At 34.0% G+C, this 141350-nt stretch overlaps 16 protein-coding genes and 2 long non-coding RNA genes across 46 annotated transcripts; 8 read left to right on the top strand and 10 right to left on the bottom strand.

The window, feature by feature from the left end:
• Nucleotides 1-12356: 12356 nt before the first annotated feature.
• GDU3 (glutamine dumper 3) lies at nt 12357-13698 on the top strand. The gene has a single exon (XM_022037523.2). The coding sequence runs from the start codon at nt 12458-12460 to the stop codon at nt 12992-12994; it is 537 nt and encodes a 178-aa protein (XP_021893215.1). The 5' UTR covers nt 12357-12457; the 3' UTR covers nt 12995-13698.
• Nucleotides 13699-16269: 2571 nt separating this feature from the next.
• Nucleotides 16270-18542, top strand: LOC110811114 (PTI1-like tyrosine-protein kinase At3g15890). Its single transcript, XM_022037497.2, has 4 exons — nt 16270-16535; nt 16681-16828; nt 17320-17582; nt 17656-18542. The coding sequence occupies exons 1-4, from the start codon at nt 16489-16491 to the stop codon at nt 18347-18349; spliced, it is 1152 nt and encodes a 383-aa protein (XP_021893189.1). The 5' UTR covers nt 16270-16488; the 3' UTR covers nt 18350-18542.
• An 843-nt stretch (nt 18543-19385) lies between these two features.
• LOC110811074 (Protein kinase superfamily protein) lies at nt 19386-22505 on the top strand. 2 transcript variants are annotated; one of them, XM_088207442.1, is made up of 10 exons: nt 19386-19606; nt 19713-19834; nt 19917-20041; nt 20150-20274; nt 20364-20759; nt 20845-21099; nt 21175-21332; nt 21421-21636; nt 21715-21864; nt 22195-22505. In XM_088207442.1, exons 1-10 carry the CDS (start codon nt 19474-19476, stop codon nt 22339-22341), a joined length of 1827 nt encoding a protein of 608 aa, XP_088063568.1. In that variant the 5' UTR covers nt 19386-19473; the 3' UTR covers nt 22342-22505. The 2 variants fall into 2 exon arrangements, with proteins under 2 accessions (XP_088063568.1, XP_021893137.1); XM_022037445.2 differs by having other exon boundaries at nt 20147-20274.
• A 3150-nt stretch (nt 22506-25655) lies between these two features.
• Nucleotides 25656-27736, bottom strand: COL5 (CONSTANS-like 5). Its single transcript, XM_022037502.2, has 2 exons — nt 26861-27736; nt 25656-26507 (listed from the first exon to the last, which is right to left on the bottom strand). The coding sequence occupies exons 1-2, from the start codon at nt 27599-27601 to the stop codon at nt 26121-26123; spliced, it is 1128 nt and encodes a 375-aa protein (XP_021893194.2). The 5' UTR covers nt 27602-27736; the 3' UTR covers nt 25656-26120.
• Nucleotides 27737-40757: 13021 nt separating this feature from the next.
• ARF3 (ADP-ribosylation factor 3) lies at nt 40758-52068 on the bottom strand. Of its 4 annotated transcripts, none has more exons than XM_088206880.1 (9): nt 51992-52068; nt 51474-51704; nt 51348-51386; nt 50984-51046; nt 49832-49850; nt 48061-48172; nt 47528-47575; nt 42402-42532; nt 40758-41168 (listed from the first exon to the last, which is right to left on the bottom strand). In XM_088206880.1, the coding sequence occupies exons 2-9, from the start codon at nt 51574-51576 to the stop codon at nt 41135-41137; spliced, it is 549 nt and encodes a 182-aa protein (XP_088063006.1). In that variant the 5' UTR covers nt 51577-51704; nt 51992-52068; the 3' UTR covers nt 40758-41134. The 4 variants fall into 4 exon arrangements, with proteins under 4 accessions (XP_088063006.1, XP_088063004.1, XP_088063003.1 ...); XM_088206878.1 differs by lacking the exon at nt 51992-52068 and adding an exon at nt 51791-51985; XM_088206877.1 differs by lacking the exon at nt 51992-52068 and adding an exon at nt 51813-51985.
• A 1616-nt stretch (nt 52069-53684) lies between these two features.
• On the bottom strand, nt 53685-59140 carry LOC110812717 (xylose isomerase family protein). Of its 3 annotated transcripts, none has more exons than XM_022039551.2 (21): nt 59008-59140; nt 58514-58598; nt 58323-58427; nt 57922-57996; nt 57710-57839; nt 57520-57611; nt 57247-57297; nt 56535-56611; nt 56398-56452; nt 56186-56287; nt 56049-56100; nt 55884-55929; nt 55747-55802; nt 55212-55263; nt 54993-55072; nt 54796-54866; nt 54665-54705; nt 54459-54558; nt 54280-54351; nt 54112-54189; nt 53685-53960 (listed from the first exon to the last, which is right to left on the bottom strand). In XM_022039551.2, the coding sequence occupies exons 2-21, from the start codon at nt 58580-58582 to the stop codon at nt 53925-53927; spliced, it is 1440 nt and encodes a 479-aa protein (XP_021895243.1). In that variant the 5' UTR covers nt 58583-58598; nt 59008-59140; the 3' UTR covers nt 53685-53924. The 3 variants fall into 3 exon arrangements, with proteins under 3 accessions (XP_021895243.1, XP_021895242.1, XP_021895241.1); XM_022039550.2 differs by lacking the exon at nt 59008-59140 and adding an exon at nt 58797-58935; XM_022039549.2 differs by lacking the exon at nt 59008-59140 and having other exon boundaries at nt 58514-58781.
• Nucleotides 59141-70260: 11120 nt separating this feature from the next.
• On the bottom strand, nt 70261-76323 carry LOC110811088 (xylose isomerase). 9 transcript variants are annotated; one of them, XM_022037464.2, is made up of 21 exons: nt 76183-76323; nt 75279-75363; nt 75055-75159; nt 74663-74737; nt 74454-74583; nt 74265-74356; nt 73958-74008; nt 73216-73292; nt 73084-73138; nt 72877-72978; nt 72741-72792; nt 72576-72621; nt 72440-72495; nt 71885-71936; nt 71682-71761; nt 71485-71555; nt 71350-71390; nt 71145-71244; nt 70966-71037; nt 70798-70875; nt 70261-70553 (listed from the first exon to the last, which is right to left on the bottom strand). In XM_022037464.2, the coding sequence occupies exons 2-21, from the start codon at nt 75354-75356 to the stop codon at nt 70518-70520; spliced, it is 1449 nt and encodes a 482-aa protein (XP_021893156.1). In that variant the 5' UTR covers nt 75357-75363; nt 76183-76323; the 3' UTR covers nt 70261-70517. The 9 variants fall into 9 exon arrangements, with proteins under 9 accessions (XP_021893156.1, XP_021893159.1, XP_021893158.1 ...); XM_022037467.2 differs by having other exon boundaries at nt 75055-75177; nt 76183-76201; XM_022037466.2 differs by lacking the exon at nt 76183-76323 and adding an exon at nt 75626-75783 and having other exon boundaries at nt 75055-75177.
• A 453-nt stretch (nt 76324-76776) lies between these two features.
• Nucleotides 76777-78189, top strand: LOC110811090 (uncharacterized). The gene is made up of 2 exons (XR_002539077.2): nt 76777-76917; nt 77656-78189. It is a non-coding gene; the product is annotated as an uncharacterized LOC110811090 (long non-coding RNA).
• Nucleotides 78190-79312: 1123 nt separating this feature from the next.
• On the bottom strand, nt 79313-84916 carry LOC148253109 (uncharacterized). The gene is made up of 3 exons (XR_015813292.1): nt 84767-84916; nt 80276-80397; nt 79313-79955 (listed from the first exon to the last, which is right to left on the bottom strand). It is a non-coding gene; the product is annotated as an uncharacterized LOC148253109 (long non-coding RNA).
• Nucleotides 80611-85056, top strand: CIPK21 (CBL-interacting protein kinase 21). Of its 5 annotated transcripts, none has more exons than XR_002539073.2 (15): nt 80613-81029; nt 81115-81177; nt 81263-81334; nt 81425-81532; nt 81642-81713; nt 81800-81853; nt 82030-82155; nt 82242-82331; nt 82412-82537; nt 82608-82715; nt 82806-82922; nt 83004-83069; nt 83141-83215; nt 83292-83504; nt 84881-85056. XR_002539073.2 is itself a non-coding variant. In XM_022037425.2 (14 exons), the coding sequence occupies exons 1-14, from the start codon at nt 80868-80870 to the stop codon at nt 83328-83330; spliced, it is 1206 nt and encodes a 401-aa protein (XP_021893117.1). In that variant the 5' UTR covers nt 80612-80867; the 3' UTR covers nt 83331-83845. The 5 variants fall into 5 exon arrangements, 2 of the variants coding, with proteins under 2 accessions (XP_021893117.1, XP_021893115.1); XR_015813291.1 differs by lacking the exon at nt 84881-85056 and adding an exon at nt 84256-84570; XM_022037425.2 differs by lacking the exon at nt 84881-85056 and having other exon boundaries at nt 80612-81029; nt 82030-82083; nt 83292-83845.
• Nucleotides 84956-93310, bottom strand: LOC110811051 (alpha/beta-Hydrolases superfamily protein). Of its 6 annotated transcripts, XM_088207435.1 has the most exons (11): nt 92704-93308; nt 91298-91365; nt 90263-90333; nt 89834-90109; nt 89122-89285; nt 88967-89022; nt 88810-88862; nt 88582-88702; nt 87015-87112; nt 86409-86523; nt 84956-85382 (listed from the first exon to the last, which is right to left on the bottom strand). In XM_088207435.1, exons 1-10 carry the CDS (start codon nt 93240-93242, stop codon nt 86452-86454), a joined length of 1518 nt encoding a protein of 505 aa, XP_088063561.1. In that variant the 5' UTR covers nt 93243-93308; the 3' UTR covers nt 84956-85382; nt 86409-86451. The 6 variants fall into 6 exon arrangements, 4 of the variants coding, with proteins under 4 accessions (XP_088063561.1, XP_088063562.1, XP_088063560.1 ...); XM_088207436.1 differs by lacking the exon at nt 86409-86523 and having other exon boundaries at nt 92704-93309; XM_088207434.1 differs by lacking the exon at nt 84956-85382 and having other exon boundaries at nt 86174-86523.
• Nucleotides 93311-95281: 1971 nt separating this feature from the next.
• LOC110811100 (CAP (Cysteine-rich secretory proteins, Antigen 5, and Pathogenesis-related 1 protein) superfamily protein) lies at nt 95282-96188 on the top strand. The gene has a single exon (XM_022037482.2). It carries the CDS (start codon nt 95397-95399, stop codon nt 95985-95987), a length of 591 nt encoding a protein of 196 aa, XP_021893174.1. The 5' UTR covers nt 95282-95396; the 3' UTR covers nt 95988-96188.
• Nucleotides 96189-96981: 793 nt separating this feature from the next.
• LOC110811108 (pathogenesis-related protein PR-1-like) lies at nt 96982-97805 on the bottom strand. The gene has a single exon (XM_022037489.2). It carries the CDS (start codon nt 97691-97693, stop codon nt 97163-97165), a length of 531 nt encoding a protein of 176 aa, XP_021893181.1. The 5' UTR covers nt 97694-97805; the 3' UTR covers nt 96982-97162.
• A 5692-nt stretch (nt 97806-103497) lies between these two features.
• On the top strand, nt 103498-106434 carry LOC110811099 (flavonoid 3-O-glucosyltransferase-like). Its single transcript, XM_022037481.2, has 2 exons — nt 103498-104070; nt 105421-106434. The coding sequence occupies exons 1-2, from the start codon at nt 103605-103607 to the stop codon at nt 106284-106286; spliced, it is 1332 nt and encodes a 443-aa protein (XP_021893173.2). The 5' UTR covers nt 103498-103604; the 3' UTR covers nt 106287-106434.
• Nucleotides 106435-109063: 2629 nt separating this feature from the next.
• MYB36 (myb domain protein 36) lies at nt 109064-110933 on the bottom strand. The gene is made up of 3 exons (XM_022037443.2): nt 110543-110933; nt 110288-110417; nt 109064-110034 (listed from the first exon to the last, which is right to left on the bottom strand). Exons 1-3 carry the CDS (start codon nt 110676-110678, stop codon nt 109176-109178), a joined length of 1125 nt encoding a protein of 374 aa, XP_021893135.2. The 5' UTR covers nt 110679-110933; the 3' UTR covers nt 109064-109175.
• Nucleotides 110934-116561: 5628 nt separating this feature from the next.
• On the bottom strand, nt 116562-124349 carry LOC110811072 (kinase superfamily with octicosapeptide/Phox/Bem1p domain-containing protein). Of its 4 annotated transcripts, none has more exons than XM_088207328.1 (11): nt 123866-124349; nt 123620-123668; nt 121073-123538; nt 120883-120987; nt 120592-120744; nt 119842-120005; nt 119507-119654; nt 119088-119210; nt 118537-118624; nt 116990-117450; nt 116562-116899 (listed from the first exon to the last, which is right to left on the bottom strand). In XM_088207328.1, the coding sequence occupies exons 2-10, from the start codon at nt 123647-123649 to the stop codon at nt 117284-117286; spliced, it is 3444 nt and encodes a 1147-aa protein (XP_088063454.1). In that variant the 5' UTR covers nt 123650-123668; nt 123866-124349; the 3' UTR covers nt 116562-116899; nt 116990-117283. The 4 variants fall into 4 exon arrangements, with proteins under 4 accessions (XP_088063454.1, XP_088063456.1, XP_088063455.1 ...); XM_088207330.1 differs by having other exon boundaries at nt 121073-123527; XM_088207329.1 differs by having other exon boundaries at nt 121073-123668.
• A 2072-nt stretch (nt 124350-126421) lies between these two features.
• On the bottom strand, nt 126422-128667 carry LOC110811115 (nuclear protein). Of its 3 annotated transcripts, XR_002539081.2 has the most exons (6): nt 128185-128667; nt 127683-127900; nt 127430-127558; nt 127149-127280; nt 126891-127054; nt 126422-126559 (listed from the first exon to the last, which is right to left on the bottom strand). XR_002539081.2 is itself a non-coding variant. In XM_022037498.2 (5 exons), the coding sequence occupies exons 1-5, from the start codon at nt 128540-128542 to the stop codon at nt 126941-126943; spliced, it is 951 nt and encodes a 316-aa protein (XP_021893190.1). In that variant the 5' UTR covers nt 128543-128667; the 3' UTR covers nt 126754-126940. The 3 variants fall into 3 exon arrangements, 2 of the variants coding, with proteins under 2 accessions (XP_021893190.1, XP_088063077.1); XM_022037498.2 differs by lacking the exon at nt 126422-126559 and having other exon boundaries at nt 126754-127054; XM_088206951.1 differs by lacking the exon at nt 126422-126559 and having other exon boundaries at nt 126754-127054; nt 128026-128318.
• Nucleotides 128668-133048: 4381 nt separating this feature from the next.
• On the top strand, nt 133049-140678 carry LOC110811054 (26S proteasome regulatory subunit 4 homolog B). Its single transcript, XM_022037426.2, has 6 exons — nt 133049-133650; nt 134349-134594; nt 134862-135031; nt 135120-135336; nt 135501-135641; nt 140389-140678. The coding sequence occupies exons 1-6, from the start codon at nt 133165-133167 to the stop codon at nt 140470-140472; spliced, it is 1344 nt and encodes a 447-aa protein (XP_021893118.1). The 5' UTR covers nt 133049-133164; the 3' UTR covers nt 140473-140678.
• Nucleotides 140679-141350: the final 672 nt, after the last annotated feature.

Genomic DNA, 141350 nt, shown 5'->3' with positions numbered 1-141350 from the left:
CGTGAATACTCATACTACAGTGGCTCGTAAAAAGAAGCAAATAAATAATTTAAAACAAATATATAAATGTCCTAGTGGTCCTCCACTAGCTCTTAAAGGGATCCTGAAGGTAAACTACTCATAACTTTTTTGCTGATGGGGATCTGAATCTTGCTCTGGTTCTCTTGATGTGAAATGGTTAATAGAATGGTGAGATACACTAACCCAATAATAATATCACGTTAATCACTGATATGGAAAACAAATGCTGGTAAAAATCACAAACTAATTAATAGAGCCTTTAATTTAAGTAAATTCATTTATCATGAAGAAAACTGTTTATTCCATATTTACCGTTATGAATTCTCCAAAAATAAACCTATAAAGACCAATATCCATACAAATTTTCAATTTCACGCACAAGTGAACAAGAAACGATAATTTTTCTTTCTTACCTGGTTATTGGTACTCCTGGGGGGTCCATAGAGATGTCTCCCTACGCATGAATTAAATATTCAAATTTATCAATTAACCGACCGTACCTATACTCCGTCTGGTAATGGGTGCCAAACATTCCATCACCTCGATACTCCGTCTGGTATGAGGGTAAATTATATCTCTCAAACTCTTCTGGTATGGGACTTCTCAGTCCCGTTCGATTGAGATAACGTTTATGGTATGGTTCCTTATGTACCAGGTTCGTCTGCCATTTCTTAGGATACCCAATAAGCCTTTCACATAAAGATCTCCATCAATAAAATAAATACCAAGTGCATAATAACCTCTCATATCATATTCACAAATTAATTAAATGATATTTATGCAGACAATACATTTTTATACCTTAACAATTAAAAAACATACTCAATGCCTTTATTTTTAACTCAGTCAACTAGATAAGAATTATAATCACACAATTAATAACAAAAAAGTAATTAAATGTGATAATTTAAATCATACAGTGGAACAATACGCAATTTAGGAGTATAGAAAAATAAATAACCACATAGACGAACTTAGAACAATTGTACATTGTCCAACTTTTCGACTCCACTAGTGACCTGTAATTATTATTAGAATTTTTTTAATTTTTACAAAACACAATGATTATTAAACCTCTATTTATTGTAACAGAGAATATGGTGAGAAATCCTTACCCAGATTGGTATTTTTAGACGTTACGTTGTTTATTACGCCTCCTAACGGGTCTTCAATTTTCTGAATTTTTCTACAAAAATCAAAATACTCATTACGCAACTAAAAATACCCAAAAAACTCTAAATTGGTGTTAAAAGCCCTTTTTGACCAATTTTAGGGTTCTGGCACGGCACCACCGATGGCGGTGATTCGCCTCATCCTGGCCAATTTTGGCCAATTTTACATGTACCCTTACAGAAAAACATATTATGAGGCCTTGTTGGCCAAAAATAACAAAACAATCGATCCTACTGGCTAGGGGTCTCTGGCTGCAGCAGCTCCACCAGTTCTTCTTCGCAGCTAAGGTTTCTTCTTCGGCTAACCTGCACAGAAAAAGACGGTGAATACAATAATAAAAAAATTACGTGAAATGGGAAACATGAAGAGTTTCATCGGAGGGGTTTTATGGTTTTAACCGGGCCAAATCCGCCAAATTTTACCTATGATTTTCGACTCACCAACCGCCCCTTTTGCCCTAATATGGTCATGGAGAGACTCGGAATTGAATTTTGAGCGAGTATGAGAGAATTTTACCTTTTTTAGCGATTGGCGATGGCTCCGGTGCGGTGGCAACCAAGAGTCGGTCTCTTTCTCCAATGATTGGTCATTCTTTTCTGACGAGGACAGGGCGGCTAGGGTTGGGGTTTCCCTGCGACGCGATGTTTATATACTAACCCCGCGTTCATTTGGGCCGTTCATCCACGTCGACGTGAATGAGGAAAGTCATCCGATTATTACTAGTTTAGGCCTATTGCATGGATAAATCTGGACCGTTCATTGCGATTGATCTCGTTTATCTGATTGCACCTAAGGAAAGAACAAATCTGAGTCGTTCAAGCGCGCGGGATCGAACCTGGACCGTCAAATAGCTGGGCACTTAGATCGCTTGCATGACACTGATGTCAGTGTGTTTTTCCACGCAACATACTCTGGTTTGTTGGGGCTGCTGGCTGGGTCGTCCCATGTGGCTGAATTTTTTTTTTGGTATTTTAACCCCCTGTTTCTAATTTTTCTTTTAAAAACTCCACCAAACTTAAATTTGCACCAATTTTCTTCAAAATTATTTTCAATTACGTCCTTAACCTATTTTTTCTCAAATAATTTAATAAAATTAAATTAAAATAATTTAAAGATAATTTTTAATTATTTTTATAAATACCAAAATTGATCCTGGGCCAAATTTCAGATCCGGGTATTACATTTTTTTTTCTCACTCATAGCCCTTTTTTTCTTTTTTTTTTTTTCAAAAATCACCATTCTATATTGTGTTTTTGCTCGATTTCCTCTCTTTTTTTCTTTTCGTATACAACCTCTATTTTTTTTTTAACTCCAAAACTTATCCCATTTCATCACCTTAACCCTCTTATTTGTAACCAAAAGTTTTAGTTTCTTCATCATTTTTCACTACTACCAGCTTACTTTCATCTAACAAAATTATCATCTTCTTTATGTGCTTCTAACACTAGTGTCAGTAATCCTTTTCTCAGGGCTGATATTCCTTCTTTGAGTGGCTTTGCATTCACACAACTTTTTTTTCTTTCTTTTCGTTCGCACTTCTCTCTATTTCCCTCTTGTTTGAGGCACCAAATGACTCCTCCAATCATCTTCTCATTCTCCAAGTCACCTTTCTCTCTTTCTAAAAAAATTAGCTCCCCTCTTTCTTTCTCATTTTATCCATTAGGATAGATAAAATTAGAGATAAAATTAGAGTATTGTACATAACACTAACCCTTATGAAAGAGTATTCACGATATAAAAAGTAAAGAAGATGTTAATTATCTATCATAATAAAAAGAGGCAACATTTGCAACAATACAACAAGTTTTTCCTACCACCTAAATGAAACCCCTATAAATAGATGGCCCTCAATACTAACCAAAAGCTATAAAACTAAGATCAAATAGAGACTAGATATAATAATGGATTTATTCCAACATATTGGCAAGCTTGCTAACTTCCTAGGAATATGCTTATAATGTATAAGTTAATGTCATATGTTATTGATATCAAAATTAATAGAACAGAAGATCCATTAGATAACTACTAGATAACATAAACATGAATATAAAAAAGTATACACCCAAGCTATAAAGGCACACAAGGCAACAACAAAATCAAAGCAGCTGCCAAGACAATATAAAAAAAAATAACCAAAAGCTAAACCGAAAGGAGAAAAAATATACAACTTAAAATGCAAACTCATAATCCACCAATTATTTAAAATAAGAGAAATCACCAACAATATGGTGAGCAAAACAAACTTGCAGTTAAGAGTTATTAATATATATATATATACTTTAACTATAACAATTCCAACTACCACACATCTATAAGAGCTACAGTGGAAATAAAACATACCTAACTTTTTCATGAAGGTGTTTAGGGATTATAAACGACCCAAAAATGCACAAAAACCTATAAAACGCTCCTTTAAGCCATCACATTGCACCATTTATCTAGGATAAACCACACCAATCAAGAACATGGCTATGACCCACACCACCAAGAAAAAGGTACTAAAAACACAAAATTAACTCATTTACTTCACTTAATTAAAAAAATGTGTTTTGATTTTATGTGTGAGGAAGAGAAGGAATAAATATTGTTTAATGTCATTAAAACTTACTAATGCCTTAACAAAAGAGTCCATAAAGAAGTAGACGTGAATGGTGATAATGAGGAACCCTTGGAATATCGAATAGGTGACTCATTTAACACATTGATGAGAATTTTAAGACTTCTTTTATGATGATTTTATGGTAGATTTGATGGACAATGAACTAACAAAATTTTTAATCATAAGTAGTCGCACGTGGTTGCATTGTTAAAAATTCTTCAAAAATTATTAAAGGATCATTAGTGTGTTAATGGTATAACAAAAAAGTTTGAGCAGAATGTTAATGTTAATTTACTAGGTCAACCACGTTGGAGCCTTCAAGTGATTGAAGGCTAGGGTAGTTGATGTGAACATGGACATGATCAAGTTAGCGGAGAGGATATCTCAATGTCAAGTGGGCCCATTACGAGGGAGAGAGCTAAAAGATTACAAGTCTTCCAATTTTTTATCCAAGCATAGATCAATGAGGAAGATGAGTTTGGATTGATTAAAGAAGTCTATGAAAAGAAGACAACATGATCATTAACCCAATGGTATAATAGTATATACCATTCACCCCAAGAGCAATAAGAAAATAAATAAGAAAAGGGAAAAATTCTGCAAGACATGAAAAAAAAAATTCTCCTTGAATTTTATTTTCTAATCATGTAGGAAATCTTCACAATTAAATATCAGCTAAGAGGGAAAATTGCTCATAAATTACAAGCTATCTTAAGAAAGAAAAAAACTCCTTAAATGTCAAATTTCGCAAAAAAAAAAAAAAAAAAAACTTGAGAAATCAACTACAATTAATTAAGATATTCTCTATTTAAAATCATATCTTTCTTATTTTAGTTTTAATTTTCTTAAATTTTACTAATTTTCCATTTTACTATAGATTTAACTTCTTATATAGTTTCTACCATTAATTAGGAGATTATTTTTTCCATATTAGTCGCATAACCTATACTATAAATAAGCCTTCAACTTAGAGTTGTAAGACAATTCAGAATTTTCAGCTTATTAATAAAATTAAGGTATTCTTATTTTAAGCTTTCAAATTTGCACGAGTGAGTGAGCGGGTCTTCGACTGACTTGTTGTGTTAGGAATTGGCATTACTTATCAAGGTAAGTCTCATGGCGTCTTTTAAATTCTGGTTCTTTATTTCTTTCCTAGTTACCTTAGTTTTCACTTCCCTATTGAGTGCGTGTCAAGTAGGAAGGGTTTGCTTAGAATTTTGAGTTTACAATTGCTGATGTATATGCGAAATTTTGGATCTCATTGTTGTTTCTGGGTTCCGCATCAATTGGTATCAGAGTATATGCTTCTGTAAATCTACTATCTTTTTTATTTACTATTTATATTTATTTTCTTATATAAAATTAGCACTCGTTACATAAAGTGCTAATTCATTTAGTTTTATTTTTTAAAAAAATTTACGGTGTTATTATAATTAAAAAAAAACAAAATCTATGAAAAGAAAAGAAACAGAGAGAAAAAAAAAATAGAGAGCAGTGAAAAAAAAAGAGAATGGTCTGTGACTCCTTGGTTCTTTTTACAACATTACATCTAATATTCTGCATTAACATCTGTATCATAGAAACTCAAGTGAGTCATAGAGCGCACCCGTCATTGAGGTAGAATGATTAAGTATAACATTTCGATTATATCCATAGGGATTAATTGGATCTTTGACGCTTTAAGTCTATAATTGTTTTTTTCTACTCCTAGTTTCATTCTTTCTTAAATGCTTTATTTCTATTATGTATCTAAGTAGTTAATTGTATCATAACTACTTAGCTATAAGCATAAGAGAATCACATATTCTTTTTATGTGTGCTTACTTTTGAACTTTTAGAGAGCAAGATCCCTTTTTTAGGATTCTTTGTAGAGTCTTAAAAGACAACCTTACTTGTCTTGATTCAAGAGATCGCATTCCAATACTCAACTTGACAGAAGAATACAGGAAAGGTAAACACGAGTGATGAAAAAAAGTGATTTTTTTTTTCATTAGCATCTTTTTGCAGATATGTCACAGCTTAGTGAAACCAACCGACCTATGACCTTGGAAGAACGTATAGAGGCTAGGATGGATGACACGTACAACAAACTGAGTTAGTCATTGAAGGCATAACAACAAGAATAGATAAGAGAGATGGAGGAAGAAACCGTGGTCATCTCATACGCCAATACTGCCAGGATGATGATGAGTCACATGGCAATAATAGTGAAGTCGGTATAAGAGAAATTCGTAGAGAAGATGATGACATTAGATGCATCAAGATACAGATACCCCCGTTCTAAGGAATGAATGATGCAGAGACATATGTTGAGTGGGAACAGAAGGTATAGTTGATTTTTGACTGCCACAACTATAGTGAAGCCAAAAAAGTAAAGCTAGCAGCAGTGGAGTTCACAAATTATGCACTTGTTTGGTGGGATCAAGTGACAGCCCTTAGGAGAAGAGATAGAGATCAACCTGTGTCCACTTGGAGAGAGATGAAGTCTATTATGAGAAAGAGATTTGTCCCATCTTATTATGACAGAAAATTGCACTAGAAGCTCCAAAGATTGACCCAAAGATCACTCTCGATGGAAGATTACTATAAGGAGATGAAGAGGGAAATGATCAGGGGTTAGAGTTTATGAGAGCCTAGAAGCCACCATGGCTAGATTTCTGAATGGTCTGAATAGGGAGATTGTCAATGTTGTGGAACTGCATCACTACATAGACCTGAATGATATGATAAACATGACTATGAAGATTGAAAAACATATAAAGTATAGAGGTTCCTCCAGAAGTAATTCTCAGTCTACCCTCAGTTTAGTTCCTGATGGCCTAAAAAGGAAGAAAGAAAGAAACTTGAAGAAAGGAAGGACAAGCTCAACTCTAGCGAATTTAAAGGTAACCTTAAATCACTTACTGCTATTCAAAGACCAAGTTCCATTAAGTGTTTTAGGTGCCTTGGAGTTGGACATATCGCGTCACAATGCCCCAACAAAAACCTCATGTTACTACGAGACGATGGGAAGATAGAGACTGATAATGAGCACAGTAGTGATGATGATAGTAGAATATCACTAGATGATTATGAAGACAATTTAGCAATCTCAGTACAGGGTGAGATATTGGTTATCCGAAGAGGCCTAAATATACAATCTAAAAAGACAGACAATGATCAACAAGAGAATATATTCTACACCAGATGTCATATAAATGAGAAAGTATGTTGTTTGATAATAGGTGGAGGTAGTTGTGCTAATGTCGCTAGTACTTTACTAGTTAACAAGTTATCCTGATCAAATCAAAATAAAAAAATCCTTTGAGAAGTATTCAAAAAAAGAAAAAGAAAAAAAAGAAAGAAAAGAGGCCGAAAAGAAAATGAATGGCTCATTGAGAGAAAAATAGGCTGAAAAAAATAAAAAAAAAGCCCACTGAGCATAAAAAAGGCATAAAAGAACAATAAAAAAGGCCCAATGAGAGAAAGTGAGAGAGAGAAAAGAAAAGAATGTTTTTATATAAGGGAGAGATAAGTGAGGAAAGCGAACCATGAGAAGCAAAACTTAATTATTCTTCGGTACAAGGAAGCCTATCTAACTTTTTTTTTACCTTGACACTTCTTTGCCTAGCTCTATTTTCTTTCTTTTATAGGAATATGAAGTTGTGTTCCTTGAGGAGATTCTGGTTAGTCTAACACCACTATGAGGGATTGAACATGAGATTGACTTTATCCCTAGAGCTTCAATTCCCAATCGTCAAGCCTATCGAAGTAATCTTAAGGAGACATGGGAACTTTAAAAACAATTAAATGAGTTATTAGGTAAGGGACATGTAAGAGAAAGTTTGAGCCCTTGTGCTATACCAATGTTACTTGTACCTAAAAAAGATGGTTGGTGGAGGATATGGGTGGACTGTCGAGCCATCAACAAAATTATACTAAACTATAGACACCATATCCCTATATTAGATGATATGTTTTATGAATTGAGTGGATCTACTATTTTTACCAAGGTAGATCTTAAGAGTGGATACCACCAGATTAAGATGAAACCTAAAAATGAGTGGAAATTTGTCTTTAAAACAAAGTATGGATTGTATGAGTGGTTAGTAATGCCTTTTGAGTTATCAAATGCCCCTAGCACCTTTATGAGACTTATGAACCATGTTTTACGACCTTTTCTAGGTAAATTTGTGGTAGTTTACTTTAATGATATCCTCATTTACAGCAAGACTTTAGAGAATCACCTTCAACATATTTGATCTGTCCTTGAGGTTCTTAGGAAAAAATAGTTATATACAAATGCCAAGAAGTGTACCTTCTGCAATGAAAAACTAATTTTTTTTTTAAAGATTTATAGTTAGTGCATAGGGTATTAAGGTAGATGAAGATAAGGAAAAAGCAATCAGAGAATGACCTACTCCAACATCAACCAACAAGGTATTGGTATAGGAGCAATTCTGATGCAGAAAGGGTGTCCCATGGTTTATTTCAGTAAGAAATTTAATGGCGCACTGTTGAACTACTCAATTTACGACAATGAGTTGTACGTCTTGGTGAGAGCATTAGAGATATGACAATACTATTTATTGCTAAAGGAGTTCATGATCCACACAGACCATGAATCCTTAAAACATCTGAAAGGTCAAGGTAAACTCAACTGTCGTTATGGTAAATGGGTCGAGTTCCTAGAATCTTTCTCTTATATAATCAAGTATAAACAAGGTAAGAATAATTTGTTGCTGATGCATTATCTCGCAGGTATGCTTTGATTTCTACACTTAGCTCTAAGTTGTTAAGATTTGAACATATTAAGGAGATGTATGCTAATGACAATGATTTTTTCACTGTTTATGATGCATGTGAGCATTCTGCATTCCATAAATTTTATAGGCATGATGGTTTTCTCTTTAGGGATGATAAGTTATGTGTGTCTAACTGTTTACTCAAGGAGTTACTAGTGTGTGAGGCTCATAGTGGGGGATTAATGGGGCACTCTTGGGTAGCTAAAACTCTAAATATATTAAATGAGCATTTTTATTGGCCTAACATGAGGAAAAATGTTGGACGCATTTGTAGTAAGTGCACTGCATTTAAGTAGACCAAATACAGGGTTCTACCTCCTGGATTATACACATCTTTACCTGTGCCTACAGCACATTGGATAGATATATCTATAGATTTGGTATTAGGATTGCCTAGGACCAAGAGAGGTAGTGATAATATATTTATCGTCACGGATAAATTTAGTAAAATAACATACTTCATTGCATGTCATAAGACTGATGATGTAACAAATATTGAAAATTTATTTTTCAAGGATCTTGTGAGAATTCATGGCATTCCTAAGACAATTGTGAGTGATAGAGATGTGAAATTCCTTAGTCATTTTTAGAGAGTGTTGTGGGGTAAATTAGAAACTAAGTTGTTATTTTCTACTGCATGTCACCCCCAGACTGATGGGCAGACTGAGGTCATTAATAGAATATTAGGATCCTTGTTGAAAGCTATAGTTGGCCGAAACTTAAAAACATGGGAGGATTATTTGCCTATGGTAGAATTTACATATAATAGGAGCATTCATACAGCTACAGGGTTTTCATCTTTTTGGATTATTTATGGTTTTAATCTTTTAACTCTGTTGGACCTCACATCTATACCTTTGCAGGAAATTCAGGATATCGATGGTCAGCGAATAACAGAACTTGTTAAAGCCATACATGAAACGACCAGGCAGCATATCCAGAAGAAGAATGAATCCTATGCACGACACGTCAATAAAGGAATGAAACGAATAGTGTTTTAACCCGGTAATTAAGTATGAGTTCATATGCAAAAGGAAATATTTCTCAATTAGCGAAAATCGAAGTTAGACCCTCGAAAAGACGGACATTTTCAAGTTCTAGAGCGTATAAATGACAATGCCTACAAACTTGATCTCCCACGTGAATACGGTGTGTCTACAACTTTTAATGTTTCTAACCTTCCCTTTTTTTTATGTAGATTCAGATTCAAGGACGAATCTTTTTGAAGAGAAAGGAAATGATGAGAACATAGACATGGATCAAGTTGGCGGAGATGACATCTTAAAGGCAAGTGGGTCCATTATAAGGGGAGAGCTAAAAGATTACAACAAGTCTTCTAACTTTTTATCCAAGCGTGGATCAATGAGAAAAATGAGTTTTGACCCATTAAAGAAGATAACATAGTCATTAACTCAATGGTATAATAGTATATACCATTCACCCTAAGTACAAAAGTAAAATAAACAAGAAAAAGAAAAAATTCTAGAAGATGTGAAAAAAAATTTCTCATTGAATTTTATTTCTTAATCATGTAGGAAATTTTCACAATTAAAGATCAGCGAAGAGGGAAAATTGCTCCTAAATTACAAGCTATCTTGAGAAAGAGAAAAACTCCTTAAATATTAAATCTTGCAGAAAAAAATATTTAAGAAAGAGAAAATTATCTTGGCAGAATCTTTTCCCCTAAATCAGCCACAATTAATTAAGATATTCTTTATTTAAAAAGTTTTCCTCATAAGAAAATCATATTTATCTTATTTTAGTTGTAATTTTTTTTTAATTTTTGCTAGTTTTTCATTCTAGTATAGATTTAATTTCCTATGTAGTTTTTACCATTAATTAGGAAATTATTTTTTCGTTATTCATCGCATGACCTACATTATAAATAAGCATTCAATTTAGAGTTGTAAGGCATTTAAAATGTTCAGCTTATTAATAAAATTCAAATATTCTTGTTTTAAACTTTCAAGCTTGTAAGAGTGAGTTAGTGGGTCTTCGACTGACTTGTTGTGCTAAGAATTGAGATTATTTATCAAGGTAAGACTTGTGACGTCTTTTCAATTCTAGTTCTTTGTTTATTTCCCAGTTACTTTGGTTTTCACTCATCCCTTGAGTGGGGGTTAAGTAGGGAGGGTTTGCTTAGAGTTTTAAGTTTCTAATTGCTGATGTATATGCGAGATTTTGGATTTCATTATTGATCTCAGGTTCTACATCAGTGGTATTTCAAAAAATGCCATGTTCAAGCTTTGACAATTTCACTAAACATAAAGAGCTCTTGTATGGCTTAAATATAGATACTACTTGCATCATGTGGATCTACTAATTGAGGTGATAAGCATTTAGTATTTAAATATTGGGCTTCATTGTTGATGGTGAGCAATCACTACTTAAATAACTATTTAAAAGCTTAGGTTCATTGAAGTCTAAATGTCATTTTCTAAAAAAATATATAACTGCTAAAATTTAACTCATCCCTCAAAACCGCAACTCCCGATTGGACCAAATTTACGCATATAAAAGCATCAACGTTAAACTTTAATACCCATGATTAAGTGGAATCTACTTTAAAGATCTAGATCTTAAGAGACACAATCATATCCCTTTTATCTCCTCCATCAAGACTAACGTATGATTTATTAAAATGTTTTCAAAATCTTTATACTAAACTTTGAGTCATCTTACTAGTTTAACTATAATGAAATGACATATCACATTAACACTCAAATCTCTATTTTTGAAAAATTTTCCATTTCCTATCAAGTGCAACAACTGTACAATTACATAAAAGACAGTGTTAATATCTTTCTATATTAATATAATTTATTTTTAAACAAGTTACTTTTGTATTAAAATTAAAATTTATATTCTTAGTTTAATTTAAAATATTTAATTCTTCATTATATTGTTATTACGTGTACTTTTTGAAAAAAACATATGTCTAATAAGAATCCTTCGTATAAGAGGATGCCTTCCAAACATCATTATCCATTTTATAAAAAATTAATGGTTAAGCATGGTAAATGTACACCTTTAGGAGATCAATATCACTTGTTCGATAGGATACGAATCATCATAGTATTTTCTTATGAGTACACTGAAGTCTTTTGTTTTCAAACCAACTTACATCGAAGCATAATAATAAATAAATTAACATCATACGATTAATTTATTTTATTTATTAGATAAAAATAATGTTTCATAAGTACAAATGGCTTATATCTCTCTTTTTTTTTTTTAATATGAGTATACGATTAATTTGTTTTTTAATATGATAAAATTCTAGAATTTTATGCCTTTATTTATTACACTTGTTTTATAGTTAAGTTTTAACTATAAATTTACAATAAATACATAAGTACATATATATTTTCTAGGTCACAATACTTTTAATTATATCTACATAACATAAAATTTTGTTCCATTTATTATATGAAATTATAAAAAAAAAAAAAAAAAAAAGAGTTTGTCTCAATAATTATATTTCTAAAAAAGATGGCAGCAATATATGGTTTAAAAAGTTTAAAAGAGATATATATATATATGTCGGGGAAAACTATAATTTAATTTTAATTTTAATTTAATTAGTGGGTATGGATATGATATCCTACGCGCGATGCAGCGAGAGAACAAGTGCGTTTTCACTGTATTGATTACTGGGAAAGCAAATGCGTCTGCATGAACCCTGTGCTGGTGTTGAGCTCCACCAGGTGGACCCTACTTGATGACGACATCATTCACCACCCCAAATACAAACCCTCAAACCACTTCCCTATAAATCAACCCTTCAATCCCACACCTCCATTGCCAAACTAACTCCATTCTTCTCATCTCCTCCATTTTCATCCTCCCCCTCCACCAACGCAACCAGAAATTCTTTAAAATGGCCGGAAGAGACACGTCGTTCAGCATGACAGAAAAGATGACCAACCATACACCTGCTCCACAGCACTCACCGTGGCACTCTCCTGTGCCTTACCTCTTTGGTGGCCTGGCAGCCATGCTTGGGCTCATAGCTTTTGCACTCCTCATTCTCGCCTGCTCCTACTGGAAACTTTCTGGCTACCTCGAGAATAACGAAGGACAGTCGTCGGGGGAGCCCGATTTGGAAGCCGGAGAAGGTAAAAACGACGACGATTCGAAGAAAGCGCAGCCGGTGTTGCAGGAGAAGTTCCTGGTCATCATGGCTGGAGAAGTGAAGCCGACGTTCTTGGCCACCCCTGTTTCGAGCAGTGCCAGTACCAGCAGGTCATCTTCGTTCGGGGAAAGCAACAAGAGCTGCTGCAGTGAGCAGAGTGAGAAATTAGAGGATGAGAAGGAGAAAGAGAAAGAGAAGGAATCGAGCAGTGCGGTTGAGTTACAGAGACGAAACTCGAACGCCACACACGATTCCTCAGATCAGACTTCCTCGTCACAGTAAAATTTTGTCCTTATTTTTGGAAAATTGGTATTGGGTTTTTTGATGGGTTTGGTTTGTTGAGAACTGTATATGATCCCCCTGAGGTTTGCATTGTTAGAAAAAGTAAGACTGGGCATTGGTTTATGTAGCAGTCAGATAGAGATTTTCTTCCTTGATTTTATTTTCTTGGAAAAGTTCGGGAAATGTATAAATTCAAATGAGATTTGAATGGAAGAAATAGCAAGTAATCTAAATATAAACCAAAAAAATTCGGTGGTAATTTAAACAGTTCTCCATCTCCGAGATCCGGCGGATAAAGTTAGAAACAGCTGAAGTGTTTATAGGAAAAGAAAGAAAGGACAGAGAAGAGCGCAGAGGTAAAGTGAGTTGGCCAGCCAGAGCAATGCAGAGGAAGAAGAAGGCACGTGTGAGATACGTGTAAGGGTAGTGGTGATAGGGGTGGTGGTAGGTGTCCCTGATGCGGCGAAGGGAAGTTGTGAGTACGATCTGAGACTCCCAACAAAAATATTTGAAAATTTTAATAATTGAAATTATTGTTTTCAAGATTGCTTCATCTTCACTGGGTGGAATTCTCTGTAGGATGATCCAACAGTAGAGCTCCAGAGACCAGATAAAATGTACTTACTGTGAACTATTAATTATGTTAAACTACTAATTAAACATGATGATTCAAATACGATAAATGAATTTCATAATTCTTCTAATTTTCAGATTCATTGTAATGTCTAATTTATAAAATTGGAATTTCAGAAAATATATTAATATTTTTAAAAAATCCTTTATAATTATTATTATTTTTTAATTGTTAAAACTGGAGAGTGCAATGAAATGGCGGTCAACATCCAATTAATTAGTTTAATGTATAGATTAATAAGAAGTTAAAATGGATTAATGCGGTCTCAATTAAGGTTAAACAATTAATTAATTTGTCATTTTTTTACATTTTACGTAATCAAATTGGGGAATGGTCAGTTACGCAATAATATTTGTTGTATTATAATTTCAACTTATAGTTAATTATTTAATTAAATGCTAATTAAAGGAAAATTAGTGAGGAGACGCGGCAGTCAGAGAATGAATATTTGATTACCTTTTTTTTTTTTTTGGTTTGTTAAAACAAAATGATGAAAACTCTTACGAGCATTTGGAAAATAAACAGAAGAAGAAAATAGCCCACAGTTTTTTTATTTTATTTTATTCTGTAATTATTGCAAAACTTTGCCAACTGTACGCTGTTAATTGCTTCTTTCCTTTTTTTTTTTTTTGCCTGATGAAAAATAATTATTGTTCAAATTTTATAATTTATTTACATTTAAATTATATTTTATTCAAACTAATTTTATTTTTTATTTAATTTATAAATTTGGTTAATGAAAATTAATCATAATTTATTCATAATTAAATTAAAGCCATTTGGGTATTACAGGGATCTGTTTGAATTACACGGTAATTACTTTTAACTCTGTATTTACCCATTAAATTAAGCCAGAAAATGACCCAACTCAACCAATAATTTCTAATAGTTTGTGCAAGAAATTTGGACCAAGGAGAATTAATGTAATTTTATTTTTTTAACTTTAAAATTGAATTTAAAGTTTATTTACAATTTTTTTTATACTATAAGTTGATAAAACTATATATATATATATATAAGAGTCAGAAATTGAAATATCTAAAAATATGGATAATAACTTAATGATTAATTAAGCTATATATTACTAAATCAACTTTTTGTTGGCATTAATAATTGAGGTCCCATAAATGGTTTGGTTAGATTAAACTCTCATAATTACATTTGGGTCCTCCTCCTTTGATGCATAACCATCTAACCCTAAATATGTCATTATTAATGCCAGTGGGGACATTGAAGAAGAAACCAGAATACGTATGTATATGGAGTACTTCGCTCACCCATTAACTCCTCCATACTGTTACATCATTTTAATTGTTTCAAGCATCAACACTAATGCTTTATATATTGTCAATTACCAACACTATGTATAATTCTGTGGGTATTTTTTATTTTTTCATTTTCGTATATATATATATACACACACACACACACACACACACAGAGAGGTATATACGGTGTGTGTGTGTGTGTGTGTATGGGTCTACAGTGTTGGCCATTAAAGTCTGCATCAAATAATAAGTTGCTTATGTAAACCTCTTAGTTATTGGGATGACCTACCGGTTAAAGCATTGCAGATGGCTAAACCTTTGCTTTCCATCCCAAATGGAGGCACCGGACAAGTCCATGTCTCTGGTTTCTTGTGGTAGAAGATGACTCCACAAAGCCAAAAAGAAAAACTTGTGGAAACCTGAGAGGATGAGGGTAGGAAGGTGCCAATAATTCTGAATCTCAATGGACTATTTACTAATAATTCTTCAAGACATATGATATATATATATATATATAGTGTCAATTCAAAGACATTCAAGCTACGTGTGTGTGTGTATATATACGTATATGGGTATATATGTAATGATAACAGGAATGTTCAATCAAATTGTCAATGGAAGTTGTACCTTCTGTTTCTTGGGTATAAAAAGGTTTGAAAATTACAGCTCGGAAATTTCGAATTTCCGGCTAAAAATAGCCTGTTTTTGGACGATCAGGGTTCAATCATTTATATCATTATTTGATTATTAGTAAGAGTCGTAGGAATTGGAAAATATTGATGGATTATGTACATTGTAAAAAAAAACAATTACATCATATATATATATACACACGTATAGTACAGTTCTGTACGGACATGAATATCAGCAGTCAAGGAACCATCTAAATTTGGGCCCAACAGTTTCCGATACTTGGTAAGCCTTTTAATGGGCCCATGTACATGTACGGACAGGCCCAATACCCTTTTAACTTTACTTTTTCACCCAGAAGTTTCTTTTGTTAATTACTAAAAAACCAACATAATAATGGAAAATTTGCAATTTATTTTTTTTCAAGGCCTGCGACTTTATGGCCTTTTAAGATGGAATCTCCTGATGCCATTTGGGATGAAAAAGAAAGAAGATGAAATTAATTAGAGGACAGACGAAGAAGAATTGGCCCATTAATTAAAAGACTCGTGGCACTAACCTCAATTAGGAAACTTAATTAAGACTCAGAATTTATAATTACTTTAGACTTTCAGGTCAAATTATTATTATTATTCTTATTTCAATACTGTTCGAACATTCGTCATCACCTTTTTTTTTTTTCCCCCTTACAAACTCGAGTTTGTCAATAATTATCTTCATGTGGGTATATAAAAATGAAATCAAGGCAATGACTTTTAAATCTTTTGTTAAAGAAATTAAAGAAAGCTGCAGTACTTAATTTAATTTATTTTATTCGGGATCGCTTAGTTACATTTGTTTGATGGAATCAGAAAGCCGGCCGAGGGCGGCCGAACTCGCCTGCTTTGGTTTTAAAGAGAAAAACATATAATGGATTATTGAGAAAAGTGAAGATAATAATTTTCTTGGAAATCACCACCATTATGGGATCCGCACTTGGTTGCTGTGGCGGCGAGAAGGTTGAGGAAGGGTGCGTTTCTTCATTCTTCATCTCTTGTACTTTTAACTTAAAACAAGTGAAATACTCAACTTCTACATATACATACGCACGCACGCACGCACACACACTTAGTTTTGGCTTGATCTTTATGTATAAGAAGAAAATTGTTTTTCAGATCGATCGTTCGTCCAGGAAATAATTCATGGAGGATATTTACGTATAAAGAGTTGCATACGGCTACTAATGGTTTTAGCGAGGATAATAAGCTTGGAGAAGGTGGATTTGGCAGTGTGTACTGGGGAAAAACCTCTGATGGTCTTCAGGTAATTATGTTAATTACCTTATTATCTAATTATTAATTACATGTTGTTAGGTATAACCAAAAAAAAAAAGGTATTAACATTTTCATCTGATTCCAATTATAAATCTACTGGTTCTCTAATTTATTATTTTACATCATCATGTAAGAATTCCCTACTGACATTTTTTAAATTATCTATGCCCGATGCCTTACTTTAATTTCAATATAAGATATATGGGTAATTTTTGAGTAGTACATAAATATTGTGATTGGTTCATTTTAATTTCTTTGTAAGGAAAATTACAAAGTAAAATTTGAAGTTTACTGATAGCATTTATGTAGTAGTTGATAATTTTTTCAAGATAAGGTGGATATATACTTCTATTTATATTTTCAAGCTAATTTAACTTCCAGGTAAAGAATCACGTTTGCAATTCTACATGCATAATTATTTATATACGTGTTGAGACTAGGGCAAATTTTACTTACTACTGATATGAGGGGGTTATACAGATAGCTGTAAAAAAGTTGAAGGCCATGAACTCAAAAGCAGAAATGGAGTTCGCTGTGGAAGTAGAAGTTCTTGGTAGAGTTAGGCACAAGAACTTGTTGGGTCTAAGAGGATACTGTGTGGGCACCGATCAACGACTTATAGTATATGATTATATGTCGAATCTGAGCTTGTTATCTCATCTCCATGGCCAATTTCGTAGTCAAAGTCAACTAGATTGGAAACGGAGAATGAAGATTGCTATAGGCTCCGCTGAAGGATTATTGTGAGTTCAAAATCATCTTTCTTGTTTTTCTAAATCACTGAATTGAATCTCGTAATTATATATCAACATGCAGGTACTTGCACCACGAAGTAAAACCTCATATAATTCACAGAGACATAAAAGCCAGCAATGTCCTCCTGGACTCAGATTTTGAGCCACTGGTTGCTGATTTCGGTTTCGCCAAGCTTATCCCAGAAGGAGTTAGCCACATGACGACTCGTGTCAAGGGCACTTTGGGTTATCTAGCGCCGGAATACGCCATGTGGGGAAAAGTTTCAGACAGCTGCGATGTTTACAGCTTTGGGATTTTACTACTCGAGATCCTAACCGGAAGAAAACCGATCGAGAAGTTGCCTACCGGCATCAAGAGGACTATAACCGAATGGGCAGAACCACTGATAATCAACGGGAGGTTCAAGGACCTTGTCGATCCAAAACTCCGAGGAAATTTCGATGAAACCCAGTTGAAACAAGCGATCAATGTCGCTGCTTTGTGTGTTCAGAGCGAGGCAGACAAGAGGCCCAGCATGAAGGAGGTGGTGAATATGTTAAAAGGGTATGACGGGAGAGATAAAGTGATGCAGATGAAAATTGAGAGTGTTAAGTACAAGGAGGATTTGGTTGAGATGGACCAGGCTAGTGAAGAAGAAGATGGTAATGGCGGTGCAGATGAAAGTGGGTATGGTGTTTTTGGAGCCATGGAGATGCAGAGAATGGAGGATCCTCATGGGCGATTTTTAGAGCGAAGATTTCTGAAACATGTGTAAGAATTTAAAGTGCGGAACTGTTGATCTGAAGATGTTGCACCTTGTTTCATCACATTAAGATATTGATCGTTTACTTACATGCTCTTTCCTCACTAATTCATGAATTGGACTTTCATGTACATTACTTTGTGTTTTTATTTTCCGTTTGCTTCATCGAGGAAACAACAAAAAAGAAAATAGTGCGTGCAAGAAATTTCTTTGGGACATTAATGATTTTATTCTCAAAATGTAATTTTCTCTTTTTAGATGAGATAAAGAAAAGAAGAAGAACGTAGGCGTAAGGTCCAACCTTTCTTACGAACGATACGACCGCCACCTTTTTATTTAAAGAAAATATTAAAAAACAATATATATTGCAATATCAAATATCTAATGGGCTTTGACTTTCTAAGGGTCCATTTCGATCTAAACTAGCATATGTTCAAAACCCAATTTGACATACGTGTATGTATATGTGCAGGTACTTTCAATAGCATATTCAAATTTTAATTCTTGAAGAAAAATTTATAACTTTAATTACTATATATATATATATATATACACACACACAGACATGTATATATGATATGCAATTTGTTGGTATTTGCACAAAAGGGTTTAATGTAAAGTGTAAGAAAAAGTAGTAATTGATTTCATAGACTTAGTTGTAGAAATGATATATATGACCAACCATTATGATTCAATCGCGTCTCTCTCTTACCTTTAGAGTCCTTTGTTTCTTCTCAACGTTTCACTCATGAAAAGGTTAAAGACGCCTCTTTTTCCAGTGCCAGATCCCTCCTCCTACCAAATCCATCAATATAAACATTAAATATATATATATGTGTGTGTGTGTGCATACATATGTATATATATTACTTTCATGGCAAGATAAATCAAAAACATCACCGCCACCTTTGCTTAAACCCCAAAGCACCCAACCACATGTACAGAACACTCACTAATTGATACTTCCCTATCCATGCATTGCCTACTCATGCTTCCTAAACAAGACTGCTAAACAAAATCTTCTTCCTTTCTCTTTACAACTCCATAAGCTCACCTTTACCTCCATCCTATTTCAATCATAAAAACCAAATAACACCAAGCTCTTTTCTTCCATCCATAATTTTTTACTCAAAAAAATGGTGTCTTCAGCTTCTGCCAAGATACTTATAGGAATTCCTTTAGACTCAGATGATAGCAAACAACTTCTCTCGTGGGCAATCACTGTTCTTGCTCGTCCGAATGATGACATTGTTGCCATTCATGTCCTTGGTAATTACTCGCTCCTAAATCAATAATCTCACTTCTTATGTTTTACTTACAATACTTGTTTTACATTTCTGTTTCATTAACTGCACTATCTTCTTAAAATTAACAGTTGGTGATGATTCAAGAAAAGATTCATCGATGAACAAGAAACAATTTTCGCAGATTCGCCAAGCAAAGGCCCACGTTATATCCGTTCTTGGAGAATTTGTCAGAACCTGCCAATCCAAGCAGGTTAACTAATTGGAATATCTTCTCATGCAGCTTATTAAGTTTAGTAGAATTCAAACATTGATCCGTTAAAAATAATTCTCAGGTAAATTTGGAAGCTAGAGTGGGATTTAGCTCTAGCATTGGAAAAGGTCTCATAGAAGAAGCAAAGTCCATCTCAGCTGACTTCCTTCTTCTTGGCCGCCACTCAACAACACATTCAATTGTCAGGTGAATTCATCATTAATAATATTGACATGTTTATTTGCAAAATATTATATTATCATTCATGTAAAATACTCTTTCCATGATTTTTTTTCTTTATTTTGGCATTAGAAGCAATTCACGTGAAGTACTAAAGTATTGTTCTGAGTATGCCCCAGAAGACTGCACAATTATCCTAATTGGAAAATGTACTGGGCGAAACAAAAATTTCATAGACTCTGATTCTGCTTGTTTTAAAGGTTAATGTGATCAATCTCTACACATAATTATAAAAATTATGATAATTTTAAGCTCAAAATATTTCTAACGGGTCATTGATAAATATCAGGCACACGACAACTAAGTTCGATGAGGTCTAATAAAAGCATGAATCTAAGTGGGAGAACAACCTCTTCACTCCATGACCTGATTTTGTCTGAAATCAATAGACAAAGCTCTTTCCCAAGAACATTACTAGGTGCACTTGATGGGGATTTAAACAGCTCAGATAATAGTAAATTCAGGCTTGAAAATTCATTATTGGCAGTGGCTCCCAGTAAGCCTAAACCTCAACTAATCATGAAGAGCAGAAAACCAACGTCGCCATACAAGTTTATAACTACACTCTTCAATTCACCAATGAGAAAAAGAAAAACCACTTCCTTCAAACACGAAAAGCAGCAACCTTTACTAAGGTGTTTCAGCTATGAAGAGATTTCAAAAGCTACAAATTACTTCCACCCAGGTAACAAAATTTCAAATATAGCTTAAAGGATAATTAAGTAGCAAATTCATGACACCAAATTGAATGGTTGTTGTGAATGTATCAGGCAATGTAGTGGGTCGAGGAGGGTACTCGGAAGTTTACAGAGGTGATCTTTATGATGGAAGGACAATTGCAGTGAAGAGGTTAGCTAAGGACAACAAAGATGAAATCAAGGAGAAAGAATTCCTCACAGAATTGGGCATAATTGGACACGTCTGCCATCCTAACACAGCAAATTTAGTAGGATGCTGCATTGAAAATGGACTATATTTGATATTCAACTTCTCCCATAATGGAAATTTAGCTACTGCATTACACGGTAAAGATCGAGACACGATCTATTCAACTTTGAATTGAGTTAAGGCCTGTTAAATCTAATTGGAGAATTTCACAGGTAACACAAACAAGTCACTTGAGTGGCCAGTTAGATACAAGATTGCTTTAGGAGTAGCTAGAGGACTACATTACTTACATAAATGTTGTAAGCATCGAATAATACACCGCGACATTAAAGCTTCTAATGTGCTTCTGGGGTCTGATTATGAACCTCAGGTGAAGAATCACCATGCCATGATCTTTTCTTTTTTTTTTTCATTTTCATCAATAAATTCTGATATTAACTACCAAATTCTTGGTTTAGATCACTGATTTTGGGCTGGCAAAATGGCTTCCGAACAAATGGACTCATCATGATGTGATTCCAATTGAGGGAACATTTGGGTACTTAGCACCTGAATACTTCATGCATGGAATTGTAGATGAGAAAACAGATGTTTTTGCATTTGGAGTTCTTCTTTTAGAGATTATAACCGGTCGCCGGCCCATTGATTCATCGAAGCAAAATCTTATATTATGGGTGTGGTTGACAAACTTATGACTCCTTTATTTTCAATCTTATTACTGGATTAGAGCTAAACTAAAAATTGATTTGCAGGCAAAGCCATTTATAGAGGCAGGGAAGATGAGGGAACTAGCAGACCCTAAATTGGAAGGTAAATACGACCCAGATCAAATGCATAGGTTAATGCTAACAGCTTGCTACTGTGTTAGACAATCATCAATATGGCGCCCCTCTATGAGTGAGGTAAAACACAAATTTTTTTGTCTTATTTTTAGTGCAGAACTTACCTTTTTGCCTGCACACTATTATTTTGGGTTGAATTATTTACATCAATAAACATATATCATTATATTAAATCTGAGAATTGACATACATCATTATTTTTGTTGACGTGATTGAACAGTTAACCATATTAATTGAATAATTAAACTAAATCATTAAGCGAATGTATTAAATTAAAGACATTGAATCATAATTTTGTAAGATTAAAATGTCAAGACATGAAACTACAACATAACTCATTAATATTTTTTAAGAAAATTGAAATTAACATTTTGTTCTTGGTGGTAATAGGTGCTTGAGCTTTTAACTTGTGGTCATGACTCGGAGATTACAAGAAGCTGGAGGATGCCTAAGTTAATCTCTGGTGAATTGAATGATTACTCCATGATTTTTGGATACGATGTGCCCATAAACATTACAGAAGACGATTATTTGTAATTTTTTATTCTTTAACTTAAATTTTAATTAAATGCTAATAATTTCAATAAATATGTAATTTTTTAAATATAGAAGAAACTAAAAAAAAAAAATCAAGTAATTTACTTTACAAATTGAGGGCATCGAGAAAATTAATTTTGACATTCTGGGTACTGCGTACAAAAGATATTTTCATTTTAATTAATTTATTATTTTTTAACAATTAATTTTATTATTTAATTCTGAAGACCGTGTGACTACTGACACCCTTGCGTCGTTTAGACCGTTGACCAAGTCTATTAAAAAAAAAAAACAAACCGAAGGACCACTACGGACAGTGGCGCGTCATGGGGCGAGCAGAGGAAAGCCATAGGCCATGGCCCCACCGCGCACGTGAAGGAGATGTGGTTGGGCCTACCATATGTTCGAGTGGACCCTACTGTTGATTGTACCTCCACATGGATTCGCCAGTCGCCAAGCCGATTCTCCCCATCCATGTCCCTCCGGCTAACCAATGAGCCGAAAACACAAGAACCCCTTTTCAAATAAATTAATTAAAATTTAAAAATTCCAAAAATTATTTTTTTGGATAGGATAATGGTTTTTTCCTTATTTATTATAATGTTTTTTTTAAAGACTAATATACTGTGAATATTTGGAACATATTAAGGTATAATAATTTATTTAAATATTTAATTATGCAAAGAAAATTAACATTTTTACATTTTTTTAGTTTAATTGTATTTTTAAAAAAAAATTTATATATTGAAATATTTTATTAAATTAAACCAAATAAAATATCTCGTAATACATCGAATTTAAGTATAAAATATAATATGTACAGATATTATATTTATAATTTTTTATTTTATAATAAATAAAATAAAAAATGATAAAAATTAACGATATAAAATATAATTATAATTTTCAAATTATACATAAATTTTATTTATTTATTTATTATTCTATCAATAAAAAAATATATATTAAAAAGTCACGCATAAAAATTTCACGAAACGTCCCAAACCACATGATCAATGGTCTACTAATTTTTTTAATTTACATAGTTGATTTTCAAAAAATTAAATTCAAATTTTTAACATTAATAATATATAATTTTTGTGTAAAGGAGGACAATTATATACTTTTTTAATATAAGATTAGAGTATTATAATTTATATCGTTCAAAGTTTTTTTATAAAAAAAAATCATACGTTTTATTAAATTTATACATTAAAATCACAAAGATTCAAAAAGTCAAGAATTAATTAAAGTGGTCCATCTGTGACACAGTGGGTTAAAAATCATTAACTCATTAAAATTTTAGACAAAAAATATTATATATCGAATTATTAGTAATGTATAAATTTTTCTTTTTTTTTTATGTAAGATTGAAGTAATACGAAAAATTATGATTAAGTGACGTTAAACCGAAAAAATTCATGCAAAAACTCATCACAATTTCATTACAAAAATAACGAAAATCTCGAATATAGTATAAAATTAGTATTCAAGTTTTAAATTTAAATCTATTAAATACTTAAAATTAAAAATAAATAAATAAATAAATAAAATTTTAGATAACTACAAGCACCAAACGATGACTCCGATTTTAAAAGACAAATAAATAAAAAGATAAATGATGTTACTATAAAAGGCAACACTTAGCCCTCAACGATTTATCAGTAACACGAAAAAGAGGGACCCAACTGTTGCTTCCCAACTCACCCATAAATATCTTCATTCATTATACAGCCCAACATAGAATTTGGTAAACTAATTAAGCCCACTAATCACAAACACCTCCTAATTTATATCTATTAATTTAGGCTAATCAAAAAGTTTACCAAAACTTTAAAACTATAATTTTTGGAAAGCCTAGGAGTTGCTTTCAAGAGATCTAAGTGGATGGTCCCGACCCAATTTATTTCATCAAAATCTGAAAAATCTTTGCCTAATTCCATCTTCAAAGGCGTGGAAAAAAAAAATATATATATATATATATAAAAACAATAAATCTAATATACCCAACACAAAACGTAACACCTTTAACATCATGACGGTCTTGAGTATAATTACATGTATAATTTTGGAAATCCCAACTTTCAACACAAAAAATTTTGTCTCACATAATTTCAATCAGAAAAATTCATTTTCCCTAGTTCGATTTTAATAATAATATGTTAATTTCTAACTAAAATAATATAATTGATCAAAAAAGAATTATCTCACGAAATATATAAAATTACATTTTTAATAATTATCTTTTTTTATCATAAAAATAAAATAATTTTATGTACTACTATCAGTCAAGTTAGAGAAGAGATAAATTAGGAAATTGCAAGACTGATGGGCAAAAAGAAATTTCATGTGCCAATATTGGAACTTATAAGAATGATTAAAAATAAAAATAAATTTAGTGGAATTTTGTTTCATAAATTAAAAGAAATGAACGAACATTTAACTGTTACAATTCCAGATGTGGGAAATTACAAATTGATTTCAAGCATTTGGATATATCCTCTGTGTGTGTATACGTATATACATACATGCACCTTGTTTCTGCCATGTCTTTTGTCCCAGACATTTGAAGAACATTCTCAAATTTTTGATCTGATTCTTTAGATCCCATCACGCAGATCACGTCAAAAGTTCTACTTAATTCATTCATTGACTACCAGATACAACTCCCAATTTTTTAACATCAAAATACTTTCTTTCACTCCCACTTTCTAGCTTCATCTACACAGACTTCTTACGTTTAAAAAAATTATATCGATACAAAAATATTATTTTTATTTAAAAATATAATTGGTTCGCTGAGTTAAAATTATCAATTTTATTTAATTAAATATTTTATAATGTTTTGATTATTAACTTATAATATAATTATAAATTAAATATGAATAAAGCCAAGACGTGGGTGACATAATTGATTTATATTTTAAGATTTGGGCGAATCCATAATAAGATAATTGCTTTGCTTAGAAACCATACTCGACATCTCACAGAAACTTCCACACAACACAAAAAATATTTCCTTAATTTAAAGACATATTGTTTTTGTTATACACGAATTATAAATTTTATATTATATACGTAATTATAATTAATTTAATTTAATTTTTTTCAAAAGATAAACAATATGGTGTATTACTTTTTGGCATTACTTATATATATGTATATTTATATTGATAATATTGAAATCAATAATATTGCACGACACCACCTCTGTGCTTGAACAACACTCAAATTATTATAATAATAACCCACTCAATAATATATTAGAATAAGGACAACGACAAATCCAACACCAGAAAATATTTTTTTTAAAAAAAAAAAAGGCCTAAGAGGCTATCAGCCAATAAAAATGGAGAAACAGATCCGTGATCATTTTTTATGATGATAAAAAAAAGATATATATATATATATTATATTATATATTAAGAAAAATACTTTAATTGCAATATTTATAAAAAAACAAACCAAAAAAAAAAAAAAAAAAAAAAAGTTACAGAGCCCTCGGGAGAAAAAGTAAGCGGGCTTTTCAATCTGCAAGGGAAAAATCTCCAGCGACGTACCGACAGCAGTCTCATCATCGTCCATGCATCTCTGAATCGGACGGCTGAAAATTTTCCTCACCAACAAAATATTTTACAGTAGGATAACAAAAGAGATTATTACGACTAAAACGGCACCGTACGACTCTCCCGGTTGCTAAAATTGAATATAGTGGGGAGAGAGGTACAAGATCAGGATGGTAGAAAATTACTGCAACCTTTCTTTTTCTACGGTACAAGTCAAAACGAAGGTACGACGCCGTATGGAGTATCGGCCATGAAAGCTGTGGACGAAGCAGAGTCATAGTTGGATTCAAGATCGGTTTCCGCTTCGGTTCTTTTGGCGAATCGGCCCTTGATTCTGGGTCGGGACTCCGCGTAGGCTTTACGGGAAGCGTAGCGAATCGTCTTCTCGAACTTCCGGTTCTTCCTCTTCTCTCTGTACCTCAACACTCTCGCTTCTCGATCGATTCCGCACAGCTGAGTCGCTTGGCTGGCAGTCGTGGCCGCGTTAATGCACGAGACCGGCACGCTTGGATCGCTCATGTTTCGGCCGAAATTGTATGATATATCGGACACGGAATTCCCGTCGGGAACAACTCCGAAGTCGAGCGACGACGAGGAAACCTGAAAATTTTTCATTTAAAAATCAGTTTACCGCAAACCATTTTCATTGAATTCGTTTTTATGGAAAACATTAATGAACCCAATTGCAATATCCGAAAGATGCTCAGTTTTCTTGAAAAATACTTCCTGCCTCTCCCCAAAAGTTCAAAATACACAAAACACATTTAGAGATTTAACTTTGGTTTCTGAACGACATTTTTTCCTCTCTAAAAAACTTGAAAGTGCTTTTTTTTTTTTTTTTTCTCTTGCGCTTTTCTTTCCTTACCGGACGAAAAAGTGCGTGTTAAAATAACGAGCAGATACATATATACACATGCATTAATAGAAATAAGTGGGTTTTGAGAGGTAATTACGCTTTGGCTAAGAGACTGATTTTGGTTGTTGAACGATGAGAGCTTTGATCTACAGAATTCAATATCGAAAAAATTCTCATTATTAATCACCGGGACTGGCGTAGGTTTTGTCTGAACTGGCGCCACGCCATCAGTTGCGGCGCTACTACGATGCTGTGGAAACGAATTGTGATAATCGAAATCGAGAAAAGGATCCATGTCTGGAAATACCAAATCCCCAGATTTCATATCGACGCAAGAATCGGTTTCCATGTTGAATTTTGAATTCCCCAGGTTATAATTTGGAAGCAGCCAAGAACCCACCTCCACGTCTTCGTGTTGGCATGCTCCAGCATAATCACCGGTAACATTATCAGTGCGCATGAGGAAAGTGGAAGGAGTGGACTTGATGACGGACTCAGCTGCGTCGAAGAAAGGTTCAACTGAGACCCGCTCATGGCGGCGAGCGAGAGGGTTAGCAGAGTGGATATCGGCGTCGCAGATGACGCAGAGAGCAGCGGCATCGGCCTTGCAAGTGACCGCAGCTGGGGCTTGCTCGCACACCTCGCACATCCAGACCCGCTCATGGCGCGATGCCAGCTTGTTGAGGCTATGGATTCGAGAATCACATGCGAGGCAAAGGAAAGCCGAGTCAACCCTGCAGAAAAGCGCCGCGGCGGCCGATTTGCAGGTGTCGCATGGCTTCGCCGTCACGGCCCACCCAACGGCGATTCCCTTGACGCCCTGGAACTCAATTCCCATGACCCAAAACGACAGATATCGAAGCGTTTCTTTCAAACTTTCCCGGCGTTGATGGTTTTGTTTGTGTTATGGCAATTGGCTTTGTCTCCAAACTAAGACGAAGAGTAGCGCAAACAGTCGGGTTTTTTATTTGGTCTGATGATGTGCTATGGCTATCTATCCAGTCAGAGCGAGATGAAATTTGGGTGCTGACGAGTAAGAGGACGACACGTGGGAGTCTCTCGGCCACGAAAATTGTTTTTATTTAAATTAAATTGTTTATAGATTTTAATAATGCTCGGGAAGTAGTAGTTGTCATGTGTCTGTGCGGGAGGTAGGGCCCAGTTGAGGAGTGAGAGAAAGATAAAGCAACGGGCAGTATTATGGAAATTTTGGTGAGACCGAGATAGATCAGGTGGACGTGTTGAGGGTTCTGGGGCAGCTGGTGGTCGGTTACCCAAAATGGTAGGGCGCTGAATAGTTTATTTTATATTATTTTAAATTTTGTTGGTGAATCCACTATTTTCACTTTGTATTTATTGTATATATATATATATATATATTCTTTGAAGAATATTTATAGTCTAAATCAAATAATTTTGAGATGGGTAAAAAAAAATATAAATATATATATATATATATAATAAACTACCATGGTAAGAAAAAAAGGCACGTGCTTTATGTTTACTTAAAAGGTTAAATGAATGAGTGTTGTTTGTTTGGAGAATCTTGAAATTATGGATAGAAGGAAATTAAATGATGCAGTACGAAAGTGAGGAAGAAGAGTAAATATTAATTTCTACGAGGCTCAGCCGTGTTGTTTTTGTACAGTTTTAAATTTAAGAGACTTTTAGGGCTGTCAGACTCCAAATTCTCAGTAGTTAATTCACAGCCCACGGGGGCTCCACCTTTTACTGCATCTGCTGACTCTTGACTTGGAAGAAGATATAACTCGTTTCTATATTTTAATTTTTCATCATTTTTTAATGCTGAATTAATCTGAATGATTGCTTTTTAGACTTTAATTTTATTTATTTATTTATTCTGATTCCCTCATTATTTATTATCATCAGAAAGGTAGATATTGGCGTTTGCTCTAATTTAATATACTTATATTATATTCCAATAATCAAAGAAGCATATAATACAAAAATGGAAAAGAGGTAGAGATGAAATTGGCTTCATGTACTTAAATTATAAAAATTATATATTTATATATATATAGATAGCTCTTCAAATAAAGGAAAGGCCCTTTTGGTTTTTATTTATTTGACTCCTTATTCTAATTTGATTGAATTATAAAAATTTACAATAAATAATTTTAATCTTTTTCCTGTTATAAATTTTTCATTAAATTTAAAACTTTAAGTTTTAATTCATTTTGATTATTCTAACTTAAAAAAAAAATTTAATTGTTTTAAAATAAAATTTAAATTATCTAAAATTAAAATCAATCTATTTGCTGTAATTTTATCAATAAATTAAATTATAAATTTTATTAAATTAAATATTATAATTAGTCTATAATGCATTTAACAAAACGATAAATTTTATATCTTATATAATATTATTAATTTTTTATAATATTTTTAATCATTAAACTACAATTATGTTATTTTTTATTTTGATAATTAATTAACATCTCTTTCTTTGGTCCCACATAAAAATATATATATATAAGGATGAGGACAAATATATTTGTGTATCAAGAATATAATAACAACATGAATTGGAATTTGGAACTAATTAATTAACAGGGCTAGTCACGTGAATGTTCTTTTTAAATTGTGTAGGTGTGTGTATACTGTACACATACGTATATATATATATATATATATATATAGTCGTGGGATGCTTGTAGGTGGTAGTAGTAATGAAATTAAAGGGCAATGGAAGTAGATAATGTTATAACCGTCAACCGTAACGTTAAAGAAGCCACCAGCAGCAGGGCAGTCTGAGGTTAAACACGGCGGTAACAATCGCCATCTGAATTGATTAAGGGAGAGGTCTCTAAGGATGTGGCTGCCATTTTCCCGGTATTAATTGCCTTCACTTCACCTCTTAACTTTTTACAATACTAACTACCTACCATTTTAAAAAATAATAATAATAATAATAATTTTTGTATTATAAATAATTTAGAAATTAATTATATACTCACGGACATAAATATTCAGTACAAAATTAGGTTCAATCTGGTTTCATTTTTTTTTTTTCTCTTTAAAAATAAAATTTAACATGTAATATGTATAAATCAAATCAATTATTACTGATTAATTTTAATGACATGATAAAATAATATATTATTGTAAATTACATAATTATATTGATATCACATATTCATTTATAATTCTCAATAATATTATTAATTTTCATGATTTTTTTTTGTTTTGTTTTTTTGGGTTGATATAAGAAAACATTTTAAAAAATTTAATTTTCCCACCTTTGAAACATTATCGGGGAAACGACAGCGTACAGTACTCAACATTAGTGGGAAGCAGTAGAATTAATGATCTCACAGACATGCAGTTTTAAAAGCCTAAAAGAAAGGCCACTACAACTTTCAATCTCACCTCTCATCTTTTTACCACCTATATAAATACACTCCGATTATATTATTAATTATTTAGAATAAACTTTATCCCAACCTAAGCTGCTACCATTTTTATAATTTTTCAAAAAAATAAATTTGATAATTAAAGATTATATTATTCTTAAATTTAATTAACAAATATTTAAATAAATGTTTTAATTATTAGAGGACAAAAATGTACAATGTCTGTCAGATGGAGAGAGTAAGTACACGGCCTGTGTGATTTTGGGCGAACCGAATCGGACAAAACGGGTGCGTTTCACGTTGAGGTAAGTTGTTTGGATGTCATGCCACGTCATGATGCGCGTGTGTTTCACTCACTACTAAGCCAGGATTAATATGAATGAAACCCAAAACTCAACGAAGTCGCTGTCAGAGTGGGACGATGTGGCAGACAGATGGGTCGGCAAGCCGCGTTGCGTTTATTCACGCGTTCTCTGTTTCCCCCTCTACTCTGGGAAATCTACTCAGTATTTAGGTTTTTTTGTAATTTCCCAGGACAAATATCTGATTTTGATAATAATTTATTTTATAAAATAAACTGTCCTACTATAATTTTGTAATATCATACTATTATTTATGTGGTGTTATTGGATTATTTTACCTGATAATCCAGCGTTGCGGTACTTTGAAGAATTTGAGGTATTTTTTTATTTAATTAATAGATTTCAAAAAATAGTAAGGTTTTACAGTAATATACCAATTCACTGCATGTGGTAAAATGGTATTTAAAAAATATTTTTTTTTGAACAAAATTTCATAATACTCAAATATAACTATATGTATTCTGACATGTTTGACTTGTCTTACATAGAAAATATTTGTAATTATTTGTTGCAATTAGTAACTCTTCCTAAAGGGTTACTTCTTTTTGGGTCATCTTTTAAATCTATTCACCAAGTGGCTTAAGTAGGTATTTGCTGGTCAGTGGAATACATGGTAAAGAGTATAAGTGCACGAACCTCTAAAAAAAATGTAAATATTGCTTCAATTTTATCAATTCGTTAGTGCATGAAATACTTTAAACAAGAAAAAGCAAAAGAAATATTTAATGGGTGCATAAAACTATGGTTAATCTTTCTGTAATATCTTATAATAAGAATATAATCAAAGTGGGTATGACTTTTATATATATATATAATTTCAGTCAACAAGCACTTGAAATTGCACATTTGAAAAAAAAAAAAAAAAAAAAAAGATTTGACAAGAAATTCAAACAAAAAAATGGTCAGTTCCAAGACATTGTTTAATGGAGTGAGGGAGGTGATTTTCTTGGGCGGTCACAGCTCGCCAGAAGAAACAAGAAGTTGAAAAGGACTCTCAATCATGATGGCAGTTGCTTATACAAAGTCAGAGAGATCAATTTAAATAATTTGTACGGTTTTTAATTTACTAGCTCACCTTTAAAAAATTGTAAGTCACCATTATAGGACGTTAGGAGACCGACCAAAGAAATTTGCTTTATACTAATAATTAATATATAATATTACTCTTGGATCTTGTCAATAAATATATATATATATATATAAAAACGTGCTCTTTATATGTACATTCTGTACTGTACATGCTTAGATATTTGTATATATAAAGATCTTTAAGATACAACCATGGTAAGATTGGATGTTAACCATTTTCTCAAGTAAAACCATGCAAAAATATAGATGTATTTTTTTTTTTTATCATTTTGTGTATATGGATTATTTAAAAAATATTATTCTAATTTACATATATATATTTTTTTCTTTTATGAATATTTTGTTAAGTTAAACTGTGTTGCAAAATATTTTTAAACATAAATATAATTCTATTTGTATATGTATTCATATAACAATAAAATATTTTTATACATGTATTATATATAAACACAAAATAAAATAAAATATTTTCTTACATCAACCAGAATCTAACTCTAGTTTATTTAGGATGCGGTAAGAACAATGTCATTCCCATTCTTTCCTAAATGGTTAAAGCTATTGAAATCTTACACTAATCCGTTTCACTGTTTTAAAATGTAATAATAATGTATAAATCTTACACTAATCTTTAATTAATTTTAATATATTTAAAATTAATGTATAAATACAATTTTTAAATTTTTATTTAATATAAAAATGAAGAAAAATAGGTGTAAGATGAAATTAAAATCAATTTTAAAAAAAATGGGTGAAAATTTGAGTTCTAAAAGTGTTTTTGAAAGAAAAATAAAAAATTAAGAGTCAAAACGTAATTTAAAAAAATTGTGGCACGTAAAAGACCCAATCAGCAACCCCGACGAACCGAAGACCGCTGCATGGCAAGGCACGCTGACGCGGTGCCACGCGGGCGATCTGCATGCCCGCAATCAGACCGTCTGGATTTATTCCCGCCCGCACGGACGGTGTGGATTCGCCCTCCCCTTTAAACGCGATCGGACGATACAGATCAAATCACGATGAACGGTCCATATCTACTTCATATTTAAACGCAATCGAACGGTTCAGATCAAATCGCGATGAACGGTCCATATTCACTTCTTATTTAAACGCGATCGGACGATCCATATCAAACGCGATGAACGGTCCAGATTAAAAAAAAATGGATATAAATAATACTCTTCACATCAAACCCCTAACACTAGTTGCCAGACCCCCCATTGGAGAAAAATAACTAGTCGTCGGGAAGGGAGTCGATTGCCGCCTATCACCGCGCCGGAGCCACTTCCGACCGCCAAAAGAGATAAAATTTTTCTCATTCGCTCGAAATTTAATATTGAACACTCTCATGGTCAAATCGGAGCAAAAAGACCAGCATATGAGAAGAAAATAGCAAGCAAAAACTGCCTCCGATGAGACCCTTTCCGATTCCTATTTCGTATAATTTTTCCACCATTGTAATCACCATTCATTTCTCTACAGGTTAATCAAAGAAAAACACCCAACCGCGAAGGTGAATCGACGGAGTCGCCGCACCGGAAAACTCCACCGCTGGTAAGCTTCAATTTTTTGACTTTTTTCGGCCAACCCAAGGTAAACCGCTATTGTGGGCAGTGGTGCCGTCGCTGGAGCATGATGGAGCCGCCGTGCCAGAATTCTAGACTTGGCCAAAAAGGGTTTTTAATATTGATTTTGAGTTTTTTGGAGTATTTTTAGGTACTTGAAGCGTGTTTTAATCCCCGAAGGAAAATTCAGGAAACCCGAGGACCGCCAGTAGGCGTAGCTGAAAGTCTAGCATTTCGGACATCAATTTGAGTAAGAATTCCTCACCCTATTCCTTATTATGGAATTGAAGTTTAATTATGAATAATGTGATCTTTTGTACAAATTAGAAAGCATGCATAATTAATTACAGATTATTAATGGAGTCAGAATCGATTATTTATTTTCTATATTTAATTAATTGATTGATTTTACAATTTGAATACATGATAATATACTGAAATTTGTATGATAACTCAATTGTGTTTCTTTGATGCATATATTGCATGTTTTACGTGATTTACAATTAAAATTGGGAAACTGAAAATTAAAAGTAAACGAGAGATTATTTGATTAAGTGAAGGATGAATGATAACCTTATTGGATATCATGAGAGATGGTGAACGGACCAGGTACATAGGGAACCCTATCGTGAACGTTGTCTCATACTGGACGGGGTATCGATGATTGGTAATTTGACACTCATACCAGATGGGGTATGGGGACGGCCCGTTAGTTGAAAATATTGAAAAAGAGTTCACGCGTAGTGGGGACATCCCTGTGGACCATGTTGAATACCAGTAGGCTGATAAATGAGAAAGTTATTATTCCGACTGATTAAATATGATATTATAATATTGTTATGTTATTGACTCTATAGGTCGGTTTTAAAAATCTCACTACGATAAGCATGCGGTAAATGATTTTATTCATGATAAACGAATTTTACTTAAATTAAGAACTCTATTAGTTATTTTTATGATTTCTACCAACTTTCATTTCTGTGTCGGTGAGTAACGTGATATTCTTATTGGGTTAGTGTAACTCACTCTTTCAATTAATCATTTCAGATTAAGAGGACTAAGATCTAGAGCCCGATCCACAAGATGGTTGTGAGTAAAAAGTTCAGTTTGTTTACTTTTTATTTATTTCTTTAATTATTAGTTATTCTTTTAGAAGAGTCATTTTTGTAGCTTTATTGAGTATCCTAAATTATTGTGTAAGAAATGTAAACCTTAATGTTATTATTTTGCTTCCGTATTGAATTTATAATTTACTTCCTTTCAAGTTCACGGGAGACTCATCACTGCCCAGTAGAACTGGAAGGAAAGAAGAGAGCTACTTGACTCTCCCCCGCTACCACAGGTTGACCCATCCCTGCAGTGAGAGGATCTTGAGCCACTTCGGTACGATCCTACTCCTCTACAGTACCATTTAGCACCACCACAGTATGGTCCGGTGCCCCAACTGCATCACCTGGCACCATCACAATATAGCCCAGTGCCCCAACCACATCACCCAGTACCACTACAGTATAATCCGGTGCCACTACCGTATCATTCAGTAGCACCACAGGGCCATCCGATCCATTTCTAACAACATCTGGCTCCTCTTCCACCGGACTCAGTTTCACCCATGATAGAGCTGATAGAGATTAACACGGGGACCCTCATGTATTTTTAAAAATGAACTAGATAACGATGTATCACACCATCGTGGATTGCTTTCACGAAGAAAAAAATATATATTTAAGCCTCATAACAAAGAGTCATTTACAAGCTAATAAAAGCTTAGAATATTATTCTCCCCTAACAAATTCCTTAGTACATAACACTTTAACTCGATTATTTCTCTACAATATACAAACTTAAGAAAGAAATTTATATTTAAGAGATTCCGGTAGTCCGAGATTTTTCGGATGTGTTCTCGAATGAACTATCTAAATTGCCAGTGGACAGAGAAATTAAATTCACCATAGACTTTCAGCCAAGTACCCAGCCTATTTCAGTTGCCCCTTACCGCATGAGCCGTGTTGAGATTGAGGAGCTAAGAAAACATATCAATGAATTGCAGGATAGTGGATTCATCCGACATAGTGTGTCTCCTTAAAGTGTTGCAGTCACATTTGCAAGAAAGGGAGATTGATCAAGAACAAGTACCTTCTCCCCAGGATCGATGACCTTTTTGTATCAGTTGTAAGGTGCCCAAGTCTTCTCCAAAATAGACTTGCATTCAGGTTACCATTAGTAAAGATCAAGTCAGAAGACATTCCCAAAATAGCTTTTTGAACCAGGTACGGACACTATGAGTTCCTAGTCATGACATTTGGACTGACCAACGCACAAGCCATCTTCATAGATTTGATGAACAGGATTTTCAGATAATTCTTGGATCAATTCGTCATTGTATTCATCAATGATATCTTGATCTATTAAAAAAGTAAAGAGGAACACAGTCACCATCTGACTTAGGTTTTACAGATTTTCAGAGAAAATAAGTTGTATGTAAAGTTGAGTAAGTGTGGATTCTACCTCAAACATACTACCTTCGTAGAGCACATCATATCAAAGGATGGAGTGTCAGTAAACCCCAAAAAAGTTGAGACAATGTTCAGTTGGAAAAAATTGACATCAGTCAAGGAGATCCGTAGCTTTTTGGGAATGACAGGTTATTACCGTATGTTTGTGGAAGAGTTTTCTAGTCTATCTGCTCATCTGACTCAGCTCACAAAGAAGAATGTCAAGTTTGAGTGGAACAAGGTCTGTGAAAGAAGTTTTTCAGAACTAAAAAGATGGTTGATTACTGCACCGGTGTTGGCCTTGCTGAGCGGGTCGGGTAGATATACAGTTTATAGTGATGGTTCCTACCTAAAATTAGGTTGTATTCTTATGCAACATTGGGAATGTCACAGCCTATGGGTCTAAACAGTTGAAAAATTATGAGAAAAACTACCCCACCCATAACTTAGAACTTGTTGCGATTATCCACGCCTTGAAAACTTGGCGTCATTACTTGCATGAGGAGACATTTCAGATTTATACCAACCATAAGAGCTTGAAAAATATATTCACTCAAAAGAATCTCAACATACGTTAGAGAAGATGGATAGAACTTCTCAAGTACTATGATTGCAACATCTTATATCACCCGGGTAAGAGCAACGTGGTAGCCGATGCACTCAGCAGAATAAATACATGTATATTAGCTCACTTGATGGTTTCAAAATGCAAAGTAATAGGGGCCGCACAACAGGTACGACTTCAGAACCCGAAGATAGTCACCTATTTGGCCCACCTGACTGTTCAACCTGAGTTGATCCAGAAAATAAAGGAAGCTCAGTCCGTCGATTCTACCCTAGTAGCCCTCAAGAGAGATGCAGAATAGGAAGTTAATTCAGAATTTCGAATCTCTGCCGATGGGTTACTTAGATTTTTGGACAAAGTGTGTGTTTCAAGTGAGAGTGAATTGAAAAAGGACATCATGGCAGAGACTCATGACTCAAAGTTTGCCATGCATCCCGAAAGCACAAAGATGTATAAAGTATGCAACCCTGATTTTAGTGGAATGAGATGAAAAGAGATTTGACCGACTTTGTTTTTAAGTATTTGGTATGTCAGCAAGTCAAGACAGAGCATCAACACTCAGACATGCTACTTTAGCCATTACCAATTCTAGAGTGAAAGTGGGACCATATCACAATGAATTTCTTGACAGAATTGCCTAGGACACACTCGGGACATGATGCTATTTGTGTAATTATTGATCGACTCACCAAGTCTTCCCACTTCTTAGTCATAAAGATAACTGACCCATTTGACAAATTAGCAAGAATGTACATCCGGGAGATAGTTAGGTTACATTGAGTGCTAGTGACAATAGTGTTCGACAGGGATCCCAAGTTCACTTCTCGGTTATGGTCTAATTTTCTGCAAGACATGCGAGCGAAACTGTTCCTTAGTACTGCATTCCATCCTCAAACCAATGGACAATCTGCACACTGTAAGATATGCTTCGAGCTTGTGTTCTTGACTTCAGAGGCCATTTGGATAATTATTTACCTCTAATAAAGTTCGCCTACAATAACAGTTACCAAGCAAATATTGGCACAGCTCCGTACGATGCGTTGTATGACTGTCCATACAGATCATCGATTTATTGGGAAGAAATAGGTGATAGAAAATTGTTCGGCCTAGATATTGTAAAGGAGACTACAACTAAAATAGTTAAGATTAGGAAGAACATTCAGACGGCTCAGAGCAGGTAGAAGAGTTATACGGATACCTGGAGGAGAGATTTGAAATTTGAGAAAGGTGATCGAGTGTTCCTTAAGGTCACTCCTTTCAAACGAATAAGTAGGTTTGGCAAAAGGAGAAAGTTAAATTACCAGTTTATTGGGACATTTGAAATCTTAAACAGAATTGGCACCGCTGCCTATAGACTGGCACTGCCTCTAGAACTATACAGGGTCCATAATATGTTTCATATATCCATGCTACACAAATACAACCCGCACCCCTCTCACGTCCTAGCCCACAAGCCCCTTTTGCTTCAAGAGGATATGTCATACAAAGAGATACCGGTGGGTATTGTGGACCGAAGAACAGAGTACTGCATAATCAGAAAATTTCATTCGTTAAGATTCTATAGCATAATCACACACAGGGAGAGCCCACATGGGAGCTAGAAGCAGACTTCACATCTTAGTATCTCCAACTGTTTGATTTAATGGGAGGGAGACAAATTTGAAGGAGCAAATTTCTTTTTAGGGGAGGGGGGGAGGAAAGAGTTGTAATACCCTTAATTAATTTTAATATATTTAAAATTAATGTATAAATATAATTTTTAAAATTTTGAATTTTGTATTTAATGTAAAAATGAAGAAAAATAAGTAGATGATGAAATTAAAAATAATTGTAGGAAAAATGGGTAAAAATTTAGGTTCTGAAAATATTTTTGAAAGAAACATCAGAAACTGAGGGTCAAAACATAAAATAAAAAAAATTGTATTACGCAAGACGCCTAGTCAGCAGCCCCGACGAACCGGAGCGTGCTGCCTGGCAAGGCACGCTAACGCGGTGCCACGCGAGCGATCTGCGTACCCGCGATCAGACGACCCATATCAAATCGTGATGAATAGCTCATATCCAATTCTTATTTAAATGCGATCGTACGGTTCAAATCAAATCACGATGAACGGTCCAGATTAACTTCTTATTTAAACGCGATCGGACGATCTAGATCAAACGCGATGGGCGATACAGATTAAAAGGAGACATATATAAATAACTCTCATCACACTAAACATTAACACTAGCCGCCAGACCCCCCACCGGAGAAGAAGAGCTAGTCGTCAGGAAGGGAGTCGACCGCCGTCTACCGCCGCGCCGGACCCACTTCCGACTGCCAAAAAAGGTAAAAAGAATTTCATTTACTCGAAATTCAATTTTGAACACCCCCATGGCCAAATTAGAGCAAAAAGACCGACGAATGAGCCAAAAACTACGGATAAAGCCCGGCGGTACTGCTGCGAGGAAAAGTAAAAACTGCCTCCAATGATGCCCTTCCTGATTCCCGTTTTATGTAATTTTTTTACAATTGTAATCACCATTTCTTTATCTACAGGTTGACCGAAGTAAAACACCCAACCGCGAAGGTGAGCCAGCGGAGCCAATGCATCGAAAAATTTCACCGCCGGTAAGCTTCGAGTTTTTGACTTTTTTCGGCCAACCGATGCCCTTTAACGTGTTTTCTCGCAGGGATGGGTACAAAATTGATCAAAAAGGGCCAAAAAGGCCCAACTCGAGGTAAACCAATGCAGCGGGCAGCGGTGCTGTCGCCAGAACACGATGGAGTCGCCGTGCCGGAATTCTAAATTTGGCCAAAAAGATTTTCTAACACTGATTTTGAATTTTTTATGGTATTTCTAAGTATTTGAAGCGTGTTTTAATCTCTGAAAAAAAATTTAGCGAACCCGGGAACTGCTAGTAGGCACAACTGAAAGTCTAACATTTCGGACATCAATTTGAATAAGAATCCCTACCATATTTCTTATTATAGAATTGAAGTTTAATTATAAATAATATGATTTTTGTACAAATTAGAAAGTACCCATAATTAATTACAGGTTATTAAAGGAGACATAACCGATTATTTATTTGTCATGTTTAATTGATTGATTGATTGATTTTACAGTTTGAATGCATGACAATAAACTTGAATTAGTATGATAACTTAATTGTGTTTCCTTGATACATGTATTGCATATTTTATGTGATTTACAGTTAAAATTGAAAAAATGAAAAATTAAAGATAAACGAGAGATTGTTTGATTAAGTGAAAAGATAAATAGTAGCCTTACTGGATATCTTGAGAGATGGTGGACGGACTGAGTACATAGGAAACCCTACCGTGAACGTTGTCTCATACCGGATAGGGTATCGAGAATTGGTAATTTGGAGCTCATAACGAACGGTGTATGGGGACAGCTCGTTTCACTCTCATACCGGACAGGGTATTGAGAGATGATATTTCTTAGCGCTCATAGGAGACAATGTATGAGGACGACCCGTTAGTTGAAAATATTAAAAAATAGTTCACACGTAGTGTGGGGACATCCATATAGACCCCAATGGATACTAGTAGTGATAAATGAGAAAGTTGTTATTCTAACTGATTGAATATGATGTTATAATATTGTTATGTTATTGAGGTTTATAGGTCGGTTTTAAAAATCTTGTTACGGTAAGCATGCGGTAAATAATTTTATTTATGATTAAACGAATTTTACTTAAGTTAAGAGTTCCATTAGTTATTTTTATGATTTCTACCAACCTTCATTTATATGTCGTTGAGTAGCATGATATTCTTACTTGATTAGTATAGCTCACTCTTTCAATTGACCATTTCAAATTAAGAGTTCGATCCACAAGAAGATTTTGAGTAGAACATTCAATTTGTTTACTTTTCATTTATTTTTTTGATTATTAGTTGTTATTTTAAAAAGATCATTCTCGTAACCCTATTAGATATCATGAATTATTGTATAAGAAATATAAACTCTAAAACTATTATTTTGCTTCTGCACTGAATTTATAATTTACTTCATTTCAAGTTCACGGACTATTATAAGTTAAACCTCTTGAAATCTTACACTAATTCGTTTCACTGTTTTAAAATGTAATAATAACTTAAAAAGTTTAGGCAAAAAATATATTCCTCATAGGTCAATTACTCCCAACATTTAGCGCAATTTTAAACATCAAATTCAAACTTGGAAATGTTAAAAGTCGAATTTTTCAATGAACAATCCCATTCTCATAGAATGTAGAACCATAATTCAGTATCGTGCCAACCGGCTTAGGGATACCATACCATACAGCCACAAATAAGCAAATAAAAAGTCAGACTCAAGATGAGAGTAAGTTGCAACAGAGACAAGAATGAAGAAGGTTATTTTCTGCTCATCAGTTTTGTTTGACTAATCAACTCGTAGAACGAAATCAACATGGTCACAAGATCATGACATGAGTCTGGTTAGTGGTGATTGTCAATTCTGTAACTCATTAAAAAGTAGCTGATCTAATCCTCAAGGTTTCAGCCTAATTTAAAAGAAATTAATGAAGGAAGAACGAAAGAGAAAGAATAAGTTTGCATTCATCCTCGGAATCCAAATTACGGAAAAATAAAGCACCAAGAAAAATGTACAATACCAAGAAGTTCTTTCTTTTTTTTTCCCCCTTCAGATTACAGGCACCAAAACCTATATGGAAGCAATCAACAAAATGGAAAATTGATGTAAGAGCCGAACAGTCTTATACTTCAATGAAACTTCTACATGTATGTAAGTGATCCCTCAAGAAAATGTTTAGAAAAAAATGTCAGAGAAGGTCAAGTGACATAGCACCTATGAATTCCCTTTCTGTAACAACTCATACCAAGTAAACAATTTTTCCCAGCAATTCTCGTTCCGCATTTACCTCAGGAAAATACTTCTAATTCTGCAATAAGTTACCCACCTCCAGATTTTAGCATGTTACTCAACCTGTAATATAACAAAAAGTAATCATCAATTTCATTAGGCTCTTAAAAAAAAGCTTATCAAGCAAAAAGGTGCAGTGTAAAACTATTTGACTCCACATCTACAAGTACTGCTGCTCATGTCACTGGAGTGCTTCAAGTTAGCAGCTACAGTAAAAATAATGCCGAGATAGGAATCATTAGAAAGAAAAGATTGATTCCATACACCTCCTTTTTTCCTAAAGAATATCCATCATATAATAGAAGTGCATATTTTCTTAAGTGGTTCATTGAGACTCGTTTGCTGTTTTTTATGAACGCTGGTCTTTGTAATCTTGATGCAATACTAGGAACTTCCAACTGCCAAGCTCCAAACACGAAGATTAAAAGGACTTCAACAGCGACTTCATACTTTTTTAAGCTATATTACCCATCTGATAAGAGCAACTAAAACCAACAGTGTAAGCATATATTTCATCTAATATCTTCTTTCAGTAGAAAATGGGGCATGTGTAAACTTTTCGGAGAGTAAGTCTTGAATATTACTACAATTGAGATCCCTACTGACAAGGTTTTGATAGAAACTTAATCCCTACTGCTACAGAGCCGCATATTCTAATAGTGAAAATGGATTAAGGTAAAAGAGGGTCTATGTCATTCATCCTCATTTTATTCTAGGGCAACAATCTAAGAGTAATGGGTAAAAACCTAATTGGTAGCATTATTGAACTTGCAAATGCCAACATCAAACACCAAAATACACTAGACGGTAACTTAATTTCAGACCACACATTCGTTTAATATATATTTCTTTCAAACAAACTTCTAAAGAACCATTCAACAAATACCAAGCCATATTTGTTGAAATAAATGATTAGACAAACTTGAGGTAGTAATTACAGATACTTCTACTCTATCCATCAACAATCATCATTATTCTAAATGAACTAGTATCTTTTGAATGTGCACCAACAAATCTTGTCGAGAACACAATATAGAGTTTTCAAATTCAGTGGCATATATCAAGTGCAAAGACAACCACATAACAAGCATATAGTTCAGTACGAAATTTTCTATTAATAATTTATAGAAAATGTTAAAGTTTTAAAAACTTTAAGCATGCTAGTTCTAATTATTCACTCAAATAATCATGTTCCACACTTACAAAAACATAAGCTCTTACCAAAGAAATCACACCAATGGAACATTGTTTAAACCAGTTCCAACATTTATGCTATTCCATTTCTACAAAGCTTACCAGTCCAAGCCCTCAAAGAGCCCTTCTCCTTTTATTGCAGAAGTTTTAAAAATTGCCCACTGTCGGTTTTTAATTTTATGCAGCTCCAATGCTTCAGTTACAGCAGCATCATCAAGTGCACCAGGAAGATCCTGTATTGACCAAACCAGCGTATAAAAGATAACAAATGGTCATCTGTATTTCAATGCAATTCTTTCAAAAAAATCTATATTTCAATACAGAAGTTGCAATAGCTACACCAAAATAGGACACTAGATTATTGAGCCAGATCACAAAATTGAATCTCCTACTTCAGTAAATATTCCTAAAATGTAAAAGTATTATGTTATGAGTCTTAAATGATGAACTAAGAAAGTGATAATTTGGTAACTGTCATGGTGGTCCCATTTACTGGTCAAGTCTATAAAAGCTACATTCATGGGAAGAAGTTGATCAGAACAAAGGGGAAATATATCTAATCTTTTTTTAAAAGTTTTATTTGTTCTCTTAGTAATCCTAGTTTTATGCTACTAGTTTTTTCTCTATTTAACTCTGTAAGTCTGGGGGCAGTCATTTTCAGTTTGTTTCAGTTTATGTTAAAAGTACTTCTGCATTATATGGAGTTCTTTCAGGTTGTAATCGGTGATAAAAAAACTACTGAGATGAAATAAATAAATAAGCAGAATTTTATCCATCGAAAGTGAGTTTCTTTCTTAATTCTGACATCTTAAGGTTGTCTCCAATGAGCCTAAGCCCATGCCAAAATTGGCAGGAAAAGAAGAAAAACTTCCAAACTATCTCGCACCCTAAGCGATTATCCAGTTATTAGACTCATAACTAGCTAAGTGATTTTCACACAACATATCAAGAGGAAAGAGCCGCTTCAGATGTGATGCAGCAGGTAATGGCAGCAATTGGAGGAACTTGCCAAGGATTTTCCTGGCCTGAGAGTTGAAGGCAGTGAACCAGATGATGCAAAAATTCCAATACTATCAATACCAATGACAAATGGTCAATGGGTATGTATCCAAGTTCTCCAAACTTGATTTTCTTCGGTTCAATAGATTTCTTGATACTCCAAGTGGCTTATTTTTGTAATCGTCTTTTTCACAGCCAATGAACTCAGAGAAAAGAAAAGGAATGCATGGCTTCCTTCTATTTGGAGGTGAATCTCCAATTATAGTTATTAAACTCGAAGTAACCTACCTGCAAAGATTTTAAAGCACTACCAACCTTCAATTTGGACAGCCGTTCAGAGTGACCTGTGGGGGAATTATCTAGGTTCCTCCAAACTGGACACAGTTAAAAGAATATGACTACAAGTTTGAGCAACCTTCTGCTTACTCAAATATTTTAGCCCCAGAAAAGGAAGTTCAGATTTTTGTGAGTAGAATGTTGCGGTGGAGATGGAACTACAAAAACCTTTTGATTTGACTAATGTGATGAACTTGGCACGCTTGTATCGAACAGCTTATCATGGATCTGAAAAGATTTTGCGTCGCAGACTGGTTGTAAGTACAACTACTTCTACCAGTCTTGTGTCTAAATTTCCTCTTATCATGCGTTTGTCCAAAGCTAAAATGGACAACTGAAGGCAAAAAAGGCTTGAGCTGCGACAAACGAGGGCCAAAAGTGTAAATAGGAGTTCTGGTTGGAAGGAATCGAGGATCCTGAAATAAAAAAGAAGGATGAAGAACGGCCTAACTATACACAGATTTGTTGATCTCACCATCGTCAATTTATTTCCCCTCTCAATAGACCACCATGAGGATGTATTTCCTTCATTGCTAAAGGAGAACGTGTTAGCAATCTTGGCAATTGTCGCAGAGTTCCTTCCCAATCAGGTAGCCATATCTTTTCTTGGGATTTGTTTTATTGCCTTCAGGAGATAAAGTGTCCGTTTCCGGGTTAATGAGTTAAAGGACCAGTACTTATCAATTGGGACTTTCTCACCCGTCAATTTATCTTTAACTTGTGCAGTTACATGGTGTTAGAGGTAGCTACTTTCACATTCTTTACACTCAATGACTCTTAGAACTCGTCCACTTAGTGCTTCCATGTCTGTTGGCTGCTTAAAATGTTATTTTCTGTCAACCCATGAACTTCTTCCACCACAATTGCATGATCATTGGAAGAGAGTTCTGGACCAGTTGTTATCCGCCCTCATTGTTGCCCACATCTCCAAAAAGAAGAAATCAAGTGCTAGTTTAAGGAGATGTTAGAGAAGGGTAATCCAACCATCACACTCCTCATTCATCTCCAGCCCTCTTGATTAACAAGAGTTGGATCTTGGAGATTTTGGGTGGGTCGCATAGTACTTAAAGAAAAAGAAAAAATGAAGGATAAATTTCTCATTCCCATGATTGATAAATTGTAGGAAGAACTTCATGGAGCTCAATTTTTTATCAAGTCGGACGTACATTCAAGTTACCATCAAATCCGGTTGTACCACGGTGGAGATAGCAAAATGTTCACATTTCAAACATAAGAGCACTATGAATTCCGGTTGTGCCTTTTGGTGTCAAATACTTCCTCTACTTTCCAGGCTTTAAATGAATGTTGTGTTCCAATGGTATCTTTGCAAATTTGTATTTATTTGATTCTATTCTTAGGTATAGCAGGTTCAAGACCGAACACATGCACCAGTCAAATCTTCCTCCTGCAGCAACAGTCCTTTTCTTAAAAAGTCTTAAATGGCAGAGTTGTTATATCAAGATTTAAATTGTGGATCCAGATCCTAATTCTTCTGAATTCGAGAACTTACCAGATCAAATCTAAATCCAATTGGATCATGTTATGAGTTTAGGATAACAACATCCTAAAAGCTAGTTATTAAGATTGAAAAGCCCAACTCACATAAACCCCACATCAAATTCGCATTGATCCGTACTGTGTGTTGAGTTTAGGATAACAACATCCTAAAAGCTAGTTATTACGATTGAAGAGCCCAGACTCACATAAACCCCACATCAAATTCGCATGCCTTTTATGCAGGATCCAAATTGCTTTACCACATAACAATCCACCACGCTTCGCAGTCTCAGTGCCCACACAGACTGGCGTTGCTTTACCTCTCTTTAACTAGCCTTGGGCGAACAATGCAATTCCAATGCTACCACCTGTGCATACGATTGCAACTCAGGGAAGTGGTGATTCTGATACCAACATTATGAGCTTAGGAAAACTAAACCTAAAAAGCTAGTTATTAATGTAAAAGAGTCCAAACTCATTTGAACCCACACCAAAGTCGCACAACATTGATGTGAGATCGAAGTTACTTTACCATATAATAGATTGGATTAAATATGTTTTAGACTCTTTTTTAACTAGAAAAAAGTAAACCGCATTATTCAATTTGTTTATTGGACTTACAATCAATTCTAATGATTTGCATATAACTTTTATCAAATTGCAGTTCACCCAAAGATTTTAACTGTTTCGAAAGTGAATCCAATCGAATCATATGGTTCAGTTCTGAATTTTATGATTCTAACAACAGTGGTAGTAAATGTTTATATGCCCATCCCAGGTCTCCTGGACAAATGATTTCAGCCACAGGGTTCTTAACTGATTATAGCTTTCAGCCATGTTGCAGTGGGCTAGCCTTCTATAGTGCACAGATTTTTGGGGCCGACCAGATATTACCGCAAGTTTGTCCAAGACTATGGTGTTATTGCTGCCCCTCTTACCATCATGTTGCAAAAACTTCCTTGTACCCGGTCAAAATAGTCTTCCAAAGCTTTTGAAGACCTTAAACAAGCTATGACTCACACACTCCTATTTTGGCTCTTCCATATTCTCTTAATTTTTATTATTGAATGTGATGCTTCATACTTGGCAGTGGCGCGGTTTTAAAAATTTCAGTCTCTCTTTTGCAGCTTGCCACCACAGTTTGCCAGCTTATAAAAATTTTAATCAGGTTGGTCAATGCAATTTCCCACTGGAGGCCTTATCCTTGGGTGTAGTTTTGTAGTGAGCACTGATTGCTACAGCTTCAAGTTCCTTCTTGAGCAGCATGTTTTGACTGCCCCTCAACAGCATTGGGTGGGTAAATTGCTTGCTTTAATTTTTCTACAATGTCAAAGCACGGAACTGGAAGGGACGATGTTGTCTGTGATGTTATCACATGATGAACCTCAAACTTGTTGACTGTTATCTCCATGCTACAGCTGATCTTTTTTCTGTTAGCAGAGAAAAAGTTGCCACATCTCCAGAATCACAGCAACTTGCTATGAAAATCCAAACCAACCAGGCTTTGATTTTGGAGTTCCTCTGATGCTCTGTTATTCTTCACTGATCTTTCATCTCTCATGCTTGAAGAAGTTTGTTGGTCCACCTCCTGGCACTCCTTTTTTCCCTTTAGCCAAATAACGCCAAGTTGATCCTACTCCTTTTGGCAACTTTGGACTATTGCATCCATAAAGGTCAGACGGATGTCTTAGTGCATTTGGAGGGTTTTCACCAGCTGATGCTTCTTGAGAGCCTATCTCATTAATGGCAACTTGCTATCCATCTTTGGAACTTAAGGACGAGCACCTTGTTGAAGGGAGGATTGAAGTCTTAAAACAGCAAACTAATCCGGAAAGTGATAAATTGGAATAAACAAGGTGGTCCCATTTACTGGTCAAGTCTAAGAACACTACAGTCATGGGAAGAAGAAGTTTGACAGAATGAAAAGAGATCAGTGTCTAATCTGTTGTATTTCAGTTTTATTTTGTTCTTCTAGTTGTTCTAGTTTTATGCTAGTAATTATTTTTTCTGTCTGTAAGTCTGGTAACAGTTCTTATTCTAGTAATTATTCCTATACTACCAGTTTATGTACATGGTAACTCTTCCCGGTTGTAACTGGTGATATGAACGCTATTGAGAAATGAAATCAAGTAAACAGAATTTTATCCATCAGAATTTCCTAGGGTTCTCTCTGATGAGCTCTTAACCCACTATTAAAGTAGATAAGGGAGGAAGAAAAGCTTCCAAGCTATCTAAACCCCCTACTGGATTATCCAGGAACTAAACCCATAAATAGATCACTGACCACGGACCATAACAGATTGTTATGGCACTCTCACTCTTGTAGATGTTATAATTCAATTAGATATCAGGTGCTTTGCTTGCCTTGCAAATCTTAAGAAATAGAAAGACCTTACCTGCTTGTTTGCAAAAATTAGAGCAACTGCACCTCTTAACTCTTCCTCCTGAATAAAGAGAGCCCAAAACAGAGTAATAAGAGACTGAATTTTACTGTTACTGTTAATAGAAGAGAAACAAAAGAAGCAAGGATATTTGTAATTTGTAATAGCTTAAGAAAGAAGATCAGAAGAAGCTCCATTAGGTTTTCGATCAAGTGTTTTCAAAGGAAAAAGATCTTTGTCATCTCTCAATTTCAGAAAGAAAATGCAGTACTGAAAGACACCGATGTATTACAAAACAACAAGCTACCTCGATAAAGCAAGGTTCTCATTCTACTAAGTACAAACATCACAAAATATTTCTTTCAAAACCTCCAGAATACCATTTACATTAAGATCACTGCTTTAAAAAAATTCATATTAACAGCCACTGAAAATCCATTACGTATGATGGACATATTGCAAAACTGGAAGGCTTTCCATAGGAAAAAACAAATAAATTAACTTCTAAGTGCAGACTTATCACATGTCCATGACCACGACATGCGTACCTCAAGGATTGCATGAAATTCATCTTTAGCAATGGCCAATCTGTCAGTGTCACTAGAATCAACAACATAGATTATAGCTTGGGTATTTGGAAAATAGCATCTCCAGTATGGCCTGAAGCAAAGGACAAAAAGAGACAAATGGTTACTTTTTGCATTTCACGAATTGATTGATAAAACATTAACAAACAGTAAAACTGGTACTCAGGCCAAAAGGGAAAGAGCACATTTTGAAGTATAACAAAAATATAAGAAAGGAGCCTCCTCCGATTTCTGAACAAGCACAAAGGGAAACATGAACATTAAAGAATGCAGAATATGTAGTGGCATATCAGCAAACGATAAATGTGGCATTTTTGCTCCTTTTTTGGGGTTATTAGGAGGGAAAGAAACAAGAGAGATTTCAAGGGTTTAGAATCCCCTTTCCATAGAATAATTAACAATTGGCTAAACTCGCTTACTTATGATTTAGTTGACACCCTTCTATGATTTTTGTGACTTAGGGATCACGTAAATCTTTTTTTTTTTTTAAATAAAAAGTGTAAATTGTATATTCACTAGGTCACAAAACGGAGGTACTGCCCATGTACAAAAAATTTACAGTATTGTTAGTGTAGCAACAACATTCCCAAAATTCACATCACTAATAATGTTATGATCTAACAATATAGAACCAAAATAATGAATTCATCTATCTTTTAGCTTAATAATGGTATTTTCTTCACTATCAAAAACTTTACTATTCCTTTCTTTCCAAATAGCCCAAAAAACTGTCAAAGGGATAACATTTGCTAACTTGTTTTTTACATTTAAACCATCCCAAGCCCAAATCTCTCCTCCCACCGACCCTGCAACAACCCAATCAATACCCAAAAGACTGTACACATAATTCCACAAGCTGTATGCAGTGGGACACCACAATAAAAGGTGATTGCATGTTTCCTCTGCCTTCAAACAGCAATAGCAACCATTCACCAAGACACAACCCTTAATTTTCAACTTATCAATTGTTAAAATCTTCTCCCAGCAAGCCTCCCAAGCAAAAAGGGATCTCATAGATCTTTTGAGTTGTAATCTTATATACATCTACTCATTTGTACAGGAGTAGCAATCCTTTTTGAAAAAAGAAATAAAGAAATGCAGTACTTGGCCCCATATTAAACTCTTATACATCAGATATGTTTGGCATCAAAATGTTACTATCCAAATCTGAAGACTCCCTAATAATTTTGTAACAAATACAGAACGCCAGATGCCAAAAAGAGAAGGCTCTCCCCTTAACAAACATGAGCATGTAGTTTACTCATTGGAAGTCATCAATCTTTTAACCCAAGGATTTTCATATACGGTACATAAGGAATAGTATCACGAATCTTGGCAACATGGACTATAATGCCCCTTTTTCTGTCAGCAAAACTTAGTAATAAATAAAACAGAATGTTTATTCCATTCATCAAACTGCCCATCCACAAATGAACCACCATGGAGAACATCTCACACCTGTTCTAGCAGCAAGCACATAACTGATGAGTCAATTATTTAGCAAACGTTTTTTTTTTTAAATAAATGTGTGAGTATTGTATTGAAAATTATTTAGCAAATTGGTCCACTAAACATTTTATAACCCCAATTCAGATCACAAGGCAATAGAAGAATAGCTCAGTGACCAAATAAAAAGCAGCTACCACAAGCCACAGAATTACTTCTATAAAAACTAAATTGCACATTATGTTAAAAGAAAACTAAACGAAAACAGTCAAGCCCAGAAACTTACCTAATACTTGTCTGTCCACCTGCAATAAGAAATAACCAAATTTCCATGAGGCCAAAAGCAGATACAAATGTGATCTTGTAAATAAGAAAATGGAATAATAATTATGCAGAGGAGGTTCAGTTAGTTTTTTAAAAAGATAGGAAAAGTATTTCTTTCAAATATGTCATCTACTGTAACAACATTCATAAGATTATATTAGAGATTCTAGTCTAATCAAATTAGGATTAAAAGGGCCTAGCATTTCTCTCCAATCACAATATCCATTACCCAGCTGAAGGACCTTCAACCATGATAGGAGGATGAGATGAAACCATCAACCAAGGGGAAAACCATTTCACACCAAAAGTATCACACAGCTTTGTCAAAGCCTATCCAGTCAAAGTGCCATCAAAATTGACCTATGATTTAGGAATTCTAATGAGATGCCTACTTTAACCCACAAAACCCTAAATTCCAAATTCTTAGATATAATACCTTAAGAAACTCTAGGTGTGATGTCTAGGTTTATTTTGTCCATAGGTTGGCAACCTCTTGGCGCTTGTCAATTTATGAATCATACCATACTTTCTATTTCAAAAAAAAAATGATGTCTAGGTTTGACCCTGCTTACTATGTTGACAAACTATCCTTGATCTATCCTATGTCGATTGGTGTAAATGCCAAAGCTGATAAAACGGCAACAAGACCACAAAGACGGCAACAAGACCACAAAGACCATGCATGAATTGCATTTAGTTGAATCCTCATAATCTAAAACAGCTCACAGAAATAAATTACAATTTATCGAGTATCCCTTACCTGAATTGGACACCAAGGAAAATAACTTAATTTAATCTTAACTATTGATGTACTATACTGCTAACCCTCCAAGCAAATTAAAATTATGGTTATAGCAAATTGAGCTGATAATTTTGATTTGAATCTGAGAACGATGAATTTGATTAATAGTCATTAATTTGCCTGCAAATTTGTGTGGGTCAAAACTGATGTTCCATACAAGATCATACATTTTCTTGTTTATTTTTTATCACAGAGAGATCCACTGTCTCATGCCTCTGTACAGTCTTTATAATGCTTAACAGCCAACAGTTAGAAAATTTAAGTTGCTGCTTAGATTGGAGCTGCAGATGGATGGAAAGAGATTTTACATACCAAGATCCCAGACTTGGAATTTGATATTATTATACTGCACCGTCTCAACATTAAACCCGATAGCTACATCATTCAAAAAAATAAAAAAGAAAATGAATCAATAACAAATCTAACATGCAGAATGGTGAAACCTGCACACAGTCTGACAACAAGAGAAATTTAAAAAAAGAAAACACAAATTACAATTTCAGTTCTTGACCAAGCTTTTTCTAGATTCTTAAGCATATACACTAGGCAAAACAGCATTTATAAATGGGTTATATCATTTCATGATCTTGCTGAATTAACTTAGAAACTAAAGGGTAAATTTAAAAGGTAAGAACATAAATCATGAAGATAAAACGTAAGTAGAAAGAAGACCAACTTGGAATTGTGGAGACAACTTCACCCATCTGCAGACGATCTGCGGCAAATCAAACCAAACTCACAAATTGTCAACAAAAACACCGAAAACAACAAGAGGTTACTGCTTAGAATTAGAAGACCGTACACAATATCGTGGTTTTCCCCGCATTGTCAAGCCCGAGAACGAGGATCCGAGCTTCTTTGTTGCCAAAGAGCGATGAGAACATTCGCGTAAACAATATACCCATTCTTATGACTCCCTCGAAACAAAGAAACAGAAAATTTTAATGCATGAACGCAATCAGACCCAGAGAAATCTCGCGGGTCGGAACAGAGAACCTAGATCGGATCCGGCAAAGCAGCACCCTGTTCCTCCCTGTAAAACCCACGGCATCGCGTATTGAGTTTATATATAAGAAATGTTATAAAATGCATATATAGGACGAATATACACGTCTGTACGTTGTGCGCAGGAGTGGCGCACCTAAAGAGACAAGGAGAAGGCCCTGCCTGCAATAGATGTAGCAGTTTGAGGTCCAAATTGATAAATCAAAAAAATTTTGGGCCGGAGGTCACAACAAAGCTTTATAACGGGATATTGAGACGGGAATTTTCTCCGATGAGGACAGAAAATCCAAATCTGAGATACAGAGGTAAAAGTACCTGGTAGACGAAGAAATAATGTTCGCTGGGATGAGATTCTCTACGGTCTTATAATTCTAAACTAGATTTTTATATTCTGATTTTAATAAAAAAATTTAATTCATTAATTTACACAGTTTTAACTTTAAACTAAATTAGTTATCATAAAATTCCTAATCAATTTCAATATATGTTTTAATTAAATATTCTGATTTTAATAAAAATTCAAGCTAGAGAGTTAATATAAACTTTAATCTAAATAAGCAGTTATTTTTATTAATATAATAATTTAAAGTTCATTAATATTATCTAATTATAATTTTAATTTCTATCTTATATCTAGATGATGTAAACCAATAGTATAAGCTTAATTTGAATAGATTGTAAATTGTAGTTAAATTTATCTTATAATTAAATAGAAAACTTAAGTTTATGAAATAAATACACTAAATTGAATTATCTCGATTCAACAATCTGTTATATTCTTGAAAGAAAAAAAAATATTTTATTAATTCAATATTCAGATTAATTGTCTAACTATTGATGTAATTCTCGTCCATTTCGTAAGGTTTTGTTTGGTACAGATTTTATTTAATTAAAATAAGAAAAATAAATCACCTAATTTTGATGAAATTTTTTCAATTTGGGCTATTGTTTGATTCAAATTTTATTTAATTAATAAAAAAAAACTTCAAGCTTTGTAAATCAAGTCAGAATTATTCGACTTATTCTCAAATATTATAATATTTACTGAAATTGTCTATTAAGTGGATGTTATAGTTTTTGTGTTTATTTAAATTCTCTGTTAAGTAGATATTTGACTGCAGTTTTTAAGGTACACTTTATGTATTTAAAAGGTAATTTGCAACCAAAATTTAATTAATTTTTTTGTTAATATTATTATACAAATAAAGTTTCAAATCCAAATTTTCAATTAATTATCTAATAAATATTATATATATTATATACACAAATATATGATGATATATATATATATGTATATGTACATACATATTATATATAATGTTGTATTATAATATACATACCAAAAAAAATTATATATAATATATAATATTATGTATTTATATATAAATTACATTGGCTTTTCTATCTATTTTATGTTATTTTATTTTAATATCTATAATTATTTTACTTTGCCTTATTCTATTTTCATACCTTTTTAATAGTTTTAATGTTAACATATATTTTAATCAAACACTTTATTCCTAATTTAATACGTAGAATAATTAGCTAATGTTGTTATATGCTCGTGACATAATACAAAAATTTAATTGCATATCATGGTAATAAATTTAACAATGTTAACTTTAATAGAATAAAATAAAAAAACAACTAAACTAAAGTTTTAAAATGTTGAATAGTAGGTATTCTTAAAAGGCAAAGATTAAAATATAAACGAAAAATCATATTTAGATAATAATATATTTTAAAGGTATCATAATTTATATTAATTAATGTTTTTATTGATGTGATAATAATTTATTAAGCTGCTAAAAATTAATAATCGAACGGACATTAATAAAACTTTTTTATTGAAGTAAATTACTTGAAAGTTTTTCATTTAGATTTATCTTCCACTTGTTACATTTATTGAACCTTCTAAGTTAAAAATACTACTGTTGTACATCAAAATATTTCAATGTGTTGGAAAGAAGAACTCGAAAATAATGTATGGTCTTCGATCAACGAGGGATACCAAAATCGTTTGCTGTTTTATCATATAACGAAAAGATTCCAACATAATAGTTCAATGTGGAAGAAACCAAACTCAACTAGTCTAGCCAATTGTACTTGAAGGTAAAAAATGCCAACAAATATTAGCCTAATTTGAACCTATAACCACTTGTATCTATTATTATTATTAGTAGAACATCTAAAATATTCAGAATGCTGCGTGCTTCAGAACCTTGAATCTGGAGCTAGATACCGGCATCTATAATGCAGATTGGAAAATCATCTCTGCAAGTTCCTGCAACATCAAGTTTCAATTCATGTCACACTTGCTGACTGTTTTAAGTTGCAAAAATATGGAAAAAGGGGAAAAAAATGTATCCTGGTAAGTTCTCAATGAACTGATAAAGGGAAGTGATGGAGATGCTTGAGGAACTTTGATATATTACCTGTTTGGCAGAAGGAACTTTGGGTTCACCCCATTCCATTACTTTCTTCTCAAGCATGTCATAGTCTGCCTTACCAGCCTGTTGAAATGTCAGACGAGTTAAATTGGCAGAAGAATGTAACTAAAATATTAAGCAAAATAAACTTTATTTGAAATGAAAATATATTACTTCAATTTCTGCCCCAAGTTCTGTATCCCAACTGCTATATCTCTTGCGAACAAGCTCAGCCAAGGATCCATCCTTCAATTTTCCAATCGATTTAATATCAATATCATGAGAAGTGACTATAAAGCTATCATGTAAAATTTAAATGGTTGCTGAAATTTTCAAATATATTAGTACTTAACCTCAATCAGCTTCGCAGCATTTCGTAATCCACGGGCCATTGTATCCATTCCAATAATGTGAGAAATGAATAAATCCTCAACATCTGTGCTCTCTCTCCGCCTGAAATATCATAGATGTTAATAAGGTTAATTAAATGTTTATAAAAAATAAGAAAGTCGAAGAAAAGAAGAAAATATGATATCACTAAGAAAAGAAAAATTCTGACAGTTTAGCATCAAAGTTGAAGCCTCCTGGTGCAAGTCCACCCTGCAAAGGACAAAATTTTGGCCACCTTAAGAAATCCACGTGCAATTGGACATTATTACAATTTTAAAATAAAAATAAAGTTCTACTCACGTTTTTAATCACACTCAGCATAATCATAGTTGCCTCTCCAATATCTGTTAGAAACTGATCTGTATCCCAACCTGCAGTAATGACGAGACATCTATATATTAAAACTTGGAATTTCGATATAGCTTCATACCAAGATTTAAACAGAGCTAGAGCAAGCTAATTTTTTCAAAAGTTCAAGCCTTGTAACTTTTCAATACCAGTCTGAGCATCACCGCTGTTTGCATCAATATTTCCCAGTAAACCATTCAATCTTGCAGTTTCAAGCTCATGATGGCATCTGCAAAGAAGGAACAGAAGTTTGGTTGGAACAAGCAACACATTAGTTTCTTGAAGGATTTCTGCTTCAAGCCTTGAACAAGCAAAAAAAGAAAAGAAAAAAAAAAACAAAGTGCTTAAGATTCAAGGATATGTCATACGTGTGACCAGATAGAGTGGCGTGGTTGCATTCAATGTTAAGTTTGAATTCTCCTGAAGCACAAAATGTGGGAAAGGATTAGAACAAACATATAACAGGGTCCATAAGGAACCATAACACATGTGGAATTTCTTTAAAATTCACTGAATTGCTAATGCTATTAAGGATCCATTGCAGATAACTGCTGAAAAGGTGTATTCACCTTATACTGCAAGGCTGTCAATTCTAATCCAATATTTCAACAGTACTAAGCAGTTGTACAGGCATAGTCGAAATCTTATCCACTTGAACAAAACACCAACAAAGGATTCGTGTGTATGGAACAAATAATGATAAGCTAATTTCGAAGAGTAGATATGCAAGTGAAGTCACAGTTGGAGGTAGCTTAGGTAAATTAAGCACAGATATAAGAAATAATTAATAAATTTTGAACAAGAAAGACAAGTGTTTTTACATCTGATTGTACTCTATAAGTGTAAAGAAAAACGAACAGCCAAGATAAGTCAAACACGATAAGAGAAATTATGATTTCTCACCTATAAGGCCATACTTTCTCAAAAAGTTAGCTGATGTTGCAGCATCCCAATCATACCTGAAAAATTGTTCACAAGTAAGAATTTGAAGGCATTGTAAACCCACAATGATAATTCAAAAACTTGACTGAAATTCATACTGGTGCTTGGTAGGTTCCTGAGGCTTGGGTTCAATCAAAAAGGTCCCTGGAAAAAAAGTAGAAATACTTGCCATTAAGATCTTCTCAATGTTAAAAATTAAATTGGCTAGGAAAAATTAACAAAGACATTCAATGAGAAACGAGTAAACAATGAAAACAAGATACCGTTGAATCCAATCTTCTTCTTGTAAGCAACAGCACCCTCAAGAAACCTTGCCTGCACATAAATAACAAAGGATTATAAACTCAAGAATTTATTAATTGTATAAACCAGATTATACAAGTGATTATGTTGAACATACCAAATGGTCAAGTTCTCTTCCCATATCTGTGTTCAATAGAGACTGATAACCCTCACGACCGCCCCAAAACACATAATTTTCACCTCCTAAATAATGTGTCACCTGTCACAAGAGAATATCAATGAGAACGGTAGATAATATGAATGGAAACAACAACCATAAGCACACACTATTCATTTTCTTCCTAAGATTAATGGCACACAGTAACCCACCTCTATAGCTTTCTTCACTTGAGCTGCAGCATACGCATATACAGCTACTTCAGGGCTGATGTCAAATGCCAAAAGAAATTAACACAGTAAACCACAACAGGATTACTTGCATTTAATCAAAGAAATTAATACAGTACCTAGTTGCACCCCCATGCATGTAACGAGGATGCAAAAATAACTGAGCCGTTCCCCATAAGGGATGGATGTTGGTTCCCTGTATGGACATAAAGGTAATATGTGAGGAAGTATAGTACACCCCGATAGCTCTTACTGGAAGTGAGAACTGAAATGACTGTAAGACTCTTCCAAACATGATACTGAACTTGAATGTAACATCCATGCATATTGTGCTCATAGTGTCAGGGAGTCCCTTTGGACATGAGTAGCTTCATGTCTAACCACCCATGTTTTGTTTGCCAAGACAACAATGCCAAATGCAGATAACAAAATAACATCACTTCAAAAAGATATTATGGACTTCCTTCAAAAATGAGTATGGTCCATCTTTATCCTTGGGATGGGAGTTCCTTGTAAACGAGAAGTTCAAGACATGACAAATTGTTTGCTGTTTTGTCAAACCAATGTGTGGACTATTGAGGTTGGACTATAACCTATACTAAATCACTCATTTAGCCAATAATATTCATTAGGATATTCTTTTTTAAACAATAACCTGCAAGTAAATGTGGAGGCCATGTCATTGCTTTCTCACTTTAGGAAATTATTTAGACTTTGCAATGTGATTTATCTGAGCCTAAGGGGATACCAGCAAGAAAATGAAAACAAAAGGTCATCATGTAGATTTTAAACATATTCTAACTGTTGAGCATTAATACAAAAAAAAGTTACCTGAAGCTCTTTGGCAAGGGCAACCACTTCATCCAGATTCTTGTTTGTTTCCTGCAACAAGTAGGCAACAAGCATGGAACTGATTCAGCAGGCAAAAAGATGGCGGAAGAAAAATTAGGGCCATTGGGCACAAACTAGGGGGCATTTGGTGGCAGCTTCTCAATTAAGAGGTTTGCTTTTAGACAGTCTTAAGTGCCAAAAAGAACCCCATTTTAGTTTGCATGCTAACTAAACCCAACCAAGTGAATTTTGTAACCTTGTAAGACTGCTTACCTCAAGAGTTTTGCCATCTGGAGCTATGTCCCGGTCATGGAAACACCACAAATCAACTCCAAGCTTCTCTAGGAACTCAAAGTTGGCTCTCACTGTTGTTTCCATCAAAACAGAAAGATATTAGAATTTTTCATAAATTAATATTAAGAACAAATGGGAGGACATTGTGTATCTTATTTATCAAGCTTACTTCTTCTTTTGGCCATAGACAATGAATTGGTACCATCTTCCCATGGCCAAAACTTTGTAGGTGAACCAAACGGATCACCTCCATTGCCACGGAATGTGTGCCAAAATGCAATACTGAATCTAAACCAATCCTGTGGCCGTCCAAAGACACATAAGTTAATGTCACCAACTTGCACACGATAAATTCTATACTGAAGAAAGAATTTAACCAACCTTCATTTTCTTCCCAAGAATCTCCTCGTCCGCATTGTACCATTTGAATGCAAGTGGATTCTTGCTAGCAGGACCCTGAATTAAATTAGAAATTAAGGAGACTTTCTTACATACTTAAGAATACATGATCGTACAAAAATGGAAAAAGAAAACAAAAACAATCTCCATTTACAATAAATATGGCCGAAAAGTAATAGGATCTACTGCCTTAAGGCAATACCTCCTTACAGGCACTGTTGTGTAAAACGAATAGAACCGAAGAGAAAAAAACACTTACAGAGTTTTCACAAAAAGATCTTGTTTTGCTCCATTGGTTTATAAAATTTAAATCAAAATTAACAACTTTACCACATTTTGCACCAGGAAGAAAGAAAATTGTCATTCAAAATAGCCTAATTTACCTCATATTTAATCTTGGAAACTCCAGGGAAGAATTCCCCTTCCCATTCATCTGATGCACCACATTGCCCCGCGAAATCGGAAGGACATGTTGGTGGAGCAGCAAGCTGCAACAAAACAATTATTGATTAGCAAAAGAGACGTGGTCAGTGAACAATTATTTATCAGAATAAATAAAGGTGAGCTGCTTTACCACTAAAAGGGAGAAGGCACTTAAACAGAGAACAAACAACAAAACTCCTTCCGTCTTCATGTTTCGCATCTCATTCGTAACACCTCTGCAACATACACGATGAGATGAACAAACGATCATCAACCTTAAGCATCAATCATCAAACACATATATTGCATATTAACGAAGTCCCGGAAATGAATCATTGGCTCATAACACCATTAAGGAAACCCCAAAACTCAGAGAAAGTAAGTAAAAAGAAAGAAGAAGAAGATAAAGTATTGATAAAACCAAAAAAACTCACTCGGCAAACCTAGAAAGCGTGAGAGAGACAATGGAAGTAGACTTCTAAAACAGCCGTGAATTCACAATGCTTATAAGATTATATAGAGCTGATTTACAGGAAAGAAATAAAATAGAAAAATAACTTCTAAAACTGGATTAGCGGAGTAATGGAGTGCTTATCTTCTTAATATAATTTAAAAATCGTGTTTATCCGATTTTCTCAATCTGACCCGTCTAAAAACCATTGGAGATCCTTTATAGGCCCAATGCTTGCAATCCCAGCCGTACTTTCAGTCTTCCTCAATCCCAGATGCTCATCCCGAAGCCATCGCTTGCAAAACCTATCTCATGCCTCTAGCCAAACTCGTCAACAGATGCCATGGACCATTCCTGATGTTTCGCGCGCTCCCAGCTCTCTTCTTCGTCATACTCCGTACGTGGAGCTGTACCGTGTGCATAATGAATCATGATATTTTAGCCATAATTTTTACTTATAATTTTATTTAATTGTACGTCTGTTGCTTCTCGGGGTACTAATTCTATTTAATTAATAATTTAAATATTGTTTGGAATAGTTAATATTTATACAAAATCATCTTTTTAAATATATAAAATTTTCATTAAAAAACTAGATATAAAATTTGTGGTATGATAAATATATGGACTTAAATATGTCTTTTTAATCTATGAGCTTTTTATTTTATATTTTAATTCCATGACCTTTAATTCATGTAATATATTATTTAAGCTTTCATATATATATATTTTTCCTGTGTCACTTCAATTTGTTAAAATTTTAAATTTGTATCCAGTATTATAAAAAATTTAATCATATGAATAGCAAAATTTTATTTATTTTAACTATAATTCATTTTAACAAGGTCAAGGTAAAAAATATTTTTGTAATATATATATGTATATTATGAGACATACTAACTAATAATGATATAAAATATTTTTATAATATATTTAAATGATAATTTATTAATGTATGATATAATAATTTCATAGTTTTATTTTGTTTGTTTACTTTTTCAGATACATAATATAAGTCTTTTATGGTTGTTCCATGGTTGTCAAAACTACTATTTTTTTTATTTTTTCAAATAATTGAATCGGTAGTTTTATATGATTTTGATGATAGTTTTTTATTTATATTTTACTATTTTTTGTTATTTATATTTATACTATCATTTTATTTAATTATATATGCACTTATATATGTGTATTTAATTATACATGTACATATATATAATATATTTAATTATTATATTTTTCATCTTTTTATTTTTTATTTATTATTACATATAGGGATAAAATAAGTAATTTGACTAAATATATAATTATACCATATGTAATGCCCTAATTAATTTTAATTGTAATTAAAATTAATGAATAAATATAATTTTTTAATTTTTTAATTCTTGTTTAATGTAAAAATGAAGAAAATTAAATAGATGATGAAATTGAAAACAATTTTGAGAAAAAATAAGTGAAAATTTAGGTTCTCGGAGTATTCTTGAAAGAAAAATTTAAAACTGAAAATCAAAACGCAATTTAGGAAAATTGTATCACGTAGGACGCCTAGTCAGCAGCTCCGACGAACCGGAGCGTGCTGCGTGGCAAGGGGCGCTGATACGGTGCCACGCGGGAGGCCACGCTGGCGATCTGCATGCCCGCAATCGGACGGTCCAAATTTGTTCCCGTGTGCACGGACGGTCCAGATCCGTTCGCTCATTAGACGCGATCGGACGACCACGATTAAATGCGACGAAAGGTCTACATCCACTTCCCATTTAAATGCGATCAGACGGTCCAAATCAAATCGCGATAGACGGTTTAGATTCACTCTTTATTTAATCACGATCGGATGATTCAGATCAAACGCGATGGACGGTCCATATTAAAAGGGAACGAATATAAATAACTCTCTTCACACCAAACTCTAACCCTAGCCCCCAGACACCCCCGTCGGAGAAGAAGAGCCAGCCACTAGGAAGGAAGCTGCCTGTCGCCTGCCGTCGCGCCGGAGTCACTTACAACTGCCAAAAGAGGTAAAAAAATTTCTCATTTGCTTGAAATTTGATTTTAAACACCTCCATAACCAAATTAGAGTAAAATGATCGGTGGATTGACCCAAAACCGCTGGTAAAGCATGACGGTTGCTGTGGAAAAATACAAAAAAGGCTTCCGATGAGACCTTTCCTGATTCCCATTATGCGTAATTCATCCACCATTGTAATCATTGTTTCTTTCTCTACAGGTTGACTGAAGCAAAACACCCAATCGTGAAGGTGAGCCGACAGAGACGTCGCACTGGAGAACCCCGCCGCAGGTAAGTTTCAGTTTTTTACTTTTTCCGACCAACCGAGACCCCTTAACGTGTTTTCTCGCAGGAATTGGTACAAAACCAGCCAAATTCGGCCGAAAACAACCGACTCGAGCCAAACCACCATCGCCGGAGCACGGCGGAGCCGTCGTGCCAGAGTTTTGAAATTGGCCAAAAAGGATTCCTAACGCTGATTTTAGATTTTTTAGGATATTTTTAGGTACTTGAAGCGCATTTTAATCCCAGAAAAAAAATTTAAGGAACTTGGGGACCGCCAGTAGGCGCAGTCAAAAGTTTAGCATTTCAAATATCAATTTGAGTAAGAATCCTTCACCTTGTTCTCTGTTATGGAATTGAAGTCTAATTAATAATAATAATAATACAGTATTTTGTGTAATTTAAAAAATATTCATAATTAATTACAGATTACTAATGGAGTCAGAACTGAAAGTTATTCACTGTTAGTCCAGTTGATTGATTTTACAGTTTAAATGCATGATAATACCTGATTGATTGATTTTATAGTTTGAATGCATGTATTGCTTAACTTATGGGATTACAGTTGAATTGGAAAATTGAGATGCGATTGTATTCCTTTGATGCATGTTTTGTTTGTTTTATGGGATCACAGTTGAATTGAAAAACTAAAAATTAAAGGTAAACAAAAAATTATTTGATTTAGTGAATTGATGAGATGACAACCTTAATGGATATCCTGAGAGATGGTAGACAGACTGGATACATAGGAAATCCTACCGTGAAAGTTGCCTCATACCAGACGGGGTATCGAGATTTGGTAATTTGGTGTTCATACCAGACAGGGTATGGGGATTAGTCCATTTTACCCTCATACCGGACGGGGTATAGGGACAGTCCGTTTCACTCTCATACTGGATGGGGTATCGAAATTTGGTAATTTGACCCTCATATCGGATGGGGCATGGGGACGTTCCGTTAATTGAAAATGTTAAAGGAAAGGGTTCACGCGTAGTGGGGATATCCCTATGGACTTCCATGGATACTAGTAGGTTGATAAAAAAGAAAACTGTTGTTCCAACCAATTGCATATAAAATTATAATATGTGTAAAGACCCCTACTAAACCGAGCAGCCCGGGAGGATTCGCTTCGAGAGGATGTTGACCAGTTATTTGAGATGCTGGAGAGACTCATCGCTGCCCAGCAGATCCGAGAGGAAATGAGGGAGCTACCTGACCTTCCTTTGCTGCCACAGGTTGAGCCACTCCTACAGCGAGAGGATCTTGAGCCATCCCGGTACGACATTGCTCCTCCACAGTACCACTTGGCACCACCACAGTATGATCTGGTGCCCCAGCCACAGTATCACCTGGCACCACCAAAGTATGACTCGATTCTACAACCGTATCACCCGGCACCACTACAGTACAATTCGATGCCTCTACCGTATCATCTAGTACCAATGTAGAGCCATCCAGTCCATCCTCAGCATAATCCAGTCCCTCTTCCACGAGACCCAGTTCCTTCCATGATGGACCCTAGCTACATTAAGAGGTATAAAAGACTAAACTCATCTACTTTTAGAAGGGGATCCTCATTTGAAGAGGTCGAGTATTGATTAGCTGAGACAGAAAAGGCATTCACGACTCTTAGGGTGATTCCCGAATAGAGAGTCATCCTTACTGCCTACATGCTGGTGGGAGATGCAGACCGCTTGTGGCAACTCAAGCAGGCCACCATGCCTGTTCCAGTCACTTGAGAATAATTCCTTATGGTCTTTCATACAGAGTACCTTCTAGAACATCTTCAACATCTGAAGGAGATGGAGTTTGCACATTTGGTCCAGGGGGACATGATTGTATCAAAATATGCTTAAAAGTTCCTAGAGTTGGATCGGTATTTCCCTGAGAGCAGGATGGATGAAGGTAGGAAGGTAAGAAAGTTCGAGTGGGGTCTCCGTCCTGACATCAAACAGCAGTTGTATGTGTTCGAGCTCAGTACTTACTCGGCTGTTCTGGCCAAGGTACAGTTAGTGAAGAGGAATATTTGCATTTTCCCTCTAGCAGTAAGGAACCTCAAGCCTCGGCTCCATACTCCATACCAGCACCTACTGCACATGCTCAACAGAACAAGAGACCCAGACCGATGACTCAGGCTCCCCTTCAGATTCCAACAACAGGACACGGTAGGACCTGTCAACACTGTGGCAAGGATCATGAGGACTGACCTTGCTATCACCTCAACAAAACTTTCTGCATATATGATAGTGCCCAACATTATGCAAGGAAATACCCGAGAAAACATAATCAGGCTAGATCTCCTATTCAGGGAAGGCTTACAACCTCACTCAGCAAGATACAGAAGCCAACCTGAACGTGGTACAAGATACATACACTACCTGTAGTCATCTTGCACATGTTTTGATTGATATTGGTGCCTCATATTCATTTGTTTCACATATTTTTGCATCAAAATTATATGTATTACCTGAAAGACTTGATTCTGTGTTATTTGTGTCTACTCTTGGGAGTAGGACACTAGTAGGGGAGGTTATATACAGAGCTTGTGTCATAGATATAGTAGATAGAAAATTGAGTGTGGACCTAATAGAAATTGACACGGGAACTTTGATGTAATTTTAAAATAACTGGTTAGTGACGTATCACGCCATCGTATATTATTTTCATAAAAAAGTTGTATTCAACCCTCCTAATGAAGAGTCATTTACAAATTAATAAAATTTTTTAACATTTGTTCCCTCATGACAAATTTTTTTATTATCAAGTGTTTTAACCCGGCTGTTTTCTCTAACTAGGTAAATCCAAGAAAGAAATTTGTATTTGAGAGATTTAAGTAGTTCGAGACTTTCTAGATGTGTTCTTGGATGAACTGTCTGGACTACTAGTGGACAGAGAAGTCGAATTCACCATAGACATTCAGCCAGATACCCAGCCTATTTCGGTTGCTCCTTACCGCATGAGTCGTGTTGAGATAGAGAAACTGATAAAACATATCAATGAATTGCAGAACAGTGGATTCATCCGAAAATAGTGTGTCCCATTGGGGTGTTGGAGTCACATTTGCAAGAAATGGGGATGAGACGTTGAGGTTATGTATTAACTACACAAGCCTGAATAGGGTCACGATCAAGAACAAATACCCCCTTCACAGGATCGATGACCTTTTTTATCAGTTGCGGGATGTTTAGGTCTTCTCTAAAATAGACCCGCGTTTAAGTTACTATCAGGTAAAGATCAATGCAGAAAACATTCCCAAAATAGCCTTTCGAACCAAGTAGGGATAGTATGAGTTCCTGGTCATCTCATTTGGACTAACCAACACTCCATCCATCTTCAAGAACTTGATAAACAGGGTTTTCAGGCAATTCTTGGATCAGTTCGTTATTGTATTCATCGATGATATCTTGGTTTACTCAAAAAACAGAGAGGAACACGCTCACCATCTGACTCAGATTTTGCCGGTTCTTAGAGAGAAGAAGTTGTATGCAAAGTTGAGTAAGTGTAGGTTTTTACTTAAACAGACTACATTTCTAGGGCACATCATATCAAAGGATAGAGTGTCAGTGAACCCCGAAAAAGTTGAAGCAATGTTCGGCTGGGAAAAATTGACCTCAATCAAGAAAATTCATAGCTTTTTGGAGATGACAGATTATTACCGCAGGTTTGTAAAAGGATTTTCTATCCTAACTGCTCATTTGACTCAGCTCACAAAGAAGAACGTCAAGTTTGAGTGGAACGAGAACTGTGAAAGAAATTTTTCAGAACTAAATAAATGGTTGACTATTGCACCTGTGTTGACCTTGTCAAATGGATCGGGTGGATATATAGTTTATAGTGATACCTTCTACCTAGGGTTGGGTTGTGTTCTAATGCAGTATGAAAAAGTCATAATCTATAGGTCTAGACAGTTGAAGAGTCATGAGAAAAACTATCCCACCCATGATTTAGAATTTGCTGCAATTATCCACACCTTGAAAACTTGACGCCATTATTTATATGAGGAGACCTTTCAGATCTATACCGACCATAAGAGCTTAAAACACATATTCACTCAAAAAGATCTCAACATACGTTAAAGAATATGGATAGAACTCCTCAAGGACTATAATTGGAACATCTTATATCACCCGGGTAAGGGCAACGTGGTAGCCAACGTATTCAGCAGGAAAAGTGCAGGTATATTAGCTCACTTGATGGTTTTATAATGCTGGGTAATAGGAGTCGTACAATAGATACGACTTCAGAACCTGAAGAGAGTCACATGGTTGGCCCACCTGACTGTTCAACCTGAGTTGATAAAAAAAATAAAGGAAGCTTAGTCCGCCGATTCCACCTTAGCAGTCCTCAAGAAAAATGTAGAACAGGGAATTAATTTAGAATTTTGAGTCTCTGTCGATGAGTTGCTTAGATTTCAGGACAGAGTGTGCGTTTTAGGTGACAGTGAGTTAAAAAGGAACATCATAACAGAGGCCCATAGCTCAAAGTTTGTCATGCATTCCAGAAGCACTAAGATATATCAAAGTATGTAATATCGATTTTGGTGGAAGAGGATTAAAAGATATGTGACTGACTTTGTTTTTAAGTGTTTGATATGTCAGCAGGTCAATGCAGATCATCAACGCCCAAGCGGGCTACTTCAGCCATTACCAATCCCGGAGTGGAAGTGAGAACATATCACAATGAATTTTGTGAAAAGATTTTCTAGAGCACGCTCAGAACACGATGACATCTGGGTAATTGTTGACCAGTTTACCAAGTCTTTTCACTTCTTAGTCATCAAGATGATTGATCTCTTGGACAAGTTAGTAAGAATGTATATCCGAGAGATAGTCAGATTACATGGAGTGCTAGTGACAGTAGTGTTTGATAGGAATCTCAGGTTCACTTCTCGATTCTGGTCTAGTTTTCAGCAAGCCATGAAAACGAAACTGTCCTTTAGTATTATATTCCACCCTCAAACCGATGTACAGTCAGAAAGGACAATCCGCACACTTGAGGATATGCTCCGAGCTTGTGTTCTTGACTTTGGGGGCCATTGGGATTATCATCTACCCCTAATAAAGTTCGCCTACAACAACAAGTACCAAGCAAGTATTGATATGACTCCGTACGAGACATTGTATGGCTGCCCATATAGATCGTCAATATGTTGGGAAGAAGTGGGTGATAGAAAACTGTTCGGTCCAAATCTCGTAGAGGAGACTACAGCCAAAATATTTAAGATAAGGAAGAACATTCAGACGGCTCAAAGCAGACAAAAGAGTTATGCCGACATCTAGAGGAGGGATTTGAAATTTGAGAAATGTAATCAGGTGTTCCTTAAGGTCACTCATTTCAAGAGAATCAATAGGTAGGTTTGGCAAGAGGGGGAAACTAAACTCCCAGTTTGTTGAGTCATTTGAAATCTTAAACAGAATTGGTACCGCCGCCTACAGACTGACACTGCATCCAGAACTTTCCAGGGTCCATAATGTGTTTTATGTGTCTATGCTACACAAGTACAACCTGAACCCCTCTCATGTCTTAGCTCACGAGTCTCTTTCACTCCAGGATGATCTGTCCTATGAGAAAGTATCAGTCGATATTATGGACCGAAAGAGTAGAGTACTCCGCAATCAGAAAATTCCCTTTGTTAAGGTTCTATGACAAAATCACACACCAAGAGAGGCTACATGGGAGCTAGAATCAGACTTCAAAGTTCAATATCCCCGACTGTTTGATTAAATGAGAGACAGACAAATTTGAAGGACCAAATTTCTTTTAAGATGAGAGAGTTGTAATGTCCTAATTAATTTTAATTGTAATTAAAATTAATAAATAAATATAATTTTTTAATTTTTAATTTTTATTTAATGTAAAAATGAAGGAAATTAAATGGAGGATTAAATTGAAAATAATTTTGGGAAAAAACAGTGAAAATTTAGGTTCTAGGGGTATTTTTTTAAAAAAATTCGGAAACTGAGGTCGAAATACAATTTAAGAAAATTGTGCCACGTAGGATGCCCAATCAGTAGCCCCGACGAACCGGAGCACGCCGCGTGACAAGGGTCGCTGACGCAATGCCATATGGGAGGCCATACTGGCGATCCGTGTGCCCGCGATCGGACGGTCAAGGTTCGTTTCTGCGTGCACGGATGGTCCGAATCCGTTCCCTCCTCAGATGCAATCGGACGATCATGATTAAACGCGATGAACGGTCCAGATTCATTTTCTTTTAAATGCGATCGGACGGTCCAGATCAAATCGCGATGGACGGTCCAGATTTACTCCTTATTTAATCGCAATCGGACGGTTCGGATCAAACATAATGGATAGTTTAGATTAAAATGGGACAGATATAAATAACTTTCTTCACACCAAACCCTAACCCTAGCCGCTAGACACCCCTGCTGGAGAAGAAGAGCCAGCCGCTGGGAAGGAAGTCGCAAAGCCCCCGCCGCATCGGAATCACTTCCGACCGCCAAAAGAGGTAAAAAAAATTTCTTTGCTCGAAATTTGATTTTAAACACCCTATGGCCAAATCGGAGCAAAATAACCGGCAGATTGGCAGAAAATCATGTGCAAAGCCCGGCGGCACCGCCGTAGAAAAATACAAAAAAACACTTCCGATGAGGCCCTTTCCAATTTCTGTTTTGCGTAATTCTTCCACCATTATAATCACTGTTTCCTTCTCTACAGGTTGACCGAAGCAAAACACCGAACCACGAAGGTGAGCTGGCGAAGCTACCGTACTAGAGAACTCCGCCGGCGTTAAGTTTTGATTTTTTAACTTTTTTCGGCCAACTGAGGTCCCTTAACGTATTTTTTCGCATGGATTGATAAAAAATCGGCCAAAAACAACCGACTCGAGACAAACTGCCGCTGCGGGTGGCGATGCCGCCGCCATGTCGGAGATCCAGAATTGGCCAAAAAGGGTTCTTAACGTTGATTTTGAATTTTTTGGGATATTTTTATGTACTTGAAGTGCGTTTTAATCCCTGAAGAAAAATTCAAGAAACTCAGAGACCGCCAATAGGCACAGTCAAAAGTTTAGTATTTCAAACATCAATTTGAGTAAAAATCACTCAACTTATTCTCTATTATGGAATTAAAATTTAATTAATAATAATAATACGGTATTTTGTATAATTTAGAAAGTATCCATAATTAATTACAAGTTACTAATGGAGTCAGAACCAGAAGTTATTCACTGTTGATTGATTTTACAGTTTGAATGCATGATAATACCTGATTGATTGATTTTATAGTTTGAATGCATGTATTGTTTGCCTTATGAGATTACAATTGAATTAGAAAACTGGAATGTGATTGTATTCTTTTGATGCATTTTTTGTTTGTTTTATGGAATCACGGTTGAATTGAAAAACTGAAAATTAAAGGTAAACGAAAAATTGTTTGATTTAGTGGATGGATGAAACAACAGCCTTACTGGATATCTTGAGAGATGGTGGACAGACCGGATACATAGGGAACCCTACCGTGAATGTCACCTCATACCAGACGGGGTATCGAGATTTAGTAATTTGACACTCATACTGCACGGGGTATGGGGACGACCCGTTTCACCCTCATACCAGACGAAGTATTGAGGTTTGCTAATTTGACACTTATATCGGACAGGGTATGAGGACGGTCCGTTAATAGAAAATATTAAAAGAAAGGGTTCACGTGTTGTAGGGACATCTCTATGGACCCCCATGGATACCAATAGACTGATAAAAGAGAAAATTGATGTTCCAACCGATTGTATATGAAATTATGATATGTATTATGTTATTAACTCTATAGGTTGTTTTTAAAAATCTCGCTACGGTAAGTAAATGGTAAATGATTTTATTTATAATAAACGAATTTGCTTAATTAAGATCTCCATTAGTTGTTTTTATGATTTCTACCAACTTTCATTTATGTATCGGTGAGTAGCGTGATATTCTTACTGGGGCAGTGTACCTCACTCTTTCATTAACCATTTCAGATCAAGATGATCAGGATCCAAAACTCGATCCACAAGAGAATTACGAGTAGGATGTTCAGTTTGTTTACTTTTAATTTACTTATTTGGTTATTAATTGTTCTTTTAGAAGGGTTATTCCCTTAAATCTCATTTTGTACTTTCGGTTATTGTGTAAAGAATGTAAATCTTAACTATTTATTTCGCTTCCGCACTAAATTTATAATTTATTTCCTTTGGAATTTTCAAGGTCGTTACAACATATTTTTAATCCAAACAAAAATAATTATTATTACTATACATTAATACATAATTTTTTAAAATATGATATAATTTTATCATTACCATACAATACCATAGATTAATAAACCATCTTAAAAGTCATCCAAATATATGTAAAATTCAAGCGAAATATTTTCATATCAAGATCTTTCAATTTAATTTATAACTTATTATTTTATAGATTTCTTATTTTAGTCATTACGTTCATTTAATGTATTAAAAACAAGTAAAATCTGCCGCAACCTAAAAAACATGCTAATGTGACACGAAATTATTAGTAGGTATTTGTGTAATTATTAAGATAAATTTTAAAATTATTATTAAAATAAAATTTTAATTAAAAATATTTTTAATAAAAAATTATTTAATATTTAACATAAATATTTTAAAAAAATTTTATCACATTAAAGAAAATTGAAAAATTCTGTGTTCAATGAAAATGATTTATGCTGAAATTATTTAAAAAATAAAACAAAAATAAAGTTATATGTTTGATTAAAATAATTTAAAAATTGATATAAAATTTAATTTAAATTTATACATACCTGATTATCTTGTACAAACAATTTTCTTTAAATATTATATATACATATGTGCATACACATTCACGCACGTCTGTTTGCTAATATTTGGATTACCTTATTCTAAATTTAATTAAAAACTAATTTAAATGAAAAAAATAGAGAGATTTATTTGTACATTTTTAGATAGTAAAAGGACCTATTATGTACTTAACCTCTAACATAAACCCTTAAAATCTAACACATATGAGATGAATAAACTTTTCTACAGAAATACTGCTCCAGAAGTTATTGCAAATCTTGAGATAATGATCCAGGGCCAAGTAAAATACTCAAAAGTTTTGCATTCGCATGAAATCTCAAAAAAATTATTTAAAATTTGTTGTGTCTTTGATCACAGAGAGGACATCAAAATTGCTTTTTTATCATAAGAAAAGATAAATATGTTTATATATACCAATACCAACAGAACAAGTTCAAAGTCGGAGGAGCCTAACCCAGCTAGTCAAGTCGTTTGCACTTGCAGGATACATATGGCAACAACTATAATTCTAACTTATGATGCTCGTATATCTTATTCTTAATTCTTATTTGTGGAACTTTGAAAAGATTCCTACATTGCAGATTCAGAAACTTGGATCTGGTGCTAGATACTGTCATCTATAATGCAGATTGGAAAATCATCTCTGCAAGTTCCTGCAACATCTCAAAGAAGAAAAGAATACCCCGGATTCAGTTCATGTTACAGTCGCAAAATGTTTTAAGTTTCTTTTCGTCTTTGGGTTGTTTTAAGCTTTTGTGTAAGGACAAGAATCAAAAAATGGAAAATGAATGGGAAAAAATCATTTCTGACATTCATGGTACCTTCTCAGGGAAGAAGAATTTCAAGGAACTGATAAAGAAAAGTGATGGAAATGCACAAGGAACTTCGATACATTACCTGCTTGCCAGAAGGAACTTTGGGTTCACCCCATTCCATTACTTTCTTCTCAAGCATTTCAAAGTCTGCCTTACCAGCCTATTGAAATGTCACCGAGTTAAAATTGGCCAAAGGATGTAACAAAAATAAGCAGCCAAAGAAAATATATTGGACATGGAGATATATTACCTCTATTTTTGCCCCAATTTCTGAATCCCAACTGCTGTATCTCTTGCGTACAAGGTCAGCCAAGGATCCATCCTTCAATTTTTCAATCCATTTAATATCAATATCATGAGAGGAGATAATAAAAATTATCATGTAAACTTCAAATGTTTGCTGAAAATGTTAAGAATAAAAGTATTAACCTCAATAAGCTTCGCAGCATTTCGTAATCCACGGGCCATTGTATCCATTCCAATAATGTGAGAAATGAATAAATCCTCAACATCTGTGCTCTCTCTTCGCCTGTAATATCATAGATGTTAATAAGGTTGCCCAAATGTCCATAAAAAATAAGAATGTTGAACAAAAGAAGAAAAGATGATATCACTAAGAAAGAAAAATGCTGACAGTTTAGCATCAAAGTTGAAGCCTCCTGGTGCAAGTCCACCCTGCAAAGGACAATAATATTTTGGCCACCTTATGAAATCCACAGGCAATTTGGCATTATGACAATTTCAAAATAAAAATGGAAGTTCTACTCACATTTTTAATCACACTCAGCATAATCATAGTTGCCTCTCCAACATCTGTTAGAAACTGATCTGTATCCCAACCTGTAGTAATGACAAGACATATATATATTAAAAGTTGGAATTTGGATATAGCTTGATACCAAGTTTCAAACAGAACTAGAGGAAGCTAATTTTTCCAAAAGTTCAAGCCTGGTATCTTTTCTATACCAGTCTGAGCGTCACCGCTGTTTGCATCAATATTTCCCAGTAAACCATTCAGTCTAGCAGTTTCCAGCTCATGATGGCATCTGCAAAGAAGGAACGGAAATTTGGTTGGAAAAAGCAATATATTAATTTCTTGAAAGATATTTGCTTCAAGCCTTGAACAAGGAAAAAAAACGAAGTGCTTGAAATTCAAAGATATGGCATACGTGTGACCAGATAGAGTGGCGTGGTTGCATTCAATGTTAAGTTTGAATTCTCCTGAAGCACAAAATGTGGGAAAGGATTAGAACAAACATATAATAGGGTCCATAAGGAACCATGACCCATGCGGAATTTCTTTAAAATTCACTGAATTGCTAATGCTATTAAGGATCCATTGCAGATAACTGCTGAAAAGGTGCATTCACCTTAGACTGCAAGGCTCTCAATTCTAATCCAATATTTCAACAGTACTAAGCAGTTCTACAGGCATAGTCGAAATCTTATCCACTTGAACAAAACACCAACAAAGGATTTGTGTGTATGGAACAAATAATGATAAGCTAATTTCAAAGATAACTAAAATATGACAAGTTAAGATAAGCAAGTGAAGTTACAGTTGGATATAGCTCAGGTAATAAATAAGCACAAATATATAAAATAATTAATAAATTTCAAACAAGAAAGACAAGTGCTTTCACATCTGATTGTAATCTAAAGTGTAAAGCAAAATGGACAGCCAAGACAAGTCAAACATGATAACAGAAATTATGATTCCTCACCTATAAGGCCATACTTTCTCAAGAAGTTAGCTGATGTTGCAGCATCCCAATCATACCTGAAAAGTCGTTCACAAGTAAGAATTTCAAGGCATTGTAAACCACAGCGATAATTCAAAAACTTGACTGAAATTCATACTGGTGCTTGGTAGGTTCCTGAGGCTTGGGTTCAATCAAAAAGGTCCCTGAAAAAAAAGTACAAATACTTGCCATTAAGATCTTCTCAATGTAAAAAATTTAAGTGGCTACGAAAAATTAACAAAGACATTCAATGAGAAACGAGTAAACAATGAAAAAAAGATACCGTTGAATCCAATCTTCTTCTTGTAAGCAACAGCACCCTCAAGAAACCTTGCCTGCACATAAATAACAAAGGATTATAAACTCAAGAATTTATTAATTGTATAAGCCAGATATACAAGTGATTACATTGAACATACCAAATGGTCAAGTTCTCTTCCCATATCCGTGTTCAATAGAGACTGATAGCCCTCGCGACCGCCCCAAAACACATAATTTTCACCTCCTAAATAATGTGTCACCTGTTGTGTGGGAAGATAAATGAAAATCTAATATCAATCCATATGACAATCAGCGGCACACACTATTCTTTTTCTTCTTAACAGTAATGGCACACGGTACCCCACCTCTATGGCTTTCTTCACTTGAGCTGCAGCATATGCATATACTGCTACTTCAGGGCTGAAGTTCAAGCACCAAAAGAGTAGTCAACCCATGAACAAAGATGACTTGGATTCATCTAAGAAATTATACAGTACCTAGTTGCACCACCATGCATGTAACGAGGATGCAAAAATAACTGAGCTGTACCCCACAAGGGATGGATTTTGGTTCCCTGTAGGACATATAAATAAGTGAGAGGAAGTATAGGACACCCCAATAGCTCTCACTCAAAATGACTCTAAGAATTTTCTGAAAACATGATACCAAACTCAAACAAGTTTGACATACAAGCATTTTGTGCTCTCCAAGAAACAATGCCAAATGCAGATGACCAAATAACATAACAATCAAATGATGCCAGGGACTCTTTAAACATGAGTTCCTCCATGTCTAACCATGCAAGTTGTGTTCGACAAGACAACAATGGCAAAAATGTAGATAAATAAATAAGATGACTTCATAAGGATATTAAGGCCTTTAAACATGAGTATGGTCCATGTCTAACCTTCGGAAGGGATTTCCTTGCAAGCAAAAAGTTCAAAACATGGCAAAATGTTTGCTTTTTTGCCAAACCATTGTGGATTGTTGAGGTTGGACTATACATTACACTAAATCCACTTGTATACCTAATAATATTCATTAGGATAACTTTTTTAAACAATAAACTGCAAGTAAATGCGGAAATAATGTCATTGCTTTCTCACTTCTAGGAAATCACTTACACTTTATAATCTATATGAGCCTAAGGGGACACCATGAAAACTGAAAGGTCATCATATGATTCTTTAAACTTTAATCTGACATTTAAGCATTTATGAAATAAAAAAAAAAAGTTACCTGAAGCTCTTTGGCAAGGGCAACAACTTCATCCAGATTTTTGTTAGTTTCCTGCAACAGGTAGACAATAACCATGAGCTGATTCAGAGGGGAAAAATTATGGTAGAAAAAAAAATGAGGGCAATCATGTGGAGGTAGGGGTATTTGGGGGCAGCTTCTCAGTGAAGAGTTTTGCTGTCAAACAATCTAAAGTGCCAAAAGAAACCCCTTTCTCCCGTGTTACTTCTGTTAAATGCTATTTAGAAATTACACTCTAACAATTGTATCTTTTAATAAAATTTTGTGTAACCGTATAAGATTGGCTCACCTCAAGAGTTCTGCCATCTGGGGCGATGTCCCTGTCATGGAAACACCACAAATCAACTCCAAGCTTCTCTAGGAACTCAAAGTTGGCTCTCACTTTTGTTTCCATAAAAACAGAAGGATATTAGATTTTCTCATAAATTAAATTGGTAAGGATTGAGAGGACATCGTGTGTCTTATTTATCAATCTTACTTCTTCTTTTCGCGATAGCCAACGAATTTGTACCATCTTCCCATGGCCAAAACTTTGTAGGCGCACCAAACGGATCACCTCCATTGCCACGGAATGTGTGCCAAAATGCAACACTGAATCTAAACCAATCCTGCAGCCGTCCAAAGACATAAGTTAATATCACCAACTTTGGCATGATAAATTCTATATGGAAAAAAGAACTTAGCAACCTTCATTTTCTTCCCAAGAATCTCCTCGTCTGCATTATACCATTTGAATGCAAGTGGATTCTTGCTAGTAGGACCCTGAAATCAAATTAGAAATTCACGAGATTTTTGCAAACTTAAGCAGATATCATAATACAAAGATGAAAAAAGAAAACAAAAACAATGTCCCCTAACAATATGCCCAAGTAATAGAATCGACTGGCTTAAGACAATACCTTCCAACAAGTACTATCAAGTAAAACCAACAGAGAGGAAGGGGAAAAAACCAATAAAGTTTTCACAAAAAAAATCTTCTTTTGCTCTATTGGTATGCGAGTTTAGATCAAAATTAATCAAATCTACGACACTTTGCACCAGGACGAAAGAAGATCATTATTGAAAATAGCCCTATTTACCTCATACTTAATCTCGGAAATCCCGGGGAAGAATTCCCCTTCCCACTCGTTTGATGCACCACACTGCTCGACGAACTCGGAAGGACATGTTTGTGGAGCAGCAAGCTGCATACAAAAGAATTACTTATTGACAAAAGAGACATTATCAGTGAACAATTACTACTACAATAACAGGTTATTTAACAAATATATCTTTTTTTTCTCGTAAAAGCAAGCTACTTTACCACTAAAAGAGAGACCGCAGTTAAACAGAGAACAAACAGCAAAATTCCCTCCGTCTTCATGTTTCGCATCTCATGCATAACACTTCTGCAACATACAGGGAAAGTGACCGAACGACCATCAAAGAATCATCAACCATTAAGCATCAGTCATCAAACAAATAAATTACATTTTAAGAAGTCCCAAATTGAATAATGGGTTAGTACCAAAATCGGCGATCAAAAGGACCCCAAGAAACAGTAAAAATTGGTATAGAAACTATCAATTGCACTAAAAGTTTTTTGAGGAAAATAAGGAAAAGGAAAGAAAGAGAAGAAAAAAGCGTATAGATAACACCAAGAGGACTCACACAGCAAACCCAGAAAGCGTGAGAAAGACACTGGAACTTGGCTTCTACAACACCGTGCAAGCGCAATGCTTATCAAATATGTTGAGGTAATTTAGCAAATTATTCATATATATATATATATATCGCTGATTAACGGGAAAGAAAATTAATAAAATAATAACTCCTAAAATTGGATTAGAAGAGTAATGATGTGTTTATCCTCTGACTAAATTTTAAAACGTTAACTGCCCAAAATACCCTTGCATATCAGGACTAACCAGGACGAACCCATATCCATTTGTGAGGGTATTTCAGGTAAATGAATCCCTTCGTTTTAGGAGATGATTAGGACTGAAATTTGAATTGGGTGGAACTCTAAAAGTTCGCGCAGTTGAGGTACTAGACTGACAGATAATATTTCGACGGTGTTCCATGAGAGAATCGTGGCCGTTGGGGGCTAAATCTTACAAAAGCTCTGGGAGTTAATTGGTCAGTTATTTATAGATTTGTTTTGCTAGGTGAGGGAAGTTAGTCCTCGTTATCCAATAAATATGTCACGAAAGATGAGGTGGCCATACCAAGTAGTTTTGAAATTACAAGATGACTCACGTCATTATCCTAAAGCTCCATAAAGATTGTTATAGCAATAGTGCAGGAAACTGCTGCTTGCTCTCTCCGCAAAAATTGTTATTAGCACTCTCTTCTGCACTGTGAAATGGAATATTGCAAAAGAGAAAGGAGAGTGGTAATATCAATTCGACTTAGCGTTTGCGGAAGCTTTTGTGTTAAATGTGCATCGAAAGCCCTACTCTTAATGTGTTTGGTTCAGAGCTCTCTTGGATTTGGCTCAGTCTATAGTCACAGCCTTCTTTTCGATCTCCTTCACTCTCAATATCGTCACATCTTTACATGATTTTCTCAATTTGTGCCATCTAGAAACCCTAGGCGATCATTTGTCTTCCTCGATTCCAGATGCTCATCCCGAAACCCTAGTCTGCAAAGCCAAACTCGTGCCTACACGAAGAATATTCAATGAACGCTATGGTCCACTCCTGATGTTTCGCTTTTTCTTCGCAGGCCGGCAGCTCGTTTCTTTGTCTTATTTTTTCGTGCTTGGAGCTCGTTCTCTTCTTCTGCGCTCCCCTTCAGTTCAGAAGACTCTGTCGTCTCCCGTCTGAGGTGAAGAGGAAAAATACAAGCGAAATGGGCTTAGCGCGAGAGGCTACTTCTGGGCTGACTCGGATTAACGGGCTGGGCTTTTAATGAATATCTGCATTTGGAGTTGGGCCGACACAATCCAAACCCAATTTGCGGTAATTTTTCTTTTGTCTTTTTTAATTTTTATTTGGGAGTTACTAAAATAGAAAAATGACTAAATATCAAATATTAATAAATTTTAAAAATTAGAATTTAAAACATGTGCATAAGAAAATAAGAAACTTTAACGTATAAATTACTCGTATTCTCAACACGAGTAAACTTGTTGGTAGCGTTATCCACAATCCAACTTTGAGTTTGTAATCAACCGCGGGAGAAATATTTGACCGCATATTGAAAAGTGATTTGTTTTTCTCAATATATATAAATGTTAATTGTTCTTTTTCAGAGTTTCTCTTTTTTCATATATGATAGAGAATTGATAACATTTTCTTATTGCGTGCTAATTAGTTTGTTTGCTTTCAAGTGGTGATATGATTATTTTTGTTTATTTCCTGTGAATATCAAAAGGAGATCTTTTACTATAAAAAAATAAAAAAATAAAAAATGTATCTTTTCGTTAGGGTAATAATAAAGGCTAAGATATCTTATTTTACATTTAATTTCTGTAAATTATTCAAATTGTGTGCTAAATTTTTTGCATTTAAATTAACCCCCAATTAATTAAAAATATGCAAATCACCCTTCACCATTAGAAAAAAATTAGAACTATCAAATATTAGCATGCGGGGGGAGGGCAATAACGTCGTTTGCTCTATTCTATCTACATAGATGTCATATAACGAATTAATTTTTCAACTTATTTGATAAACTCTTTCTTTTTTTGTGGATAGATACCAACATGAATTCCCACAAACTTGAGTTCCTTTTGTCTGAAGGAGCGAACCACAATGCAATCTCTACAGTTTGATCTCATAAGAACTCTTATATGATCATCATTTGCTATCAAATAAAGTGCAACATTAGAAGAATTTCTTAGTGGAGATGTCATCAATTGAGAAATCTATTCAGAATATAAGTAATGCTATGTAAAATAGTTTTCCTTGCCCAAAGAGATTGCCAGAAAAGCCTAGTTGCCAACGGTGATGAAGTCCAAAATATTGGGGCTCATGGCTGTAGTCAAGCTCAAGAGGAGAAGCCGAACAAGCAAATATTAAGGGGGCATTTAATTTTCTTCTCTTTCCTCTCTTAGTGTAAGAAAAAAAGAACTGAACGTCTCTTATATTTGCTTCTCTTACCTCTCCCTCCTTTATATATGATTCTTTTTGAGCATTGAACTCGAATATGCTTCTTCACATGCTTCTAACTCCTGATCTTCCTTAATGAGTTCTCATTTTTAGTTTTTCAATAAAATCATTAATTTTTTCCGCTTGCCCTCAAATCTTTCTTAAAGTGGAAGTAATTTTTTCGAGTTTGGCTCTGAATCTCAAATAATTTGCGAATAGTTTAGGTTATAGCTTTTATTTTTGACATTTTTAGGGAGAAAAGCTCACTATCGACGATCATGGCAAAAAGGGTTTTCAAGCCTAGCTATGTCCGTGGCAATTGCTATTTTACCCATATATGACTAACCTATTATGCCTTGTGATTTTTCTTCCTTAATCACCTAGAGGATAAGCCTCCTATGTGGTGTCGTGATGGAAAACTCCTCTGTTTTACTATATGGTGTTGTTATAGAAGGCGACTATTGACTTGAGAAGCAAAGACCAACAAGGGTAGAAGCTAAGGCGTGAAAAAAATTTTTGTTTATAACATTGCGTGAAAGGCGATATAAGTAATTGGGTGTTCATTGGGGTTTAACGTTAGTTCATTAATTAGGGCACGAGACATACTGGTGTATTTTGAATTACTCTTTGTGGATGTTATGTGTTGGTGATGTGTCATTCACGTGGTATATTTAGACATGTCAGCGAATACATGTGATCACTACTAACAACGTTAATGAATAATAATAATTGATGATAAAATTTGAATATTTCTATGGTCGAAAGTTGATTTAAACATAAAAATAGTTCGTAATGTAATTTAAATATTTTTTAAAAGTTTGAAAATGAAATCAGATATTTTGAAGAATAATAAAAAAATGTATAAATAAAATTATTAACTGAGACAATCGTTAATTTTTATTTTTTATTAAAAAAAAATAGAGTATCAAAATTAATAATTAAGAAAATATTATTTGGAAGATAAGATTAATTTAATTATTGCTGTTTTAATTAAAAATCTTTATATTATTTACTTAGTTTGATATATTGAGTGCTTGTTACTTCTTTTATTTATTAAGTGTTGGATGGATAATTGATTTACTCCTTACGAATTCGTATTCTATCATAAACACACCCATACACATCTTCTCTGTATCTATATCTTCATTTTCAATCAAAGCTCACATGTATATTCTTTCAACGAATATTTTATAAATTGTTTTATTCATTTTATCATTATATTTAAATAATTAATTGCTCTTTCATGAAAAAGTACTCTTCTTCTGGCTTGTATTTAATTATAATTAAGATTGCTGCCAAAGAACTTTAATATAATGCGAAGATCGTAAATTTTCTTAATGAGAAAATCGTGCTTACCAAACTTGTGACTAATTTACAGGTGGAGCTTCAGCTAACCATCATGTTCGCCTGCACCCAAAAAATTCCACCAACCGCAGCTACCCTCCAAGTGCCCAAAAAAGCATGAGAAAATTTCAGCTTTGAGGAGTTTCAAAATTAATTAAGGAAGAAAAATACAATCAAACCAATCTGATAAGACTTTTTCACTTCTAAGTAGGCTAGCCTTCGCATTTGACTGGCGTAAAAGCACATGCTTTTGGCTTTCTTACTAGATTTCATCAACACATATATATGATGAACATTTACATACGTACAACTATGAAATTAAACAAGTCGTCAATGCATAAACAGATACTGACATAAATACATTTAGAAATTATCCACATGCAGGCAGTTATATGAATTCTTAGTATTTCATTGTATTATTTACTCGTGAAAGGAAGAATACTAGACTTGGAAATATCTGAACGGTTCATTTGATAAAGACATCACCCAACATGCTGGCTTTTAAATGTATAGGCATTCCTTGTATCGCTGAGTGTACGTAGACCAGTTGAATGAAATGAAACCTTCAAACAAAATGCGGGCGCGTTAATGTACTAGATTATTACCGATTGAATCGAGAGAATAATTCAGGATATTGTTTGAAGAATTATCGGACAAATCATACTTCAGTATATAATAACAAATTTACTCTTAGAGATTAATAGTTATCACCTAAAACAAACCAATCCATCACCCATAATAAAAGATTACTAGTAATGTTCATGGAAAATAGTTACCCTCGCAAGAGGAAAAAGAAAAGCAACGTATTAAACACCATTTGAATTGATAGCAAAATGGAGTTATTTGAAACTGATCTGGTTTTACTGTAAGAAAAGCCACCCACCCATTTCAGGACACGTGGTGATCGACTGTTCTATTTTGTCAGACCTCTAGGATCTCACGTGGCATTACTTTGGTCTCAAAGAACATGGTCCAGTAAGTCATGGATGCCACATTAACAGCTAACTGCCATTCAAAACCATAGTTTCAGTCAGATCAGCAACTGGTCAAAAAAGCTAATAGCATATACTCCTTTCTCTTCCATGGATTCAAGACTCGTACGCCACACAAAGAAATAAAAATAAAGTTCTTCCAAATCCGTGAGTGGAAAAAGTAATAGTAAATAAACAAATAAAACAAGATTTGCACGGATATAGCTGTTAAAATTGTTAGTCCTAAGATGGTTCCCTTGATAAAAAAAAGACAACCATGAAAATGGCAGATGCAAGAAAGAAGCACGAACTACTTCCCAAGATAAGTCAGATTTGTTAACAAAGAGTTACGGCAGGGAGGATATAAAGGACATCTTCAAGGTACAGACAGAAGAAGAAACTTCCCAAAGTAAATCGAAATACCAAGAGTCAGAGCAGCGAGGATATAACCAACATCTCCAAGGAGGAGAAGGACTTGAAGTTGATTTTTGTTTCAAGCAGGAAATGGGATTTACAAGCAACGTAGGAAAGTACCAGCTTGGTCGGACAATTGGAGAGGGAACTTTTGCCAAGGTTAAGCTAGCAGTAGACACCATAAGTGGCCAATGTGTAGCAATCAAGATCATTGATAAATGCATGGTCATGGAAAATAATCTTAACCATCAGGCAAATACTCGAAACCTTTTTCTCATTTTTCCAATGAAACGATTCTGAATCTCTGTATCTTTCTAATAAGAAAATGATACTTCAGGTCCAAAGAGAGATCAGAACAATGAAGCTCCTGGACCATCCCAATATTGTAAAGATACACGAGGTATGCTTTTTGGAATTACTTGCTGTCTGGTATTAATGTTTTCCCTTTCAATTTGCCTGTACATCATATCCAATGTCAATTACAGGTGATTGCCACGAAGACCAAAATTTACATAGTCATGGAATATGTATCAGGAGGACAACTTTCAGACAAGTTGGTAAGACACTCGTACAGCTGCATTTAAGACTCAGTAAGTAGAGTAAGGAAAGAACAATTTCAGTTGACGTTTCTAAGACGTTTTATCTAGTGTTATGCCAAGAAGCTGAATGAAACAGATGCCAGACAAATTTTCCAGCAATTGATTGATGCAGTTGATTATTGCCACAACAAAGGGGTTTATCATAGAGATTTAAAGGTCGTATGCCAACCCTCACTTTTTTTGGAGCGCCCTTATTCTCACACTATTAGTGTATATTCTCAGAGCTACGTAAACTTATCAGACTGATTTTATTCCTCTGGCACAGCCAGAAAATTTGCTTATAGACAGCAAAGGAAAGCTTAAAGTGTCTGATTTTGGACTAAGCACACTCCGGAAGGTAGTTTAAGACATTTCCTGCTGTTTTTTTATCATTCAAGCAATAAATCTTCAACCAAGTATTGATTCAACCCTAACTACTAACAGCCAGGAGAGATGCTACGTACAGCTTGTGGTTCACCCTGCTATGTAGCACCTGAGGTAAGTGTCAGTCTTTTCCTTTCACTCATTCACCTTTCATCTTCTAACATACGAAAATTCAAGAACTTGCAACAGAAAAATATAGTGTAAACAAGGTCATTATGGGGACAGTACAAAGAGAGCTCGCCTGAATGTTCTTCAGCATCTTAACTGATGGTTAATCTTCTGGTAAACAGCTGATTGAGAATAAGGGCCATGATGGAGCACCTGCAGATGTTTGGTCTTGCGGAGTAATTCTTTTTGAACTACTTGCTGGTTATTTACCATTTGATGATCATAATCTTGTTGTCTTATATAGAAAGGTAGCCGTCTATATATTGACTGTAGCCTACTTCCAGTATTGATAAATTGCTGAATACTGATTATAGTTAACTATGTGCAAAAAAAGATATCCAGAGCAGATCACACATGGCCACCATGGTTCACTAAAGACCAGAAGAAGTTAATCTCTAGAATATTTGATCCAAATCCTAAAACGGTGAAAGTCCAAATTCATCAACTTACAGGTTTCAAATTAAGAATGAACCAATTGATAATCAGTAACCTTTTTCATTGCAGCGAATCACAATACCAGAGATCATCGAAGATGAATGGTTCCAAAAGGACTATGTTCCTTCTTTTGGGTATGAATGCAATGACAAAATATGCTTGGATGATCTCAGTGCTGCTTTTGATTCACTTGAGGTAAATGCTTTAACCAGCAGCAAGTTAATAAAATTGTATAGTTCACCTAAATGAATGAAATTCTATACAGGAGCATGGCACAGATAAAAACATGCCCAAGTCTCCTACTTTCATAAATGCTTTCCAGTTGATAGCAATGTCTCACGACCTTGACTTATCAGGTCTCTTTGAAGAACAGGCAAGTCTATCAATCATGGAATGGGTTTTCTAATTTACAGACACATTAGTTTACTTACACATTTTCAATGAGAAAAATTTCCTTCCTCAGGATGACAAGCAGAGAACAAGGCTTGGATCCAAAAATACAGCGCATGAAACTATCAAGAAAATTGAAGCTGCAGCAACAAATGCCAGTCTATCGGTTGAAAAGATGAATAACTTCAAGGTACAGTCAGGTTAGTTACCTACTGGTTTATCCAATTATTTTTTCCATCTCTGAGTATTATTTATTTGGTTGCAACATCAGATGAAAATTCACCAAAAACAGAGAATGTTCAGAAGTTCTAGAAACTATTGCAACCTATCTGCAGAGGTAACAAGAATTTTCTAGTCTTCTCGTAAACAACATATAGAGGTCTCACCACTCTATTTGTTTACTTTCAGGTAATTGAGGTTACTCCAACGAATTGCGTTGTAGAAATATCAAAGTCTGCAGGAGAGCTAATGGTTTACAAAGAGGTAGAATAAATAAACTATAAATTACGTTTTATGACTCTATGATTATGCAATCAACTAACATGATGTCGTCGGGCAGTTCTGCAAAAGCTTATCAAGTCTACTGAAAGAGGAATAAAAGTATCCTCACAAGTGCCAGAATCTAAGCTAGTTTAGTCAACATGAACAACAACAACATGCACGAAAAATGCATGGTAATGTCAAACCTTACTTTCACATAGAACAGACAGTAACTGCGCTAGCACTACTATATTTCACTTGTGCAACTCGGAAGAAACAACCAACAAAGAAGGTAAGGACCTAATGGGCTGTTCTTCATTTTGATTATCACCTTGTCGCAACTTTTTTTCCTACCAAGATTCCTGTCAGATATTTAGGAAATAAAATGGCATGTTATAATCTACATTAAACATGCAAATGAGGGAACAAATAAGAATTGCTTATAACTAGCCTCAAATTCAAAATTACCCAGTGACTTTGCCAATAAACCTGGTTTCTTCAATATGGAATATTTTTCTTCAAATTTTCCTTTTGTTAGACAGTATTAACTTGTTACAAGATGTACATTAGAGATTAGTACTTTCTATTGATTCTTCTATTGAAAGATAACTCCAAAAGACATGAATTTCTCAACTTGTTATTGTGCATGCAGAAATATGATTTCACATCCCTAAATTTGTAATCAAAGTCCATTCATCATATTAGATGGTTTTTTTTTTTTCACAGTTTCACTAGGCTGGAAGCCAATTAGAAAGCAGAAGATTTTAAGCAACTTCCTAGTAATCCATTCAAGTTAGTCAGTCATGCTATGGTGCTGGCAAAGTCATACTTCTGAAAGCACAACACACTGAATCCATTCAATCTACAATATAAATTCTCAAATTATAACTTTTAATACAGTCTATCAGTTTGGTTCTTAGATTAGAAGTTGACTGAAACTGCAAAGAAGAATTCTATAAAAATTTATTTATCAGAGATAAGGTTCGTGCAATGGGATTATCTCAAGTTCTTTCCTTTTCTTTTTCTTTCTTTCTTTTTTAAAGGGGGAGGGGGACTGGAGATTCAAACGTGTCTGCAATTTTGTCATCCTAGAATAAACCAATTACCTATGCTCTTCGACCAGAATGTTGACATGATATTTCAAAAGTGGATGTCAAAATAAAAGAAATGAGATATCCATTTTGGTTTTCAAGTTCAATTTTGGGTTCAAAATTGCCTTATCCATACCAGAGGTCGTATATGAAATGCCAAACAAAGGAGGTGGGGAAATTTGAACTACACAGCATAACAATAAATAATTAGCAGAAATACAGAAACGTTAACTATACGAAAACTATACGAATGCTTCAGCCCAGAGGTAAGAAACATTGAATTACAAATGTTAATGGCATGAACTGCCAACCAGAAGTAGAGGAAAAGCCATAAAGTTGTTAAAACATGTCTTCTTTTGATCAAACTAAATATTTTTAAAATGAAGCTCATGAAAGGAATAGAGAAGAGGAATTAGATAAAATAAAACATGCAGCAGACTAAATCAATGCAACTTTTCCTGACCTCACGCAGAGTTTTTCTACTCCATGTATTGTCTTTTCAGCTGAATATTCGAACTCTTGATCCTCAAAAAGCATTCAGATTTCTGAACGAAATGATTTCTTACACCTTTGGCAGGACAAAAAGTAAGACAGCAAAAAGTACAGGACTACTTCAAAGTTGGTAAACGTCGAAATATACAACTGTAGAAAGTTGGAAAAAATATCTACTTTATTTTCTTAAGTCTCTGATGTTATTACAGACGGAGTATATATACAGAATTTCTATATACAAATGAGGAAATCACCCTTATAGTAAGAATTCTAATTAATTACAGCATTACGAGAAAAATTACGGGAAGAACTATAGAAGAAAAATATATTTTAACTAATTAAACAACAAAATATTTTAGTTAACAATAACTAATCATATCTGTAAGGAATCTGATTTGAATTGGTATTATAGGATTTGGGATCCAAAAATTCTTCATCACCAGTGACTTCTTTCTGTTACTTATATCTCCAGAGATAACCGGGAAGCAATGCATTCAAATTCAATTGCAAGTACATGAAATATGCTAGAAACAATGAGTAGAATATTCTATTGCTAGAATAATTCTATTGAGGACTTGAAAGTTTTTCTGCAGAAGACATGAAACAACATGAAAATATAGTTCAAGTTACTCTGTGCGAGGGAATTGTTTACAATATAAAAATTGGAACATCAAGAGAACGCATTGAATGAAAACGATCCTGGTAGATGTCATATATGAGATATAAAACATAAGAAAGCATAATCCAGAAATTGAAGCAGAGACACTAGCTAAAACCTAAAACTGGTTCTAAAATCACAAAGAAAAAGGGAAGTGAAATACAAATGGTGTTTTCTTTTCCTTCTTACATGTACATAAGTTCAGAAGTTATGTAACTCATAATGATAGCTATGCAACTCCCCATTAAATTAGGAAGAATGTAAAAAACAAATGACACTCTTTTTCCTTTTCCTCTCTTATATGGGTAAGGAGGCAGTGTTGCCCCTTTGCACACATAAATTTCAGACATACATCTCAACCCTTAAACCCCACCTATCCTACCACTTGAGCTAAAAGCAGCTTCTGACCAAATGATTTATATAACTACTTACCTAAATATCTATAAGGTTTCTAAACACCAAAAATCCATTATGTCAGGAAGAATGTAGTTTGATGACATTCTATCCTTTTCCATTTTTCAATCCCCTAGGCAAAGAGGCAATAAGATTTTGCTTTACATATTTATAGCATTCAGATCTTCCGTTGTGAAACTGTAAGGGCCAACAGCTAAACTATTGACAGGCTAGTCAGGAAGGATAGTACCGGCAGAGTTTGCAGCAAACCACCACTACAGAATCATATTGATTTTATCTATCATTAACTAATAGAAAGTGGATCCATACAAAAAAAAAAGAGCATTTCTTTATATAATTGAACCACAAAATAGAAAATTGTAAACTTGAACATTCCTAGTGAAAAAGCAGGTAATGTACATCAGATATTTGAAAGGATAATCTATTTGAATTATGTTCCACAAGCTCAACAACTTTCCTTATGTCCTCTCACCAACATGAAAATATACTTCACATCTTCATGCATGAGAAGGTACATGCTACACCAAAAAGAGTAGAATACCCATCGCCTAGTTGCTGGTTGGAGGACAATTAACTTGTCGAAACTAGAGAAGGAAGTTATCAATCATGTGGAAAACCACATCAGCACCATCAGAATTCAACCAGTAGCTCTTTACCTGAACACAAGAGGATTGATGACAGAAGAATAACGGAAACGTCAAGAAATTGGAAATATGTATAAAGCAAATTTCTCCAAGTAATGAGACATTTGCACTTGACAATGATGACTAAAATAGACCCTAAAGTTTGCCAAAACACTGATTGCAATTTGGTCTGAAGGTGACGTAGCAAATCACACATCAGAAATTTAGCTTCCCTTAACTTTCTAGTATAGTCTAGGAATTTTTTGCCGAATGCTCACAAGTGAAAATTCTTCCTACAAGTCCTGCAACAGTTGAATGTAGTTTACTTGCCTCTGTGTGTGTGTGTGTGTGTTTCTATGAGGGAGGGAGGGAGGGAGGGAGGAACTGGGGGGAGAAGGAAGAAGGGGTGGGAGGGGGAGGTTCTATCCATAAAAATAAAGAGGTTCAAAATGGAAGGCAAAATAACAAGTTTACATACAAGAAGCAAAATTTAACAGAGTAGAAATTTGAGCCATAGAACTTGCCTGAATGGTATTGTGAGCAATATACCGCTGTTTACTCTTGTGAAAACTAACATCAACACGTTCCCAAGAAACTTGAGTGAGGCCTCTGATCATCTCCTCTACACGATGTAAAATAAATCATCATAATAATAAGAATGATAGGTAATATTGGAATTTTTTTTTTCAATTGGAAAAAAATAATGAACGAATCAAATGACAACATTGTTAACTTGACCATGCACTTCTGACTTTTGCAAACTGAAAAGAAATTACCCAGAGTATTTCTGAAAGGAAAAAGTTGAAGACATGACTACCTACACAACCACACAAGCAAGGAGGGGCCATTAGCTTACTTTCCTGGTCAATTTTGGGCTTGTTTGTGGCTAAAACATAATAGCATACCCTTTCACAGATTAGAGGCATCATTTTTGGTTTCAGATATCAGAAACAAAAGGGTACACATCACACATTTTGTTTCAAAACCTTCAATACTCATTTTTTAGAAAACCATGAATTTTGTTCTTTTTTTGAGAGAAAAATATAATGGCATTGCAAGGCACCAAGAGTGTGCCACCATGTAAGAAAATATTTCCAACTCTCTTAAGGAGAAAAAGGTCAATAAGATCAAAGAAATTGGTCCAAAAAAATATGAAATATGCTAAGCAAATGATCCCCAACGGCAGCAAGACTGCCAAAGGGGAAGAGACTTGCTCAAAAGCTGTCTTGATTCTCTCTTTTCAAAGACCCAGAAATTATTTTTTTTTTTAAATAAAAAATGAAAAATATATTAATAAAATGCACCAAGGGGGTGCAACCCGCATTTGAAAGTATTTACATCTCTGTAATGCTATCTACGACGTGCCCCAACTCTTCAAATCTATGCATGTCGTGTCCCAAAAAATTAGAATCAAAATAGTGTAACCAACTATCCTTAATCTTTACAATATCCCTTTCCAAAGACCCATAAATTATATCGGGAATAAGGCACGACAAGTTCTTTTGGCTCAGACACTGATGTACTATTCCAAGCCCATAGTTTATTCTTACTGCATTAACTGAGCTGAGGTCCAAAAGATGGAGGTATAATCCCAAAGCTCTGGATAGGTCCCGACAGAAGAAGATGGCTTAGGATTCACTCTCCTTATTGCATAAAGACACCCATTTATCAAAATTCTGCCCCTTCATGATATTATCAATAGTCCAACTCCTTCATCATACAGTCTCCCAAGTTTAGGGGGAAAGAAAACGCAATTCTCCAGGCCACCTTCATCTTTTCTGAATTCATTCAAGTTTTACTTGCTCCATCCTCTTTCTGCTTTGTTATTGAGTTTTCTTTTTCCACAAAAAGTATATTTTTTCCATAAAAATAAATTTTTTGGGTTTTCAGTAAGACAGCACCAAGTCAAGAAAATAGCACGTTTCCCAGTGTCTAGTGTGATGCGAGGCCAAGACAGAAAAGAGAAACAATAATAAAAAAGGAAGCACAACATTCTAATAAAATATTGCAGTACTGCTATTAAATTCACCAAAAAAAGGATAACTTTGCCAATAGTTAGGCAGCACTGCAAAAACAAAAACTTCAACATACCTTCCAAATAAGTTGTCTGGTCCCCAACAATAGATGGTGACTTGTTATAGGCACTATCAGTAGCTTGTTGGTCCACATATACAATATGCGGATATTTCTCATCTGTTGCAAGAAGACTGGACTGAAAATGAAAAGGAATAACAGATAATCTAATAGATTCAGTGTAATAAGAACAATCTATGCATGATCTTAAACAATAAAGTAGATGCAGTAGTTGATAAGTCTCACCTTCGGAAGCTCATGTTGACGCCGGATTGATGATGTACTCCACCCAACTATATCTTGAAGATTGGTTAAGACACATTATTTTTATAAATACAAACAACAGTCCCTATATAGATAAATTTCAATAGTTCAAAAGTTAGCCTTAAACTGAAAAGGATACGATCATAATTTGCATTTGCATAAGCCACACGGCGCTTAAATGCATGCAACGCTGATCTATACAGGTCATAAGAAAGATATATTACTCATTTGTCCTTAAAATCAACTAATCCTAGACCAACTGAAAATAGGTGCATGGAACAAATTAAAACTAACATGAACTTTACGTCATCAGAATCATTAACCATTCGAAGAAGGAGAGGAGGTTTTCCATCATCACAATCAGTTAGGAAAAGATGATTTCCTGTTCGCCCAACAATTAAATGTGCAGTTTGAGATGCTCTTCTCTCAAGAAAAGGAAGACCACAGAGAAATGGGAGCTGTAAGAACAAAAACGAAAAAGAAAGATATACATTTATATTTAAAAGTGAATTCTATGTTCGACAGTTACCATATGAAAAACAATCACTCAAAACAAACATGGAAAAAGGCATTTTGGTTCCATGTATAGAATGTGGATAGCAAACACTTTGAACTTCTCTTAGGTCCAAACTACTTCATAGTTTCCAAGCATTCATGACTCCTTTACTCAATTATTTTGGACTTTCAAGCCAATTTCCTGGGGTAAACTTTGTGAAACTTAAATTTCCTGAAACCCTAAATAGTTTATCTATATCAATAGCCAATTATACTTTTTACTAAAATTTAAGATAGTAAAATAAGTCAAGAAGTTGAATCATACAAAACTTAGAAGAAATAGTTGAATCCCCATTCTATCATCAATAAATTAAAGTAAAATGTCTTTTCAAAAAAACAAAAAACAGAAAACAAAAGAAAATAGAAATGTTCTCATAATTTGCTAGCCAGCATGTAATGAGATGTAAAGAGAACCGAAATCCCAAGCTACAGAAAAGCATTCTAAATTCACCTGTTTATGCCCCCTTGACCCAAGATGCGGTGTTGCAAATGTTATAAAGTTCATAGGTTCTAATCCAGCAATTCTGTCCTTGTAAGGCTGCTCCAGGCATTGCATTGAGTTGTTCGTAGTCTCATTTAAGGAGTTTCTAGAAAGACACGAAGGGTCGAATTTTGATGGACATTCATACAGCCTGCCAATGGCGTACCTTGCAACAAGACCTCCCAGGGAGTGGGCCACAAATGAGATCTTCCTGACAGAAGTCCTATGTTTGACAACAGACAAGACCTGTACATGATATAAATCAAGGTTTTCAATTGATATGCCCAGGTTATCCAGTTGCAAGGTATGTACAAATTAGTTAAATACATTACCACATGCAAGAAACATGAGAATTATTCTATTGCTTCTTATAAGAATAAGAGGAGTATCACCAAATACCTCTTCGGCTAACCTTTCACCCATTAAATCGACACCATCAAATGTCAACTTTGAGTAGTTGCATTTGCTTCCTGCCCTCAGAAAGAAACAACAAAAAAAATGTCAGGAACAGCTTTACTCAATTGAACTAAGATTTTGCTCCTTCCAAATTTAGTTTTTACAATTAACATGGAGTGAAAATAAAAAATAGGGTATAACTAACCCGCATACAAAGGTAGGACGCAAGAAACCTAGAACACCAAGGAACGTCACAAACCATGAGAGCTATATCCTAAAATCTGAAACATCAAGGAACTTGATGAAGAACCCTAAAAAACAAATCTACCGGCCATGAAGGACAAACGAAAAGACATCATAGAGATCCAATTATGATATCCACTAGAAAGCAATCCGCATAATTAAAAGCCATCTTTTTCAGTCTGTCCTTCCCCTTCCTAGCCCAATATGATGGGGTGGAACCATCCTTCAAAATTTCTATATATCCTTTTTGTGGAATTCTTTTCATATTTTCTGCAAGAAAATGAATCTTCAACATTGACCTTTTGATTTTGACTAGACTAAGTAATTACATTCATATGTTTCTTTTTCCTCTGCCAGAAGAATTATGTTCTTCATGTTGCACCTCTATATCTCTATTCCATTGTAACAAAGGACCAAAGAAACATAATGATGGCATAAAGAACCATGAGAAAACTATCTTTTCAATAAAAAAGGTTATATAAAAGCATCTGATACTCACTTAACAACAGCTTTTTCCAATTTCAAACAAAATAAGGACATCAATTAATATATACATGGTATAGTATTCACCTCATTGAACAAATTCAAAATGAAAAGGCTCCTCTTTCAGCATCTGGTCAGTTGAGTACAGATCATTAACCAAAGGGGAAACTCAGTTACATGACATGAGACCCCTTAAATTATCCAAGAAATGCAAGATTAAATATTTAATTAGCACGCTATATATTATCAATAATCTTCTTATGTACAAGGCAAAACAGAGTAGGGGGATCAGGTGTAACAAGAAACACTCACGGTGTACAATTACTTTATCAGGTAGCTTTTTCACAAACTGCTCTGCAGCATACTTCCAATCTGCAGCACTGTGGACAAGAATGTTCATATTAGCACTTTCCACACCCAGAGAGAGACACATACGTAAATATCAATTCTCTAATATTGTGCGCGGTTGGACTTTTAAAATGTGAAACCCCTTCAACATTTGCATCAAAAATAATATTAGGGCTTTGATTAGCACCATGTTAAAGATATAGCCTTAATTTTTTTTTTAGGAGAAAAAGTATTTTCTATATATGGGTACCAAAAGGGTGAAACCCATATACAAAAGTATTTGCACCTCAACCAAAATATCAATCAGTTCCCTTATATCCTCGCTGGAATATAATAGCTGTCCCTTAAAAAAATAAGGATCAGAAAAGAGGATCTAAGGTCTCCTATTTTTTAAGGGGAAAAAAAAGATCTATGCTCTGTAGAGATTTGACGGCTAGGGCCCTATAACTAAAGAATTAAATGCTAACTTACTTAAATGCTTATCCAAATCATAAATTCTTATGATTTTACGAACCTTTACAAAGTAGAGTCCTGGTCCATATCATGGAAAGAGATTAGAATCCAATTCTAACCACAATCCTATCATCACAATTATTAACATGTTTACAAGGTTATAATTGAGCTACAGTTCAGTTGCCAACCTACTCATTCAAGAAGTTAAGAAAAAAGAATTTATCTTTCGCACAGAGAAAAGATTTTAAGGCATTATATGATAACCCTTTAATGGATCATGACAGTAAAAAAATGTCATAAGGAGAAGCTTAAAAGTCTGTTCACGAAAAAATTTCCCCACCACGAATAATCATTACCTACAGGCTCCAGAAATCCTGATGATACTTTACTGTAGGCAAAATGACAATAAAGAACGTAAAATTACAAGCAGGGGAAGTTCAAGGTAAAAGACAAAACTCGAAGACTCAAAATAAAAGCTGTTTCCTGAAATGAATTAATGTCTTAATGTTCCCCAAATATCGATGATTTCCCCACGTTTGACATTTAGCTTTCACGAGCACTAAGTCAACTATGAGATTTATACACCTTCCAAATTTAAAAGCCATATTCTTTCACTATACTTAATCAACAAACAGAAAAGTAGTCCTTAAGCAAACTTTGCTCTTCAGTCGATAAGACAACCCGCTATTATCACTCCTGAAGTGAGCTCGAGGAACTCCACAACCTCAATCTAAAACAGAAAAGTAAAAAACAGAAAGATAATGACAGAATTAAGAAATTACAAGTGGTGCAGACTCAATACTCTCTGACTAGAAGCTCAGTACAAAATTCTCAAATTTCCACAACCATAACCTAAAGAAGTGAAGTTGAAAAAGAAAGATTCTGAGAGAAACAGAAAAGAGGAGCAAAGATAATACCTGCCAACTAGTCCATTGACCATGATAACGAGATGCTCTGGAGAGGCGCCGGACTCCATAGCACCGGCGTCGAAAACATCCTCGCCGCAACTATCGAACTCCACTTCCAGTCTTCTGGTCGGTCTCTCCTTGAAGCAACCGCCAGCCATTCTGCCGATCCAGTCCATCCTCCGCTGATCAAATAGTATCGTCAATTCGACGCCGAATCTCGACTTCGACCTGAACCCTAGGTTGAAGCAGACAGGCGGCTGGGAGTACCTAACAATCGGCGCAAGCTTCAACGGCGAGTTCGCGGTTCCGAGCGATGAGATGGAGGAGATCATGTGGAGAGAAGCATGGAGGAGGGAAGGAGAATGAGAGAAATCGAATTGAAAAGGAATGAAATGTATGGAGAAAGGAGATCTTAAGAAGAAAGGAACAGTGTTGTTGAGAGAAACGTGAAATGCGTGTAAGATGTGGGGATCCAAGTATCCGTATCCGAATCCGAACTTCTTCGGAACCAGCGAAGGATGTACCCAGTCAATCCCCATGACTGCCATGACAAGAACGTATAAAAAGGGGAAAAAGTGTCTACAGTTATGGAGGCGCCAAAGGATGATGACAGTTACCGACTTGAACAGCCAAAACATTTCATGGGCTTTTCTGAAAAAAAAAAAAAAAAAATAAAAAAAAAAAAAAAAAAAAAGTAAAAACACTATTAAGTGATAAATATAAAAAAGTTCACATTTTGTTTAATTAATTATCTAAATTTTAATTTTAATTTTAATTATTATAGCATAGAGCATGTTACCATATTAAGCAAACTATACTATATTTTCCATTTTCATTTAATATGCTAATATATTATTAATGTTAGTATACCATTGACTTGTCAAATTAGACATGACTGACACTATATTTGACATTTGAATTTAAAATATTTATCAACACATATTAATATATTAATAACACGACATTATATTTTTTATATTTTAAAATAAAAAATATATTAATATTAATTATAAATATACATTCTATGTAAAGACAAACCATTAAAACACAAATATAAAACCAATGTGATAATTATAGTTAGAGACAAATTTTTAAATATTATTTATTTAAATTTTAAAATATAAAAAAATTAATAAGATCGTACACATAATATTTGTTTACTTAAATTTGAAAATACGAAATAAAATTTAATGTTTAATTAATTATAAATCACATCGTCTATATTTTATAATATAAAAATAAATTTGATAATATATAATAATTATTTATTTAGAGTTTTAAATTATAAAAATACAATTCAATTTTCAATTAATTATAATTTATATATTATTATAATGAATTTTTAAAATAATAATTTATGTAGGACATGGGATTAAATATCTAGTTAAATAATTAATTTGATACAGTGTGAAAAATAAGTATTTAATTAATTAAAATCAAATTTTAGATTTGGATTCAAATGAATTTTAATTTGAACCATGCGTTAAATGGGTGGGCTGGACTTGAACCAAGACTGGACCCTGTTTGCATAAAATCGTTTAGACCCAATTGAAATTATACATGTAAAATAATGAGAAATATAAACAGAGTACAGGCAGCATAATCTTCTCTTTCTTTTTTTTTTTTTTTACTTTTTTTTCTAAAATAATAATTTAATTAGTCTTCCTTTTTCATTATATTCGTATATACACTTAATTATTATTTATTATTGTTTCCTTAAAAAATTATTAGTAATAATGTGTAAATATATTTTATGCACAATATATGACTATAATACATATACATGAAAAAACCCACCCATCAATTAATTAGTCATGCTTGTGTTTTCTCCATCGCGAACTTAAATTTTATAATTCTATTATAAATTAATAATGAACGATTTATAATGTTTAAATTAATAATAATTAAAAAATTAATTTATTAATATATTAATAGAATTACAAAGATAAAATTAAGTTAAATTTTAATGAATTCATTATATATATATAGGTTAAAAAAATATTTATTGACGACTAAATTTATTTAATTTGTTAATGTGTTGATGAAATTATAACGATTAAAATTAAAATTTAATAAATTTATTATATTATTAAATAAAAAAAATATTTCTTAATTACTAAATTTTTTTAATTGAGTAATAACAGCATGTTAAAATTTTCATTTATTTTTATTTTAAAAATATATTATACCTCTTAAAAATCAAACAAATTGTGAGATGCTGCCACGTTGATTTTCTAGAAAGAACGATGGTGGGCACACACTGTCGTATAATAAGAACGATTGAAGTTCACGGGCACAACATATCTTATGTTCACGAGACCCTCTAACTCAATCACACAATTATATACCATTTAAAATTAAATTCGCACCACAATATTAAAAAAAAAAAAAACACGCATGTGCATGACTACACTCTCCAATTAAAACCCACCCCAAAAAAATCCAAATTTATTTCTTATTGAAAGCTTTGCAATCCACACACCACACCCTCTTGATCTGTGTGTTTCTACACTCGATAAATTTAATTTTACCAATAAAAATTGAGTAATCTTCATAATAAATATTGTAATCGATTCATTTTACCGTTTTAATTAAACAAAATTCACCAAGTGTCGTATAAAACCCACCAGCCTTCCAAAATTTAGTCCCACAAAACCACTCACTACTCGACTCCTCCGGAAGGTTTAGAAAAATAAAAAAAAATGAAAACCCATTTGCTGTTTCTCTTCATTAATCTCCTCTTTGCTTTCCCCAACACCAACATTCTCTCGGCATCTTCGCAATCAATCCCCGCACTAGACCAAAAACCAACACTCGACAACGAGACCATATACAAAGTGTCAAAGCAACTTTGCTGGGGTTGCGTAGGCGAGGCCCTCCAGTTCTTGTTCGCTCATAATCTGGTCCGAGCAGCCAAATGGGAGGCTCCGCTCATGTGGGATTTTCAGCTACAGCGATACGCTCAATGGTGGGCGAGCCAGAGACGAGCGGACTGCAAGCTGCAGCACTCGTTTCCAGAAGGCGGGTTCAAGCTAGGAGAGAATATTTATTGGGGTAGCGGCACGACGTGGACGCCGAGCGACGCGGTGGGTGCGTGGGCTGGTGAAGAAAAGTACTATGACTATACTAGTAACTCGTGCCGGGAGGGACAGATGTGCGGGCACTATACTCAGATTGTGTGGAGAACGACGAGGAGAATCGGGTGTGCTCGTGTTGTTTGTGTCGATGGAGATGTGTTTATGACTTGTAACTATGATCCTCCTGGAAATTATATTGGCGAGAAACCATACTGATCATCTTCTTCATCATGTTTACTACTAGTACTCCTGGGTTTTAGTTACGTAGTGAGATATATACCTCTCATAGTTATGCAAAAGATTATTTTGTTATGCTATGTTATATGTAATATGCATTTAGAAAAAGAAATAGTTATCAAAATATGCAACACTGGAATTCATATTTACATATATATAATTAAATTTCCAATTAAGTCATGTTATGATCATCATGTAGTACTGTTTACCCTTATGTGTATGTATATATATATATATATATATATTATATTCATGTAGCTTTACAAAGGTGATGTAAAACTACAATAAGCTAGAGGGTTATCCTCGTTGCCAGATCCTGACTATTGAAAATAACAATTTATAAATTTGAAATGTCTAAACTCTCCATTACAAAAGAATTAAGTTAAAAATATAATAATTAATATATTTATTTTGATTTTTTTAAAAAAATATTTTATATATTAAAACTAAAATTTTAAAATTGTGTTAATGTCTATATATACTTATTTGAATATTTATAGTGACTATTACAATTAAAAATTGAATATTTTTACCAGTTTCTTCTTATTTTATCTCCAATTTGTAACAAAATATTAGATAGAGTTAATGTATCTTCTAACATTTTTTTTCACTAACAGTATCATAACAAAGGTGATAGTTGGCTTATTCCCGGCATTTTTATTATTTTTGCCTCATTTTATCCAAGTAAAATGCTTAAATACCAACAGACACAAAATTTATTTTGTGTCAGACTCTTTTAATTTTCAATAGCTTTTCAATATTAATTACAAACATCATTGCTTTTTTTATTCGTATATAATATTCATATACTTGTTTAATATAAATCAATCCGGAAGAGGGAGTTATAATTCTTTAAAAGTACAATCAGGGCTCCAAAAAGGCAAAAACTGAACAGCCCCGATCTCTCCTGTAAATCATTATGAATATATACCAATCCAGATTGCAGAGAGTTGGAGACCATTAAACCAGCAGATAGCAGTAGCTAAAGCAGATTAATAAATTTATAATACTGCATTTTTTACTTACTGACTTTTTCTAAACATTGGCAAGCTTAAATTTCTACTAGTTGAAGATATATCATAATAGTTTTATAGATAATAATTAACAAAAAATGGAAGTCTGAGAAAGACACACCAAAAGACTAATATATATAATCAGTAAGGCCTTTCGCCAATGTAATTCCCAGGGGGATCGTAGTTGCAAGTCATGAACACGCCTCTACCACCAACGCAAGTCACTCTCGCGCACCCAATTCTCCTTGTTTTGCTCCACACAATCTGCGTATAGTGTCCACATTGTTGACCTCCGGCGCATGAGTTGCTCCAATGGCTATACCATTTCTTCTCCGCCACCCACGCGGTGGCTGCCTCAGCCGGCGTCCACCCAGTGCCGCTTCCCCAGAAAATGTTCTCGCCGTACGGCCCGTCGGAGTGTCTTAGGGCGCAGTCGTAGCGTCTCCGGTTGGCATACTGCTGTGCGTAGTAGGCTAATTTGGCATCCCACGCTAATGGCCGCATCTTGAGTGCGTAGCGAGCGGCATTTTGAGGACCCAGAAACTGGTTCCTCTGGCTCAGATAGCTTGTAGCAGTACTGGTGGTGGTGGTGGCTGCATTGGCGCCTGGTAGGAGCAAGATTACAAGGGCGACCGCCAATGGGAAGAAGAAATTATGGCGTGATAAATTCATTATGATTTCATAAAAGGGTCATTCTGCTAAAAGGGTATAGTATAGATATATAATTAAAGATGTAATGAGTGGTGGTTGGATAAAAAGGCAGTACAGGAAATGTCAACTATGTGGTGGCATCCATGTTCGATTATGATTACCACTTTTTTTTTTTTTTTTGGTGGGACAAAGATTTCAAAGCATATTACTTTCTTAGATTGCATCATTTTTGTGGTGGCTTTCTTTCTTTATTTTTTATTTTCATTTTTTACTCTTTCCTTACTTATACATCTACACACACATATATATATAGTAATCCACAAGACTTGAGCCTGATTAAATTTGGCAAAAATATACAAAGAGGACACATACACAGACAGAAATGTTGGTTGGAGAAACTTTACAAGTATGAGGGTAGATCGGCTGTATGTATAATTTATTAGATGATTTCTAAATAATAGTATCTCTATTAGCTTAGAGAATATAATATCATGTATTACACCCAAAAAAAAAATATATGTAAGTCCTTTAAACCAGGTTTGTCCAAAGCTTTAATATTTCAATTATTATTATATATAACACAAATATAATAATATTATAACATATATATGTATGAGGTATAAACCCCATTAATGCTTAAGAATTTTGAATAGTTCATGGAATTAATATTCTCCTACAGCTAGCATCATTAATAAAACTCTTGATCATTGATTAAATTTAATTGCTGGTTTATTCATAGATTCTTGGCCAATTCATTAAATTAATAGGGTTTTAAATAATACTAATTAGAAATTTAGAAGAGTGTGTGACAGTTATTTTAATTTAGATTAAGTTAATTTTATAGGTGAACATTTTTGACATTGACCACCTCCAATTCATACTAAAAACAAAAATTAACAAAAGTCCACTTGATTTAAATAATTATTGAATTTTATTTAATAAATCTGCTCTGCCTCCTTGTGCATATATATATATATATATGATGTATATACGCAATTTTTTCTTTTTAAAAAAAAAAACAGACATTTCCTGGTCGGTACAAACGAAATTGGTGGCGGAGTGAAGAGATGTAATGAATTGAATACGGCGTCTAATAAACGAAATTCGTGGAGATCTTTGTCATTAATAATTCGTATGTATAGACACCTCCTTAATTAACGGAGTTGCTAAACTGACTTTTTTTTTTTTCCAATCATAATATAAATGATTTTAATATCTACTTTTGTCATTTTAATCCAATATAAAAAGCTAGTTATGTCATTTTTGCTTCAACCTCAAACCCCTGTACCAAACAGAAATCCAGCACCACACGTTAATACACTTCCTGCCAATTTTCAGAATTTACTAGATATTGCCTCTACCTCACCCTTCCATTCTTCATTAAATGAATGGATAATTGATTTAAGAGCTACGGACCATGTAGTTAGTTTAATAGAAATGTTTGTTTTGTGTAGACCCGTGACCGATATATTTGTAAAATTACCTAACTCTGTGACAATTCTTATTACCTTCGTAGGTGATGTATATATTTTGCCTATGTTAACCTCTTACAATACATTTTACACACCGAACTTTGCTCTCAATTTTATTGCTTAACCTTTCATGATCGTTTTTGTGAAATCCAGGATGAACAAACTAAGGAGAGGATTGGTTTAGCTAAAAATAGGCAAGGATTGTATTACTTTGAGGCACCAAATACAAAAAAAGCAAGCACTGTCAATGTTATAAAATCATGTTTCTTTGATTGTTTCTTTGCAAATTTTGGTTTTTCTCACTGTAATAATGTTGTTAATACTCATATTCTTTGGCATTATCGTCTTGGTCACCCTTCCACATCAAGACTTCATACAATTCATCAATTAGACAAATCAATTTTTTCTTATACTTCTTTTGTTTGTGTCATTTGTCATCTTGCGAAACAAAAAAGACTTTCATTTCCTGTGAGTAAATCAATGAGTAAATTTTGCTTTGATATTGTGCATATTGATATTTTGGGTCCTTTATCTGTTTTTTTTATATGGTCATCGTTATTTTTTTACCTTTGTTGATGATAAGAGTCGGTTTAAATGGTCTTATGAAATCAAAAGGAGAAGTCAGAACAATTATTATTCAATTTTTTTGCATATGTTAAAACCCAACACAATGCAAAAATCAAATGTGTTCGTATCGATAATGGTCAAAAGTTTAAGATGAATGATTTCTTTGCCACTAAAAGAGTGATACAACAATATTCTTGTCCATACACACCACAGCAGGATGGTGTGGTTGAAAGAAAACATCAACATATTTTAAATATGACAAGATCTTTGATGTTTCAGGCTCTTCTACCCAACTAATTTTGGGTTGATTGTGTGCTGCATGCAGCCTATTTGATCAACTTATTGCCCTCTTCAGTCATCAACAATAAGTCTCAATTTAAACTTTTATTTCACACTATCTTCAAATATCAACACTTGAAAATATTTGAATGTTTATATTACGCATCCAACCTTAGTCCTGACGAGTCTAAGTTTGATCATAATCCTTTAAATGTATTTTCTTTGGTTTTCCTTCACACATAAAGGTATAGAGTATACGATATTCAATCTCAAAAGATCTTTGTTTCCCAGGATGTCTATTTTGTTGAGCATATTTTTCATTTTTTCCCTTCTGTCAATAACAATACAAGTAATTTTATGTTTCCTTACGTTGATGGATTAATAACAGAAAACAATGACTTAATTCAAACTGTGCAGGATCAAGGTAATGTAGTTTCAAGCCACTCTAGCGAGCCAACTTCTTCTGATAACATTTCCTTACATTCCTCAGTCGATATTTTTATTTCTTTGTATCTCTACCATTAGATATTTCTAAAATAGAACTTATTTGTTCACAAAATTCCAACTCCACAAAACCTATATATGATAAACATATTCCTTTACAAACCAGGTGGTCTACTAGACACATAAAGCAACCATTTCATTCGCATGATTACTATCTATATGGTCTTAGATCTTGCATCAATTCCATTTCTACCCCACATTGTATTTCTCATATACTTTCTTATAACAACTTGGACCTAGTACACAAGCCCTTTGTATTTGCTATATCCTAAGATGTAGAACCTAACTCCTACATTCAAGTAGTTCAATTTACATGTTAGAAAGATGTTATACTAGTTGAAATTAACACCCTCGAAGAGAAGAAGACTTGGGAATTAGTTGATTTACCTCCTAGTAATAAATCCGTTGGTTGTAAGTGGGTATATAAGATAAAAAGAAAGGTTGATGCCTTGATTGATAGATATAAGGCCAGGTTAATTGCTAAAGGCTATACTCGACAATCTGGTATTGATTTTTTAGATACTTTTTCTCCAATTGCAGAATTAACCACCATTCGTACTATGTTGGTTGTGGCTACAGTTAAAAGATGATATTTACATTAACTTGATATTAATAACGTTTTTCTTCATGGTGATTTGTACGAAAAGATGTACATGACTCTCCCCTTAGTTTTCATGGTTCAGGTAATCAGGTATGCAAACTTATTAAAAGTCTTTATAGTCTTAAACAAACAAGTAGGCAATACATTTCAAGTTGACTGAAACTTTGAGAAATTTTGATTTTATGCAATTTAATTCAAATTCTTCATTATTTTTTCATTGTTTAGAATCTTCTTTTATTACTCTTCTTGTATATGTTGATGAAGTGATATTGACAAGTAATTGCATAGTTCAAATTTTGATGGTGAATAATTTTCTTTATAATGAGTTCAAGATTAAAGATCTTGGTAAACTCAAATATTTCTTGGGACTTGAAATCATTTGTTCTTCCAAATGTATTAATGTGAATCAAAAAAATAAACTTTGGATTTACTTCGAAATACTGTCTTCTTAAGTTGTAAATCGGCCTCGACGCCCATGGCTTCATCAACAAAATTAATTCAATATGATGGTTCCCCAGTTGTTGATGTTACATCATACACGAAGCTTGTTAGTAAACTTTTGTATTTCACCGACACTCAGCCTAGTATTAGCTATTCAATTCAACAACTCTCACGATTTCTTGATGCTCCGACTAAGATCCATTTGCAAGCTGCACATGGGGTCTTGAGGTATTTGAAGGGGACACCATGATAGAAATCTTTTATTCAGCTCATACATCATTGCATCTTAAGGCCTTCAGTGATTCTGATTGGGCCTCTTATGCAGATTCTAGTAAATTTTTTACAATTTTTTGTGTATTTCTTGATGATTTTCTTATTTATTGAAAAACTAAAAAAGCAATCCACTGTTTCTTGGTCTTGTTCTGAGACTTAATATTGAGCTTTAGCCATATTTATTTTTGAGTTACAATTGTCATATTTTCTACTTGCTAACCAGCGTATCACTTCTCCAACTACTGCTCTATATTATGATAACTTGTCAGCTATTAAGATTGCAGAAAATCCTGTATTTCATGAGTGCACCAAAGCATATTAAAATCAATTATCATGTCGTATGACAAAAGATTTTAAAAGGTCTCATCCGCTTGTTACCAATTTCTTATTCATATAAACTTGTAGATTATTTCACGAAGGCGCTTCCCTCTTCTCAATTTCAAAACTTCATTGTCAAGTTTTATATACAGAATCTGTATACTCCAACTTGAGGAGGGCTATTAGAATATATAGTTAGGGATATAATTGTAATTATGTACAGAGTTAGGGTTAAATTTGTCATTCGTATTTCTTATATAAATACTCAATTGTTGTTTATCAATAAAATAATCTTCTCATTTTCCAAACACAGTGTAAACTCTCTTCTTCTCTCAATTCTGCCTTTTCTTTTCTTCTCTTCAAATCCATTAACTTTTCAGTTCGAACTAAAATTTGAATTGTGATTATTCACAAAATTAACAAATTTAGAAGTATAAAATTAAAATTAAATTTTAATTTACTATAAAATATACACTATATAATTTTTAGGTATAAAAATAATTTTGATAAATATATGATAATTATAAAATTTAATTTTTAGTGAACTACATTGTGTATTATATAATTAATTTATAAAATTATAATACAGAGACTCATATCTAAGTTGTATAGAAAAGAGTACTTTTTATTTTTTATTTTTTCTCGTTCTATATTATACGACGGCGTTTGGGCCTAAATTATGGTTTACACTCAACCGTCCAAACACCCGAAAAGAGAAACCCCTTGAAGAATTAGTAGGCCTTGGGGGGTGCTCATGGTGCAACAAGTTTGCTCCAGTTCACGTCTGGGCCTTGGTGGTTTATTTCTTGCAAAGTTCTTTTTTTTAAAAAAAAAAAAAAAAAAAAAAAAAAAAAAAATTTCCTTACTAGTACTACACACATTTTATAATTAATAAAATAAAATTCTTAAATTAAAATATGTAAGTGGTTGTAGGTTTTCTGAATTCATTATTTTAAATAATAGAATAAAAATTTATAATAATTTTATATTTTACTAATCACTAATTAATAATAAAATACCATATAAATACACACTAATTACATGATATAAATTTTGTGCGGTGGCTAACGGGTTTAGTTTCGCTAACCAACTAAACTTACAGCCACACACAGAGCAAGAACCACAGCCTACTACGTAGCAGCTCCTACCAAATTTCTTCGGTGAATTTATTTCTTCTCACCTGTCAACATACTTTTCCAACTACTACAGACCACAATATCTCTCTACCTACCACCTCCAGCTAAATATGCTCTATTTTTTATTATTATTTTTTAAATTTTTATGCATTTCAATAATTAATTATACCATTTATATAATTTATTAATAACTAAATTAGTAAGAGTAACAAAATTTTAACTCTAACCTCTGATTAACCAACAGCATTAACGAACACAAGCAACAACCTCCCCGTGTGATCCTTAAATATGCAACAAACTTGAGACAATTGCAAAGAGACCCAAAAAAGCCGGCACGTAAAATGGAAGAGACTCATAAACACGTCGCCGTTTTCGCCTTCCCATTCACCACCCACGCAGCCCCTCTCCTCAACGTCGTTCGTGCAATCTCCTTGGCCGCACCCGACGTTGACTTCACCTTCTTTGGCTCTGCAAAGTCCAACGCATCGCTGTTCCCACGAGGAGAAGCGGAAGGCAAGATCAAGCCTCACGACGTCTGGGACGGTTTGCCTGAAGGCTATAAACCCTCCGGCAACCCCGAAGAGCCCGTTGATCTGTTCTTCAAGGCGGTTCCGGGGAATTTTTTGACCGCTGTGGCCGAGACAGGCTGCCGGTTTAGCTGCTTACTGACCGACGGTTTCTTTTGGTTTGGGGCCGATGTGGCGGACCAGTTGCATGTCCCGTGGATACCCTTTTGGACGGCCGGCCCTCGAGCCCTTCTCCTTCACGTCGATATCGACGAAATCCAGCGACGTATGGGAAATGATGGTAACTCCATAACCAAATTTATTTTCTAGAATTATGTTATTATATGCCTAATCATTTTTTTATTACTATATAGAAATTTTTTTTTTTTTTGGTACATGCTATTTATAAACTTTAATGCGTACAAGTGGGTTCATAGTAGAATAAAGTTAAATGCATGATGTTAATTATCTTCTCGTGAAATCTGCAAAAGTAGGTGCACGTATTACTTCATTATGAGTATCTAACAGAAGTTTTAACGCTAAGATCGGTTCATAAAAATATCTCTCTCTCTTAATTTTTAAATAATATGTAGTAAAGTTGTGTAAATATATGTATAAAAAATAAAAAATGTGTATAATATATTTCATAAATATCATTAATATATTTTAAGTTTTGTTTCTATAATTTTCTCTAAAAATTTAAAATAAAATAAGTCATATTTATATTATACTCGTTTATCTATGCTCTTAAATACTTGCGGCTCCATTTGAAGCACTTTTTGACTTTAATTTCTACATTTTAAGAGTATTTTCGCAAACAATGGCAAAGTAAAAGGTGATTTTAGCAAAAGTTAAAAGTTGAAATCTGCTTTTTTATATATTTAAATACAAAACTATAATTTGTAACTTCAGAAAATTTATTTTGACTTCTAATAAAAATTTTATACTTCACATTTCAAAAATAATTTTCACCAAATACATAATTTTTGTTTTTTTTTTTTAAATTACAACAATTTTATAGTTATTTTTATAAAAATATTAGACAATTTCTAATTAAGAATTTTTTTTTACTAAATAATTATTTTAACAATATTTTTAAAACTTATAACACAAGTTACATTTGTTCTAAATACACACTTCATAACTATTCTTTATATATATATATATATATATGGGATAATTAAATATAATTTTTTTATACAAAGAAAGATGAAACAAAAGATGAATAGAAAGAATACCTTGCCATTTATGCATCTTGAATTAAAATTGAATAAGCTTTATCTATTATAGTTGAGTTAATGTTTGAGCTTTTGCATTACAGGGTACTTAATATCATGGTTAATATGAGTATTGATAGTTGTATAAGAAGTAAATTGAAAGTGAATCCAATAACATGACATATATAAATATGTCGGTAACTTAATTGATAATTTGATGTGAGAATTATTATCAGTATTAATTTTTAATTGTAACAAATAAAATCGAATAAAGTACTCTAATATTTATATTTATTAACTTTTTTTATAAAATTTATTATGAATTTGGTTGATATATAATTCTTTTTAAAAAAAATAAAATTTAATTCTTTTTTTAACCGCATCAATTGAGGATTATAATTTATAAATTTAACATTAATGCATTCTTCTTGCAGTTCTTGAAGACAAAACTCTCGATTTTCTTCCAGACTTCTCTACAATACGCATAGTTGACCTACCACAAGGAATAATAGCTGGAGACTTTGAAGCCACTATTCCATCAGTGCTAAATAAGTTAGGAAAATATTATCCACGAGCAGTAGCAATTGCCGCCAATACATTTGAAGAGTTAGATCATATCGTTGTCAACGAGCTCAAATCAAGATACCAAAAGTTTCTAAGCATTGGTCCCTTGGCATTAACAACCCCAATGTCATTCTCTTCATATTTTGATGAATATGGCTGCTTAGAATGGTTGGACAAGCAAAAATCAACATCTGTTGCCTATATCAGTTTTGGAAGTGTTGCAATACCGCCTAAATTGGAGTTGTTGGCTATAATTGAAGCCTTAGAAGATAAGAAAATCCCATTTCTTTGGTCATTTAGGGACAATCTTGAGGAACACTTGCCACAAAAATTAATACAAAGAATTAACAAATACGGAAAATTTGTCCCATGGACTTCTCAGTTGAAAGTTTTGTTACATCGAGCTGTTGGGGTGTTTCTAACACATGGTGGATGGAACTCTATTTTAGAAAGTATCATTGCCGGTGTACCCATGATTTGTAGGCCATTTTTTGGTGATCAAGTATTGAATATGAGGTGTATTGAGGCTGTATGGGGGATCGGTGTGGGGATTGAAGGTGGAAAATTCACGAAAGATAGAACTCTTAAGGCTTTGGAATTAATATTTCATAGTGAAAAAGGGATAAAAATCAAACAAAAAATTGAGGTTCAAAAAGAAATTGCATGTAACACTGCACTAGCATATGGCAGCTCTATTAAAAATTTTAGGACTCTTGTAGAAATTATCATTAAGTAGATCCGTTATAGTTTAATATATATTTGTCATATTAGAACATTTTGTTTTGTACTAGTTGCAGATTTAGATATTGTAGTCATAGTGTATTTTTCTCTTATGTTTATCTTGTAGTAAGTGTTTTGCATCAATATGTTAGTGAGTTTTGCAAGTTTGTTTTTATTAGAATTCTTATTGGAATAAAGAAAATGAAGTAATTGAAAGGAGAAAAACAAGAATGTACCATTGACGAAAGCAATTCGCTCGTAGCTTTAGTGTGTGTTTGATCATTTCTTTCTTAGGTGTAAATTAGTACAGCCAAAAAACTGACATCTTTATAACGAACTAAAAAATTTGATCTAACTTTTTTTTTTTTTTTTTTTTTAAATAAAATAAAATAAAACCCAAGTATTTTTTCGCAAACAAAACATTTTAACTAAACTTTTTTTTTTAATAAGAAACTCTTCTTGAGATTAACCACAACCATTAATAAGCTACTAATTTATTTTTTTAATTTTTTTTTTTTTCTCTTGATGCCTCATTGAAGCACCTTCCAATCTTACTCTTTAACACCTTCCAATTTTACTCACCGGCTGAAGGCTTTCTTTTTAGTAACGGATGCAAACACCCCAGAATCAGATAGGATGCAGGGAATAAAAAAAAAAAAAAAAAAAAAAAAAAGGAAACAGAAAGGGAGCAGGAAGGGGAAAATGAAACTGACCGCACAGAATTCCTACCCGAAATTAATATGGGCCACGTGGCAGGATCTGAGTTGTTAACTCGGTTAATTGCAGATTGATGATCTTGAATTGTAATAATTCAGTACATATTCATAAACTTCTTGATTGTATGTATACATTTTGATCGAAGTAGAAAATTTATTGAACAATAATTGAAGAAAGTTGGTGTTTCAAATATATATAAATATATATATATGTATATGTATGTATAAGATGAGAATTGTATAATTATTTTTAGAATCTGTTTCTTTTTTCATTAAATTGTAGTAGGCAATAATTGAATGTGTTGTGTTTAATTCACTAGTAATTATTTCATTGCTTGCTTGTTCGTTCTGAAACGGTCCACGTAGCATGGCCCATTTATTGGTTGACAATGGCAATTGGTGATGACAGGCCCATACACGTCTATCTAAATTGTTAATGTTACATTCATCTGTAACATATATATATATATATATATATATATATATAATCAGTATAATCACATGTCATTTTTATTTTTTAAAAAATAATATAATATGTGTAATAAATAATTATTTAATTAAATATTTTTAAATATAAAAGTGTAATTTAACTTTTAATTAATGATTTGATGTGATAATATATATAGTATTTCTTTTTGTTATAATTTTTAATTACAAAAAAGAGAATATAATTTGTCTTTGACTACAAATTATTCACTAAATTTCTAAATGTGTTAAAATAAAATTTATGTGAATAATATAGGATTTATTTTATGCGGTGATTAATATGTATAATAGTTATTATTTAAATTAAATAAAACTAATTTTTAATTATCAATAAATTATGTATTAAATAGTTTTTAAATGAAAATAAAATTAATATAATAACATTTATATATATAATCGATTTTTAATTAACGATGATATTAAAATTAATCTATTTCTTCTCACATTTCATTCATCCCGTAGATCATTTACCAATTCTACATAATTTCTTCTCACATAAAATAATACTTAATTCCATTGTTTTTATATAATTATAAAAAATTTAGATATATATTATGGGAGTAACATAAAGATACTAATCTAGTTTCATTTATATAGTTTAGTTTATGGTAATTATGTTACCTGCTTATTGTAATAATTTTTAATCTTATCATTGTATTGAATGTTGTTTTTTTTAAAGAGTTTTATAAATGAAACACCCACGAAATTATAAAAAACAAAATTAACAGATATTTCTATGTAAAAAAAAATGTAGCTATAGAGTTTCTATAGCTATGATATATGGTGTTCAATAAGTTACTTTGGTTCGAACTGGGTGCTAAGATAAAATTGATTCTGTTAATTACTAATTAACTAATATTGACTAGAGGTAATTTTTGAAATGGTGTTCATCAAATTATGTTGGATTGTAAAAAAAATTCATGGGCTAAAACATACAATTTGTAATGATTCTTAAATTTAGATAATACTTAATTTTTAATCCTCTATTTTTATTTTTTGGTTGATAGAAAATCAAAGTAAAATAAATTTGTTAATGAATCACAAAATATTATATAAATCTTTTTGAGTTTATTCAGAATTATTACAATATTTAAAAATGTATGATGGGGAAGCAATAGCAAATTACATGAGGAAAATAAAATGGTCCACAAGCAAATCATGATTTCGTAGTAATATTAGTGTTGCTTTATGTCAGTTTGATCTTTATTTCAATTTTCAAAGAATATATATATATATATATATTATTTAGTGATTGGGTGTACTTCAATGGTCTTAAATATGTGATATAATTCTTCTTTTCAGATTGATAATCTGCTTTCAACCCATTGTTTTAGACTTATTTGAGGACATATATAGTCAAAACTCCACGGAGCTAGCTTCTGATGAATTAATTCCATCTTGTGATTTAACTATTAGTTCTCTGTGTGCGTGTGTATGTGTCTGTGTGTATATATATATATATCTCTACACGCACATATATCAAAATATGTTTTTGGAATATGATCATTTTGACCGCAGACTGGGTATAAGAACCTGCAGAAGATCAATTGACAATGATGGAAAAATAATTAGATCGATCTAAGCCGACACAGACAGACAATTTAACATTATTATTCACACAATTTACAAGAACCTATTACATCAAACTGTCTTATCAATGACTGATAAGCTTATACAAACTCCCTAATTCAGTTCTCAATTAATTACATATTGTAACCCAACTCATAATCTTGAAACATCCCATGATCTGAACCAAGCACAGATGTTGAATCCCAAGAGTTAGAAGATGCCGATTTCGTATCAAATTCATTTGACCACCAAACCAAGCTGTCCTTGGATGACCCGTTTATCTCCTTGAAGCAATCAAATTCATCACCGATTTGATCTTGATCAACCTGACTTGCAAAGCCACTACACAAGTTCTTATTGTTCAGAAAGTCGTCCAGTAGCATTTCAGCTTGAAAGTTTGGAACTTGGTGGAGTACTTCAGATTGTTGCATGTTCCCCATTGTTGGATCCAAGGAAATTGAATTGATATTCCCAGTTGCAAAATCTGTACTAGAATCAGTTATGTTCAACGAACTCCCAAGTTGATCTTCGACTTTTAGGTGAAGGGAAACAGGTTCATAGAACTGATCAACTTTCTGATCATGCCCGGGTTGTTCCATTTCAGAACCAGCCAAGCTAGCTGATTGCACAAGAGGATTACTATTACTATTATTGTTTTGATTAGGGTTTTCAAGATTCAAAGACTGCAAGCTCTGGTTTATCTTTTCTTGGAGAGGGTGGAGTTTAGGCCACAAAGCGGGATTATTGTAGAAGGAGATAGGGTTTTGCAGGCTCTGAAGCTGCATGTGGAGCTGCAGCCTTTCCAGTGCCGAGTTGCTTAACGTCTGTTGAAATTGATTACTTTCATTTGCTGTGCCATTTGCAGTCTCATTTGGGTCATTGCGATTGCTATTCTTACGCCTTCCCAATAGCTTCTTCTTCAATCTGGTGTTCCAGTAGTTCTTAATGTCGTTATCTGTTCGACCAGGGAGTTGGGCTGCAATTATAGACCACCTAAATGTTTACACACAACAAAATTTTGATACGTTAAACCCTAGATATATAAAAAAGAAAAAATTCTTTCATAACATAATATTTAAAGAAGAAGAAATGAAGGAAAGAAACTTAGAAAAAAGTTTAGACGCTCGAGATCTGGATTTATGGTGATACGAACTTTTGAAGCAAGGATTTTTGCAGAAGAATCAAGGACAAAGATAAAAGACAAGCAGTTGAGGGTTGTGATATGTATATATACATATGTATATACCTGCTGCCAATACTGATATAGAGGCTGCAGATAATGTTGTCTTCTTCCTCGGAGAATCCTCCATGCTTGATGTTGGGTCTCAAGTAATTCAACCATCTTAGCCTGCAACTCTTTCCACATCTCTTGAGCCCTGCGAATCATTATCCCAAAAAAAGGAAGCAAGATTAATCTTAAATTATCGCTCTACATAAAAATGATCTTTTGTAAGATATACAATATACATGTATAAACGTAACTATATATATATATATATACCAATTTTTTGGGGAAGAGCAATCCAGTTGCCTCCAGTCCCATACTTCTCGATGTAGGCTTTGAGCTTGGCGTCTTCTTCAGGTGACCAGGGTCCTTTCTTGACATTTGCCTTGTCGCAGCACGGAGCTCGACCCATCCCTTTGTGTGTTGTTTTAATTTGTTGGGTTCAATTGAGGTTATTCTTCGGATTCAAGTTTGAAACAAAAGGTATTTTAATTACTGCCTGAGATTGTTGAGAAAAATCTGGAGAAGGAAGACTAAGATTTATAGAAGAGAAGAGTGGGTGATGTGACACTTATAAGGACAAATTTTTCTTTTAAATAATCTCTCTCTCTCTCTGCCATAATTCAACACTGTTTCTTTCCTCTAGGGTTTCTGCAAATTCTCTCTCTCTCTCTCTCTCTCTCTCTCTCTCTCTTTCTCTCTCTCTTCCTTTTTGGATTAGTTTGGTCATCAATAATAAATTAAGGAAGCAACTGGGCAAATTGTTAACGAAATTGTTCTTCTCTTTTGGCATAATAATAAAGTAATGGACTAGTGCCTTTTTCACGTTGAATATACATATATATATATATATGTGAGTGTCTATATGTGCATATAGTTTATTGTTAATTTGAAATCAAAGTTGTAGGTATCTGATCAAAAGAACCCTCTGTAATGTCCTCATAGTCCTGCCCCATATGATATTGAAATTCAAGTGTTCCATGAATGGAGCCTAGTTTATATCATCATGCTTAGACCGTACAAAGTTAGGTTATGGAGGACAGTTAAATTAAACAGTTGATAGCATAAGTAATTAACAACAGGAGTTAAATCAATTTAGTTGGATTGAAATATTTTATCGATGTTCACTAAAAAATATATTTTTAGTGAGTTTTTTTCAATCGATCTAAGTACATAATATCTACTCTGATAAGTACATTTTATATCCATAAATCCAAAATATGAACAATATTTTATAAAATTGAAATATTATAGAACATGATTTAATCAACATAAAGAAATAAAGAACTTTTATTTAAGAACAACTTTAACTATGTTCGGATCAAAATATGGTTAAACTTTATGAAGACATTTTGTTTGTTAAGTTTCGATAGACAAATTAAGACATTAACATACAAATTATAATGCCATGTCTAGAGAGCAGGAGTCAACAAATTAGGGCATATAGCAGAGCGGAATCCTTGGAGCTTATTAGGATATTCGAAAACATGTTGTATGATGAGCAAATAGTGCATGTATAAACTTTTGCATTGATTTGTTTTATCTTCATAATTTTTGTGTTGGTAAATTCTATTCTATATATATATTTTTAGTACGTGTCAGTAATAGTACTCTACCTGACTCTTGTTTATATTTATCAGATTATTTTATATATGTCTTTTCATTTATATTTTTTTTAAAGTGTTTAACTAGTTTCTTTTACTGTAATGAATCTTTTAATTTTTTAAAAATTACTTGAAAGTTTAATACAAATGAAAATACAAAGTTCTGGCAATTGACTATTTTTTTTCTTTTTAAATTTTTTGAGCTAATTAATTATTAAATAAAATCAGTTTACTTGAATTAAACTAGTTTAAAGATTTGTGAAAATATACATGCATAATTTTTTTTTTCATTTTAATTTATTAGACTTGTATCATTTATGCTAGCTAGTGAATCCATTGACTAAGTTTACAAGAAGGCCATTGTTCATTGACCTAAGGCACGTATTATATAATATAGTAAATGCGTAATTCAAATCACAATCACACACACAGATATCTATATATATATATATATATGTATGTGTGTGTGTGTGTGTGTATTAATATGACTTGAATATTCCGACATCAGGTTGATTATTCTAGTCAATTATAGGGCCACGTAGTCTATGTTTCATTAGTTAAAAATTAAGATTATGATTTCTATCAAAACCCTTGATTAATTAAGTGTTACAAGTTGGATAATTTAGTGTATGGTATATAACTTTACATTAAACAATTGAAGTAAAAGAAAAATAATTAAATAATTTAAAGAAAAAACCAAGAGGAAAGGAACATTGAGAATTAATTCAACCCCTTAAGAAAGAAGAGGAAAGCAGTATTCATTGACTTGGTTTTCCTATTCTAATACTTTTAAATTCTTAATTAATAAAAAAAATTGGATTAGAAAAATAACAAGAACCACAACTAGAAGGAAATAACAAGAAGAAAACTATCAAAAACCCAAAAGCAATCTCTGCTAATTCAAAATTAATTAATTAATTATCATCTTAATTTATAATTAAATAATTATTAGGCTGGCTTACGAGATATTAATTAAGAGAATTAGCTTCTCTCTGCTTGTCTTTCCCTAAACCCTAGAATCTCTTGTTTGACACTCCATTAATTCCATCACCAACAAGACCAAAACTAAGGCTCTCTTCTTTTTGAGTGAGAGCTGGTAAAGATAAGAAGATAAGCTCTATAAAATTGGCTTTAATATTATAATTATAATTTGGATTAATGATTGATGCAAAGTAATATTTAACTTAAATTAATCACCCCATATTAGTAATAATAAGTTATACAAATAATTAAATTCTGTACATATATATATATATATACACACACAAATATTAAACTAATTTGACTTTTTTTGCTGGAGAGAATAGTCTTGCTGTTTGTTTCTGTGTACATAATATTTGGGTTCGTGACATATGATCCCAATGACTTTGTTGTGCATAATCCACACAACTTTCAAAGGGAAGGGTAAATTTCAAGAAAGACAACATTGGACTTGTAAATCTTCAAGATGGATGTATTTTGCCTGTAGAATGAATTGGTCCTCATGTCTACTTTTCTCTCTTTCTTAAAATTTTAATTAGATATATATATGTATATATATTAATTATAACATAATATAAAATAACTTTCAGACAGAAACATAGACTATATAAAATTTGTCTTAAAACTTATCAGTCTTTTTGTTAATTAAATTATGACTATAATATAAAAAAAAATTATATTGAAATAAGTGTGATCGCTTATCTAGGCAATATATATATATATATATATCTCGCTGAAATAATGCCATGAATTTGATTGAAAGGTAGACCTATAATTTTTGGCTGATCAAAGACTTAGAAATCCAATTATAGACATTTCACCAGTGATTTTCTTGAAATAGAAAATGTGCAATCCAAAATTAATTAGTATTAATTCAAGATTTTCCCCAGTAATATTATTATTAATGCAGCTGCAGCTACGATTCATTGCATGTGAAATCTTAATAGAGTCAAAATTTTGGAACATAATAAAGGAAAACATTAATTTATACTTGATTTTCCAATATGAGAAATTCAGTGCTGAAAAAATTATATTGACTGCAGCTTTGAGTACAAGTCTCCGCTAGTACATTATATAATTGTGAAAAAAATGTCATTTAACTAATTAAGGATTATGTTTATATATAAGCATGCATGCAGCTTTAATCCTTCATGAAATCTCAAATGTGTAGATGCATATATGTATATATGTACACACACACAGGTACTTTTACATGTGTTTCTAAACGATTCTGAACAAGATTATTATTCTTCTTCAAGTTCTTAAGAAAAAAATTATCAGTTCATTATTTCTATCAGTATTTTTATATAGCAGGTTCTTTTCACATGCAAGGGAGAAATTAATATACTTAAGCTTTATATATATATATATATACCTGTATGAAAAATATAAAGTAGTCGCTAGATTTACAAGACTTCAACGTTATAAACGGCTCAATATTATATACGTAATTATATATTTCGACAAGAATTATCATCACATGAACATATATAAAATATATATATACTGGCAAAGATTATCATGATGACCAGTTTCAAAGAAAGAAAAATACTGGAATACCATTAATGTATTATTAATTTATTTATAATCATGCCACCTGTCTGTTTTAGAAATCATTTTTTTAATTAAAAAGGGTAATTAAGCACAGGATTAATTAATGCTTTGAAGAAAAAGAAATCAAAGAGGAAAAAACTGGGAAAGATCACCAATCGTCACAATGGTTGACAAAGATGGATGCCTAGTACTGTAATTAAGTATTCTATGTTAATGACTTGATCAACTTTGTTAACCATATACGCAGATATTAGCAATAATGCATTAATTAAACTATATATATATATATGTGTGTGTGTATATGCATATATATATATATATATATATATATATACTGTCATTATCTTTTTTTTTTTTTTGAAAAGTTATACTGTCATTATCTTGATGCACTTTATGTAAAATAAGGAATAAATATGCAACAAAACGGCATATTTGCTGACCTCAAATGGGTCTCTTACCATCTCCCTCTCCCCTCAAGTTACCAACATTTGTCAACCCTAATAACTTATTTTATTTCATTTGTTCTTAATTAATCTTTTGTATTAATTAATAAATCCTTCAAAAATATATATATCTATTAAAGAAACTGACTTTTGCTCTCATTGCTTTCTCCAAAAGTAAAAGTATAATTATACACATACATATATTTTCAGATTATGTAGCGCAGAGTTAATTTAAATTGGGCATGATAATGGCCAAATATTATACTTAAAATGGGGACGATGGATGGAGGGTAATGGTTTCAAACTACATTTTCTTCTTTACTAATCAAAATAGACAGGTTTGAAGAAATCAAGTTAAGAAAATGATGAACAACCTTTCAATATGATTATAGAACTGAATGTATAGAGAGCAATGCCAAGATAGTCTAAGCATACAATTAATTATTCATTAATTAAGTTAAACTTAAATTCTCTTGCACGCAACTATTTAGAATTTTCACAAGATTTGAAGGTGAAATTTTTCTCACACATTCAGTCATCTAGAATTAGTATTTTATGTATTACAAATATTGAATTATTGAAAAGAAACGTTAATTATATTTTTATAAATGATATGATACATATATATATATATATCACTTAAACTTAATACAATGCACAATATTTCATATATTATCATTATCTAATATAAGTGTAAATTCAAAAATTAATTGAAAAATCTAATTAAGGACGTTAAACATTTAATTACTTAAAATAAAATATTAATCACATAAGTAAATAAACATTTTTTATGCATTCAGCCCAGCGAATAAACACTCTTCAAATTCTCAATTCCTAATCCATTTTCACTTTTACATTGATAACTGTAGTTGACTTCAAGGACTAGTAAAATGGTAACTAACAAATCATTCTTAGACACGTGTAAAAGTCAAATGTTCATGTAAACTTTGACCTCCAAACAAAAGGTCTCTCTCTTCCCCGCGTATTAGGTATTTAAACATATATATATATATATATATATGTATGTATATCTAACAACAGTTTCTAGAGATACCCCCAAAAAAATAATAATAGAATGAGGATGGTGGTGTCATACAATTTGACCTTGAGGATTTGGGTTACCTTAGAAGAGTTGGTGATGCCATGCTTCCTACTTCACCTCCTTAGTTTAATCATTAGCAATAAGCATGCTCTTAATTTGTTTAAGCTCACAAAAGATCTGCTTCAATGGCCACAAGAATCTCAACAACAGGTATAAAGTCAACCCGTCAATACACTCCTCTTACATAAACTAATTCAATTGTGTTCTTGGTTCAGTTGATGTGGGTCATAACCACAGCACCAAACATAGTTTTATCTTTATCCCTCACTCACTAATTTTATTACGTCTTAACTTACTTCAGTTTTTAATTCTTTTTTTTTTTTATAAAAAAAATTCTATTCATTTCATTCACAATAATATATAAACACATACAAAAATAAATATAAAGTGAAAAAATTATGTTTTTTTTTTGTATTAAATAGAAATTTTTAGCCTTTCCATAACACCGTTGACCATGGAATATGCAAAAATTGACTGGTATGGTTACTTTTAAACCAGCTACATCGATAAACTAAGACATTGTGTTTTAAATAAACTGATCAACAGTAACATGCCATCACAATAAAATAAAATAAAAAAAAAAAGAAAAATGAGGAGCTGCAGGACAGAAATTCTGGTCCAAAAGATAGAATGGTTTATTCAGCGACCTCCTTGCAGAATATCAGCGTACATTTTACATCTCGAATAACGGATTATATATTGACATATAAGGATGAAGATTCTGTCAAGCAAAATTCAAGGAAACAAAACAAGGAATTATGACAAACTAAAATCCTAGTTTTGTCATAAATCTTCACTTGCATTATTCTACTCCTCTGATAAAGTTTAGAACATTGTGATCACCACTAAGTTATATACAAATCCTTTCAAAAGGAAAGTTCCACCTGGAATGATGGGTTGGATTCACCTATAGTACCACCATCTCCAATCAAAGCAAAATTGAAAAATCCTGTCGAAGAAGTCAAAATCACCTGTCATTATCAGGAATATATGAAATATAACATTCAAGATTACGTAATGATAAACAAATACAACTCACATTCTTGTCTACACGCATGGTCCCCTTTCCATGCATTACGTAGTCTTCTCGGTATAATCCAACCTAAAGTGGTTCAAGTCGCACTCCATATGAAAAGATACCATGAATTGACTGGCAGTACTACAGGAGGTTCGTCGAAAATGAACCAATGCATAGTGTTACATAATAGGCCTCCCTATACTTAAAAAAAAATCAATAGGTGCCTTAGACTGCAATATCTATGCTTTTTTTTAGATTTATTTTCCATTTTTCCCTTGAGACTGCAAGGATTGAGATTGACTGCCAGAACCAGAGTTATTTCACATTGATTGCAGCAGCCATGTTCCTCAGCTTCTGAGAAATTTCCGAAAATGATGGCCTCTCTGCAGGATCAGAGGCCCAACAACTTTCCATTAAAGCCTTCCACTCAGGATCGCACCATGATGGAATATTTGGACGTAATGAATTGTTCACAATACCTCCTGCAATCAGAATGAAAGGATTTTAAGACGTTCAAACACTAATCAAATGGCGGTTGACTGTACATTCCTCTTTATTTTCCTCACTTTTATCTCTTCCCCTCTTCCAAAGCATAATATATAGGAGAGCCTGGAGTGTAGCTAATCCTCCAAATGTCTCAAAGACTAGTGGAGGCAAATAGCATCAAACAAAAACTGTCAACAATATACATTGATCTCATGATGCATTTGGTTTATTTTCATTCTATTCTTAATTGTAATTCTTATTTCAGTTATCATCTATGTGTATATATAACAAAATATAACTTCTTGTGTTTGAATTACCACCATTCCACCTTGAATTTCTCAACTGTGCAAATTCATTCCTCTCCTTGGAAGTTAGAAACTAAATTCCTGTTGTCTGAGTACAAGGTGACCATGGGAGTAATTTAAATTCAACAGACTATGTTCTAATCATGCATATAAATATTAACTGAGGATTATCTAGCAATTGAATCATTAATGAATTAAAGGCACTAATTGAGTCAGCTAACATGATGATGAACCCTGGCAGAGAGCACATCTGTTTTTTTTTTCCAGTTCCCAAATTGTGTATTATAATGAAAAGCATAATGTTTTTTTTTTCCTGGTTTTAGAATTCAGATTTGTCTTTTCAGCAAATACAGAATTTTGGAAATTATAGTAGAAAATAAAAGAAAATGGGAGGGAGTGTTTCAAGGAGATCCTTCTTGACAATAAGAAACATTTTTACAAAATAGAACTCGATAAGCTCTTTAACTCTGATGCATCCTCAAGAGTGGTGCACGCATTTCCTTTTCAGTTAACTAAGCTATCAATGGGCTTAATGCTCATCCAGGGTTCATTCTTTAGTTAAATCTGACCAATAACAAGTTGGAAAATATACAGCCTACATCTAACAACTAATAAATAAGTCAACACAGAAATAAATTTCAAAGGCAACCATTTTTCTCCTGTGGTAAGCAATCATATCATGCAAGGCATACTTTAAACAAGGATTTACGAGGGGAAAAAAAAATAAAACACATTAAGTTTAACAGAATATCAAGTGTACGATATTTTCATGCTTACCAATTATAGAAGCACAATGCATATCTGCATATGGTTCCTCCCCCGTAAGCAATTCCCACATAACAATCCCAAACGAGTAAACGTCAATCTACAGAACAGATTTTAAAAGAAATCAACATTTTATAATACATAAAAATGGTTCCATTTTGGTTTAATTCCTCATCTTCCTAATTTCTCATATTAATTTTAACATGCATTATTAGGATGAAGTTTGTGATGTTTGAGTTATCAACCCCCTACTTTAAATTTCATGATGTAGAAATTCAAGATCACTTTTTAAGATAGAAATTGAATTCCTACCATCAAAAAATTAAAGTGTAGTACTGAAAATTCAAATGCAACAAATTATGTATGGATTATCTATAATAAAATTAATATGCAAATTAGAACTAAGAATTGACTATAATTTCATAGAATTGAACCAAATGCAGCATATATGTTATATCTGCAAAAGTGCTTATGTTGTGTATCTTTAGACAAACTAAAGGAGACAAACTTATATGGCTGAAAATTGTAAGACTTACACCAGAAGTAATAACATCTGACACTACCTTTTCAGTTACCATATTACTTTTTCCACTCAGAAGCTCAGGTGCCATCCAGGGTAAAGTTCCACGAACACCTCCTGACACTAAAGTGTGCTGTTTCACCTTAGATAAGCCCAAGTCACCAATCTAGAAGAGCACACACCCAGCTTAAGTAAGTTTCAAATTGATGTGACTGGAAGAAACTTCTATTGTTACTTCAAAGGGAAATTCTGAAACATGGTGATTGAGTATGATAACAAACAAAATCTAAAGAACCATCACAAGATGAAATTATCACACACAACCACAAACTTGACAAGCTGGTGACAGAATTCATGTTCAAGAGGCAAAAGCTCTACCCGTATTTAGATGCATATATGTTATATCTATAACATGTACAACAATATGTCAAATCTGAATCAATGTGATATGTTTCAGCACACCTTACACACAGGACGCTGAGGATCCCTCATATTCACTAACAGATTTTCACACTTCAAATCAAAATGCACAATGTTTTTTCCATGCAAGTATTCCATTCCAAATGCAGCATCCATTGCTATGATGAGCCTTTTGCGACGATCAATAGTTCTGCAAAATGAGAATCTAAGGTCATGCATTCTATATTTAAAATGTAATTTGTAAATATTCCTTACATGTTCTTTTGAGAATATTCCTTCCTTCAGACTTCAGGAAAGATTATGATCTACTAAAATTGATAAAACAAAAAATATAGTAACTGTGAACCCAGTAAAAAGCCATCTAGATGGATGAATACCTATCCTTCTTCTGCAGGAACTGTTTTAATGATCCATTAACCATAAATTCTGTTACAGTTGCTAAAGATCCGTCAGGACCATCACGAACTATCCCATAGAAAGAAACAACATTCGGATGATGCAGTGAACTCAACATTAACGCCTCCTTCCAAAAATCGGCAATCTGCAAAAGCAAAACAAAAACAATTACCAATGACAACCATATGAACAAATACACACATACATCAACAGATATTAATATCATATAAATGATAAATAAGTAACATATAACATAGGAAAAGGTTTTATCTCCAATTTCATATATAAATAGCAAACATGTCATATAAATAATAATAAGTTGATGTCTGGATACTGGACATGATAGAAATACCGGAAAGGTATTCATGATTAACAAAGGTCAAGGAAATAGTCACCCCTATCCCCATTTTGCATGGTATCCATCATTTGAAATAAGTCCCAAAGTTAAACTCAGAATTATAGAATTAAAAAGAAAATGCATGCTCTAGTTCGAAACTGATGGTGATTGCTCCTTGGACTTACAAACTAATTATTTTATATATATATATCTTCCCGAATAAGTATATTGGAGTAAAAACTGAGACTTCGATGGCATAGAAACACCCTGTGGTTGAAATTACAAGAAAATGCTAATCCAGGATTAGTATTTGATGTATTTACTAGGGTTTAGACTACTTCAAAAATTTTCACCAATCTCTTAAGGAAGAAAGATAAGAAGATATTGATACTACCAGACGTTCTCTTTCAGAAGGTCTTCCAGCAAAGCAGCTAGCTTTTATTCTCTTGATTGCTACATCAGAACCCTTCCACTTTCCATGATAAACAGCACCGTATGTTCCAGAACCTAATTCCCGGATCTCCTCCAAATCATCATTCCTTATAGTCTGAAACGATAATGAGCACACTTTCAGGACTAATCATGATGAATCACAAGGAAGGATGAATAAATAGACCAAATATGTCCGAGATGAGAAAATATCAAAGAATGTATATCAAATATGGCAGTTAAATAAAACACAAACCTGCAATCCCCGGGCAATAGCTTCCGCCTCAGCTTTTGTTGGTTCAATTTTTGAAATGCTTGTACTGTCAGTATCAGAATCCAGCTCCAAATCGCCTTGAGCATTCTAAAAAGCAGACCAACATAAAAGAAGGTAAGGTAAAATATACTAACAAGTATCCTAAGCAAAGAAATTTGTTCTCATTTCTCACCAAGGGCTCTGATTTGTTTAAAGCTACTTCTTTTTCTACCAAGTTGTGTTCTACAGAATCAACATTTTCTTCAGCATTGGCTTTCACCTCCTCAGCCTCTTCTAAAGCTGCTTTTTTAACAGAAGCAATCAACTCAGGCAGGAAACTCAAACGGTTAACAGATAGCTTTGCATCTTCAAGAGGAGCACTATGATCTTTTTCACCTAGTTCTAGAGCACCATCATGCACTTCAGCAGGTTTCAAGCAATTTGAGGAAACAGACTCTTTAGAAACCATCCCAGGCTTTTCTGGACAAGGCACACCCTGTACGTCAGAATCTTCAACGGTTTCCACAAGATTTTCTGCCTTGTCTCCTCTATCTTCTCCAAGAAAACTGCTTTCCTTTGTCCCTACTACTTCAGCAACATGACTATTACTTCTTGATTCTGGATCCAATTTATTGCGAATCAAAGCTGATGAAGGATCCAATGGTTGTGAAGGGTCTGTATGAGGGGCAAGATTTAGCACCTCAACTGGGGATTGAACCAGATCTGGAGTAAATTGATGTAAAGCTTCTTGACTATGACGGGTCGGGTTCAGCTTACTAGGATGAACATACGAAGGTTCAGGGACAGATATTCCATCATAACCCAACATTTTTTGTGATTGGTCTATCCAAGGATTTTGATTATCCAGTCCAATACGAAACCTCGTGCTGCCCTCCGCTGGAGCACGGAGTAAAGTTGGATTAACTGTGCCATTCACTTGAGGAGGTAAGCCAGATGCTTCATAAGAGGGAGCACCAGAAACATGGTTTGGAATATTTCTCCATAATGTTTGTGGATGTCCATGTCCATGTGAAACTGGATAAACATTATCTGCCCCATGAGCATACGAATAATTCCCATATCGAACCGCACGTTCTTCAGCAGAAGGAACATGCAAGTGGGCATGAGCAGTCAAAGTTGGATCATGAAAGCCATCAGTTGACATTTCAGGTCCAGCTCTGTGAGGGACATAATTCGATGATATAGGATGACCATCCACTAAATTACCATGCCCAATAGGGAAATTCATGCCAGAACCGTCAACTAAATAATGATCATTCACTCTTCCAGAGCTGGAGATTTGCGCCCTTGTTTCCTCAACCCGAGGATTCAGTGGATGTGGCAGAATCCATCCCCTTTCATGACTGTAAGTTTCACTGTAAACACATCGAGGATCATTATGATCTTTAGGGTAAATGCCATGATGAAATTTTGCATCTGTATTCATTTTAAAAGACTCTCTATTAGGGGGGCACTCTGCAGCTGGAATAGGTATCTGCGGAAGTCCATTTCCCATGTTAGGCTGCTCCGAAGGTGGTTGATTTCTATGGAATGTAACGCGGCAATGGTCACAAACAGTGCCTTCATATACAGCAGGACCATTGAGTATATTTCCAGGAAACCCATTCTTATCACCTGATATGCTTCCAGCTGGCATCCACATTACATTGTCAGGGTGTGGTTGGTGGTCATACGTGGGATGATGATTTGTTTGCTGCCGTGTATACTCATCAGGGAGTCTATCCAAGCCTTTATCTGGTAATTCCCCAAATGGCACACGAAACCGTGCTGATGAAGGTGAAGATGGGAATTCTGCTATTGATCTTGGATCAAGGGGGGCATGATGCCTAGGAGAATAATAAGCAGGACTCCAAGTGCCATCCATTTCATTATATCTTTGAGTAATCGGTTGCTGATGTTGCCCCGATCCCATGTGAGGAACTGTGAGGTGATGCAAGTTATACTGTGTCATAGGCATCTCGCAGCTTCTCTGACTATGAAGACTTCCCTCAATACTCATTGTGTTAAAGAACTGCTCTGCTGCATGAATTTCATCAGGAGGAATGATAGAAGGAGAGTCGAGTAGCTGCAACTTCCTAAAATCCAAATTATCATTCAAATTATTCAGAGCATCCACATATCTCCTCTCAGTCTCCCTTTCATCCCCATCAATAAAATGCGAGGAACCATCATGATCAGGATGTGAGAAGAGGAAAATCCTAAGCCTAGTGAACCCATCACTGGATCCCAACTTATCATACTCTTCCATCATGTTCGTCACATCATCATCATTCACAACTGAAACCAAGGCATCAAGATCCTCATCTGGCTGTTGGTACTTCAAAACTGTTGCACCTTCACACAGCTCCCTCATCCTAGCCATTAAATCTTCATAGCTAATATCTCGTGGCAAGCTCACAATTCGAGTTTCCCCACCTACATAACGCAGTTTTCCGTCCTGGGGTCGAGGCAATATACTACCCAAAAAACTACACAGGAACTTAACCCGTGGAGTTTCCTCATTTGAACCAGTTGCAGAGGTTGAGTTTGCGGAAGGAGAATCCATCAAAGAGACACTCTGATTATGGTGCTGCTGATTATCAATTTCCTTATTACACATGGGAATTTCCACTCGCACCACGCAGCATCTAAAAGTTCTCTGAAATCAGGATTTAGTCCAAAAGACGATAATCATACTAAAATCAGTGATTCTAACAAATCAATTGAGTCTATTCTCCACCTGGAAACTATGCATAGCACCAGAATTCATCAAAGTCTCACCAGGATAACTGTCAGCCAAAAAAAAAACCTAGAATAAATCAGAGATTAAATAAAAATAACAATACCAAGCCCTTTATCAGGCTCCAAAATGGAAACTGGGCATAATTAATTGGCTCAAAACCAAAAATTTCTCGTGCGAAGATCGATACAGGAAATAACCAAATCAGCTAATTCCCTAAAACGAAGAAAAAGAAAAAGAAAGTACTTGAAATCGCAGCAGAAAGTTCCAAAAACGGCTTAAAAAAATCCTTCCCCCAAATTCAATGTCTCCCTATTTTTCTGTCTCCTCTGCAGGCTTTTTCTATCCAAAATAGGAAACGGAAGGTCGATCTATAATAGAGACAGAGAAAGTGTTCTGTTAGCAATTCAAAAAAAACATATGCAAGTTACAGAAATGTCCTGTGATTATGGAGATGGTGATGGTGATGGTGATGATGATAGACGAAGACGAAGACGACGAAGATGACAACAATGAATAAGGATGGAGAAGGAACGCCATAGACGGGTAGAGAGAGAGAGAGAGAGAGCGAGCTAGGCGAAAGAGAGAGAGAAGGGTGAGTTTGCAAAGGGAAAGATGCGATGGCTCTGTACGCCAGGTAGTATTCCACGTGGCACTACCTGGTTTCTGGGTTCGCTCGGCATCTTTCTATTTATCATCTCCTTCCTCGGGTATATGCTTTCTCTTCTGAAATTGTACGCTCCTGCCTCGCGCGTTGATTTTCTGCGTTTTCCGTTTCTTTTTAACTTTTAATATTTATATTTTTCATGCTCCGAGAAATAGGAAAAATCATCACAAAATTTCTATTTATCATCACATAATTATCTAATAAAATCCAGCAATAACCAAAATTTTCTGTATTTCTATCAACTAATTGTTGTGATTCATGCAATTCATACATAATAATACCCTTATTTCATTTTTATATTTTATTTATTTAATTATACTTATATATTTAACATATATTAAATTAATTCTAAATTTAACAATTGTTAGTAAAAAAAAATCACAAAATATTTAGTAAATTAAATATAAACTTTAGATTAATAGTAGATATCTATATGGATTATAATTTTAATAATTAATTACATAATTAAAAATTGTAGTTAATTAAAATTTTAATTCTATTTTTATATTTAAAAATTTTAACATATAATTAAATTTATTTTATATTTAAAAATTATTGAAGGTTATGATTTGTAGTTAATTAGAATTCAAATTCTATTTTATATTTTAAAATTAAATAAATAATTTTAAAATTTTATCTCTACATAAAATATAGATAAATATAACTATTACATTAACTCTTATTTTTATATTTCAAAATTTGAATGAGTGGTACTTGAAATTTTATCTTTTTATAATATATATTCGTAATTAATATTAAGTAATATTTTATTTTTTATTTAAAATTTTAAATATGTATATATTTTATAAATGTATATATATATTGACTACGTTACATTTAATATTTTTATGTAATTAAAATTTAAATTTAATAACGTCTATTTATATATTTGACTACGTTACGATTATCTTTTAGGATCCTAACTTAATTGGTTATCCAGGTATTATATAATGCCTGGATAGTAAACGTCACGCGCACCGCGGAAGCGTGATAGCTGTGTCAGCTCACTTTCACGTGATGTTTCACGCGAGGCAAGGAAAGGTGGCTCCAGTCATAACGAGACAAGTGGGAGAACCGCCAAAAAAATTCCGTTAAAGAGTTGAACTGGTGAAAATTTCTGTTTTGTCTGGTGGTGTAGTTTTGGCTATCCGGTGTCGTTTTGCTCGTTATTAAGGAATAGCGGTGTGCATTTATAGAAAGGTCCTAGTCCTTTGCGTCCTTTTGTCGAATATTTCATGTGCTACTCCACAAAGAATTTTTATGCGATCGTTACCGAATTGCTAGCTCAAAGTTGAACAAAAGAAAGGCCAGTTTTTTCTTAAAAAATGAGAAAAATAAGCTTCAAGATATGATTTTTCGGTAATTTTTTGTTGAACAAAATCGTTATAAGTTTCAAAACTTATTAAGTTTGTTATGCTCTCGAATTCACTTTTGATTAATATGATTAAGAACCCTAAAATTATCAAGTTATTTGAAGCTTTTTTTCTTAACAATGCTAAATCAAATGTTATTCTTTGTAATTTGGCCAAGCAATTATTCCTATCAACAAACCAATAATTTGATACAACCTTAATGTAAACAGAAACATTAAAACTCTTAAGTTGATTCCAAAAACTGCGGATCAATATATCTGAAATCAGCAACACATTTTCGGGGTCTAACAGGACAGTGAATAATACATCTTTCACGGATGGCCTTAAGCTCCTCTTGACATATTCTTGGTGGAAACCTTAATTTCAATACCAGGAGAGTCATGTGGATAGTCTCCAGACGGGATTATACAAATTTAAGCCTGGACAGAATTCAAACATAAAGTTGTATACTTTTTCTCCTTAAAGTCTTTCTTGTGAAGGAGAGAAATACACATTTATTTTCGTTACTTTTATAACTATCTCCACAGCAAAAACAGCTTTTGTTGCTTCACCATAATTTACAATTAAATACTTTGGTGATGAAGTGACCAAGACCTTCAAACGAAGACGAAGTCTTCTACAACTTAATCTTCGAGTTCTGTCCAAGCTTAAGTTTAGACGATTGCACTAACAGATACTACCCAGATGGCTTGTTTGATATTGAAGTTAAGGTATGATATCTTAAGGGGGCTTAAGGCCATCCATTCACTGTGATACTAAACCCGAAAATATCTTAATCGCATCAGATATATTGATTAGCATCGGTAGCATATAAAGACAAATTACCAAATAGATACTGTCTATCCCTTTGGAAACCGTCAATTCCAAGAATTTGATCCCACGGTGCTTCGTCTGTTTCTCCTGCAACAAAACATATTTGGCAAAAAAAAAACCATAATAAGAAATGTTACGGTGAACGAAACAAACACAAGTATGCATTACAACAGTGTTGAGCAACACGCTTGGATCAACTCATGTATGCATTGCTTAATTACATATAGTTTATAGAATTTGGTTACTTGTCTTGATGCGATAGGGAAAGAGAGAGGGAGACAGAAAAAACAATCTCGAATATTCTTCCCTATAAATGGCCAATCATAGAGACCATATTAATATCAAAATCTTTAACAGGATATACAACTCTTCTACACATCAGATACTCTGAAAACTGAAACTAGATTTCATCCGTAACCTGTTTATCTCAAAAGCAATTCTAAATTGCAGATACGGTGAGTTGATCATTTATATCACTTTTAGCTCTTTGAGCCATGCAGTGTGCAAGGAACAAGGATCAGGTTTTCCTTCTGCAATGGCCTTCTCTGAGAGTGAATAAAACCAGCCATTCCTCCATTTGAACTGTAGATGCATGTGGAACAAACTCTTTCAGTCAGTAAGATCTTAAAATTTTTAAATGTAAACGTCAACCATGAACGGAAACGGAACCCTGTACCTCTTTGACCGCTGTTGGGAAGTGGGCAACAGCTCGGGAATAGGCACATAATCTTTCAACTATGCCTTCTTCAAATGAAAAACCTTTTTCTGCTGCTGCTGCAGATGCAAGTTCTTCAATGAGGGTAGAGACCTAAAAGCATAAATAACAGTTAAAACTAAGGTTTATCTCTAATTAAACCAAAAAAGGAAACATACTCATTAACCTAATTGTGGTAAAATTTCAATGAAAATCCCTCTTTGCATGCCATTTAAATCAATCGATTGCAAAACCAGCCTCACCTCAGATCGGAATTCCTTCTCCACAACACCCACAGTTGCACCAGGATGACGAGCTCCGACAAGCATGAATGCCGCAATCCAAATAAGTTTCTCCAACATTTGTTTCTGAAATGCTTCCTTCTCAAGAACCTGGACAACATGACCCCATGTCAATATCATAATTTCTGTAAAAACACAAAAGAAATAGGAAACCCGGTTGAAACTTAAAACCAGTCTCATTCCCATTCAAAATAACAGATAATGCATGCTTTACCTTGCAAGAAAGGTTTCCAGAATGTAATCTTGCAGCTACAGCAGAAGCCCACTTTCCATATGCTGCAGTCAAACCTTCAGGATTGGTATCAGTCTTCCCATCCACAGGAGGTTCCCCGAGCTTTGATACAGCAAAATAAGCAAGCACTTGGTCTGCATCACTCAGACCTTTACTCTCTAGCCACGGCTCCAGCATCCCATTTTGGAAGAAAACCAAATCTGATGGATTGGATCACATGTAAAGAAAAAAAAAACAACATACCCATAAACCATCCATAAATTACAGCATTAAGGGAATGCAGAATTCCGGCTCTGATAATTCAAGAAGAGAACTTAACAAAAACCTGCAAGTTCACAACTCGCCGTGACAATACGAATCACAATAAATTTGTTATAGCAGTTGAGCAAGCTTGGCATAACTTTTTTTTGCCATCGCAACTAACGAAAACCATGAATACTGATTCGAAATTTCTTGAAACCAAAATTGGAGACGGAGGGGTTACCGTTCCATCTAGACCGAGGAGTAACCTCCAGAACAGCGTCGAGATCATCGTTCCTTGTGCAAACCAAAATGGGACCCTCAAAATCAAGAGGCACAGACTCACCCCTCTTAACCAGCAAATCTTGACCGTCGCCCAAACCCTGCAGGGCCCTTCCCACCCGTCCACCGCCGATAATGACAGCTGGTATCACCTTGTTAGCAGTAGAAGCAGCCATGGAAGTAGGCTGTGCGTTTCTTCTTCCAGTCGGCTTGCTGGTATAAAATGCGAGCTTTGAAGAAATCGGCTGTGCTGAGTGGCGCCAGAGGAGAGGAAAACCTGTAGAGCTACCGAACACGACCAATGTTGCCTCGGCGGCCATGAGTATTGTAATGGCTTGTTGGGCTTCGAGATCTTGTGGTCAGACGCATGGTAACAATGGGGTTTTGGGTTTATCGAGAGGTTGGGTTTGTGAGATGATAGGCTGGTGGCCACTAATTTCTGGATCGGTTTATCAGCTTAAATATATATATATATATATATATATATATATTGTAAATCTTTTCCAGGATGTATAGAATTTTTTGTTTTTATCCGAAAAGGAAAATTAGTAAAATAAAATTGGAAATACAGAAAATTTTGCTTCTACGCAAGATTGGTCTTATAATGGGTGGGCCTGGAGTCAAGCCCAATATAGTATAAAGGCTTTGATTAATTTTTTTTAAATGAAAAAAAGGCTCTAATTTATTGATAACTTAATATTATTAATCTTCTAGCCGTGCTTCTTCAATTTCTTTTCTCTTTTAAAAAAAAAGTCAAATGAGATTTGGTCTATTTGACCATATTAATTGATTAGTTTAGTTAGATAATTATGTTAATTGGTAAGTAATATGAGTTTCTTATAACTATATAAGAAATACCATTAATAATGTAGTTTAATAGTTAATATTTTTGTACTTTATTTTAAAATTTTGAGCTTAAATTTAACTAATAATATAAAATTTACTATTTTATTATTGTATTTGAAGTAAACAGCTTATAATATTTGATTTCATGATCCAATAATATCAGTATAAATACAATGATCAAAGTTGTATTTAATCTTAACATGTAATGATATGCCTGCACTGATCAAATTGTGTTTAATATCAACATATCATTATATATTTAGTTAAAATAAATATCTCATGATTGACAAATTTTTTTAATTATATTAATTATGAGATAAAAATCTGATTTAATATTTTATAAATTAAAAGAAAAAATCTGCCTGATAAATAATATATATATTATAATCAAGTTTAAAAAAAACTAAAATTTTAACAATAAAAAATATACATATATATATATATATAACCTTTAGTCTTCACCTGCCCGACACTCTTTCCCTTTCACCATTCCCTAATGCTTTTTTTGTCTTCTCTCAACCAAGAATGGCAACAAATCCAACTCGGTCAAATACTAAAATGTTTGACTAATTTTCTTTTAGCCATGTCAAGATAGACTTCACTTGAATATTGGTTAAAATATTTTTTAAACTTAAATTCGACTTACATAAAATACATAAAATTTAAAATTTATTAAACAATTTTAATACAACATTAAGCTTAAACAAGGTTTAACCTAAATTTAGATAAATTTAAATCATGTGATATTAGAGTTGATATGTAACGCTTCGAGCCCATAATTTAAGTTTGGAATGATTAAATTTATATTAATAATAATTTAAAAATTTTTAAATTTAAGTTTTCTTAAAATTTTAAAAAATATATATATTTTGCGCGTGAGGAAGAACATATTTAAAAATAAAATTGAAAAATTATGGCAGAAGTACAAAAACAAAAAAAAAATTATCACGTAAGACGGTCACAACAGCAGCACAGTCAGTCGCTGTGTGCCGCGTGGCAAACACACATATATGCATTCCACATGGGAAGCCACATCGGTGATCCGCGTGCCAACCAATCCAATAGTCCGGATTCACTCATGCACACACGAACGGCCCAGATTCGTTTTTCCTTCAGGTGTGATCGAACAATTTACGTGTATTGGATCAAACAGCTCTGATTCACTTTCCAAATAAGTCAGATTTGACCGTGGAGATTGGGCCACAAGGGTCCAAACAGACGGTTCGGATAGAAGGAAGATGATTATTTAAGCTCCTATTCCACTAAAACCTTAACCCTAGTCGTAATCGGTTCGTTGGTTATGAGAATAAGGGCGGCTAGAAGAGAAGCTGACCACCATTATTGTACCACCAGAACTCGTTGTTGAAGTCGGAATGTGAGTTTTTTCTTTCTGTTTGCTTAGTTTTTCGATTTTAAACCACCTCAAACCCTTATCGGCACCAAAAGGCCAAATGAGAAGTCATAAATAGAGGGTGGAGCTTGGTCAAGCTGCCGTACCCGAAACCAAAAACTCCTCATGTGAGCCCGAATTCTCTTTCTATTCCCTTCTATTTTTTGACCATTGTTTTCCTATCGTGTTTTCAGTGCAGGGTAACTGAAGGAAATTTGCGACCGCGATGGATGAACGGTGGAGCCGCCACATCGAAAATTCTAAATCGCCGGTAAGTTTCAGTTTTTTTCTTTTTTCCGCCAACAGAGGCTATATAACCCTGAATTTCGCAGGATTTCGCACATAACCGATCGAAACTGGCCTGATCGAGAGGAGGAACTACCATAGGCGGTAGAGCTAGCACTAGAACACGACGGTGCCGTACCGGAACCCTAAACCAGCCCTTAGGAGAATTTTAATCCTTTTGGCATTTTTTTCATGTATTTTCATGATATTTGACGTGTGTTTTTTATTTTTGCAAAAAAACCCAAAAAATATGATAATCAGGAACCGTCGAAAAGTGCAGTGAAAAATATGGTGTTCTGAACACCAAGTCGAAGTAAAAATCATTCAACTTTTCTTTCGTTATAGTTAAATTAAAGTCTAATAAATAATAAATAAAAAATTATAAATTTCAGCAACCTTTTTATTAAATTAATGCAGCTCATCAATGGAGCTAATAACCAGTTAATGTATAATTGTTCTTAGTTATATGTGTTGTCTATTTATTTCTACATTGCTTTGCTTGTTTATTGTTACTTCGTTACTTTAATTTATTAGTTTTAATTACTTTCTTGTCTATTAGTTATTCAATCGTTCTTATCTTTATTCGTTAATTTGGTTTGAAATGAAGGTCGTAATTACGTTTTTTCGCATTATTAAGTATTAATTTATATTATCTATTAAATTATCATCTTATATTTTGTAATCATAAAATGGGAATATTGCATGTATTTGGTGGCTAAATGGTGATGTGGAGATGTATGTGTAAAGTAATATTATTCAACCAAAGGGTTTACCGAATGTCATAGAAAATGGTGTACGGATCTGGTACATAAGGTAACCCTACTGTGGACGTTACTCTAAATTGAATGGGTTAAGAAGTCTCATATCGAAAGGAGGTTGAAAATTATTTTGATTACACTTATACCGGACGAAATATTGAAGTAGTTATATGTTTATCACCCATTACCCGACGAGGTATGAGGATGACTAGTTGATTAGTAAAACGAATACTTAATCCACATATAATGGGAACCCCTATAGGGCTCAAGCGGAACCGGTAAGTTAGTAAAATAGTAAAACTTGATTATTGTTGGACTCTTATAATTAAGATGTACTGCTATCTTAGTTATTTCCTTCATAAGTGTTATTTGAGAATTTAAAGTTGAGTATGAAATTAACGTTTTCAAATTAAATGAATTTACTTAAAAAGAAAAAATAATTTCATTGGTTGTTTTACGATTTTTTACAAACATTTGATTTTTCGTATCGATAGTAAAATGTTGATATTTTTACTGAGTTAGTGTAGCTCATCTCCTTAAATTATCAATAATTTCATATTAGAACGACCAATATCTGAATTCTGAACAATAAAAAGTTATAAAAAAGTTGTCTCTCGCTTTTCTCCAGTTACGCATTGGAGGTTAATTACATTAGGTCTTCAATTTGCATTTTTCTCTCTTTTACGTTTTTAATTTTTTAAAAAATATTATTGTATTCATATTGAATATTTTAATTAAACTGTGCAAAGAATATAACAAAAAATTAGTAAACTGCTTTCATTAATTTATAAATTTCGATATTATTATTTAGTATAAATGTTTGGGCTGTTACATGATAGACTTGACAAACAGTTAAATTTATATTTTATTGCCTAATTTTATTTTAATTTTTTATAAATATTATTTAATATAAATTCAAAATATAATAATATATGAAATTAGTTAAATGTTATAGTTTTATAAAACATATAAAGTATAATTAATTTATTATTATATAAATAAATATGTTGATGAACTTTCTATTTGGATAGTTACAAATTTGAATTCAATTTATTGAGTTAAATAAGATTTTTTTTTTCATATTATAATTTAAACTATTCAAAACTAAAACAAAACTATTAGTAAGTCTTTTTATTCATTTAGCATATGAAAAAACCCTATGGACACAGCCGCAACTCTGCTCACTGCAAACTTCAATCCTTAAATTTTGGGTGAGAGTATGATTTTAATTATATATAGATATATTATATGTAAATATATTTATTATTGAGTTGATTTAGACAAATTTATATTTTGAATTTAAAGTATTTTAGATTTTATAAAGAGCAAATCAGTCTTTTTCATTTTAACATCAAAAATAAAATAAAAAGAAATTATAGGATATCAATTTAAATTAACTCAATTATTTATAATTTTATTATTTATTATTTTTAGCTAATAGAATTTAAAAAATATATTATTATTCGCTTTCTCGGTAAACCCGAGTATGACCCGGTTTAGATCCATGGACACATTTCAGCTTTTGTCCGCTACCAAAAGGTGTGTAGCTTGCTTGTTCCCCAATAAAGCTCTGCGCAATCTATCGCGGCCTCGAATCCGAAGCAAAAGCTCCGTTACCACTGTTCACACTCAATTCTCTCGATAAACTCCTGAACCGCTAGCAATGGGTCAGGGCTCATCCGGCGGCCTCAATCGGCAGGGTGGTCTACCAGGCGACCGCAAGAACGATCCCGACAACAAGAAGGACAAGAAGTTCGAGCCGGCGGCTCCTCCTTCTCGTGTCGGCCGCAAACAGCGGAAGCAGAAAGGTCCCGAGGCCGCAGCAAGGCTCCCCACTGTGACGCCATTGACTAAGTGTAAGCTCAGGCTTTTGAAATTGGAGCGCATAAAGGATTACCTGTTGATGGAAGAAGAGTTCGTCACCAATCAGGAAAGACTAAAACCCCAGGAGGAGAAGAACGAGGAGGACAGGTCTAAGGTCGATGATCTTCGGGGTTCACCGATGAGCGTCGGCAATTTGGAGGAATTGATCGACGAGAATCACGCCATCGTCTCTTCTTCTGTTGGGCCCGAGTATTATGTGGGGATCTTGTCATTTGTCGACAAGGACCAGCTCGAGCCTGGATGCGCTATTCTCATGCACAATAAGGTATCTTTTTTTGCCTTCGAGTAGAGTTTCTTATCTTAGTTAGGGTTTACTGTTAACAAGCATGTCGGAAATGGAATCACTGGATACGCTATTCGCTTTTACAAACGGTTGCTTGCTTGCTTTCTATCGGATAATCTATTTGGGATCATTTTTGGGTTTCTAGCGTTCGGATAGTGCTTTTGATTGCTGTGGATGGATTTTTTTGAGATGAAATGGGTAGCTCCTAAGGGATTTAGACCCTAGATTTAGGGTTTCTGAGATTACTTTCTCATTGTTTAATCAACAAAGTGTACTTGCTTTTATGTTTGTATTCGTTGGTGCTGCTTGTTGGAAGTTTAATTTTCATTCCACTGGCGCATATTGAGAGCTCAAGGTGTCTAAATGTTGTGGCAATTAGAGATACAAGAGATCAGAGAACTTTATTTCTCCTAAGCTTGTAGTTGCAGCAGTGCAGCTATATCTGGTAGAGGAAATTTTTGGTCCTTTTATCTGGTAGAGGTGATATTTGGGTCAAAGGATGATAGCAATATATTATTTTTACTTTTCCTTTTACTTCTATTTTTCCTTTTTTTGTGCTCGTTTTGTTTGCATATCAACCATTATCATTGTGTAGGTTGATAGTTCCCGGGGTTATATTTTGGATACTCATTTTGTAATGGGGCCTCTGACATGTATTTTGTTGGTTATGCTGTGTTCAGGTCCTTTCAGTTGTTGGGCTTCTTCAAGATGAGGTAGATCCAATGGTGTCTGTAATGAAGGTTGAGAAGGCTCCTTTGGAATCATATGCTGACATAGGTGGGTTGGATGCCCAGATACAAGAAATTAAGGAAGCTGTGGAGCTTCCTCTCACCCACCCTGAATTATATGAAGATATTGGTATTAAACCACCTAAAGGAGTCATACTTTATGGAGAGCCTGGAACAGGAAAAACATTGCTAGCAAAGGTGCGACACTATCTCCTTCTTTCCAGTCTTTATCTGTTCTGGCTGTATGTTATATGGTCCATATGTTGATTATTTTTGTATATACAAGTTTCTTGTTTGTCTCTAAGAAAAAGGTTTCTTGGTAGCTAAAGATGAATATTGCATATGCTACCATACTTTTCAGAAGTTAGTGCGCGGGACTTGTGCTAATTCATTGCAGATGTTACTTAATTAATTGATGGAAACTTTTGTCAACATTATATTAATTTCCATGTCTTTTTATTACAGGCCGTGGCAAATTCGACGTCAGCAACTTTCTTGCGTGTAGTTGGAAGTGAATTGATTCAGAAATACTTGGGAGATGGGCCAAAATTAGTTAGGGAGCTCTTTAGAGTTGCTGATGATCTGTCCCCATCAATTGTATTCATAGATGAAATAGATGCAGTTGGAACAAAGAGGTGCAGTACTGAAATAAATGATAACATCAAGCACTGCCATATTGTTGCTGGTGACAAGTAATTCTTAAATTCTTTTTTATTTAACTAGGTATGATGCACATTCTGGTGGTGAACGGGAGATTCAAAGAACAATGTTGGAATTGCTGAACCAGTTAGATGGCTTTGACTCAAGAGGAGATGTCAAAGTAATTCTTGCGACAAACAGAATTGAAAGCCTTGATCCTGCATTGTTGCGTCCTGGACGAATAGACAGAAAGATTGAGTTTCCTCTTCCAGATATCAAAACTAGGAGGCGCATTTTTCAGGTACTTTATGCAAGATGTGATTAAACTCTTTGGTAAATGCAGGTTCTGTGTGCCCCAAGCTGGAGCTCCATATGGTGCTATCCCAAAGGCATTGTGTGGGGAATGTACAATAGCTGTTCTATGCCTTAATGTTGAGATTTTAATTGCTTCTTCCTCTGATGCAGATACATACGTCAAGGATGACACTAGCAGATGATGTCAACCTCGAAGAGTTTGTAATGACCAAAGATGAGTTTTCTGGGGCTGATATTAAAGCCATCTGTACAGAGGCAGGTTTGCTTGCTTTAAGAGAGCGCCGCATGAAGGTAATATTTGAACAAATTTGAAATTTTGAATAATCATATGCATTTATTATTTGTGCATCTTTTATCTTTTTTTTTTTCTTGAGAAATGAATTATTACCAGACATGAAACCTGCTGCCCGTAGGCAAATAATTGAAGTTTTAGGCTTTCTAGTTCTTTGCAAAATAAGTAGATCTATTAACGCAAAAAGGTCAATAACTCATATATGCAATTGTAAGGCTCTTGGCTCATTAGGGTTTAGTCGTGGGCTAAAAGTAAGGTTGGAAATAGAGAAAAGCGAGGGACAAGGAGAGAGAGAGAGAGGGGGGGGGGGAGAGAGATAGAGGGAAAGAGAGAAAAGGGAAGGGAGAATTTAGAGGACTGAATTCTAGATATTTTCATTACTAGTTTCTGGTATTCACCATGCATATATTGTACCAATTATTGGTACAAATGACAGAATGATTGGTGCAAAGGACAGCAGTGTACCAATAGCTGTCATCATGGGTTGGCATGAATGTTCCCAGAATATTTCGAGTAACTAACTAATGGTAAATTAGATTCAAAATACCATAATTCATTCCTTACCTGCTTTATTCCTGACATTTCTCGCTCCTTAGAGATGAACCTTGCTCGTGAGGTCAATGTGAGGGAATTGCCCCTTGAGAAAGTTTCAATTTTTCATGGGTGATGGGTCTTCTTTGCAATATCTCTTCTGGCTCTATTTTTACTTGGTCTTCTGAATCCATAATTGGCTGTGAGCTGTTCTTTGGGTTGGTGTCTCTTCATATCTCTTCAGTTGTGACACATGGAATACATCATGAATTATGGCTTCCTGCGGCAACTTGAATCTGTAGGCTACTAATTCGGTCTTTTTGATAACGCGAAATGGTTTTAGACATCTAACTGCTACACTGGATTGGTGATAGTGCTGCAGTTTCAATAGCATCAGAGCCCCTTCAGGGAATTGCCTATCAGTTCTTTGCTGTCAGCGAAAAATTTCATGTGTTTTTGTGAGTCTATTAACTGTTCCTTGAGCATTTGGTTCATTGCCTATCTTTCTTCCAACGATTCTTCTAGTTTAGCCACTCTTTTTCCCTGCCTTTTCTTTCAATGATTAATGGAGGATTGCACCTGTATAAGGCCGTGAAAGGTGGCATCTTTAGTCTAGATCGGTAAGAGTTGTTATACCACCACTCTGTTAACCCCAACCATTTTGACCATGCCTTAGGCTTCTTGAAAGTCATGCCTCTTAAATAGTTTTCAATACATTGATTAAATCTCCCAGTTTGCCCATCAGATAGTGGGTGATAAGGTTGAGTTATAGTGGGGCTTGTTTCCCATGGTCTTCATCAATTCTTGCCAAAATTGATTGGTAAACCACTTCATCTTTGTCGGTGATAATGGACCTAGGCATTCAGTGGAGTTTGTGAACTTGATCCAAGAAAATTTTGGCGATCGATTGAGCAATAAAAGGATGCGACGGGGCCAAGAAATGGCTATACTTGGTAAATTGATCAGCTGCGACCAGGATGGGGTCCTTACCCTGTGATTTTGGCAAATGCCGTATGGATTCATTATTACATCAGTCAAGGTCTGTTAGAAGTGTTAAGAGGTTGTAGCAATTCCGGATAAGCCACGTTTTCTGCCTTGCACCTTTGGCAAACTTCACACTTTCGTATCCAATCTTCCACTTGTTGCTTCATTTTAGGCCAGTAGAAGCCTGCTTCAACTTGCTATATGTTTCCTTTACTCCAGAATGTCCTCCGATTGGTGAATCATGGTGGTGTTGTAGCAATTGCTTCCTTAACTGTGTCTTTTCTCCTACAAATGGGAACCTTTAATACGCCAACATTCTTTCTGATAGGTATATGGTTTTTGGAAAAAGGAGTCAACATCAAGTGATGTAGGAGGCTTTGAGCCACTTCATCTCCTTGGTATGATTGTTGAATCTCCTGCATCTAATTGGGAATAATTGTTGATGTTGTCATACACGATTCACCTTCTTTATGCGTCTCCCTCCTGGATAGGATCTGTTTTCTGCTCCCCTTTTACAAACAAGCTTGTAACGGAGCCCTATTAATTTCACAATACCGTTAACCTGCATAAAATCTTGACCTGTTACTCTATGAGGTGTTTAATGCTTTGCTGGTATGTTCTAATGATAAATTTGGTTCCTTCAAAATACTGCCTCCACTTTGTTGCCGCTATGAGAATTGTGAGCAACTCCTTTTTGTAGACTGAGAGAGCTTGATTCTTTTGGCTTAAGGATTTACTTAGGGATGCTATCAATCTTCCAGTTTGTGTGAGCACTGCTCCTATTCCCATGTTACAGGCGTTGGCTTCTATCACAAAGGTTTCTGCAAAATTGGACAAGGCAAGAACAGGGGCACTAGTCATTGTTTTTTTGAGCTTTGGGAAGGCCTTCTCTGCCCGGTCATTTCATTGTAAGGTGTCTTTGAGTAATTCTGTCAAGGGTTGGCTGATGGTGCCATATATCCCTTCACGAATTTTCTGTAGTATCCTGTCAAGCTGAGGAAGCCCCTCCACTCTTTACCATTGGTTGGTTTGGCTAGGTGACCGTGACCTCAATCTTTGAGGAATTTGTCTTGATGCCATCTCTTGTGATGATATCTTCAAGTATTCAACTTGTCTTCTTCCGAAACATCACTTGGACTTGCATGCAAACAACTTGTGTTGCTTCAGTGTTTCAAACACCTTTTTCTAGGTGCTCAAGATATTGCTCCATTGTCCTGCTACAAATCAAAATGTCATCAAAAAGTACTAACACGAACGTTCTCATAAAGCACTAGAAATTTTAATTTATCAAGGGCTGAAATGTGGCCGGTGCATAAGTCAAACCAAAGATCATGATTTTGTGCGCTCGAAAGCCTGTCTTATATGCGTCTTCTGGCATCATCTTAATCTGGTGATAGCCTGATCTTAAGTCCACCTTGGAAATATCACAACTCCATGCAACTCGTCCAGAAGATAATCATTCACAAATATTGGAAATTTGTTTGTTTTTTGTTTTTTTACCATAATTGAATCGAGCTGTCAGTAATCTGCATAGAATCTCCATGAACTGTATTTCTTCTAAACTAGGAGCACTTGAGAGGCAAACAGAATATGGCTAGGTTGAATAATGAGCTGTGCAACATCTTGGCAATTTGTTGTTCAATTCACATCTTTTAAAAATAAGGGTATCTATAAGGCTTGATGTTTATTAGAGGTGTCCTGGGTTTAGAGGAATGGGATGATCTTGCTCTCTTCTCGGTAGTAAGGAGTCAGGTTCTTCAAAAACTTCTTGGTATTTGTTGATCACAGGTAATAGCAGCTTCTAATCATCACTTCCCTCCTGAGTTTCTTCTGGTTGAGTTAGATGCTGGATTGAATACACCATGCCTCCCCCTCCTTATTGCGCCTTTATGAGCAACTTTTCCGATCCTTTTATTTGATATCTTCTTTCATAATCCTTCACCTTTTACCCCCTGTATGGAAACTGGCTTCCCATCCTCCTTAAGAATGATATGCATTTTCTCAAAATCAAATGGCACCAGATTTTGGCTTTTCATCCAATCCGTTCCCGAAATCGTGTCATAATACCCTAACTCCATCACTCTAAAGACTTGAACAATATTTTATGAATTCTCCAATATAGCATAGTGTTCGGTGTTGGCTGATTAAGGCTTCTCCGGTAGCTACCAACACTTTAGAGGGTTGGAGCCTTGATTAGTTGCACCCACATCTCTGTCCCACCTGAGAGTTGAGGAATGTGTATGTACTCCCATTTTCAATGAGGATAAAAGTAGGTCTGGTGCCTATGATTCCTCAAACCATGATTATACTCCGTCCTTCTTGGCTTTCCAATGTGTGAAGGGAGATCTCTCCTGTAGTTTCCTCTTGTGGATTCTCCTTGGTTTCCTCTTCCTTTCCTGGTTGATCTTCTTTTTTTCGGAGGTCTTATAACATCAAAAGTTGCTGAGCCTTATACTGATGTCTTGGGAAATATTTCTCACCGCATCTATAACAAGCATTGTTGTGCCTCTTGTTTTCAAAAGGTCTTCATTTAGAAACATTTGAGTTTACAGGGCTGTGGTCAGTGATGTTACATGGGTTTTTTAGGGACAACAGGAGTAGTATTTGGGACTGAATATGTGTGAATAAGAGGATGTTCGAAAGTTACCTTTTTGGCGTCTCATGACTGCCTCAGTATGCTGAGATTGCAAGAGTTCTTATTCATATGCAATGAGGTTTTGTGGTTTGTTCAGACTGATGATGGGTCTTAGTTCTTAATCGAGACCGCTTATGAACCTGGAGATGAAATAAGCTTCATCCAGTGTTGGGTTAATCCCTTCCTGAGTGAGCTTGTTGAACTCTTTGATGATGTTAGGCGCAAAAAGTTCTCCAAATCTTCTGCATAGTTCCTCTTCAAACATCTTTCAGTCTCTTCCACCAACCTACACCTACCAAGGTTCACTTCCCTTAATGACTTTCCCCTTGCAGTTTCATGCATCTTACATAATTTAATGTGTTATAAAACAACATTGAAGGTTTGGCTTGTGGGTGGGTTGAAAATTCGAATAGTTTTCTATTTGTAATTAGCAACCCGGTTGAATTCATCCAAGGCCAAGTTTTGGTATTGTTGGACTTTTATATGACCATCTTCTTATCTTTCAGTAAGGAGTTTGTTAACTGGTCTACATTTGGCTACTTGAGATTCTTGCACCTTGCTATTTTATATTTTAACATCGGCAAATTGTTCTTCAGGTGACACATGCAGACTTCAAGAAGGCAAAGGAGAAGGTGATGTTTAAGAAGAAAGAAGGGGTACCTGAAGGACTTTATATGTAGAAATCTATTAGATATCTGGGCTGGAAAACAGTTCATATATTTTTCATCATCTGTTTTTTAATTCAATTCTGATTTGAGCTTTCATGTATGAATTTTTAACAGTGTAATGCTATCATGCTTCTTAAACAGTTTTCATTTCACATGAGAATGATTTAGCAATGAGAATGATTTATGCTATGATCATAAATCGCAAGTGTAGTTATGCATATTGATCATGTCAACTGCTTGAATGATTTGAATGGCAGCGGGGAGAATGTTTTAGTAGTTATTTTTGAAATGGACGTAAAACCTCAGTGATCTTTTGAATGGGAAAAGATCATATTCTTCATAAAAGCTGCTGGAGAATTGTTGAATTGATCTTTTGTTAATTGTTTAATTAACCAACTCCATTTTCGGTTTATCCTGTTAAGGAAAATGATCACATGGTTACAATTCTGCTTATTTCTTGTTTTTCATTTTTAATAATTTCTATTCAGTTTTCATGTTCCTGAATTACGGTATAGCTGGTTTTTGGTTTTGGCGGTTTTTTATCGTTTAATTTTAAATTATTGACTCTCATCCTGTTTTCTATGAACTCGAATCTCTCTTCTGCAACTGTTGATCCCCAGCTACAAACACTCTCTCTCAAACGCCCGGAAGGCAGCATTCTAATGAAACTTGTTGCATCAAGCATAGTAATCCATGACTACCAACCAATTTGATAGACAGTCCGTTAGTATTCCATGAATATTAAATAATACTTGAAAACGAAAACCGAATTAAGGGCGACCTTTTTTGGATATATCGGCGCCCCAAGAAGACCTCAAAGCTCCAGAAAAAAAAAAAAAACCAAATAACAACTTAAATTGTTGAAACCTTACCCCTCCCCTCTAAGGTCC

The sequence above is a fragment of the Carica papaya genome, chromosome 7 (assembly GCF_054855325.1).
Source record: "Carica papaya isolate Zhongbai chromosome 7, ASM5485532v1, whole genome shotgun sequence".
Taxonomy (NCBI): Eukaryota; Viridiplantae; Streptophyta; class Magnoliopsida; order Brassicales; family Caricaceae; genus Carica; species Carica papaya.
Note: the sequence above shows the minus strand (reverse complement) of the source record. Positions and strands in the feature narration are given on the sequence as shown.

Excerpts from the sequence above, each read along its gene's own strand:
- LOC110811088 (XM_022037464.2), bottom strand. The coding sequence starts at position 75,356 with ATGCATGAGATGCGAAACATGAAGACGGAGGGAATTTTGCTGTTTGTT. Across the intron at positions 71,391-71,484 it reads TGCTGAGTGTGATTAAAAAT|GGTGGACTTGCACCAGGAGG; the intron begins GTGAGTAGAACT and ends TGTCCTTTGCAG. Across the intron at positions 71,038-71,144 it reads ATGCTGCGAAGCTTATTGAG|GATGGATCCTTGGCTGACCT; the intron begins GTTAATACTTTT and ends GAAAAATTGAAG.
- MYB36 (XM_022037443.2), bottom strand. The coding sequence starts at position 110,678 with ATGGGTCGAGCTCCGTGCTGCGACAAGGCAAATGTCAAGAAAGGACCC. Across the intron at positions 110,418-110,542 it reads TGCTCTTCCCCAAAAAATTG|GGCTCAAGAGATGTGGAAAG; the intron begins GTATATATATAT and ends AATGATTCGCAG. Across the intron at positions 110,035-110,287 it reads TATATCAGTATTGGCAGCAG|GTGGTCTATAATTGCAGCCC; the intron begins GTATATACATAT and ends GTAAACATTTAG.
- LOC110811115 (XM_022037498.2), bottom strand. The coding sequence starts at position 128,542 with ATGGCCGCCGAGGCAACATTGGTCGTGTTCGGTAGCTCTACAGGTTTT. Across the intron at positions 127,559-127,682 it reads CTGGAAACCTTTCTTGCAAG|GTTCTTGAGAAGGAAGCATT; the intron begins GTAAAGCATGCA and ends CATGTTGTCCAG. Across the intron at positions 127,281-127,429 it reads AGAAGGAATTCCGATCTGAG|GTCTCTACCCTCATTGAAGA; the intron begins GTGAGGCTGGTT and ends TTATGCTTTTAG.
- LOC110811100 (XM_022037482.2), top strand. The coding sequence starts at position 95,397 with ATGAAAACCCATTTGCTGTTTCTCTTCATTAATCTCCTCTTTGCTTTC.
- COL5 (XM_022037502.2), bottom strand. The coding sequence starts at position 27,601 with ATGGGAATTGAGTTCCAGGGCGTCAAGGGAATCGCCGTTGGGTGGGCC. Across the intron at positions 26,508-26,860 it reads ATCAGTCTCTTAGCCAAAGC|GTTTCCTCGTCGTCGCTCGA; the intron begins GTAATTACCTCT and ends AAAAATTTTCAG.
- GDU3 (XM_022037523.2), top strand. The coding sequence starts at position 12,458 with ATGGCCGGAAGAGACACGTCGTTCAGCATGACAGAAAAGATGACCAAC.
- LOC110812717 (XM_022039549.2), bottom strand. The coding sequence starts at position 58,633 with ATGATCGTTTGTTCATCTCATCGTGTATGTTGCAGAGGTGTTACGAAT. Across the intron at positions 56,453-56,534 it reads ATGCATGGGGGTGCAACTAG|CCCTGAAGTAGCTGTATATG; the intron begins GTACTGTATTAA and ends ATTTGACATCAG. Across the intron at positions 54,190-54,279 it reads AACTTGGGGCAGAAATTGAA|GCTGGTAAGGCAGACTATGA; the intron begins GTAATATATTTT and ends ACATTTCAACAG.
- ARF3 (XM_088206880.1), bottom strand. The coding sequence starts at position 51,576 with ATGGGTATATTGTTTACGCGAATGTTCTCATCGCTCTTTGGCAACAAA. Across the intron at positions 51,387-51,473 it reads GGGGAAAACCACGATATTGT|ATCGTCTGCAGATGGGTGAA; the intron begins GTACGGTCTTCT and ends GATTTGCCGCAG. Across the intron at positions 42,533-47,527 it reads TAATTTTTGCAAACAAGCAG|GATCTTCCTGGTGCACTTGA; the intron begins GTAAGGTCTTTC and ends TGGTCAATACAG.
- LOC110811051 (XM_088207435.1), bottom strand. The coding sequence starts at position 93,242 with ATGGCAGTCATGGGGATTGACTGGGTACATCCTTCGCTGGTTCCGAAG. Across the intron at positions 90,334-91,297 it reads TGATAAAGTAATTGTACACC|GAAGCAAATGCAACTACTCA; the intron begins GTGAGTGTTTCT and ends TTCTGAGGGCAG. Across the intron at positions 90,110-90,262 it reads GTGAAAGGTTAGCCGAAGAG|GTCTTGTCTGTTGTCAAACA; the intron begins GTATTTGGTGAT and ends TATCATGTACAG.
- LOC110811054 (XM_022037426.2), top strand. The coding sequence starts at position 133,165 with ATGGGTCAGGGCTCATCCGGCGGCCTCAATCGGCAGGGTGGTCTACCA. Across the intron at positions 134,595-134,861 it reads GAAAAACATTGCTAGCAAAG|GCCGTGGCAAATTCGACGTC; the intron begins GTGCGACACTAT and ends TTTTTATTACAG. Across the intron at positions 135,642-140,388 it reads TAAGAGAGCGCCGCATGAAG|GTGACACATGCAGACTTCAA; the intron begins GTAATATTTGAA and ends ATTGTTCTTCAG.
- LOC110811099 (XM_022037481.2), top strand. The coding sequence starts at position 103,605 with ATGGAAGAGACTCATAAACACGTCGCCGTTTTCGCCTTCCCATTCACC. Across the intron at positions 104,071-105,420 it reads GCGACGTATGGGAAATGATG|TTCTTGAAGACAAAACTCTC; the intron begins GTAACTCCATAA and ends TTCTTCTTGCAG.
- CIPK21 (XM_022037423.2), top strand. The coding sequence starts at position 80,868 with ATGGGATTTACAAGCAACGTAGGAAAGTACCAGCTTGGTCGGACAATT. Across the intron at positions 81,335-81,424 it reads GACAACTTTCAGACAAGTTG|TGTTATGCCAAGAAGCTGAA; the intron begins GTAAGACACTCG and ends CGTTTTATCTAG. Across the intron at positions 82,332-82,411 it reads TTGATCCAAATCCTAAAACG|CGAATCACAATACCAGAGAT; the intron begins GTGAAAGTCCAA and ends TTTTCATTGCAG.
- LOC110811074 (XM_022037445.2), top strand. The coding sequence starts at position 19,474 with ATGGTGTCTTCAGCTTCTGCCAAGATACTTATAGGAATTCCTTTAGAC. Across the intron at positions 20,275-20,363 it reads TGATTCTGCTTGTTTTAAAG|GCACACGACAACTAAGTTCG; the intron begins GTTAATGTGATC and ends GATAAATATCAG. Across the intron at positions 20,760-20,844 it reads TACAAATTACTTCCACCCAG|GCAATGTAGTGGGTCGAGGA; the intron begins GTAACAAAATTT and ends TGAATGTATCAG.
- LOC110811108 (XM_022037489.2), bottom strand. The coding sequence starts at position 97,693 with ATGAATTTATCACGCCATAATTTCTTCTTCCCATTGGCGGTCGCCCTT.
- LOC110811114 (XM_022037497.2), top strand. The coding sequence starts at position 16,489 with ATGGGATCCGCACTTGGTTGCTGTGGCGGCGAGAAGGTTGAGGAAGG. Across the intron at positions 16,829-17,319 it reads AAACCTCTGATGGTCTTCAG|ATAGCTGTAAAAAAGTTGAA; the intron begins GTAATTATGTTA and ends GGGGTTATACAG. Across the intron at positions 17,583-17,655 it reads GGCTCCGCTGAAGGATTATT|GTACTTGCACCACGAAGTAA; the intron begins GTGAGTTCAAAA and ends ATCAACATGCAG.
- LOC110811072 (XM_088207328.1), bottom strand. The coding sequence starts at position 123,649 with ATGAATTCTGGTGCTATGCATAGTTTCCAG. Across the intron at positions 120,006-120,591 it reads CTTCTGAAAGAGAACGTCTG|ATTGCCGATTTTTGGAAGGA; the intron begins GTAGTATCAATA and ends TTGCTTTTGCAG. Across the intron at positions 118,625-119,087 it reads GTAATATGGTAACTGAAAAG|ATTGACGTTTACTCGTTTGG; the intron begins GTAGTGTCAGAT and ends TCTGTTCTGTAG.